Consider the following 144,179-nt stretch of genomic DNA (forward strand, 5'->3'; position numbering starts at 1 on the left):
CATGCAGACAATGATTGGTAAGCATGAAAATGGACAAACCGTCATTCTTTCACAGACTGAACTGATCCATGCTCGGTGGTGGTCTGTGGCTCTAAACAAACCTGTCAAACAATGGCCCTGTTTTCTTGCATCGCTCGCTTCCCATTGTGTCTTACTGTACGGAAATGCTTACATAAAACGGTTGGTAACCATCCACTGAAGACAGCTTGGAGCCTCCTATACAATCCAGAGCAATGTTTGCAAAGGAATGGAAGTGCAAGCTGATCTTTATCAAAACCACAAAATGGAATGCTAAAACAGTTTACTTCTTTTTTATATATATAGGGTTTCGTCATTTTTTATTGATGGGAAATTGATTATCATGTGGCCCAAATATTTAATTTTCCCCATTATTGGAGTAAGCATATAAACAAACATTTAACAAGTCATTTATTATGTGTACAAGAATACTGGCCTTTTCCCACACTGCTGCCAAGGCCACTGGCAGGTTTGAAATCAGCGAGAGGCACGGATTGGCCAGGGAGGCTGTGGGAGCGGCCTGTCTCTCAGGAAAAGCCCCGGGGTCAAAGGTCAAACCACTAATGGAAAAGGTTTCTCCCTTGTGAGATAATGGCCCAAAGAGGAGTCAGTTGGCACCAGACTGTTTTGTTTTATTTTATTTTTAACGAGGGTCTGCCCCTCCTCTCTCCTTGGACGCATTGGTGCTGGTGTGGAAAACATGTCCACTTTTAACAGACTTCTTGGCGAAGGCTCAATATTTCCGCCACTGCGTCAGCTCCAGCTGCAGCGGGCAGAATGACACCAAACGTTATAACTGCTGCACACGCTTCTGCATTCACAACATTAAAGATGATTCATCAGACATGAACTCAACACACTTTATAATTGCCATCTCATGTCATCGCCCAGCCGAATGGGCAGTTAAAGTTCAGTTCAGTGCTGTGGAAATGTGGAAATGCATGTATTCAAAACGCTTTACTTTGTGATTATGACTTAACTCTTTTGGTGAAGACTAGTCCTGTACTAACAGGGTAATCGTATTGCACCACAACTAAATGAGAGAGAACTAATAGCACACTGACTGAGCCTGTGAAAAATTTGGAAACATAGTGGAAAAATGCCTTGGATGCCCAAAGCCTCGCAGTCTATTAACGTAATACAGCAACATGTGATCATGACGCAGTAACAGTGGGACTGTTTCCACTCACTAAACCATTGAGAAGGCCATCAAGTTTGATCTTAATCTTTGTAACATCTACCATCGTTGATGTGGAAAAATGCCTTAAAATGACAGGTAAAGTGGTCTTTAACCCTGTGATTCGCGTGGCAGATTAATCAGAGATGTACAGTACGCCGAGTGTAATTTTAGAAATTGTGGCTGCACTGATGGATTTGGGGTTAGATTCCCTCAACTTCCTGAGGAGGTTACTACAGATCCCTGATAACGGATCTGAAGCTGAACAGAGTCAAGATACACATCTCAAAATAACCCTGTTCAGCTTCGCATGCACTCACACATATATATCCATTCACTTAAATACGGGTACAGATGCATGCAGACACACACACACACACACACACACACAAATTCACGTACACGACTAGACACACAGACACATTCACACGCACACATCCCCTTTAAATATTTTCACTTAAATACAGACACATATACATGCACTCCTGGACACACACTCACACACACGCACAAACAGACAGCACAGAGGGAGCCATCGTTCTTGCTTCCATGGTGTTCTCATGGTAAGATGGCTTTCATGGTCCCGCGGAGAGTGGTTTGGTCAGTGGTTAGTTTGAGCCGTGCCCATAATCAAATCAGTTTGCAGGGAAATAACACACTGTCATTCCTCTCTTCCCTGCGTTTAAAGTGCAGCCAATCTCCGTGCGGGCGTCACTGTTCTTCACCCCCCCACCCCTGCCGTGGCCTTCCTCCGTTAGCTTCCACAAATACACATTTTCTGCCCCGACGTTTCCAAATAAACACACAACAAGTTCAGAAACGGTTACACACCGCACTCAAATATACAACGTGGGTTACATTTCCTCATTGGAATAATGTCTTAAATATAATATGTACTGGTGTTTCTGTGTGCTGGCCACCCTGTAGTGAAGAGGTTGGGGTACTACACTTAATGGTATATTGCAGTAGAAAGGTTAAAGTAATTTCACCTCAAAACAGTATACTGCAGCTGCTTTTAGGCACTTGTCCTTTTGCATTTGGCATGCAACTTCCTGTGCGTGTGGTGTCATATTTGAATACTTGGCAGGATTGTCACACCCAACACCACTGTGGTGTAAGATTGCATATAAAGGAGCAATTGCAGAACACAAATACTGAATTGATATTGTGCCAGAGATGGAATCATGAAAAGGTATCCAATATGGCATTTTCTAAAATGAAAAAAATAAGGATTGCCACTTTAATCTCTCAGGTTTATACCTCTCAATAAAATAAGCAGCATTTTATAGCCAATCGCATCAGCTCAGTGAAGGTGGGTCTTGGACTATGCATGCATGTGAATGTGTGAGCATGTGAGCGTGTGTGCCTCTATAAACCCATGCATATGCCTTCCAATCACAAATCAGCGCAGTGATCCCTGCCGCCCTCGCTCTCCTCTGGGTGCCTCTATAAAGCCCCCTCCAGCGCTCCGCACCCTCAGCGCTCCACACCCTCAGCGCTCCGCACCCTCAGCGCTCCGCACACTCAGCGCTCCGCACACTCATCGCTCCACTCACTCATCGCTCCACTCACTCATCGCTCCACTCACTCAGTGCTCCACACACTCAGCGCTCCACACACTCAGCGCTCCGCTCACTCAGCGCTCCACACACTCAGCGCTCCACACACTCAGCGCTCCGCACACTCATCGCTCCACACACTCAGCGGTCCACACACTCAGCGCTCCGCACACTCATCGCTCCACTCACTCATCGCTCCACTCACTCAGTGCTCCGCTCACTCAGTGCTCCGCACCCTCAGCGCTCCACACACTCAGCGCTCCCCTTTACGAGCATTGCTCACCTCCACAACCACATTCTGAGAAACAAATACCGCCTTCGGGTTATGCGCAAGCAGGCCACAATGCGCCTGTGTGCGTCTATGTCTGTCTGCCTGTCTGTCTGTTTGTGCGTCTGTTTGTGTGTCTCTCTGTCTGCCTGTGTGGCTGTCTAAACAAACAAGGTGCCTGCGACTCCGATGGCAGATTTACGTTTATGTTCTGGTGTGGGTTACCTGAAGCACTGAGGGACTTTAAACAACCACCGTCTGGCAGGAGCTGTTCCATGTGCCGAGCAGGCTTCATTATGGCAAACCTCATAACAAAGTCTTTGCCCAACCAACCACATTCCCAGAAATCCGCATGAGAGGAAGCTATCGGCATTCACGCACCGCTTGTGGTAGAAACACATCTGGACACGTGTTCCCTGCTGACAGCTGAACGAAGGCACGTCCTACCTTGCGTGCTCCCTGTGTCTCAGCACCAGGCTGGCTGGCGTCTAATAACCCAGAGTGACTAACACCCTTGGGCTCCCATTGCTGAGCGGAATCGTCCCACAGTTCCTGTCAGCCAGAAAACAGGCTGTTTGTGCAAATCACAGGAGAGTGTCTGAACTTCGACCAAGACGTGAATGACTGCTTCTTAATTACACCAAAGATTTGGTGCATGGTTAATATGTCAGGACCGTTTGCTTAGCTAGCGTTTGTGGAATTTGTCGACTGAGCCCCCCCCCTAACCCAACCCTCCCCCTCAATTATTTCTATTTAGTCTGTTTCTGGTCGTAAATGTTTTGCGGCGAGAGACATTCCTTGCTTTGAGACTTCAGGGGTGAAATGCTTGCAAGAGTAACTGGAGAGATTTTAATACTCCATCCTGCATATCCGCGTGCGCCTCTTCTGGGGCCGAATTGGCTTCATCAGAAAGGAATTCTGACACTGGACGCTTTCTGGGAACAAGACTGTTCAAAAATCCATGAACAAAATCCATCAGATCCTGCTGTCGTCTCTGTCAGGACAGGCTTCAGCGGAAATTCTGGGTTCCATAACTCACCTGAATCCCGGTTTGACATGCCAGAAAGCATAAAAATGCAGTATTTATGATCATAGGTCAAAATAAAGTACAGCCTCAACTCAATTTTCTCAACTCACCCTGATGTAGGTTGGGAGAAATTCAGATGCAGAGATTGACCTCAGCAAACAAAAATGTGACACAAATGTTTGCTAATACCGATGACTGGGGCTATTAATACATCAATATGTTATTATCAAAATGTGTATTAATCATACAAATCATCATACAAATCAATGCAGCTAAATTATGACCTATATACTGCAGAAGCTGGCTGAAAATAACATTGACAGCAGTTTAGTTTTTCTTGTTTATCATAGTCAACAAGGAGGGGCATCAGAATGCAGTCACATAATTATACCTGTATATGCGTGGGACAGTTGCAATACAGCACTGTAACAGTAGGACAGTAAGTCATTTATTAGCACAGAGCCAGTGCTAAATACAGTGCTATAAAACAGTGTATGCTGTTATCCAATATACAATTACAGGGAATCAACCGTAACCAAGAGGAAAAGATGCAGAGTCTATTACATTTCTATACCCGTAGTGAATTTGTCTGTAGGTGCAAAACAGAACCTCATTGGCCCCCACATCTAGCTGTCAAGACCCCTCACAGGGGCTGACCAAAAACATGCCTGAATTTTTGCGGTGCATGAATTCAATCGCAGTGTCTTTATTAGCAGCTGACGTTTGCCATATTTGTTTTGCTTTTTTTTTGTTGTTGTTGTCCTTCCCCCAATAGAAAAGGAAACCCCCGTGGATTCACAGGCACTGAGCCCTAATTGAAATAATGGCAGCGGCCGAACTCCAAATTAGCGCGCCGTTTCCCCGAGATGCCGCCGATGTCTGCGGTCGCCGCGTAGCCGCCCGGCGTAGCCGCACGCCGCGGCTTGTTTCGCCCCCACAGGGCAGACATGCTGCAGATCTTATCTGGCCTCCCCTGCGTTCAGACTAGACTGCGCTAATGCTGTGAGCTCAGCGATGCCAGGGGGATACGCGGCCCCGCAGGATTCGTAAGGGGCCCCGGCAAACTTTAAATGCTCTCGGAATGTTACTGACATATTTCGTCGATGTCATAACATTGCCACAACATTGCAGCAAGTTGTGAGAACGTTTTGTGTTAGCTGGGGATTTGTAATGCGTGTCCTGCTATACTTTAGTTTTTTTAATGTGTGGTATAAAATTTAAACAGGTTTTTCCACACAACAGTTTTTTTTTTTTTTTTTTAACTTGGTGGTTATGTTGATGCTGCTCCATCTTGAATACACTGCTGTACTGCACACACACACACACACACACACACGTCAGCATGAGGCCAAAAGGAACCCTGGGCCTTCTCTCTTAGGCGGCTCCTGTTCCATCACAGTTTAAATGGTTTGACCCTTTTACATCATTTTATTACATAGTTTTAATGATTTACTTAATCACATATGGCCTTCTCCAGGGTGGTTCACAGTTTTTACATATTTCATTGCGAAATATTGCACACTCAAAATGGTGTTCTGTTTATCTTGAATGATTTTTCAGTTATATGCACATTAAAAAAAAACTATTTGTCAAGCCAGGAGTGTGCAGTAGTTAGTCATTGAGCGGTTTATGTGCTTTATTTATACAGCCAAATATTAATTCATATACAGCAGCAAGAAATTCCTCAGTTAAGTGTCTTATTCAGCGGCCAACCTGAAATTTGAACCTGCATCGAACCTCAGACATTAATCACATTGGCACACTGTTATGTAGCAAGGGCAATCACACTCCCCAAACAGGATAGACAAAAACTAGGACAATTTGGGTAAAAAAAGAAAGAAAGTTCAGTCATTTCCTTTAAAAAAAGATGTCTCTTGAACCCTCCTTGACCTCTGCCTCTGCAGGAAGGGAGGGGCTGGTGCTGGTGCTGCACTGGCTCCCTCTCCACCGCAGCTCTCCATGCGACCACACAGCTTCCCATGTGACCGCACAGCTTCCCATGTGACCGTGCAGCTTCCCATGCGACCGCGCAGCTCTCCATGCGGCCACGCATCCCGCCATGGCGGGACTCGTGCCGCTGTGCATTTCCCACAAACGCTCGGCGTTTCTCCGTCCGCGCGTTCCATACATCACCTGACGAGCGACTCCTATTACGAGCTGCGTCGTCGAGCTAGAGAGGGGAGAAGGAGAGACTAAATAACGTCTGACTCAAGTTTTTTTTTTTTTTTTTGGCGCTTATTAACTCGCTGAATGATTTCCTCTGGAGGACAGGGAGAGGAAATGTTCTCTGGATAATTCCGCAGTGTGGACAGAAAAACAAATGAAACGCTTGAAAGGCATTAAACGGGGGAGGAGGGGGGGGAGCTGGGTGGTGGTGTGAAATCATTCGTTCATTAGTGAGTTTCTCCGGTCTGCTGTACCCAGGCCTGCCCTGCCCATCCCTGCACACCCTGAGAGGCCTGTCTGGCAGGACACTCCCACTGACACTGTCCGAGATGAAGTCACTTCTGGGGCAAGCATTTAGAATGAGATCAACTGGAAAAGCAGCAAAAATCCAGAATACTGTAAGAAGTGTCCTACCTCACCCTACACTCAACAAAAAAAGGTAATTGCTTGATTTGTGTGAAGTCATCATGGAGGAATTTGTACATTGTTCGGGGTGAAGCAAAACATAAAAGCCCCGGAATGCCCACTTGTTTCTTATTGCTGTTCTTTAAGGGTGGCAGTGTAGCATGATGGATGGGGAAGTGGCTTTGTAACTCAAAAGTTTTCGTTTTAGTTCCCAGGTGGGGCACTGCTGTTGTGTACCCTTGACCTACCTACCTGACCAAAATTCCTTTGGCGAGCATCTTGCTAAATAAATGGTTTGTACATAAAAAGAATGTAAGCTTCTAAGCTGTTTAAGTCACACTGGGTAAGAGCATCTGATAAATACCTAAATTTAAAGTACCTGTTCCTGACATACAGTCATATTTATCTACAGCCATATTTTGGCATTTCTCCCCCGAGAATAATAACCCCTGATTTGATGAAGGACGGAGTGTAGCACAGTGGGTAAGGAACTAGACTTGTAACCGAAAGGTCGCAGGTTCGATTCCCGGGTAGGACACTGCCGTTGTACCCTTGAGCAAGGTACTTAACCTGCATTGCTTCAGTATATATCCAGCTGTATAAATGGATACAATGTAAAATGCTATGTAAAATAGTTGTGTAAGTCGCTCTGGATAAGAGCGTCTGCTAAATGCCTGTAATGTAATGTAATGTAATGTAGAACTACACCTACAAAAACACTACATATGTCTGTTATAAAAGACATCTCTCTCACTGTACTTTTCTTTGTAGCCATGATCGACAGATGACTGTTCACTTCCTGAACTACGCAGAGACACATGGAGATGTTATTTAAAGTTCCACATCTCTCCACTCAGAGAAAAACACTCTTTGATGTTCCGTCATGGAACATGGGATGAGACGGTCCCAAAGCCCTGTCTGAGGTTCTGCTGCCGTGCCAAAACCATGTCTGTTTCCATAGTGACTATAAAACTATTGAAACTGCTGCCGCATCGCTTCATCTTTCACTGTGATTGGCAGACGGGGAGATGGGTTCCACATCTCGTCATTGTTCCAGCTCACTCGTTCCCTCTTCTTATGATGATGGTGGCAGACGAGGAGCACTCATTAAATTTCCTCCTGGCTGACCAATGGTGAAACGGATGCAGATAGCCCCGACCAATGGTGAAACGGATGCAGATAGCCCCGACCAATGGTGAAACGGATGCAGATAGCCCCGACCAATGGTGAAACAGATAAACGAATGACAAAATGACAATTTTCCATACAATCATTCAAACACGTTTTTTTGAAACCAGGTCTCACTCGAGCCTTGAACTGGTTGTTTGTTTTTTGTTTGAGGCTGAAAACCCCATGCGGGGAAGAGGCCAGGTTATAGATATCAGGTGCACTGTAATATAATCAGTCCAGTCAGCAGTTTTGTGTTTGTACTAGCCAGGGAGTGATGTCAGATCGGTTCAAATTTGTTCTCCCTCTTTTTTTTTTTTTTTTTGGGTGGGGGGAGTAGGGGGGATTGAGCGTTCTGGTTAACAACTGCACACAATCTGGCAGATTGCTGATGATCTATGTTGATCTGCTGTGTCAAAGAAGCTGGAGCAACAGATTATCTGCTATTTGCTGAAGAAAAAAAAAATATATATACATATCATATCATCAATCAAATATATATATCATCTGCATTGAACCCCCAGCCTGGGAGGTTGCGCATGTTGCAATTCCTGCTGAGTTCTGTGTTTCTGCTGAGGTTTTACAAAAAAAAAAAAAAATCATGTATGTTTCCATTTAAATCTGAATTTCATTGTTCAGCATGAGCAGGACAGGTTCAGCCCTGCAGAGATTAAGCATGGCTGTATTTATACCACACCCAGGCTGGCCCACACAGGTTCTATTAGCCAACACATTGATTCAGTACTCGGAAAGGTCAGAACCCTTCAGAATCTTCAGTCCCCAGGGTGTGTGGCCCTAAACAAGATTTCTGCATCCCCAAAGTGCTCCAGATAAAATGCCTTGAATTGTGTGGTTCGGTGATGATTGTGGCTCTGAAGTGAGTGTGTATGCCAGTGGCCGGCTGTCTGTAGTCACATCAGGAGTAAACTCTCATTCCAGGGCAACATTTTTAATTATTTATATCAAATAAAAGTCATTTTGATATTTTTTAAAAGTCATTTGTCAACCTCTGACAAGAATTATAGACTTTTTATTTGAAGAACCAATGATGTAGCCATGAAATATGAAGGCCATAGCCCAAAATACTGAAGTAAATATAAACTACTCAGTAATGTGTCCGTCATTTATTTGAATTTTATGGTAAATTACTTTTCATGAGGACGTGAAGATCTTGAAACAGATATGAGTTATGGTCATAATTTTCTTTTTGATTGTATGTCAACATTTGATAGTTTTTTTTTTCTTCAGCCTAGAATTGCTATTTGATTTTGGCCATTATATGTTGGGATTTATTTTAGCTATCATTTTCAGTGGTTAACCGAAGACTTCATACTGTTACATAAAGTCACGCTGAAAGCCAGGACTGTGGTTTTGCGGTATTAGGTAAAAACCGGAATACGAGTTACAGAGCCAAGAACAAACATGCATCGCGATGCACCGAGTCTCGCTGGCATCTCTGTTTGGAATCTCTCACCGCCAATCATGCTGTAACTTTGTTTTCAATCTGCAGATTGCTACTCCGCACATTAATCATAGAGCACAATCACTCCCAAAAACAACAATTTCACCTCCGCTCTGGGGCTGTGCTCACAAGGTGCTGAACACACTGATATGTAATACAGATGTTGGACTGTAAATTTACATTATGTAGTTGGTGCTCTTGGATGTAATGTTAGCACATAGTTTATACAACAAAACAACTCAAGGAAAAAAATTACTATGTGTAGTACAATAACATTTCAATCACAAAAATGAGAATGGAGAAAATGGTTTTTGTACTTTTTATACACTAAAAGTGCACTCATTCAACCTTGTTCAGATTGTGGCCTTCACTGCTATCTTCAGTGTCAATCTTTTAAAGGCAGACATAGTCCTGGTTATAACCTCAGTTATTTCTCACTTCATGGACTGACTTCTTTTTCTCACCATCTGTTGTCCTGTTCAGAGCCATTATTTGTACTAATTGAACTGTGGTATGCATGTGCATACACTGATGCTGTGCCAGAGTATGTGAATGAGGGACTTACCAGGTTATTAATAAAGGTAATTAAATAACATTCAGGTTCTAAGACTCCCATGCCATGTTGAGAAAGGAAATTGAGGTGAGAGACAAGAATGTGTCCTACACAAGTTGCTCGAACAAACTGATTTATATCAGCACTGGAACTTACAGTAAATATATATTTTCAGGAACATGAGGAGGCCATTTCAGTTTGTGAAAAGGAAAATTAACATTCATTTCCTGTTGTGCAAAATATTTAATAACAGTGCTGTCATTGCGCGAATTGTGTTGATATATCCTTTGTTCGCTTATATCCCTGACTTCCTGAGCAGGTTGCTGAAATCAGTCACCAGGCACTGACTGTTTCAAATTCACATTTCCCCTCTGACATATTTATACAGCAGTATACACTATGAATTGAGACGGTGAACAAGTCCAGAGCACCTCGTGGCCAACTGGCTAAAGACTCATTCAATCACAATAATATTTAGAAGCCCGTGGCAGCACTAATGACCGCTTGCATGATTAAGTGAAGTTAATAGATTTTAGCACTTGGCGGAATCCCAGATATCGTTAGCAAGGTATAAATCTGACAGTTACCGGAACTTCTTAGTGCAGGCTTTGGAAACCGCGTTGTGAATAATGTTGGGTGGATGCAACACATCAGAAGAATGCTGCTGAATCTTGTCCGGGTATGACTGGGTTGTGACACTGGTACTTCAAATATTTACGCTTGGCAACGAGCGAATAGATCGCTGTTTATTTAGTGAATCGTTTGTCCTGGGGACCCCGTGAAAAAATAGCGCAAAAGTTTATTTTGGCGACTTGCTTCGCGCCGTACGTCCCCACAGTGCGCCGCGGATCTGTCTGCGCATTCGCTCGCTTTCCGTAGTCATTTTCCGTGGATTTAAACCCAATTGCTGACGTTTCACCTGAGGCAAAAGCAATACTAAGGACACTTTGCTCACTAAAAGGCCACTCTGGAGCAGGGTTGAAAGAGATTTTGCTAACATTAAGCAAATAAACTAGCGTAATGTGTCATTGCACACGTTGTAAACATAGCAGCCGAGGCCCGCTGCTTTCAAGATTCTTTCCCGAAAACTGTCGCATTGATCAAGCTCAGTTGGCTTTTGACAGCTTTCATGACACAACCCTGTCATAGTGTGATGCAAAACATAACAGAAACAGCCAAAATGTGCAGTACAATGGCATAACTAAGTTTTTGTTGAGAAAAACATGGGAAAAAACAACACGTTGTGGCGCATCTTTAAGTTTCTTTGTAGTTATATATTGTTAGAAAGTACACGTTTATTCAGCTACAGTATACCCTTTTTTATTTATATCTATATTACTAATATATGGGAGAAAAATATGTTGTGTATAAACGTCAATGTAGTGCGTAAGACAGTTACATCATTTGTTTTGGCTCTGTACTCCAGCTCATTGAATTTGAAATTAAACAATGAATATGCAGTTAAAGTGCAGACTGTCAGCTTTAATTCACGGTGTTTACATCCATATCAGGTGATCCCTGGATGACATAATGAGAGGACTGTGTATAAAAGGGGCTGTAATTCCTACACGTGTCACCCAATCTGGATTTAAATACCCTCAAATTAAAGCTGAGATTCTGCACTTCAACCTCATATTCTTTGCTAAATTTCAAATCCAGTGTGCTAGAGTACAGAAATAAAACAGAAACTGTGATACTGTCCAAATACTTACACACTGTATTGTATATTTATTTGTTTAAGGCCAAAGTCTTCACACATCTTAAAAAACTAAAAAGAATGGCATGGTAAAGCTGCCATCTGATTGCCTGCAGCATGTACACAGATATTTTCTGCTTGTGTTTCCTATTTACTTAACACCTTTCTCATTGAGCCGGTTGGTGCACACATGTTTTCTATTCTCTGGACCTGATCTTTCCTCCAGAATACATGCCGTTGTGCCAAATGTGAGACCCGTGTCCCTCCCTGTTCCACATGGCCAGGAGTGTGTCTCAGTAAACACAGTGTCACTCACTCGACTAATGCACTGACACACACGCACACACACGCGCACATGCACACACACACACACACACACACACATGCATACATGTACACACATGCATGCTCACACACACATACATGCATGCACACAAGCACACACACGCACACATGCACACCGGCTGACACGCGCACACACAGAATTAATTAAATGACTGAGTGCATTATGATGAGGACTGAAGGCTGCTTGTGAGGACAGAGCAGGTGAAGCCTGCTGAGAGACAAATGGAAGAAATGCAGGAGAGGAGAGGGGTGGGGCCCGGGGCCCGGGACCTGAAACCCCCCCACCCCGCCACAGCTGCCCCCGCCGTACCGGGAGTCCCGGGAGCCCAGGCTGATGGGGCGCAGGCTCAGCCCCTCGAGCTAGCCCGGCACAGCTCTCTGCCCATCCGGAATACCGGGGCATCCGTCTGCCAGCTAATCACCCTTAATAGCCCCCAAATAGGGAGCGCCATGAGGAAGAGAGGGCCACGCGAGGGAAGCCAAGCACAGAAAGAGGAAGGGGAAAAGGGCAATTTCAGCTGAGAAATATTAACCTAATGACTCCCATTAGTCGGTTTAGGGTAGCATTCCGATGGCTTGTTGTGTTTACCTTGCAGGACTTGGGGGTGGGGGGGGGGGTGGGGTGAGGCAGAAGTGCTTGCCAAAAGAAACTTCGATCACTCCAGCACCCCAGAACAAAAAATAATAATAGTAAAAATAGTACTCCTATGAGCATTAAAAGCTAATCTGAAAAAATTAGTAATTGATTGGTAATGACATCAAATCTATCCTTCATTCATATTTGAATCAGTACTACCATCTATTGTGTGCATTAAATGACATTATAGCACAACAGAATATGCTGCATACATTGCCCCAAAACTGTCTCCTGTAAGTTTAAGGAGAACTACGCTGACCAAATGCAGTGACTTTGGCTTCAGTAGGATGTGGATCACAAAAACTGGGGTTTAGATTCTGGTGAAAGAAAGAGATGCTAAAGAGATGCTTCCTCATCCTTCTCGGGAGTCTCTTTGCATCTATGGAGAATCTTTGACAGAGGGAGGTGGAACTGGAGTTAACACTGTAAAGAGCTCCTGTCAGGATTTCTTTCCTTTTTATACAATTTGGGCAAAATTCCTCCCCTGTGACCAGGAGAGTGAACAGTGTACTTGCCCTGGGGAGAGAGGTGGTGAAAGCAGAGAGGTGTGCTTGCCCTGGAGAGGGAGGAGTGCTTGCCCTGGGGAGAGAGGAGGTGTAGAGAGCAGTGCTTGTTGCTGCTTTTGGCACCAACTGTTTCCCTGAACAGCAGGACTGCGGCAGCTGCAGCTGGGTGCTCTTACATTAAAACATGGCCACTCTCTGACATGCAGACCTACCCGCTCAGAGGATTGCTACACCTGAAACAGTGCTTTGGTACATGCCAGGGCAGTTCCATGAGGAGACATCCACGCTGGACTGTGGACCAGGCGTGTCCAATCTTATCTGAAAAAGGCTAGTGTGGGTGCAGGTTTTTTGCTTTAGCCCAACACTACGACTCCTGATTGAACTAATTAACTAATCAGGGTCTTCAGTCAAAGCCTTGAAGAGTGGAATCCCTTCGTAGGATAAGCTCGGACACCCTTGCTGCAGACATAAGCACCGAGTTGCATTGTGTCAGGAGTGGCTACGCTCTGTCACACGCATGAACAAAGCACATTAGCTCAATAGCGGTAAACATAGCGATTGAAAGCGGGGCCCGTTCTGTGTCCTGTAAGTCCTCCTGTATCAGTAAATGCCGTAGGTGCTGGAGGAAGGCCATTCAGGCCAGGCCGTTGACCGGAGTAAACAGTGGTCAGTAGAGGACATTGGGAGTAAATGACTCGCAACGCGTATCTCTCTCCTGTGTGTTCCCAGATGGATGCGGACCCACAGCAACGCGGCGGAGTCTGGCTTCAGCCATCGGGGCCAGAACTCATAATCAGGCTGGAGCTACAGCAGTTTCCGGAAAGACCACACAAACTGTGGGGAAAATGAGGCTTCTATTTATCAAAACTGATTGTGATGATCTCAACGAGTGCTTGGCTCACAGGAGTATTTGCCAGATTTGATTTTTTCCAAAAATAAACACAAGCTATTCTTCTGGCCTTTTACCTGGCCGTTGGCCAGAAAGTTGCACAGTTCCATAAAAATGTAATGATACGTCTGTTTTTTTATATTATAATTAGATTTTTTTCCTAGTCACTGTGAAATAGCAGCCATATATTGAATAGGAAACTCCGTGATCAAATGAATTTAAATTCAGGTCGGCACACATGCAGAAAACTCATAGTCCAAATACAGCATGCTGAGATGTTTAGTCACAATAAGTCAAGACATTTACCCAGGGCATGTCTCACAATGCTTTTCCAATGACCAACTGGCGGACAAATGAGTCCTGTGTGTGATCACAGTCCTGGAGTGCCCTCTGGTGTTGTAAAGAGGTACTGAGGTGAAAGACTGTTCCAGTCTCCGGGAAAGCGTTGCGCGGGGTATAAGCGCTCCCAAACCGGGGGATGATGATGTTACATACATCACATTAATAATGCTTAAATTAAACTTATTATTACTTTTATTACCTTTAATTATAATATCATACTATTTTTAATTGCAAGGTTTAGTTATTTTCTTATATAAGCAACTGAACCTTGCAATTAAGAACAGCCTGTGATATTATAATAAATATTCATAATGATGTTCCATCATTATTTATTTATTGGTATTTGTATTCATAATGATGGAACATTGCTTACTAAAGAGGTAAAACATGCATAGTAAAACCAAGTTTCACAGTGGAAGCCCTGAACACGTCAGAAACAATTACAACAACAGAGACTTCTTTTCTTTTTTTTTACACAAAAATGGCTGCCTTGGGAAGTAGTCAAATTCCACAGCAGAAGGGGAAGCCAAGAATCAGTCAGACAGAAGCCCTATGGAGATGTCCAAAATTCAGGTGGTTAACATTGATTTTCACAGTCAATTAATTCCCCTTTGATTGTTCTTTTGTAGATTAGTCCTCCTTTCCACACGGGATGTCTTGTTAGGGACCCAAATCCCAGGCCGTGAAGCCCCGTGGACCCATAAGCGATACCGTAATGGACCAAATCAAATCAATTTCCCTCTCCTCCCACACGGCCTGTCTTCTTTAGAGGCGAAAACGCAGCGAGGCGTGTTGAGCAGGGGTCGGGTGTGCCCCTAATCTCAGCCACTTGCAGCACATGCTCACACATGGCTACAGCTGCGTGTGCAGGGGTGGAGAGGATGTCTAAGTGCGCTGGAGAATGGGCAGCCAGAGGAATTCTGGGCTTTTGTTTCGTCTGAGGTCGGGTTCACAGTTTTCGATCAGGCTTTACAAGCCTGGGCTGATGTAGTGAATTCGGCGTAAATGGTGAAATTTAAAGTACCTACACAGCATGGTCTCCTGTGTACATGAAGCCCCATAATTGTTCCGATCATATAGTTAGCGGTTCATATGGAGTAAAAACATCTCTGATGCTCCTGGACCTGGGTTTCAGGTTTATATGCTCTAACCCCAACAATCGAGGAGGCTAACTCTCTGGTCCTGCAGGAGAAGTAGCATTTGGATGCATGTCTACAGTATGTGGGCTCTCCAACAGAATGAAAAATGAACATTTCTCAACGCGGACAGTCGAGCTCAACGCAGGTAGTCAAGCTCAACGTGAGGTTAGCCCTTTTTAGCACTGCCTGCTGTCTCCACAGACGCAAGTAGACTTAATTTAGGTTCTGCTTCAGTAAACTCCAGCACATTCGAAACACACTGCCTGCTCTGCTATACAATTTCATTCAGTTTCAGTCAGGCTTTGAACTCTTGCAGAACCACGTTTTTGCTGTATTCTCAGTGAGAATGATTGTACACGAGTCCAAATTACATTTTTATTTATTAAGCGTCCACTAAGTGATTGTAATGTAGTTAAACCCAAGCACATGACCAGAATATACTGGTGAGTTACTAGTGAATAGTACATTTTTATTGGATTTTCAAAATTCTAACTTTAAAGTTTTTTAACAACATTCCATGGGATGTACACTATAAAGTATGATTCCATGTTTAGTAGACATGCAATGATTTGTTTCATAAGTTATTTAACTGTAATATTGCATGTGTCAAGTTTACAATGCTTTTATTTACCAAAAACAAAGGAAATTATAATCCCACAGACAATTATAGTAACTATAGGACTATAGTTACTATGTAACTGTAACTATATTAACAAGAGTGCCATGTTGTTGTTGTTATTGTTGTTGAGGCTCAATTAATTTCCCCCCCACCAACAGCCTCTATGCAATTCAGTCCAGAGCTCTGAAGTAACAGGATTTTGCACAGTTAAGGGAAACTGGTACAGCAAGACATGGAAAAGAAGAAGAGAAGTAGCGTAATTCTCTGGCTTTGGAATGTGTGTTTGTGCAGGACGAGGGTAATGGATTTCACAGGGTGGGTAAACATGGATCTCTTAAACCAGAGCGGGGGTGTGTCATAAGCATCAGGGATTTTCTCATTGAAGAGTGATTCCCTTAGAGAGCAGGCGATGTTTCCAGTTCCAGCACCACCCCCTCCCCCTCCCACTCCTCCAAACCTCCCCCAAAGAACCAGTCCTGATTTTTTTCCCTCATTGCTGATTTTTATGCTTTTTTCCCCCTCCAATCTGTGTTGTTTTGGTTTTCCATTTTTTCCTGTGGGGATTCCACATATTTTTGAACTGATGTTTGCTCTCCCTCACGGAGGCAACTAAGTCAACTAAGGGGGAGGGAAGCCAAACCAAACTTCTGCTTTCCACTGCTGTGTTTACGGTCGGTCAGAGGAATTGTTATTCTTAAAAGTTAAGTTGTCATCATCGATATAATCAGAATGGGCTGGCCATCCATATTGGTATATAGCGTAAGCCATATTAGTCCTTTATACAAGGTTGTGCAAAACTAGTCTGGCATCTCGAACGCTAGTTTTCTCTAAAAATTGCTGTACCCAGTATCAAATAAGCAGTTTGCCTATTGCACATGTGAAAGTGCTATAGTTTCCTGAGAATTATACAAAAACATAGGCTGCCAATGATTAGAACTCCCTCATCTCCAGGGTTTGATGGGGTCAGGTCTGAATTGGTGCTGACTTTGGTGAGCATTTGTAACCGTGTGTGTGTGTGTGTGTGTGCGCGCGCAGGTGTGCACATGTATGTATGTATGTATGTATGTATACAGCAGTTTTCACCCGGACACAAATGTCTGCTGGCTTTCACCTGAGCCTGAGTAAAATCTTAAGTACAACCACCTCAGTTTTTGTTTTCTAGTCTTACAAGCTGTGACCAACCGCACAGACCAGTTTTGCTCTTACTTACAGTATATGCAAATTGAGATAATACAGGCTTGTGCATGTATGGCTGGTATGACCTTTTTATTTGTATGGCATGACATGTCAGAGCCACAATCTAATCAGGTGGTAGGATAGAGTCCTGATAAAAATCTGGACAGAAGAACAAAAACACAAGTTACTTTCCAGAATAAGCTAAGATTCTGCATCTTCAGTCATATAACTGCACTATATCACTCATCATGAAAAACAAAACCATATGAATGGAGCAGTGCAAACCAGTGTGGTAATTATTTATTTTTTTAAATGGGATGAATTGTAATTTTTCTCCAACCATCTATGACCACCCCCACCCCCCCACCCATGACATTGCCCATATTATGAAAGCAAACAATGCAAAAAGCACATAAGAAACAGAAAACTGTGCCCTTGGTGAGATGCCAAACCCTGCATATGCAGTGTAACAACTTCAATACTAATATGAAAAAGGAATACGCACACGAGAGCTATATTATGTGAGCATGTTCATATGATACTGGAAATTCCCTTTTGCGTTTTGCCTCAGTCCGAGGGAAATAATAGTAATTTTGGTTTTCTCCACATGGGGGCAGCAGTTGTATGATTATGTTTGTCCTGGACAGAGCCGCTCCAGTTGCTATAACTTATTTATTTAGAAATACTGAATCACTCCTACAGAGCCCATGGGTGCAGCTGCACCACAGAAATAATCATGTAATCCATAATCAATTATCAATTATCACTATCATTGCAAGCTACATATATATAAAACCCCTTTCACAATCTCAAAGTGCAAGGAAGCGAGGATCAAGCACCTCAACCACCTTGTACAGCATCTATCTGGGCTGTGTAGTCCCATAATGTCCTACTAATTTAATACAATAGGTCCATGTATGCAAGTTTTTGACCAGTGGCTTAGCCCAAACCATGAAAAACAGCCAAAGACCAAGGGGTGTCCAGATACTTTTGGTCATACAGTGTACCATATAAAATCAACGACAATATTCATTATCTCTTTTCTTTCGACAGCAACTTCTGGAGGTGTATACAATGAAAAACAACTTATGCCATTTTTGGCGGACAGAACTTCTGACTCAACTGATATTTACATATAATTCAATATTTTACATGAGCTGGACATGAGTCATAACTGCTGGCCATTCACCTATTAATAACACTTCCCATTCAAACTGCAACTGCTGCACTGCCGGAGACCAATACAAGCCGATGGCATACCATGTAATTTTCAGTTACAATCATTTACATCAGAATAATTCAGCCAATCATATCACTCGTCTCGCAGATATCAAGTATGTGAAGCTTATTTGTGAGTCTGGATCATTTCTATAAATAATAACAACGATAAATTGCATTTATAGAACAGCTTTCAAAATCTTTTAATTGTTTTACGGTGAAAGGGGAAAGATTTACCTAAACCACCAACAGTGTGCAGCTCCCTTGGATGATTCATGACAGTCACATTAGGTGGGGTTAGGGTTATGGTTGGACGAATGAATCCACAACGCGCTACCCAAACCTAAAGCTCCTCCACTATCGAGGGGGAACTTGCGTAAACAGCAACGGCTCACATTGACGAATTTATCTTACTCTCCTGCTGAAACGGTTGAGTGAAAATGAAAGCAAATATTGAGTGAATGTGAATGAGTGAATGAGTGACCCCACTCGGCAGGCTGTGGGTACAGAGCGCTGATGGATGGGAGGATGCTCAGAGGAAGGAGGTGGCGTGAACCCCCGTCCCACCGCCCCTCTCCCCCGAGAGCAGCATGGGACAGGCCTGCTGTTAGGGTTCACTGACTCGCGGAGCGATCACCCAGGGCCATGTAGATGGATCACATGAAATCTCTACGCCCCACCAGCCCCCACCCTCCCAAACCCCTATTCACCTGGAGGTCTGACTGACAACAGCAGGTTTTAAGAAGCTGTGGTAATAGACAACACATTCTTTAAGTTTCTCTCTCTCACACACACCTTACCCACTAACCTGGGTACACTCTTGTTATAGACATGGACACATATTGCCCTCATTCACTCATTAACACACTTATTACACAAAACAAATACACACACACACACACACACACACTTCACTTTGTCATCCATGTACACACTCATTATAGATAGAAACACACACACACACACACAGCACACTCATTACACAAATCCAATCAATCAGATTTTATTTATTATATAGCAATATTTACAAAGGAGGGGGCCTGGATTCACAAAACTCACCCAAATACACACACACACACACAGGTAAACCACATGAACAACAGCACACATGATCTTGACTTTAGTTCAAGACTTGATTTGGTGTAAGACTTGAACATACGCACGTGGACACACGCGCAAACATAAATACCAACACTCATTTCGCGGACGGCGCAAGCATACACACGCACGTGCGCATGCCGTGGCCATGCACACACAGACAGCCCCCTGGGTTCCTGCCGCGTGCTAACGTTGTCATACCATGGTCAGGGCCCAGCAAAGAATGCACATAAAAGCAACTGCTTCATAGCTTAGCTATTCACTCGGTTCACTGGAAACTATCTCAGTCTGACCACAGACATTTTCTGCCTCGCTAACACCGCCATGCTGACCGATACGCAGAAGCCCCTGGCAGGAAACTGCGGTCATCCACAGACTGGGGACACACTGTAAAGACTGACGTACGCAGGCTAGGTGTACATCAGCCACCACTGGTGGTAGACCAACCAATTAATTTGTTATAAAACACTATAGAGACTGCGGCAGTCTCACCACCCACATCTGGTTCGTACCCTTTACTTCATAGTTCTAGTGAAAGTTGAGCTCATACAATTCACAGAGCTAGAAGAATTAACTTCCTAAATCTTGTTTAAACATGCTTTTAAAATAGATGCTATAAGGTTTTCAGTGTTCTTTTTGGTACACTCTCACTAAAATGTTAATCTCCTATTACTCTAAAATTATGCCATCATGCTGCTTTTTAAAATTCATTTTTAACAAATGCAATGAGTTTTAAATTTATGGTGTCAATCTATGATGTCTAACTCTAATGAGAATTTTTGGACAAAGCTGATCAGTGACTTTCACTGTCACTATCAAGCCACACCACCACGATGTGTTTTGTGGAGGAGCTGAAACTTAATGTCAGAACTTCGCTACATGGCGTACCCACAAGCTGAAAGGCTCAAGTAATTGATTTTATCAGCTGTTCTTCAAAATTCAAAAGCTGGGATAAAACAGTAGCGACTGAACCATAATTAAATCTGGCATGTTTTGGCAAACAAACGAGTTTTGGAGCCGCAAATGGCTGGCTCCGATGACTGACCGCGGTTACCTCTCCCCCCAAAAATGGGTCAGCCTAAAGCAGCTCGCAAGGCAAAGGGCAACTATAGTCTGCTGGCGGTAACAGACTCACGCGTTTCAAAGGAAACCAAGATGCTGGTTTGCGCACGAGAAGGCCGTTCTTTAAATGAATGGCAGATGTGCGAATGGAAGCTCGCCGGCCGCGCCTCGGCTCTGGAAATCCGGGGCGAACCTAGACACGAGCTCTGGCTGCTGCCGCGGTGAAAAATGATTCATTGTCTTCGAACGCAGATGACATCACCCATCAAACGTCTGCACGGAGTCATCATAAATCCAGCACGCGGAGGACGGCAGGAGCTATAAAATACAGAGCAATTACGTGGCGGGACAAGCGAAATACATATACATTCCCCGTACAGTCCCGTTTAAAGGACTGAGACAGAACAATCTGTAATAATATGTATGTTTTGCAGGAAACCTACTAATATACCATCGATGAATAGACAATGCCACATTATTTCAAGTGACATTTATAAAAAAATAAACTTGAATAATTCACAGGGTAGAAGTAAATTTATGGCCTGTCCCAAGATGACAAGATAACAGTGTCCACTCCACTGCATTTTTAAAAAATAAAAGAGAAGTGTGAGAGATGCCCAAAGAAATTGTGGATCAGTCAGGAACAAAATGTGCCAAAAAGTCCATAGGCTCAAAGACTCATTTGTTCATTCAGAGATTCACTCAACTCAAAGACTGCTGTCAACTACACTAATGTGCATTCTAACAGACATTCTAACAGGCATTCTAATGCAATGCCACACGAGGACACTCTGCTCTGGACTTAAAGAAACGGGAGGAGCAGGACTGAGGAAATTAAGCAGAACGGGTGCATTTGCGTGAGTCTGTGTGGGGTGGGGCGAGGTGTGGAGTATCTGTTTTAGGGCTGAGTTGATGCTGTTAGGCAGATTCTGTCAGTTGAAGGGGGGTGGGGGTGGGATGGCTAAGCTGCCGTCCTGCTGTACGGGGTGATCGTTTCTACGTTTTTTTTTATTATGCTGCGTGTTTCTTTAAAAGTCAGTGCCTGGAAATCCCATTATACGTGTGTATAAAATTCAGCCCCTGCACCCCCAACATCCCCCGCACCCCCATGTGATTAATAGGTGATGGGGCTGGGTTGGCTGGAGGGTGAATGACATGTGGTCTGCATGGCCCCTCCTCCCTCAGGCTCACGTTTCACTCCGTGAGCTCTCCCCTCTTCCCCACCTGAGTGTTTAAAAGAGAGGGAGGGCCCGCTGGCTGGGAATGCCGGAGTTCTGTGAGCAGAGCGGCGGAGCTGGGAGAGCCAGGAGCTGAGAGCTGGGAGAGCCAGGAGCTGAGAGCTGGGAGAGCCAGGAGCTGAGAGCTGGGAGGGCCAGGAGCTGAGAGCGGGGACTGCCAGGCCGATCACTCAGCCCAGTCTACGGGCTGCGTGACTCACAGCAGAGGGGAAAGCAGCTGGGGCTGTCTCTGTAACGTCTCTCTCCCCGCTGCCCTGAAGGAGAGAAACAGAGAGGAACCTTTCTAAAGAGCTTTTCAGAAACCCGGTCGGACGCGCCCGAACGATGGCGAGGGTTTAACAGCGCCCGGTGCGCGGACGCTGACCGTTTCTCCCGGATACCGAGCCCGTTCCGCCACGCCGACCCGCGCCGCTTAGCGCCGACGTTTGCCATGGAGCAGCCCGCCAGCAGCTGCATGAGGAGCGGGGGCGGCCCCGTGTGGGGGTGCGTTCGGAACCCGCACGCGGGGGTCCCCGGGGCGGGGCTGCCCCCCTACCAGCAGGTCCCCTTCTCCCTGCACCAGAAGCCCGAGTTCCTGGCCTACACGGACTTCCCGGGGCACTGCCTGGGCCCGGGGGCGTACCCGCGCGAGGAGAGGCCGTACGCCGAGCCGCACGGCGGCTTCCCCAGGGCCGAATGGCCCTTCCCCGGGGGCGAGCCCCAGGGCCGGGGCCCGGAGCCCTGCGCGGCCGCCGTGGCGGGAGTGGGGGTCGAGGGCATGGGGGATACAGGGGCCCTCGCCAGGGGCCTGGAGGGGGAGCACCCCGCTCACAGCCTGCTGCCCACGGAACACGAGAAAAAGGCGTCCAAGCGGAAGAAGGACTCCACAGGTGAGCGGCTGCTTGGCGTCAGTTCTTAATACCAGCTTGTGCCTTAAACCCTGCAGTGCATTTCAGAAGAAGCATCACAGCAATAAACTACACAATTTACCAAAAAAAAAAAAACTACAAACAAAAATCTAATATTTATGGTGTCAAATATTGATTTGCTGATTATGTTTTGCATCTGGGTGGCCATAATGTGCAAAATTCTAGAAACGGCTGCATGCGTATTATACTGAATGTTCATAAGTCCAGAATACTTTTTTAAGAATAACTAACCTTAAGCAGACACACACTGATAACGTCTGTGCATGAGGAATGTGTGGAAAGACTGACCCCTGGAGTCAGTCAGCATATGCCCTCACCCCTGACTTTCAAAAGCAAGTACTACTTGTGCCAGTACAAACACGATGTTTTTATTCATTCTTTTATGAAAGGCCTATCTCTGTGAATAAAATATAAACCGTGAGTCAAAGATAAGGACATTTACTGATTTCAGTGGTGGATCTGAGTAAAAGGACACATTGACTTGAAGCATATATCTGATTTAAAGTAACATCCTATCCTAATAGCTAACAGGAAATCTTAAGTGCTGACAGTGGACACATTTAATGTCATGGTGAGATTAAGCTAGGCATGGTAGGAATCTGCAGACTGGGAAAGGAGTTTTGTGTGTACTCAGCACCACTCAATATATCAGTTTGTGTCAACGGTTAGTCTGAGCCCTGTGGGACAGGGGCATTTCAAGGAATGTGATTGTCATCACAGACCAGGAGGGGGGTGGGGGCAGGTGGGATCACGGACACGGACACCCCCCCCCCCCCCAACCATGAGCCTTCTTTGCTTTCAGGGGTGCTTCAGTCTCTTTCTGGGAAGATCAGGTCTGTTTCAGGGATGCTCCGGTCTCTCTCACGGGTGCTGAGGTTTATTTCAGGAGAGCTGCGCTCCCTGTGACTTCTCTGTATTTCAAACATTAAACAAATCACGCCCCTTTCAGGGGTGCACCGGTCTCTCTAAGGGGAGCTCATGCTTCTTTCAGGTCTGCTCTGGTCTGTTTCAGGGGAGATCAGGTTTCTTTCAGGGGTGCAGAAGTCTCTTTCAGGAGAGTTGAGCTCCCTGTGACTTCTCTGTATTTCAAACAGTAAACAAATTGATTGTCAAAAAAATTCAGGGTTGAACAAAAAAAATATCTGGGGCTTCAGCTGGGGATGCCACCAGCTCTCTACACCACTGCTGTGGCAGTGCCCATCCAGTGCCAGTCTGGTGGGCACAGTTATGAAATAAAGGGGTAAACACAATACGCTCATCAGCACCAGCTCAATAGTCAACCTTGAAATCCCAAGGTTCCTAGAAAAGGAACAAGCTGGGAAAGAGGAATATAGCAATATAGATGTAGAAATGACTCAAAATGTTTTCTGCACCAGATGACTTTGACATGAGAAATAGTTCTGGTGAACAATGTATCCCCGTTCACCAGCTTTGACCATCCATAGCCTGGAAATCACGAAAGTTTAAATGTATGATTAACATCACTGTTTTGCTTCCATGACTCATACAGCAATGCGATTTAAAGCAGGAAGGTCAGTATGAGGACCCAGTGGCTGCGTCCCAATCGCACTCCCGATCCAGCTTTTGCTACACCCTCGTAAACTTTGCTTGCAAGCTTCACTTGGGCAAATCTCTTTTGAGACCCCGATGTACCCCTGGATGCGATTTGAGTGTGAGTGCAAAACGTTAAAAATACCAAGCGAAGTTTGTGACATAGCCCATCCACCCTCAACTTTCCCCAGTCGAACGAGTCTCCACTGTGACGTCCATGGAAAGCATGCAACAGAATCGGGACACACATGTGTTCCTTGCTTCGGTACTGTTCAGTTGTTCCAATAATAAAAAAGAATATTATCTAATACCTTTTAGATTAATGTCCAAAATGTGGTCCCCAGTTCTTTGAAAGTCGCATGTTTGAAAATATACATGCAGTGCTTTAGCCTATGCAACATTGTACTTTTACACAAATCCATACATTCAATTTAAAGAAAAGGTATAGACTAAAAGGTATTACATGGTTATTATTGTCGCACTTTTTATATACTTTTTAATTGTTTACATTTATTTTTGGTAGTAGCCTCTACCTCAGTGCTTTTGTCTATGGCTGAAAAGATATCACGCAACTACGGTCAGCTACAATTTCTTACTCTTTTGTCTGTCTTCGCATTTTGCAAGAGACTAGCCAGACCACGGACGGTAAATTAACTTGCCAGGAATCCCATTTTAACATTCTTGACCAGACAGTTTCCTATCGTTAAAGAGGTATATGTAACAAAATATCTTCCTTGCATGCGGCCAATGCAAGCAATTATATATGCTCAGTGCATGCAGTTTTCCATCCAAAAAAGTTCTTACTGATTTGGAGTAATTGATTTCGGCATAAATTACCTCTGTATAGAAATTATGTTTAACAGGATATTGAATTAGCATTATATGTATGGAATTATGGTGAGTTGTGGTACCTCTATGCAGTTCGTTTTCACATGCCGGTGTCATGACAATAAAATATTATGATGTACTAACCATTGACTATTAGTACAACTGTCAACAGTGCTGGTGTAGACCAGCATAGTATTTTCGTTTTCCTTTCAAAACAACTGCCCCTTTACGATAGGCCCATAAGTTGGCAAAGACGAATAATTACTTAACCACACCTTTTCAACTTCTGCCAAATGTTGTTTTGTCTCGAGCCCCCTGCCGCGTGCAGTGGCAGCTCACTAAAACTTAACAGGGTTTTAATTGGGTGTAGTTATTGGGACCTACTTTGAGAGACTGCACAGCTAAATTCAGGCTTTGCTGGGCACCCGCCCAAACAGTATTGCTCCCTCGTCTCCATTTAAGGTCCAGACGGGTACATTTCGTACGCGGTCGGGCCGAATTCATGTGGTATTTCAATAGGGGAAAAAGATGGATAATAACAACAATAACACACACTCCACACGAGACCAAAGCCGCAAGTCGCTTTTCTGCAGCTCCCAAACAAGTCTGGGTCACCCAAGTAACATCTGGCTTTGCCACTGTGCTGGCCTTTTGGCAAGTACACAAAGTCACTCTTAATAAAAACAAATTAGCCTACCACCGTTAAACGGGTTACATCACATCTTTTTTTAGTAAAATGATGCAAAACTGCACTTAAAAACAAAAAAGTAAAGCGTTTTTTGTTTGGTTTGTAAATATAGTATGTTCTACTTACTGATATAGAATATTATATTTTTAATGCTTGCAGAATGTCAGTAGCCTAAATGAAATTATGTATTTGCCATTTTGAGATGTATTTTCCTGCTCTTTTGTGACCTGAATTTAAAAATATTTTATGACCGCATTTGTAACTTTGGGGGGACTTTTACATTTATTTTTCATGCCTTTTAAAAGCTTCATTTCTTATCGCAGCAAGTAAAGCCCACACAAATATGCTGCAGGTAAAAGCACCAGCTGAAATATGTTATTCAATGTAAAAGGACAGAACAAAATGCAGGAATATTGATTCAGCTCCTATATTTATGACAATAATGCAATTGAAGATGAAATTAAATGTAAACACATGTAAAAATTGAGTATGCATTTAGATTGGAGCACTGCCTGAGGTACATGGTGAAGGTGGGCACCTCAGCGACCGGTCCAATCTTTTGTCTCCGTCTTCCAGAAAACCAGGACCCCGGGTTCAAGGCCGACCCCAACTGCAAGGCCCGGAAGGAGAGGACGGCCTTCACTAAGGAGCAGCTCCGGGAACTGGAGGCCGAATTCTCCCACCACAACTACCTGACCCGACTGCGTCGCTACGAGATTGCCGTCAACCTGGACCTCACTGAGCGACAGGTTACTGCTGTCTTGTGTTCTCTCATTCATTCACTTTTAGACAACATTTACAAACCTGTTTAGGGTATTATAAATCCACACAGCAAATCCCTTTTGCTGGGAAGCATACACTATTTACCTGTTACACAGCATATCCGCTATGAAGCTTGGTTCTCAGTTGAGAAAAGTACCTTCCATCAAAGGTATACCAGCATAAATGTGGCAACACTGGTGTCTTAACCTCAGCAGGACACATTAGATATCAATGGGTTGCCTGTCACCACTAGCGCTGGCCTCAAATACGACTGAAACACTGCCCCATTAGACTCCACATCCTGGGTCTCTGGTGTACAGCCAGTTCAGATGGGCGTTTGTGGCTTGTACACAACAATAATCGACTGCTGTTTCCCCCATTGATGTCTTTCTGTGCATCTGCTGATCGTGTCAGTCCGTGTGACTAATCGTTGGACACTGATCTACAGAATTTCTCCCAGAGTGCAGTGTTGTATTACACTGAGGAGAGGAGCTGTACAGTCGCACTCATGGCACCGTCAGGCCAGTTGTCCTCCACCCCCACAAATTTCCCAACCTTGAAGGAGGTGTCTTTGCTTGACATCATGCAACAAAGACCTTGGAAGTCCCCCCCCCCCCACATAGATGCGGTTTTAAGAATGACCGCACATGGCTCGGTCAAGCTCAGATTCATTTCCCAGGCCTGTATCCTGAACGCAAGCCAGGCTGTCTGCGAGCCAACGCCGCCACTATTCCCCCCATTTAGGTTTCTGTTTTTCCAACGAGGCTTCCATATTTTCATAGTTGGCAAGCCCGTACACAATGAATGGCTACGCAGTGGACCATATTTTACTTTTTAAACCTTGTGACAGTACAGCACACAGAACACATTGCACTGGAAGTGAAATATGTTAGTTACCAGCGCTATGTCGAGCTGTAGTTTTCTTCTGATTTTGAAGTCCCGTGCAGACAGGCACACGCTTTGGGGACGTATATGGAGGGCCGTGCTGAATGAACCCTTTCTCCATGTCCCCCCCCTGCACAGGTAAAGGTGTGGTTCCAGAACCGTCGGATGAAATGGAAAAGGGTGAAAGGGGGACAGCCCGCATCCCCCAACGACCTGGAGGGTGAGGAGGGGGACTCCGCAGCCTCGCCCAGCTCCGACTGAACAAACTGGACCGCCAGACGAGGCGAGCCAGGCGCCCAGCAGACGCTACCTGGCTACAGGTGTTACAGTGGCCATCAGGGCAGGACCCTGGATACAAAGACTTCTGAATCCCACTGCAACTGGTTCAGACATGCAGTCTATGGCATACTTTCTGCACTGTATAAATGCTTTTTTTTGAGGGGGGGGGAGCAGGCATTGACAAGGATTTAAGGCTTGGGTGTATAGGCCGCATTTCTTTAGATATGGACTATCCCATGAAATAATAACTTCAGATACAGGTCAAAAACTGCTGCTCCCTACCTGTCTGGAAATGTTGCGCAAACGTTGTCTGGATGTTGCGACAGGAACCTGGGTGTGAAACTGGCGTGTATCCATGGCCCATGGAATTCCCCATTACCCATAAGGCCTTTTGACGAGCATTCCAAAGCCTCACCACTACAAGTGCCTCTATCTCAGAGGGTTCTGTTTTGTGTCCTGTTCTTTCTAAAATATTGTTGATGTTTTTTTCTGATCAAACGCTTTTCTTTTTTAAAACATTATTTTTAAACATATTGTTATATCCTTGCAGGTAATGTAAAATATGGAATATTAATAATAGCCAAATGAAAGCTTGAATAAATATTCCTCAACAATTAAAAAACAGGCCTTGGAAATTTATTTCAGTATGAAAGATATAGTTATTGAATTCACATACTATGAATCTACAAAGCTGTGGCCAGCACTAGGTGAATATTGTTTAGACTTCTGTTACGAATATAACTGCTGATGAAACACTGTCATATAAACATTCATTATATCTCTTTTTATGTCTTTTTAAAAGTTTTAGTTGCTATCACCACCCATTATCTAATGGAATGATGTTTTTAAGCTTATAATTAAAATGTGTGGTCTGGACTTTATATTGAAATAATGTTGCTTCAAAGCTGTGGTTTGGAGGAGTGGTAAAAAGCATGAGAGCTGTAAATACATTGCTGCGACACTGGGAAAAATCTGCAATAACATTCTGTTTTTGATGGGGGATTGGGGGGGGGATTGGGGGGGTGCTGTGGAACTGGGTGGAATGAATGGGGTGCAGAACGCAGGTTTGGGATTACCCACACACGGGGCAGGTGGCTGACAGGAAGTCACTGAGGGGGGGGGGGGGGCGTAGGTGAGCAGAGGCTCGGGGAGCACAGGATGTGGTTGTAGCAGGTAGCCAGTCATCAAATTTCCTGCTTCCCAAAGAAAACATTCATAAAGCATCAGAGCCCTGAGAGGAAGACAATGGCCAGCCTGTGAGCGAACAGACCTGGAGAGCTGAGCTCTCTGAGGTCCAAACCCCCGCTTTTCTGTCAGGGTTAAGACTGTGCCGGTTAATGTGCGAACACGCACACACATATACGCACATGTGCACTCGTGCATACACACACATTACAAACATACATTACACACACATATACACACACACACACACACACACACACACACACACATTACAAACACACATTACACACACACGCACACACAATATCTGCCCAGGTTTGAAATGAAAGCTAATTCAGCTTTGTCTCAGTAGCTCATCCTTTCCCTGTGGGATCTTGTACACATATCTGAGATTAGCCCTTAGTCTGTGTATGACCCCCTGGCAGCTTCCATTAGCAGTGAACCTGTTAAAATTTCTCTTCCTGTCCATCCTGCAGTGTTAGGGTGGCAGTGAGGTGCTCCTTGGGGCGGCTGACATTTCAACGAGGAGCCCTCGCCTCCCTGCCCCATCCGCCCCCCCCCTCCCCCCCAGCCCGCGTGGGAGCACCCGAGACACAGAGACGCGTATCAGTTTCAGCCATGGCAAATTCAAATCTGATGTGTGACCATATATACGGGGACGGAGAGGAACCTCGCCAGGGAGCAGGCGTTACCCTGTGGGAACTCTGGAACAGGAACAGCAGTCAGCGGTGATGGAAAAGCCCCCTTCTTTGCTGCAACGTGAGCCGCTCCTCCGCATCGTTCTGAAATGCGTAATGAAGGGAAAGAGACCACGAACCAACACGGTTAGGCAACAAACTGGCCTAAGGGCCGCCCTGCCGAGAAAGCGATCGTCTGCAGGTTTTGAGAATAGCCAGGCCGCTTCCTGTAAGCAGGCACACCGCCGGGCTTCATAAGTCATCACTGTTCACTGCAAATTAATGAGGGGCAAAGAGATTTCCATACTATCTGCATTAAAGCTCATTTGGATGGGATTTGGTGGATGGATGAGTTTTGATTTTCGCCTCTTGGGAAAACAGACGGGTCTCCCCGGGGCTAAAGAGAAGCACAGGCTGTCTGATAACTGCTTCTCCAACAGGTCCTACAGATCAGGAGAGGTAGCCTGGTTGCCACAGAGTGGGCTGGTGCTTCTGTTCTTCAGCAAAGAGAAGAGCTGGATATAGGAAGGCCTGGATGAGCCCAGAGCAGCAGCAGAACAGGAGATGAGGGTGGCAGTGTAGCATAGTGGTTTGGGAACTGGGATCAGAACTGCAAGGCTGTAGGTTCAATTCTCTAATCTGTACCCTTGAGCAGGGTGCATAATCCAAATTTCTTCAGTGAATACCCAGCTGTATAATTAGTTTAAATGGATTGAGTGTAAAAGAATGTAGACATATACATTGCTCTGAGCAGGTGCATCTGCTGTTGCCTGAGGTGTAAAATGTACACGTAAATAAAGTGGGACATCTTCCAAAACCAGCCCATCGCTCCACAGATCACTGGAGCTGCCCAGAAACATCCAGACCCTGGATACTAATCTGGTATTTACGCACACGAGGGGTTGGTCCCAAAGCCATAACTGGGAACTAGTCTGGTTTTTTGTGACCAGATTTTTAAAAATTTATTTTGGTAATACATCAGGGAGGTAAAATAAAAATGAAAATAGAAAAAAAAAACATTATGGAGAATTGATTTAAAAAAATAAAAGGAAAAAACAGAACAAGGAAAGGGAATAATAGGGAATAATCTCTGGGAAGTTTTGTTCAGATGATGAACTTGAAAGGAGCTGCTGTCGCTGTAAGGAACAGCACTCGCCATCTGTTCCACAGAAAGTACTGAAGACAGCAAAAGTGTAACCATAGTCCTGCAGAAAATAACGGTCAGCGCAACCAGATAAACATCATCGTCTGGGACAATTCTGTGAATTACCAGACAGGAAATTAGACAGTGCTCCAGTGCAATAGTTTTACTATTTTTCTAGATTACAATTTTGTAATTGTTCATTTTGCAATCATAATTCAGAATGTATATCTATACTTATCAGAGATTAAAAGACAGTTTTGAAAATGAGGCATTGGTTCGGTATATTTTTAATGACCAACTAGACCATGTCCCTGGGTTTTAGTTTGTCATAGAAACAGTTGAGCTGATAGCTATTCTCATGTTGATCCACCATTTGGCTCATTCGTGTTTCTATATGTACAATTTTATACCGGCAAAATTAAAAATGCTATAGAGGGGAAAACACTATTGAAAAGAGTTGTTTTTTTTTGTTTTTTTTGAAGAGTTTGAAATTAAACATTTCCTCAGCCTGTGTCCAGCCAGTCCTAAACTGCATTCCTGGATGACACTACTGAGAAATGCTGGGGGGGGGTTACATGCCCTTCTTGACCCCTGTATGACCCATAGATCTCCTTCAACCCCGGTCCAGTTCACTGGATACATTAACCATGTGTTCTCCAAGCATACACAAAATGACACGCAGCAAATAACATAATGAACTAACACAGCAGGTTTCTCTTAAGTAAACACAGGCTAATAACCTGGCTAAGGTCAGAATCCATGGCACAAACAAAAGCAGATAAGAAGACTTGAAAGTTGAGGTTTTTGGTTTTATTATGATCGTATTATTACAGATATTCAGATATTTCGGCACCAGAACCGCAAATTCATCCCTGATACCACCTTACCCAAAAACCTCTTAAACGGCGACTTTTTAAATGAAAGGAACTTTTATTTTGAAACTTTCCCAGGGGAGAGACGGAACTCGGGAGAGAAGGTGCACTTGATGAATGGCCTGGGGGCGGGGGTCGCAGCTGAGGGGCGGCCGTCAAAATTATAGCGTGTCCTGCAGGCCTGTCTGTGCCGGGAGGCCCATCCACATGGGGGCTCAACTGTATGTTATTGTTTACCCAGGCAACATTTCACTGCTGACTTCAAAGCCGCCTGACCTTTGAACCCCAGCGCCAATGTGAGCCGGTGTTGGAAGATCGGGGTGAGGAAGAAGGCTGCATTTCAGGGCGTCACTGCACACTTCATGCGTGCAAAAGACTGCTTGAAAAATAAGCAAAGGAGTTGAGTGAGTTTGCAAAAGTGTGAAATCACAGTGTGTGTGTGTGTGTGTGTGTGCAGAATATACTGGAAACACAGTGTGAGTGCTGTGACTCAAACCATAGGCATACTGTGTTCACGGCGCATTTACTTAGTCTTTTTTGAAATTAATCATACAGTAAATCAGTTATGGAAATGAAAGCTGCCGAATACTGACAAGTAAAAATTTACTTTAACTTAAGTTTTTAACATTTATTTCCACAGAAACGTGAAAAAAAGAAATGATTTGGCACTCTCTTGAACTGTTTCAATTTACTTCAGCTTTTGCCAATCTTTCATGTCCTTTAATGGTCTGTCTGTCTGTGTGTGTGTGTGTGTGTGTGTGTGTGCGTGTGCGAGTGCGAGTGCGTGTGTGTAGAGTTGATGTAAGAGCGGGTTGATGGTCGGGTGCCAGAGTGGACGGGATTTCTCTGTATCTCGCTGGGACTCTGGGAGGCTGAAAAGCCCCTTTAAATCAAGCGAGGAGTAAACAGCCTGCCTTCAGCAGGTCAGCGATGGCCAGAGCAGCTCGGCTCCCTCCTGGAACGCCGCGCCTGCGGCGAGCGCCGGGTTCTCACCAGCGGCTGTTGTTCCTGGTGTCTTTCAGGCCCCGAGCCCTTCCAAGCCAAACAGCCATACTTCATCCTGATCGGAATTGGGCTGCATTTCATCAAGGAAATGGGCCAGGGAGAAAGCAAACGTTACGAAAGGAACCTCTCTGTTAAAGACGGGCTCCGGAGAAACCACAAACCCCGTCCTTTCCAATTTGACCCCCCTCCACCCCCACGCTGCTGTTTGGGCCCACCTGCACTCCTGTTTCTCCCTTTAACCGCCCCCCTCCCCCGGAGTAAAACAATCTCCTGCAGGCCCTCTTTTACACAAGAACAAGAGGGGAGGGAGAGAGATCCAGGCAAGGAATGTACCCCAAAGGCTACGTGTTTGATTCCCAGATGCGAAAATGGAAAATTTGTAATGTCTTCTGCATGCCTCCCAAGACAATGACACTTGAGAAGAGGATGGATTGAAAAAAAAAAAAAACTTTGTGTATGGGAGTGGGTGGGGGAAGGGTGTGTGGGAGTGAGTGGGTGGGTGGGGGGTGGGTGGGGGGGAAGGGTGAAGTAAGGAGAATGCACGTCTGGACGAGACGCTCGCATGTAGAAAGCGGATCGTTACCCTCTCCCTGTCGCATGACGAGTGGCTGAGCTGGGAGCTGTAAATCCTCCATTTCCAGCTCAGCTCAATCACGCTGGACGGGGCACGCTCAGCAAAGGCAACATGGAATAACTCAGGCTTCCTGCACACGGTTCCTCTGACAGTTTATTTAGCCAAACGGCCAGCGGGACCGCTGCCCCAGCAGACCATATTGCTCTTTCTCACTGGTGGATCAGGGCAGCTCTCCACGCCCCCCCCCCCCAGCCCGGCGAGAGGAAATTAGTCAGTGTTTCTGAGAGCGACACTATCGACCCGCGCTGGCTGGGCTGCGGCGGGTCACCCAGAAAGAGCGTTTGTTTGTTCTTCACCCCTCGGGGACTAGAACACAAACTGGATAAAGCAACTGCGTGCACACGAATGCATATCAGCAATAAATTCTGCTGGGAACAACGATTAGCATATTTATTTATTTAGCTAATTTTTGTGTTTTCTACCACGTGGTTGGTTGGTCCAATGGCAAGCACCCTCTGTCTCTTCTATGGCATGTTGGTATATTGTAGAGCATGTTCCAGGTGTACTATATACCTGAAATGGATCCATGCCACAGCAGTGTGGCTAAGCTAAGGCTAGCTTTATAACACCTTTATCTTTGGCCCGTCTTTTCTCAGGGGCGTAACTTTATTGGTTAATGTCCACAATCAGGGGTTGTAAACCTTGTTTGAAGGTGATAGTCATGTATTTTGTCATGTTCATGTAAATTAATCTAATACCGTATTGCACTGTTGCTGTTGTTTTACCATCTGATAAATTGGTTTCATTTTGCTGTGTGCACTTGTGCATGCGAAAGCGAAATGAAAGTTTTGGTCGGACATGCCACATATAAAATGTGCTCTATATTGTACTGGGGAGAGTGTGTTTGAATACTTCCCCAGTATTCATACTCAATGAAATTATCTAAGATATACATGTAAACTAACCATGTGAAGGAAAACTACAGATTTTTCTTTATTTCAAATGTAATCTTGTATATAAAGCCTCACATCTGTGAATTTCTGATGCAAACTCCAGGTGTAAATCATACGAGGAAACTGTTACACAAGATTCCAGCCTGGAAACGTCTCGGGAATCCTCCAAGGTTGCATTTTTATATTTTTTTTATGCGCCTTTATATTTTTGCGGGAGATTTTACAGCGATTTGGAGCGCCGTCCGAAGCATCCTTCACCGTCGGCCCGACCAAGCGGACGCAGAACGCCCAGGGATTCCTTTTTCCTCTTCCACCTCCGTTCCGGCCGGAGGGGGGGAGGGGGGGTGAGGGTGGGGGGGGTGATGCTGGCGGGGAAGGCAGGGCCCGGTCTGGGGCTCTCGGGCGCTGAGGGGCCGTTCGTCAGCGGCGCCCTGTGACTCCGAGGAGACCGGCGGTGTCGTAAAGGTGTCACGGCCCAGCAGACGACAGCCTTCCGGTCCGGCACAGCAGCCCCTTTGTGTGCCGCGCTTTCCCGCCGTGGGGGGGGGGGGGGATCCCGTCCCGGATGCCGACTCGGATGCCGCCTCGGGAATCGGCCGGGCCGAAGCCCAGATCTGTGATCGCGGTTTAACAACCCGCCAATTACGTGCTGACATTTATGGGGGAGGGACACTGGGTGAGGAGTTAGCTAGGGTTGCTCTGAGGCGCAGTTTTCCTATGGAGTGAAAAAGCCTATCCTTGCATTGACCTGGAAGAAAGCTTCCTTGCCATAAATACTAGGCAAGTGTAAATGCAAACATGCTGTTCCCTTGTGTCATGTGCAGTCTTCCTTCCCACTGCCCTTGAAATTACTCAGAATCCTCCACACCAATCTATATTATGAGAAGTATTTTGGACTTATTTAATAAAGGATGGACTCAAAACATGGTCAGAATAAATGACACGTAAGTCTCTCTTGCTCACGTCAAGCTGAAGGCACTTCCATCCAGAAACACTCGGTCTTCTGTGCTGCAGATGGGAATGATGACGGACACTGAGGGGGAAACAGAGGCTTCCGGGCCGTGCCAGAGCATTGCAATTTATGGGTCAGTGAAGCAGGCTGGTCATGGGAACGAGAGAGAGAGAGAGAGGATTCACAGAAGAAAGAAACAGAAGAAACCAGTGAAGAAGACCCAGGTTACAGAAGGCCCAAACTCAAATTTTTTTTCTTGGGTTTTTGTTCATTATACTTCATTTTGTTTGGTTTTAACTCCTTGTTATTTTGTATATTTGCACTGTATGCAACCACATAAGTATATGTAAACATAGGTATACTTCGTAAAAATCTAAATTAAGCAAAATTGTCAGAACCAGCAAACTTCTGAATAAGGCATCCTGTCTCTTATTTCATATGAATTTCAGTTTTAATTTGTGAGCATTTACACAGAATTAATGACAGAACCAGTCAGAACAATGCCAACAACCATTCAAGAAAAAGTCTAAATTCATATAAAAATCACAGATCTCTCTGTCCAAACCAATTGTGACCCACAGAGGGGTAATGTTTATAAATTGGTAATGAGGAAGGAGAGCCTCAGTGGAATCAGAAGTGGTGAGAGATTCACATCACATGGTGCTGTGGTGAAATGCCCCAGGAACTCAAGGGGGGCAGCCTGAGACAGGAGAGAAACTTGAGGTGCCAGAGAGAGAGGGCACCTCTTAATTTGTGGAACGATGGACTCATCCAGCCTCTTGACCCATGAAAAACACAACTTTTTCAGCCTCTCAGATAGGATGTGAAACAATGTCCTATCTGTTTATTGCCTTCCTTCTGGTTCATTTTGTTGTTGAGGCCACTGTGAAACTTTTATCTGTCATTTTTGGTGGCTGGCAACCCCAAACCCGATCCACCCGGCCTCAGGTCTCCCTCGCCCCGCTCAGCCCCACCCCCCTCACTCACGTCCTTGGAAGCAAACTGAAACGCAGCCTGGGTAGAGGAACAGCAGGTGGGGCTCCCAACCCTGTCATATCCTGTGCTGTTAGGTCATATCCTGTACTGCTATGATTTGTTATATTATATCATATCTCATGCTGTGTTATGTCATATTATGTCATATCCCACATTGCATTGTCACATCCTGCGCTGTGGGATGTCATATCCCGCACTATGGGATGTCATATCCTGCGCTGTGCTATGCCATAACCTGTGCTGTGTTTTGTCATATTATGTCATATTTTGCGCTGTGGGATGTCATATCCTGCGCTGTGCTATGCCATATCCTGTGCTGTGTTTTGTCATATCCCACATTGTCCTTTCATCGCGCTGGACGTCCTCCCAGGGAAGGGATGCAGGGTAGGGTTACTCTCCCAGCCTCCCCCCGCAGCGCGTGGGAGGATGATTTCAAACACATGTACCCCACTTTCCCCGACAACAATAGAGCGCTTGTGAGCCCCTGCCCCACCCCCAACAGATCAGCGGGAATGATGTCACACCCCAGAAACCCACATTTTCATACTCCGGGTTCCTATTAACACCTGCCATCTCCGCTGCTGGTCCCGCTCTGAAAAACAAGCCGTTTGACCCCGGAGGGATTCCTTGTGGCCCACGGGATTCCTGCAAAAACAGAAAATGTTTTGCCTTGATTTCGCCATTATTAAATCCTGAACAAAATTAGGCAGAAAAATATTGACGGATATTCTGTTTGCTATGAAAACATTTTGAGCATGTGTGCGTGTGAGAGAGAGAGAGAGAAAGAGAGAGAATGACAGAGAGATAGAGATAGAGAATGAGAAAGGAAGAGAAAGCTGATACCATGACCAACTGAGCTAAGGTTTTAGCAGGGGGAGGGTGACCTTAGAAGACACCTTATTTCTAATTTTACGATGGGTTGTTTCCATATGACATCATAAAGATATTCATTGCCATTTTTTGCTCCACAGTATACTCAGCTGTAGGCTTGAGTCCGTATGCTTTCGGTCATCTGAACCTGGGACATAGCTCATTTTAATTCGATATAACACTGACTGTTTACATATTTCGGTGTTTCACAGCTCACAGCTGCTCCACTTCTCCACATGGGTAGGCTAGCTACAAATACCCAGCATTTCATTTTTTTTATACAAAGAAACTAGTGACAGAATATTAGTGGGAAAAGTGTAACTTACCCATCACAAAGAATGAGCTCACTTAACCTTTATTTACTTGCTAGCCACCTAGCAAGTAGCTATCTATGCAGCTTTTCTTGCAGTAGCTAGTTAATGCTCTAGCTTGTTATTGTAAGCCAAAAATAACAGTTACCAGCAGAGCCATCACTCCCACTAGGCAGATCAGTCACCGGGCCTAGGGCCCCACCTTCTCACCCAGGGCCCCACCTTTTCACCTTCCTTTAACATGGGTTTCCAAGCAGAAAAATCAGAAGGTGGCAATGTTTTGGAGGGGCCCCCAAATTATTTTTTTGCCTAGGGCCCCCAAAAGTCTAGGGACGGCTCTCATTACCAGTTGACGGTTCAAACAATTAGCATGCCGCTTATTAATGTGGGGGCAGCAATGGTTGTGTCCTGTGTAAGAAAAGAGGGAAAATTCCGGTGGGCAACGAGACTGGAATGTTTGGATATTGGAGAGGAGAGAAGGGAGAAATTAAGAAAAGAATGGTTCTGTGCATTTCTGCTGCTCCAAGTAGACCTACCCAGTAAAAGGCCTCGTGCCTGTGTCCCTGAATCTGAGTGCCTTCTTCAAATAAGGAAGTGAGAAGGAAGTGTGGCAAATATGGCTTGTTAATTAACTTATTGTACATATAACAAAAACGTTTAAACTGCTATAACATTATCAGTGCACCAGGTGAATTCTTTTTACAAACTGAATTCAACTTCTACAGAGTAATTCAATAAGTCATGACAATAAATCAAATTCAATTTGAAATCTGACTTCGAAACATGTTTATTTATATAATATATAATATAAGTTTATTACTTTATATTTTGACATATATTAACATATATCTCTTATAAGGCTTTGAATCAGAGGATAGACCAGCATTGCAAAGCTAGAGTTTTCATTGGCTTCTGTCCACTCCTAGAGAGAAGCCCAACATAAATATCAGCCTGTTATCCAGGACATGCAGGTCTCATACCAGCCTGTCTGCAGCCCCCGTCTCTGGTGGGAAAGTGTGCAGCCGCTGAGGCCTCAGTGTCACGGCAACGACATCTACTGTTACGTATCAGACAGCCCTTCAGGGTCCGCACAATGCATGCAGAACAGGGGCAGTCTGGCCGTGTGGGTTTCATAGCCAGCCCTTACGTATTCTGCAGGGGGAACTCATTAATAACAAGAACAACAGCGATACTGACACTATTATTTCAGCCACTAGTTGTCATAACACAGGGCCTGTTCTCTCTCCACAGGCTATAAGAGAGCAGCGGGGAGCGCTGGGGTCAAACACCTTTCAATTGGGGGAATTTCAGCACCGCCAAAAACAACAAATTGCGTGGAGGGGGTGGATTGTGAACATCCTAGAGATCCCACGGGGGAGAGAAGGGGAAACCAAGACCCAACTGAACAAATCTAATTAGGATCCGGCCCTGTCCCGTCCGACTGCTCCCAGACACAGGTCCCCGAAGCACCATTCCGCGCGCTTCTAAGCCTGTAACTAACGTCCCAGCAACGCTGTCCACAACCAACGTTTCTACAACATTTCTGAAATGTTTTCGGACATCGCAGGACCATTGGAAGCACGTTGATCTTTCCCCCCTTCTCTAAGCAGCCTTTCTAATGTACTAGATGTATGACACTTTCTTATCCTGCCCGTACTCTGTAATTAGCATAGCCTGTCTATATAGTGGAACAGGAGCTGTATTAAAAAAGAGGGGTTGAAATTTCATCGCGAGCCCTGTTGCCGAGGCGACGTCCCGGCGGAAGAAGCGGGAGGGTTTGGAGACCGCCAGGAGGTGAGAGGTCACAGGGCAAACGTTCGCGAGGGGTGCAGCCGCAGAGCCGAGCAGTCAAGCGGAGCGAGGAGAGTCGTTCATCACGAGGACGCTCGGCACGCCAGAGAGTAACAGGACACGTGGACCGCCGTTAGCGCGGCTGCAGTGCTTACAGTGAGACCGCCCGCCCGCCACTCTCAATACGAGTCACATGCAGACCTCCCCTCGGGGGACCGTGGTGCAGCGAGGCCCAGCTTCGCTGGGAGGGAGGGTGGAGTGTTAGTGAAACCCTGAGGCGTGCTCAGAGCAAACCTCTCGCTTTAGCCAATAAAAACTCTTCCCATGGTGTGAGCACAGATTTACAACTTGTCTGTGTCCTGCAAAAATTTTGGACGTGCATTTTTTGTCATTTTGTTTTTTTAACGCACATTGCAAGTTCTCATCTGGCTCTATATAATGTCACAGTTTCATTTCACAGTACATTCAAAATCCCAAATGATATAGCCATAATGATCATTGGTAAACATAGGTTATTTTTTTACTGGTCCTGTGAAGTCCATTTTTTTTAGATACCAGGTTGATGAAGACACCCAAATATTTATATACATAATTTTGTATTAAATCTTTTTTCAAATTGACAGCCCTCCTTCACAGCCCTCCTTCTTGCTCCCAGTCTTGCATTCCTTGTGAAGCTCACACTTTAGCTTGAGTGCAGACCAGAACAACATGGCTGCTCTTCTTCATTGGTTGGACTTCTTTCAAACAAAATGGGCCCTCTGGCGCCCAAGGGCTGGCTCTACAGTTGAGACCTTGCCTCACATTGTCAAAAAGGAAACCAAATAAGGATTACAAATAAGACAAAATACTCATTTGCGTTCCCCTTTAACACCATGAACAAGGCCTCATTTACAGAGAAAACCCCTGGAAGCCATGAGGCCTTCTTCGGTTGAATGAAGTCAGTCAGTAGGATGAATTTCAACTGTGAGAAAGACTAGTCATGTTGTTATGCTTTGACCATAGAAATATTAATCATTACCTCTGAATGTGTTTAACTCTGAGGGCTGCAAGCCATTGTGTAATCTATTTTAATTCCCTTGTGACATTTTCAGAAAGTTCAGCTTTAGATTAAAATCTTTGCTCATATATAAATGCTACATATATGGAAATATGGTGACCACAGAAATATGCGTTTACATATGCCGTCAATATGGCAATAATACAGTGTCAAAATGTCTATATGAGTATATGTTTGTGATACCATGTGCTCAAGATTCTGTTCGTGAAAGAGCTGCAGGCTTTCAACACGCTGGCCTGTGGAACTGACACCACATCACATTCTCTTTCCCTTCTGTCATCACTCCATATGCTCTACCTCCCACACTCCCTCTCTCCACCATAACCACCCCTTCACCTCTCTACCGCCCACACTCACTCTCTCCACCATAACACCCTTCTACTTCCCACTCACTCCCTTTATCTACCATAACAGCCCCACTACCTCCAACTTACTCCCTCTCTAGTATAACCACTTCTCCACCTCTCTACCTCCTACTCACTCCATCTCTCCACCATAACCACCCCTCCACCTCTCCACATCCAACTCATACCCTCTCTCCTCCATAACCACCTCTCCACCTCTCTACCTCCTACTCACTCCATCTCTCCACCATAACCACCCCTCCACCTCTCCACATCCAACTCATACCCTCTCTCCTCCATAACCACCTCTCCACCTCTCTACCTCCTACCCACTCCATCTCTCCAGCATAACCACCCCTCTAGCTCTCTACCCCCAACTCACTCCCTCTCTCTGCCATAACCACCTCCTCCATCTCTGACTTCCTCCACCACCCCCCACCTTCCCCACCTCAGGAACACTCAGTTAATTTCACCCCCCCTCACATCCCAATAAAAGCCAGGAAACCCCCCCCCCCCCTCCCCCTCGCAGCGATTACCCTGAAACTGCGTCTGTCTGACAGGAAGTCCCAGCTCGTGGCTGGCCTGGGAGCTGGGAGCCGGCCTGGTCGCCTGGCCGTGGGCCAATCGCTGCCAGGCTATCGGCTTTCACCTCAGAACCATGAGTTATTGCAGGCCGGGCGTGTCACTGCCGCGCGGTCCAGACCCGAGCACGGCCTGCACAGGTGCCTGACGGCTCTCATTGCTTCCCCTGTCATTCTCCCGCTCTTTTTTCCCCGGACGAGCGCCTTGACTTTCCCAGACTCTCTGTTCTCCGTATTTTTCTTATTTAGCCGTGAAAGGTCTTGCTTTTATCCCACACGGGGATGACCTCCTTCTCCCCCCTCCTCCTTTCTCACAAGTTTAAGCAGCTGCCTTGTCCAGTAAACGCTCTTGGGAACGGGGATTTTCACTCTGATAAAGGCTGTGATGAGTAATGGAAAAGCCTGCGGTGTGTGAGGGTTTTAATCTCCAGGATACCTTTGCCTCTCTGTGGATGTCTCTGTCCATATTTTTATAAGCTAGCACATCTTCTGGGTGAAAGTTTACTATGACTGCCAGATTCATTTGATTTGCTGAATCCTTCACAGAGGAAACTGAGGTACTGGAGCACATCCAGGACAGAAGTACCTGGTATGAACAGGCTGTATAGAAGCACTATCCAGAACAAAACTATGAATACAAATTGTGTTGTATAATGTTAATGGCAATGGTGACAGCAGAGGGAGAAAAAAAGAGAGAGAGAGAGAGAGAGAGAGAGAGAGAGAGATGTACTAAGGTACACACATCACCCACTCATGAGAACATGGCATAGCTGAAATTGAATCCAGATTTATCTTGATGCACAATATCATGTTTAGAAATGTGGATTTCTGGAAAATGTACAGTTTGGCTGAGAGAACTCTGCAATATGCAGAAATATAATCATGCAATCAATATGATATAAATGCAAATGTGAACTATATAATCATTTCAATTCTACAATCATGTAAATTCTCCCATATTTTTAAAACTTTTTTTATTGCATTAATATTGCTTTCGTTCTCTTTACTCTTTGCAGCTGGACTCCTAGTTGTTGAGATTGAGAATTGGTATAATTTGGCGTTCACTTCTTTTTTGAAATTTAGCAGACATTTCTGTCCAGAAGGACTTATGCTTTACAGCAGCTTAAATTGTTTTGAATAAAAAATTTTATATAAACATTTATACAGCTGCAAGACTGCTGAAGACATTTTGGTTAAGCACCTCACCCAGGTTAAGTACCTTACCCAGGTTAAGTACCTTACCCAGGTTAAGCACCTCACCCAGGTTAAGTACCTTACCCAGGTTAAGTACCTTACCCAGGTTAAGCACCTCACCCAGGTTAAGTACTTTACCCAGGTTAAGTACCTTACCCAGGTTAAGCACCTTACCCAGGTTAAGTACCTTACCCAGGTTAAGCACCTTACTCAGGTTAAGTACCTTGCCCCAGGCTTCAATGCCAGGGCAGCACCTGTGTTCTCTGTATTTGTTTAAGTTCCATTATGTGTACATTTTTACCAAAATTCTTTTTTTTTCACTTCAACTCACTTCAATAGAAACAAATCAGCACAGAAACGTAATGACGGCCATTTCGTGTGTTTCCAATAGGCTGTCAGTAAGGCAATGCTAACAAAACACTCCTGAAGTGGCAGTCCGGTTTGAATATTTACCTTGGGCTAATCTATCCATGTTTTATACCACCTTTACATGCATAAGTGGCAGTGTCAGCAAGATTTAGCCCCAGACTAAATAGACAGAAGGGTAGCCCCACATTTGCCCACACCTCCCTTTGGTCATTTATTAAAATAAAAAGTCAAATAAAATCAGCAAACACTATTGGGGAACTTGATTGATGAAAATAGATCATTCAAGTAGTATGGTGTTATATCCTTGTTTAAGGAGCCAGACCACAGACCTGCGATATGTAGAGGCGGTGAGGAGGTTCTGGAGTTTTCCCAGCGCTAGCCAGGAAAGTGGAATGGCTGTGGAATTTGGATGGGGGTCAGAATCAGAACGAGGGGTTCAGAGGAAGCGAGGGTTTTGTCCCCCCCCCTCTGCCGGTTCCTCCTAGAGCGCCGCTGCGGAGGAGGAGAAGTGTTATGGGATTGTTTTCCCCCACCGGTCGCCCCGCGGGCTTTCAGCGGCACCTCAGACAGCTGGTCAGTGCCGTTTGAACTTTGACCCTGCATGCGGGGGGAACCCGTGGGGGTTTATCACGGCACACGCTCTCTTCCTTTCTCTCCCCATTCCATTCCTATTACAAAACCATCTCTGGATACCCATCAGCTCTTCAAACCGCAGTAAAACCAAGTCAACAGTCAATCAATTACTCGAATATTGTTTTGAAATTACACATCCCAATCCCATTGCTCTATCATTTGCGCTTCACTGTAAACTTGTCAGGTCACATTATTGTAGAAGACCTTTGGCTCCAAAAGAGTGCCTGAGAAAATCTACGCAGGCATAAGTTTGGACACCCCATTTAACAAGCACACAAATATCACCGGTTAAGGTGGTTAAGAAATAAGCTACTGTATGCAAAATACGGAATAATGAACTTGATGTAAAATGTATGTTCTTACTTAAATGATAATGACACATGACCTTGAGAGTAGAAGATATATTCTTGAGCGTATGAGAAGGACTTGAGTAGAAGGTATATTCCCTATGTGTGCTGTTGAGTGAATTTAATACATCTCCAGGATGAAGGTTTAGAATATGCTGTTTATGTATTCATGAGGCATGATATTTTGAAACTAGCAGGCAACTGTGAGTCATCCTATTTAGAGTTACTGACTGCTTCAGTCCTTTATAATTATACAAATGAGGTTCAGGAATTGGTGGGTTCTGAGAGCAGTGGAAACAGTTGGGTCCATTGAGATGAACTATGTAAGGATACCAATGGCATTGCGCCATTTCTCAAGATTTAGCCGTGGATGCATTTTTTTTATTAATGGAATCTTGTTTTATTCATGAGGACAGAAACTCAGTTTTACAGTTGAAGTGTGCCAAACCAGACAGGGCAGGACTAATGTATGAACATTTTAAACTTTTAGATTGTGATATTCTGCATCAAATCAAATTATCCACTAACAACTCCACCCTTGGTATCATAGGTCTCCCTGTAAACTTGCTGCCATGTTTTAGCACACAAGGCCACAAGCCTTTAATGAGCTATATAAAACAATGCAAAACTGAGGTGAACAGGACTGACTGAATTATTCATTGATGGTTGTTATGTATATCCTGGCCGTGACGCTTGATAATTCCACTTCACTAAAGTTTCAAAGACTGAACACAGAGCATCATGATGGGGTGCAGAGCTAAAATAATATATATTATCCTTAAGGGCTGATAAAAGTTAGCTATAGTTAATTTCACTGGATTTTGAGCATGTGACATGACTGTCAAAACTAGATTGGCATGAAACAGTATCTAAAAGCGACCTCAGGATGCAGTGATAAATTCTGACCACTGTACCGTGAAATGAACTGTGGATCTGCCTACTGCCCCTGCCCACCATTTTGAATTTTGGTGCTCACATATTGTTGCTATTGTACCTTTTTTTCCCCTTCCATACCACTTTTTCCCCATTTCTTTGTTCATGTGGTTCAACTGAAAAAATATTGCTGGAAACATCTGCTGGAACATTGCAATGTCAGATTAACTTTATCCATTGTCTTTTGCCAGTACTTCCCATTAACCTGGCTCAATATGATTACTTCGGCTCCAGAAACTGACTCCCACAGGGCAAGAGCAATTATTGAACCCCATAAGCACCTGACCCAGGACAAGGCTTGCTCAATTAAGCCAATGTATGACCTCAATGTGAACACTCTGAGTTTCAAACATAATCACTTCAAACTCCGGATGACTGGCAGCAGGATGAATCAGGTCTAACATCATACAGTGTGTTCTGACCATAACAGCAGTCTGCTGTGTCTCTATGTTTGCTCACCAATCTCTTCATTTCTCCATCTTCTCCGTCCCCTTAGCATTCTCCTCAGACCTGTCTAACATTTCTCTGTTTTGCTTTCTCTTTACATACAGAGAATCTTTTGTTTCTTTCTCCTGTGCTACAGGAATGCTGCCGGTGTAGACAGACATTAGGCTAAGCTGTCAGCACCGCAATACCTCTGTCACTCATCTCCCCTTTCCCCATACTGACTCCTCCCACACCAAATCCCAACCCCTGACCCCTTACTCTTTGGAGGTGGGCAATGCATTCGGGGTGAGGAAGGGGTTAATGCCCATTGGGAGCCCAGAAACAGAATTTGCACAGTGTACCCCTCAAAGCCAATGTATCCATCTTCCATCACACCTAAGACGTACTCGCCCTTCATTGGCCCAGTCCGGTACGTTCCAGATGCTGTCATCGACCACCTCCCCCCCACCCCACCCCACCCCACACACACACACACACACACACACACACACGGGGAAAAAAGCGCACATTTATATTTGAGATATGATATGGAAACATATGATGAACCTCCTGACCTTTAAACATGGAAAGACTGGATTTACATATTGAGAAAAGCCAGGTTTTTACCCAGACCGTTTTGTGGGGGGGTGTGTGTGTGTTGTCTCACGCCTGAGGTGTGGTTTCTGATGAGGGGGAGGGGCCTGAGGCATGTGTCACAGGGTCTGTTATGGCAACCACAGGCCCCGCCCCCCCGGGCCAGCCCGTTGTTTTCTCAGCTGCGGCTCTCCCTGGGTTCGGGGGAAAAGAGGACGCGCCCAGGGCCTCGTTAATCACCCCGGCTTCGGAAGAGATAAACAGGCCCGGCAGGGAGAGGAGGCCGGGGGGGGGCCATCCGCATAGCAGGGGCCAAGGGCCCCCCCGGACATACGGACCGCATGTGGCCTGACCCGGGCCAGCACCTCAGCCCTGAGAGTGGCCACATTCACTCCCTGACACTCGTTTCACCACCCTTTAATACGTTTACAACTATAAGCACTTCAGCATTCGCCAGTCCAGCACTGAAACACTTCGTAGTCAACAGTATTTTTTGCTAGTTTCAACAATTTTTATACATGTTCTGTACTCAATACAGGATCTATTTTGACTGACCAAAAAGAAAAAAGAAAAACGATAAATAATTTTCACAAATACATTTATTGTTTTTAATTCATTATATTCCTTCTTTTTTTAAACTTTGTCTCTGCACTTGCTCTTTGAAAGTGAATATTAAGAAGGTGTATTCCAATTTAATTTTTTGGTGTGAGATTTTTTCCTGGGAACTCGGGAAACCTATATCAGGATAAAAATCTCACAGCTGGATGTTTCATTAAAATGCAGTCACAATCCAGTATTATACACACACACATGTGCACACACACATGCATACACACTCACACACACGTGCACACACACACACACACACACACGCACGGCAGGCTCGCAGGTCTGCACACCCCCGGCACAGCCCCTGTCGCAGTGGGGAGGCTGACCTCAGTGCACTCTGTGACCGTGGACATTTCCATTCTCAATTATTCACAGTCGTTAAGATCTGCTGTGTCTGTGAACCCAGAGGACACACACAAGGTGTGTGAACTGAGAAGCACTCGAGTGTCATCCAGTTATACGTGAGGCTGCTGAACAGAGTAAGGATCTGCACTAGAGCCTACAAAGCCAGAGTGGCAATAAACTGTGACTGGTGCATTTGATAAAGCATAAATATATAATGATATACAACATAGTAAAGTTTAGACTGATATATTTAGCTGCAAAAGCCGCTCCATAGACATGACTTCTGACCTAGTGTGGCCCAGGTATGGATTCAACTCAATCAGTGGTTCTCCACTCTGCTTAATTTGCAGACTAAAAAAAGTCCAAAAAAGACCCTGATTGTGTCTGGTGCACATATATTTGGTGCAGTGGCATATCTTTTTTATTTTAAAGGACAGTGAAAATACATGAGGTTCATTAGTGTGCAAATGAAGCTGGCCCGCTTATGTAGATTGGGCTGCGGGTTGGGAAACCGCTGAGCTCGATTACACTGTGAATGCCATGCCAGAAAGGCCTGGTTTTTCCACGGAGCGCGCTCAGTAAATAGGATCTGACAGGTCAGCAGCGGCCCGTCCTGAAACCCCTCCCTCCCCCCTCGGCCATGTTTCCACGCTCAGCGGTGATGCGTTGCAGGCCGATCACCTGACCGACTCCAGCCCAACATGGAAAAGCAACAAAGAACGAACGAGCATGCCAGACTCAAGCAGAATGAAAGACGTGCAGTATGTGGAGCTAAACAAGTGTTTCTCTGCACCTGAAACCCAAATACACACATGTGCATGCACATGAACACACATACACACACACACGTGCATGCACACGGACACACGCACACACACATGTGCATGCACATGGACATACACACACGTCCATGCACACGGACTCACACACACACACACACACACACACACACAGCCTCAGCTGAACCCAGGGGAAGCTCCCTTGAGCCATTACTGTGTTGGACACCAGGACACTGAGCATACCATCATCTTCAGTCTGGGGAGTTCGCATTTAGAATGTTCTAATCGGGCAGGACACTTCAGCCAGCTACAGAACCATCTGACAGAGCTTTGTGTCCAGAAGCTCACACACCAGGTCACGACACTGACAGAAACTCCAACCATGAATGGAGTAAAACAATATCCACGTTAATTTTGCGTCAGGGCTGTTTGTAATGGAACACAGGAAAATTTATTACACAGCTGTTTGAAAGAATGTGAGTAGGCTATGTCAAAGATTGTTCACAGACTAAAAAATACGGTCCCCACACACAGTTTAGAGACACGTTGACTTGAATTCACCCAGCTGTAAGAGACGGTTGCCTATGCCCTGATTTGACACAGAGGCTGGCTGAAGTGCTATGATAATGAGATTTTTATTTTTTAGTGTTTAGCTGCATAAAACACTGAAGCACTGTCTACACGGGTTAGAATAAGCAAATATAGTCTGCATCCCCAGACCAAATGTTATGGTTCGTCTACATAGTAAATATTCAGTTTCCACAACACTGCTCTACTGTGTTGGAAAAAGTGGAAAGCATCCATCAAAGTGAGAAATCAAAGGTACGGCTCATTGTCAGGTCTTTTCGTCATCTTTATCTTCTTTTTTCTTTTCTCTTTCATGGCCACAGGTTTAAATTATAATGAGGTCTTTCATTTTCATTTAGCAATCCATCTGTGTAGGAGGAAATCTACTAAGAGTCACCTTCTACCACTTGGAGAAGGCTCAATAATCTGTTAAAGCCATATAGCCAGTTCAATCAAAGATTGTGTATGGATATGACAGTTTCCCAGTACACAGGTCTCACATGAAAGTGAAGTCTGTTTTATTTGGAAGTTTCTTTCTCATTCGTTCTTATTTTAAAGTATTTAAACCACTATGATTAATAAAATTCAATGCACTTATCAAATGCATTAACATTTTCAGTATCACGTATTTTAGTATGTTAAACATGGGTACATTTTGTATGACTTAAGCAGTTATTGGCAGGCATGGAAAAACAAATCATCCTCTGTTTCCTTTTGATAATTTGCACTCTTTCAGAAGCTCATTCCTCTCACGTCCATGTGTAAATCAATGCTTTGATTTTTTTAATGCAATGTATCTGGATGGCTTAACTGTAAAAAAACGTTTTACAAAATCTAAAAGCCATTGACCATATGTGTAAACAACCTTGATCAGTATAAAACGAAGGGAATAATGGTCTCCTAGATTTTGCTGGCCCTTCAGTGTCTGACCACAGCTGCGTTTGGCTGCCATTTGTAAACAGACATACTGTACTTGCTTCCTCAACATGAGCTCACACTGGCTTATCCACGAGCCAAACCCTCCCTGTGGAAACTTCTGTTGTGCGATGCTGTGACCGGCCACGCTATGAATAAACCTTTCCCCTGCAAAGCCGAGGAAGGGTCAGCTCCTCAGAAGAACCGCGTTACAGAATTTAAATCTCCTCTGGATTGATGAGCGAATGGGTCAGCTTGATGGCCTTTCAAATTACCACATAAGGGATGTGGTTGCTCTTCCATTTCACAGAGGTGGAGACTGGGCCTGGTTTGCTTTAGTAACACTTAGCAGGGCGGTTATAGTGTGCAATGAGACAGAACCATGAGATGCACCAGCAAATCCATTTTCTGGCCCCTCAAACACTCCACTGCCACCTAGTGGCCATATTGAGGTATTGGTTTGTCAAGTGCCTCTTACTCAGTAGTTACCAAAATAGGGTCACAAGACACTTGGAAAAAATAGCTTTCTGTATATCATACATTTTCCACAGTCACACACAGTATGTGTACCATATTAGTTAGGAAAGGGAAATGCACTAAGCTCACCAGTGCACAGCACATACAGTAGCAGACCTTCTCCAGCTAGACTCAAAGATTGTTTCTGGTTAAAATTAAGCAGAAGTGAAAGTGCAGACTTCCTGTTCATCAGTTCAAAGCAGGAAATCAACTGACCTCTATGTTACTGGATGAACTCAGAGTAGAAATCAATGACTGGCTCACAGCATCCATACAATATAAAGATCAGAACATACGTGCAGTGACAGCAGTGGTCTACTGCACAACAGCTCCAGGCTGTCCCAGTGTTGGTGAATAAAACCAAAGAGAACATCACAGAGGAGTATGTCTAATTAAATATCGAGATGGAACTCTATACTGGCACATGTAGTTTTCTAGAGCCTACTGTAGAAAGCATTTATAACATCTGCCGATGACTACATATAATTAAATCAATATCATTGAATGTACTTTTGTATGAGCATACCTGGGCAAAAAGTTGCTTTTGTTCTATGGTCAGTTAAAATGATGTGACAGTGTAACATGAGTCAACAGTGAATGCTGCCCCCTTCTGGTCTCCCAGCACCACTACCAGCAGCAATCTTCTGTCAATGAGGTCTCTCATTCAAACTTGTGTAAAACTAAGAACCAGACACATGACAGAATACACCCACAGTTCGCTGTGGCTGCCTGGAACAGAGAAAGATATTTTAAAAGAGTGAAAGGTGTCAGTTTGTTTGGTACTGCTGAGCAGGACAGCAGAAACTCTGGTGTACAAGGAACTTAATAAAGGGACGGTAGAAAGTAAAGTTCATAAACCAAAGGCTTCTCAAACATAGGCAAGGCAAGGCAAGGCATGTTTATTTGCATAGCACATTTCATATCCAGCAGCAATTCAATGTGTTTTTCAAAGAGCATAAAAACAGGAACATGGAAAAAAATAAGAAGACACAAAGAGCATAAAAATAGGAATTAAAAATATATACAATAAACTTAAATAAGTATATATTATGGGGGCCCTGTGTGCCACCTTCTCAAATAGTAAAATCTACATTCTCCCATATATATACCATCTTATATACTAAATATGTAGTATATAATAAATAAAAGTATATAAAAGAGTTAAACATCAGGTAAACATATATCAAAATTACCTTTGGCTATAATGCAATATATACTCACAGGTAAAATGTTCTGATGGGTATGAACTGTAAACCAACCTTTGTACAATGTAAACATAAATCATTTCACCATATAAACTTGTTTTATTGTTAATACCTGTGGAAATATTTTTAGAAACACAGACCGTACAATCTCGTAATATTAAGAATTTGACAAAATGGCAATATTACAAGAAAAGACCAGAAGAGCACACGTTATAATTCCAAGACGTTGGCAGGCTATAACCAAGTAGCTCTGCGCCGCAAAATAAGTTGATTGAAGTTATTAGAAATAAATCGGTTTGAGCCTGCTATTTAACATGGCGCCTGAAAAAAAAACCAGAGCTGCGAGTACTCGCAATCAGAAATGTTCAGCGCTGCAAGCTCCACCCAAAGGATCTGACTTTCGAAGTGCTACCCGAGCAGGAACTTTTAGGTAAATAAGCCCCAGGAACTAAATTAGACCTAGTCTGCGTGAAAGGCTTAGAGAAAAACGTCTAATGAGCCTTCAGGAAAAATTCAATGACCATGGGAAATGCAGAATGCGGTTTTCGACAGCCTGCAAGCTTAATGTGGGGTGACAGCTGGTCTGGATGATTCATTCACAGTGCAAATATAATGAACACAGATTCACATGTGACATTGATTAAATTAGCAGGTCACGGGATTTCCAGGTAGATTTCATAATCTGAAGCCAGTGTGACATCATCGAGTTAACAAAAAAAGGTGAAACCATGATGCTGATGGGGTTAAAATATAGTTAAATTCCTGACTGCCTCAACATCCCTCAAACAGTGGATATTGAGACATCATTTTACTTCTGCTAAAATCTCTAAGTGGTTTTAATCTATTTTTCATGGATTGTTAGTATTTTTAATCATTAAGTCTCTTAATGTATAATTTAAATAATACAGTTTTACATTTGCCATGCATTTTACATTTTATTATTTGTTTATTTTTGAAGCCGGTCATAAAATCCATGTTTGTACTGTACAGCATGTGTGTTACAGTACATTATGGCTAAATTCCCTTAAATTACATTGTCATTGTGTAGAACCCTTGAATATATGAATCCTAAAATAAGTACAATTGCACCAACAAGCTTATAAATTTCACTTATACATCTCATAGGCACACTTGGGCCTGGAAGGGTTCTTACCACTTTAAACCAGAAGTATCATACCTTGACTGACCACATGGTGACGCCCTTGGTACACAGATGCATAGATGTGCCCATGAATGGTGTGGTTACAACGATAAAGAAAATAACTCCAAGATCTTCAGAGTGGACATCTAAATGAAAACAACTTTAGTATTTATTCGCAGAACTTCTCAAAGTGAGTAACTTTGCATGGAGGAAATAGTAACCTTATCCTGCGCAGCTTCATCCTGGGCTTATGTAAAGCAAAAAAAAAAAAGCCTGCTGTGCTTCAGTCTTAGCTCTTTTGCTTGCTTTCCAACATGTCATCCCCCAAGAGTAAACCCACAATGACAGCCACTATCAGACAGCAATATTGCATCCTATTGCACATAAATATAAAGTTGTAGTAAGCAGAATGTCAAGCAATCAGGTGCTTTATGCCAAACATTGGGTCGACTATGACAAATATTTGCTCGCTGGAAACAACAGCCTGGGTTTATATAGACTGGGTCCTGTTGCCAAGAGACACAGCAATAAATGTTATCTAGCTTAAAAAGCACACTGCCTGAAGCCATTTATCTTTTATTTTAAAAATCTCCCCTTCTCCCCAAAGGCATTAAATTTTTCTTTTCCCACTGAAACATTTCTTTTTTATTGACAAATACCTAGTATTAGTTTCACACAGATACTTATTTATACACACATTCACAAAAAAACATTCACATACTTTTTTCAATTTCAGATTTTGTATGTTTAATTGCTGTTTTTCCCCATCTTCTATAATGTACTTGCTATTAATGTTTCTGTAAATGCAAAAATATTTAAGCCCAACAGAACCTTTTGTGGGGTGGTTGCTGTCCAAGGGCCTGGACAGTGAAGAATTTTGAATAACAGCTGGAAGACCAGTGCGCTTCACCACAGTTGTGGCTCAGTATATTGAACTGGATGGAGCATTTAGTTTGTTCTTTAAGCAAACAATTCCAAAAAGAAGGTTAAAAAAACAACAACTTTGTTTTGTGAAATGCAATATTTTCATAACAATTTCGTAACATCTTTCCGTGTGAAATAAAATGGAAATATAATGAAATATATTACGAAGCTAGAGAATTATTGATTTCTGGTTAAAACCATCTGCACATGTAAGTGTTACCCTCAGTGGGGAAATGTAAAATAAACTAAATAAATCACTACCTATATTGCCTCGACAGACAAGCAGGATCACAAGACTTCCGGGCCACAGAATTGATAGACATGCTGCAGGAAACCCACAAAAAGATTGAAAGCGAGGCACAAGTAAGAACAAGTTCGTTATAATCAGTCAACACAAAGAACTGCGGAAACCTTCCAGCTGTACATGCTATCCAGCCATGATGTCATTTTTCACTTTATCTGTTGTAGTTGTTTTTGTTGTTGTTTATCAGCTGCAGTGTCCCTTGTGTACATTTTAAGTTCTAATTACCTTTACGGGTAAAGTGACAAAGAGGTGGCAGTCTTCATTTACAGTGTGAAACTGATACCGAGCCCAGCCCGAGCTCGCACATTTCACGACCAAAGAAAAACAGGGCCATAGAGGGAAGTGAGTTACAGTGTGAATGCCTAGAAACACAGGTGGCCTAAGTGCCTCCCACTGAGTTGTGCGCGATTATGTAATGGCGGCTGTAACTCGAAGACATTGAGAAACTTGTGAACACATTCCCTCTGCTTCGACCTGCACTTTAATCACACTCTGTCTGCAGCTGTAGCATTGGCCAATGAATGAAAAGCCTGAACGAGACTGGTGATTGGGCGATTCAGTCAATACGTGCAGTGTGGTGGTATCCGGCCTATAACCGCCCCTTTAATACCGTCTGTGCATGGTGTGAGAAAAGCTGCTGCCGGGACACACTTCATTTAATCCTACAGTTAATTAATCAAACTGCAATCAGTATCAAATGAGAACTTACGGACAAAAGCTGCCCGAATCCTGGCCAGTATTTTGTAAATGTATTGTTTCCAGAGAGAAAATCACTGTAGATTTGGCTTGTGAATAGGGATTGCGGTCTGCAGGTTGGAACAGGTCAGGTATGGGAACAGGAAAAAAGGGGAGGAGTGTCCTCTAAAAAAGGAGAACGAAGGGTATAGATGTAGCATCCCTGGCACCCGGGTAACAGAATCCCCCCAACACACCTGATACATCCTCACCACGAATGCACCCCCACCCCGGTGTTCACAGTGCACAGATACGGAAATCATCTTTTCCGGGACAATTTCAACACTCGAAATGCTGACAGAGGCAAAAGATTACTTACGGGAAATGTTGGAATGGCGTTGTTAGAATGTCACCACTGAGATTGTCGAATGTCACCCTAACCAACGAACATTACGAATACTAAGGGAAGCTTCCATACAGAACACAATGAAACAGGACTGCACAGTAACAGTGGAAATGTAAAAGGTAGGATAAGTAGGGTCCAAAGAAGACTAAAAAGGTTAAAAAAAATTTTTAAAAACAGCATGGCAACTAGTTATATTTTCTGATAGATTGGTGAGTTTAGGAACCTTCTGAAACTGACTGCAATGAACGAATAGTGTTCAATAAAATAACATCATACCCATAGAATGCAAACTGAGATAAAAACTGAATTTGAAATTAAGAATGTGTCATTTCTGATTTTTTTTTTAAACTATTCATTGTAGACATTTAAATAGTTTATCTAAAATTCAATGTCCCTCATCTTCTGACAATTTTTTCAGAACTACAAATTCTGTCATGATCCGTAATCTATTCACAACCTCCATCTAGTCAGTGGTAATGTTGTCATTTTCAGTGTGTGGTTGTTTGCCTTTTGAATTTTTAATACAGAATTTTATATCCAGGCTAGCACATAAGAGAAATATCTCATGTATGTACCCAGCCTCAGATATTTATATTATATAAACTGCAAGGCCACTTTAAAATATTTTGTAACGTTATGATCACTAGCAATAGATAAGTCACATGGTCTGTATTTATGTAGTTTCATATCTCAGCTCAACCACTTCATGTACTTTTAACATGTCTTAATGGCATCAGACACAGCTGAGGTACAACAAATAAAGTAACTGATCAGTATAATAAAGTAACTTGGTGTTCCTTGTTTCTGTTACATTCAGATAGTTAAGCTACAATTTATTATCCTAATGTCCAGCCCCTTGTTTGGATTTGAGGGAGCTACTTTGCTATAAAGGTTGAACTGTAGAACAATCATTATTATTAATAGTGTGTTCTGAGAATGTGTTTTGTGAATGCGTGTTAATGGGTGTGAATGACAGTAATGGAGTGAATGAGAGTGTGGAGTTCGGGGAAGAGCTTTGCCAACTCTGATAACCCAAACAATGTTGCTCAATCAGTTTCTGAGTGATGTAAACGCTTAAACCTTTGAAAGAGTTGTTGGCAGTGAAAACTTCGCTCAACTCGTAATGGAAACTCGTCTGTCAAGTTCATTAAAGCGTCGAAGCTCAAGTAGAACCGGTTTAATTTATACGTATGCGATCAGATAGGCTACGTAATCATTCAATCGGGCCAATGTGAATCGGACGCTTCACGCTTGGGGAAAATTCAAGATGGCGTCTCTTTATTTCGTTTAGCAGTGGCATAGAACGTGGAGTTAACAGAGTTTAGTGAGCGCTGGTCATCGCATCACATCATGCGCAGTATTAGCTGCCTACCAGAAATAAGAAAGTCCTACGCCCTGATAAATAGGCTACTCTACGCAAGGAACACAAACGCCAACTCAGATTCAGGACATATGCGAGCTCTTTACTTACAAACAATACATCCGTTTACCGGCTTCTTTTTGCCCTGCCTACGGTTATATACTGCTAATTCACAAGATGGCAACCTATGCTAATGCTTTCTATTTTTTTCTAAAGCAGTTTATATGGGAATTATTACTTTTTCGTGTGTAGTTGTTTGTTAAAGATCATTTACCATTAGCAGCTCTAACATATGCACGTGGAATGGCGCCAGACGTTTGCGTCTCGTTACAAAGTTTGGAGTAGCCTACGCATTTTGCTACAAAAGAACGGAGAAATACCCCTTGCATTGCTCGTTGAGTAGGCTAGTTGTACGCGTTTCTTGTGTAGAGTAACAGGCCTAAAGCGTCTCGAAATGTCGATTGGATGAATTTTGAGAAATCTGTCACGAAGTTGAGGCTCTTAAAGATATAGTAAGACTGATTTGATCTGGCTATTGACTGCACATTACAAAATGAAGACGCAACTTTACTGCCTCCAGTCTGCTTTCAAAAACCAAGGCAGAAAAGTAATTTTGTTGGAGGATTGCAATGCCAGCTCCACTGCTACAGCGGATACAGAATTACTTTAGTCTCCAAAGTGCCTGAATAGAAGGCCTCAAGGTGAAGATTCTGATGTCTTGAAAGGCTTGATAGTGCAGGAAATGAAGACAGAACAAGATCTGTGTCTCATATAAAATGCTGCAGACAAAATTTGTTCTGTGCTGATAGGAAATTGTCAAGGACAGCTCAACAGTGAGGGAATTCCTTGACCGTTACTTGGCTGCATTTGTGGTTGGAGTTCCAAGAAAAATGATTTAAGGTCCTCTGTATGTAACATCTATTTTAATCCTACACTGCCAGCTTCCTAGTAGCTGAGAGTTTGCTGCGTTTGACCAACATTTTGTGTGAAAATTGTGTGTTAAAGATTCAGATTGGCTGTTGTGTTCCATTGCTGCTTGTTAGGCAGTGGAACCATGCACAGGTCTACGAATGTGGACGTGAGGAATAGTTTTTTTGTTTTTGTTTTTTTGAGATGGATCCACATGCACAGCATCTGACGGCCTTGTACAACAGAAGGTAGACAACAACTGGAAAGATAACAGAAGCTGTGACATCACAAGACCAGCAGGTACGATTTCAGGGCATCTTGTTTTGTCAACGGCCAGATGTCCACATAAATAATTCTAAAGCCCTCTGCTCAACCCGGCTTGGGTTTTTACAAACCTGCCCTGTAAGTATTGATTTAAACATTACTGATTAGTTGTTTTTTAAGTTGTTTTTTTTTTCTTTTCTTTCTTTTTAGGCTATTCCTGTTATATATATTGCTACATCTAAGGAGAAACCAGACAAAGATGATGCAGCTGTTGCCTGTTGACCTGCTTTCAGCTGTGGAGGAGGTCCAGTCAGCTTTTTTTCTGTAGGGTCATGTGGTAACCGAATTGGCAAGCCTACTCCCATGGGCTCTTCCACACATGTGAATTAATTCATAAAATCCTACTCAAGAATGACAGTTGGGGAAACTTGCACCAAACCTGCAATCTGAAAAATGATTTGCTGATGCAAGAGTAATTTCTATTCCCAGCTTATATTGCTATTTTTTTATTTTTAATAAAGCTTGTTAAGTGGGCACATGGGTTCTGTGCTAGATTAATACTCTTCACCAGAGAACATGCTCCTACACATTGATATCCTTGTTCCTTTGGCCATTGCATGGAGCCAACACCAGAATAATTTATAAACCATTTGAGATTGTTATTGTTAACATATAACATGGTCTGTAGATTAATTTGAGTTTATGAAAAACTGTTATAAACTGTGTAGGTAATACTTTGCATTGGGGTAAGCTTCTTGGCTGCGGATGCAACATTTATATTTGCGAGGACATTTTTTGTTTAAGGCATATTATGTTGTTTCATGTTGAAGTGAAAAATTCTCAAAGCTGTTTGCTTTGAGTTATGTCTTATCTCATTGTAAATGGTCAGTAGCCTTGTGTTAATTTTGTTTTTATCTAATTTTTCGCAGGACTGTTACAAAAATGCCATCTAGGTGTGAGTTGGTGGTCAATCTCTAGTGCTACAAATGCAGTGCAGATGGTTACTATGGCTACTTGGAGGCCATTTGGATTTGGATTGGATTAGCCCTGTACCTTCCTCAGGGAAGTAGATTTTTTTTTTTTTTTTTGAAGGAAAAAAATGGATTTAGTTTTTAAACCCAGTTGTTGTTTTTTTGCCATAACCGTTTACTTCTGGGGACATAAAAGGCTGAAGTATACGTTGACTAACTCAAGTTAGTGAAGAAATGTCAAGTTTAATTATGTCATATTTCCTAGGTTATTTGCATGGTGAGTGGGAAGAGTGTAACATCTAATTATTTTACGGTGTTTGTGTAATCGAGAGGGAATATGATGTAGAAGTAATCTAAACTAGAAACTGAAGTCTGAGGAGTCCAACCCGAAAAGACTGCTTAGATTATTTTTTCACGGGTATCCACAAGTCTTTTGAGACAAAATTCAGGTCTGTTAGTAAAAATTAGTCATTGAATTGTACTCTTGAGATGCCTATGTGTGGCTGAATGTATTGAGTAAATTAAGGGAATTCCCATTCTGACACCCTTTCCTCTCAGTGGTCTGCACTGTAGAGCTTTTCCACCGATTGACATGATAGCCACAGCAGTACCTGCAGCAGCATCCCTTAGGAAGATATTTAAATTGGAGCTGCACACGCTTCAGATGCACTAGACCGGTAAGTGTTCCAGGAATGAATGAAATGAATGAATGAAAATGTGTTTGAAGACATTTGTCATGAAAAATGTCCATAATTCTCTTGGTTTTAGATCTTTTAGATCTCTTGGTTTTAGAAGTATGGGGAGCTTTTGAAAGTTGTTACATGAATAAAACATTAAAAAAGAAAGGAATCATTTTTTCCAGAAAGGAATTGTTTGTAGCTTGATGTAGGAGGCCTGTTGTCTATAACACACTTGGTTTTTGATCTGCATGTTGTATGGGTGGGTCTTTTTCGCATACCTTCCAATATCCCAAATAAAACTAGCTTCCACTCCCACAGACTCACCTCAAACTGTGTCACCTACTTTTGGTTAGGACGGAAGTTCCACAAAACAAACAATATGCCTGGGGACTGAGCTTGGTTGTGGTTGTAGTGCCATTTGTTTCTTTGTGTGCTTGTGTGTTCTTACAATGCATGCTGGTTTCTTTGCTGTTTGTTTGTTAAAACGAGGCCATTTACGATAACCGCCTCTTGGTCTCTCCTGCTAGTGGTGTGGGATTATTAAGAATTGAGACTGAACAATGTTTCTATCCTGAGGAACACGATATATTGATTTGCTGGTGGAACTGAAAAGTATATCAGTAAAATGCTGAAGAGGAACTTGATTGTCTACAAAAGGCAATAGCTTTGCTGTTCTGCTCTCCCTTGTGCTACAGTACTGTCTTAATTCATACACTCAGATTACAGTGGAATAATGGAAGCTATATGGTGCATGTGGCTTATCTAGAAAATGACAGCCATAGGTTATAACTTTCATCAATATGAAAATAATTCCAAGTGTATATCCTGTGCCTGTGCTACAGACTAAAGAAACATTCACTTCCTGTGGCTGTGCTGCGCACTAAAGCAAAGTGCACTTCCTGTGGCTGTGCTGCACACTAAATCAAACCGCACTTCCTGTGGCTGTATTTCCAAGTACTAAATATGACAATTTTATTTCGGATTATGTTAATTTATCAGATTACCTTTGCTTCCCTAAAATTGCAGACTGTATATTAAAAGAGCTGTAATTCCAGCATGGATAATTTGGTGCACTTGACTACTTATTAGCAACTCAACAAGATCTCTAGCTGTGAATAAAATGTGCTTTGCTGGGGTTATATTGAAACCTGCAGGATGGTAGATCTCCAAGAACAGGGTTAGTTACCACTGGTGTAGGGAAACTTTCTGCAAATACAAGCTATAGCCTAGAACACAGATCCTGGAGGGCTGCAGTGACTGCTGGTTTTCAGGGTGATCTCTGCTGCAGTGGTTCATTTAAGTCATTGACTGGCTGAAGAATCCACACATCTTGTTCTCAATGCCTTAATTGGCAGCTGATTGAGAGGGAAGGAAACCACAAAAGTCTGCAGACACTTCGGCCCCCTGGGAATTCAGTTTGACATCCCTGGCCTGCACATTGATAATCTGCACTGTGTAATTGGGCTTCTGCAACAGTTCAGACACAGCTGTCCCACTGTGGTGGGGTGGGCTTAACTTAGCCTGGGTTCCTTGGGTTGTCTCGGCACATAAACCCACTAGCTTTGCATCAGGCACTTATTAATTACCATTGGTTTCCAATGAGAGATGCTCTTCTGCGATGCTCCCTCAATCTGCGTTGGCTCTTCTGTAATATGCTGTGGGAAGGAGCGCATGGTACTGCAGTGCTGCCTGTACATCTGCGGTTGCCAAGGGTTGACAGGAGAGCATAGACTGATAGCCATTTCCCAAAATTGGGGGAAAAATATACAGCCCGGTCTGTCTTCTCTGCTTTCTTTCAGATGTGCTCTATTTAAATAAATGTCAAATTGTTTCTTTTTTAGGACCCTGAACAGTCTGGTATTGAGACTGGATACTGTACAGAGATGGCCCTGGCTGCTTTGGGGTGTCAGATACTTCCCTCTATTCACTTCGTTAGATTTTCTTTTGGCCTCTTGGATTACTTTTAAATGGAATATCTAACCCACCTGAAGAGGCTGTATCTCAGTTACCACATGCTAGCAACAGGAGTTCACCAGGGTGCTTGGCCAGCTTCTGTTCTCCTCTTGCACAGAGTCAGTTAGATCTCATGCTTATTCCTGCCACTGTTGAGCAGATGAGTCTCTCCCTCCCTTTCCCTCCCCCCGTTCCTCCCCTTTTAATTTGTACAATTATGTAGGGTCTGATGAACCCCTTTGTGATCATTAGTGGTTCTGTTTGGTTGCTACTTAAGTATTTAATGCATCTAGGCTTGTAGCCTTCTCTCTCTTTTTCATTTTGGCATTCAAAGCCATTTGGTGCACTCTGCAGATCAGTGAGGTAAATTCCATCCATTGTATGCTGACTGCACTACCAACTTGCATAAAGCAATGTGATTAATAAAAAAACTGCATCTTTGTTATATTACTTTTATAAATGGCCCTCTTAACAGGACCAATTCTCCAAAGAAGTGCACATTTCCCTTTATTCACTAAAATCTCCCCTTAATGCTTTATGATCTCTTTGTAAATTAAATTAAATTAAATTGTTGCTCCCTATTTACATTAATGGAGTTCTTTAGGGAGTTATTAGAATGATAGACGGTACATTTTATGTTGACCTTTTCCACCAAGAGCGTTTTTGGATAAAATAGTACAGACTGAAAATGCTTCCCATCCTGTAAAGTAAACCTACAGTCTTAAAATTGGCCAAATGTTAAAATGGATAAATAAGAGTATTTTCTTTAGCATTTCAGCAGTAAGTTCTAGCTGTTTGAATTCAGCTCCAGTTTATGTCACATTATTAGTTAGATCTAGATTGTGGCCTCAAAAAGAAACGCATAAAGAGATTTTTCTGAATAGATTCAGAGGCAAGAATGATGTGTGTGTCCTGGTGGCTGAAATATATCCCAAAATTTATTTTTTTAAAAATTCTAATTAATTACATTATTTTCCTGTGACTGAATGGGAACGAATAGAAGATGTTCCTGAACCGTACTGGAGACGGCGTTAGAGAAAAAGGCAGCATCATCGCGCGGATAAATTTGATATTCTCACTTTGAGCCTGTGCCTGTGCAGAGCCCCATCTCACCCGTTTTTTCAAGCAGGCTTTGCCTTGCTGCTGGACGCTTCTGATCTGTGTGAAGGGGCCCTTTCTTCACCCCGTCCTGTCCCTCTCCCGTCTCTCACTGTCATTTCCACTTGACAAGGGGCCTGTGTTTCAGGTCAACGGGTCCCTGGCGGTGGAAAAACAGCGTTTCGCAGATGGGTCCCTCATGCGGGAGCGAGCCAGGACCCCTTACCCAGAACATTAAAACATGCACCGGAGATGGGGTAGGGGGGTGATAAAATGCATCTGCACCATTCCCAGACCCCTGGCCAATTCATTGAAGGTTATGTGCCTTGTGTGGCTGCACATCAGATCCTGTTGGGCTGTTTATCTAGCAATCTTTGGCTGTATCAAGGGGGTAAGAATGCAGATACCACAGGGAAATAAATTCTGCGGTACAATAGTTATCAAAGACTTTCTGTGTGTTTTAAATTTGTAGCTGTATTTATTAATTAGCTCTTATTTACACAGGGTAAGTTGACTGAATGCACATGCTCTTTTGCAGGAGCGCTCTGTGAATGGTGAATGCCCCCCCTGGAGTACCTGGGGGAAACCCACGCAAGCACAGGGAGAAACATGCAAACTCTGCAGAGAAAGGCCCTGTCTGGGATGTGAATCCAGGAACTTCTTGCTATGAAGTGACAGAGTGCTATCCACTGCTCCACCATGCAGAGTTTTCTTTTTTTGACCATGTTTGCACGAGCGAGTACGTCACAACTCTACCAATTCGTGTGGCATCTAGAATCCTGCTTTCCCTGACTTTATCATCCAGTATAATAAGGTGTCCATGTGGACCTTCCTGGCGGTAGCCTCTTGTAGGCTGTAAATCCGCCGCTGCTGGACAGCAGGGTTACTGCCCTCCCCACGCACATTGACACAGGAAGTCGTAACCCGCTGCCTGGCTGTGCACCCCTCGACCGGCCAATAAATCGCAGGAGAGGGTCCGCCCCCCGTTTGCGATCACCTGCTCGGCCTGCCCGCTCAGCTTTAATTAAGACTGAGCGAGGGGGGGGTGGAGTTGGACGGGGCGTGGGGGCGTAACGAGATCCCCGGCTAATCAGTGACTTATCTGGCCGATCGGCACACGGGGGAGAGCAACTGAGACGGTGCTGAGGTCACGCCGCGAGCAGGCTCTGGAAATGGAACCGCGGGACGGCCTTTCCGCTCGTTAAAAGCCACGGTCGAATGCCTACGAGAAGCCGTCCGGCCACGGAGGCCGGGGTGATCGGAGTCCTCCTAACGGTGAATCCGAAAGTCTGCACTGGGGCCGGCCGACTGGTACAGGAGAATATTCCTGAGATGTCCCGCATACAGCTCAATGCTCCCAAGTGAAATTTATCTGCTGCACAGCACAGATACAGACCTGCCCGGTTGACCATATAACTGCATAGGGTGTCCTCCTTTTTGTACTTTATTTATAGCATTGAATCCACAAGGACAGTATAATGATCAACGTATCCACATTAGTGTCACTGTAAATGTGTTCAATTTCCACATGTAGTCCCTGTATAGACTACAACAGATAAAAGTACAGATAATGTATAATCAAATTGAGGGGGAGGGGGATAGGTACATATTCTGAATGTCATATTTTTTACATACATATTTCATGTTTTAACCAAGAACAGGTCTAGCAATTCGTGCAAGCATTTTTGGGTGTGTGGTTGGTGAAATGGTTTGCTGTTGCTGATTTTATTTGCGTTTCTGCTTGCAGATTGTGTGGGAAAGCCAACCCTAATTTGGCACACCTGAATCTACTAATTAGCAGCTCAACAAGATATCTAGCTGTTGAATGAGGTGTGCTTTATTAGGGTTGGAGTGAAAACATACAGGATGGTAGATCCCCAGGAACAGAGCTGGTTACCACTGGCATAGACACACACTCTTCTCTGCATTCCTTTCTGTATTTCATTGAACTCACTGGCCTACTCCTTTGCTGGAGAGTGCTGTCTTTCACATTGTCCTACAAGTTTCACTGTGTCATTGAAAGATGTGACAAACTAACGATTTTCCAAAATGTGCAGAAAGATCACCGCAGTTATTAAAACACACAATGTGCAAAAGTCCAAATGTCCATTATACTTTTTATTTTTTGGTAGCTTTTGCATATGACATACTTAGATCATAGATGAGAAGTTATCTTACGTTGATACATTTTATTACAGGAGCAGAAGTACTTAGATCATAGATGAGAAGTTATCTTACGTTGATACATTTTATTACAGGAGCAGAAGTACTCAAATACATTTGTATGAATAGGAAAGGTTTTACTTCAGAGCGACACCTGTGACTCCTCCCTGTCCGGGTCCTATAAGCTCACATGACAATTCAGGGCTGCAATATATCCTATACATCATATAGCTACAGTATGTCTTACAAATCACATATACTTCTATATATATCGTATATTTCAATATATCAGCACGTTGATTCCCTTTAACTGGAGCACACACAGAACACACCCAGCTCAGAGATCCCTGAGGTGCATTGCCATTTTAGGCCAGCTGGATCTTCTCCTCGCTATGCTAATGACGTCCGCACGGTATTTGGTCTCTCCCATCCGCCCCCCTCCCCCTCCCCCCCTTTGCCCCATGCAATGGACAGCGGAATGTAAACACGGGAGCCCGCCTGACGTGGGGGTGGGGGTGGGGGGGGGGACATGTGGCAGGACGGGCTGACAGAGAAGAGGATGGTTCCAGCGCCTTCCTGCCTGCCTTCCACGCCGGTCTCCACATCTGCTTTGAGTGAAATGGCAGAGCAGCGCACATGGCAGTGATCTCTGAGGAGACGGCGGCGCTGGCTTTCGTGCGTGACGCGGCTGCGGTTTGGCTCGGGACAGAGGGCTGCCTTTGGCGGGAGCCCCAGCGCTTGGTGAAGGAGCTGCTTGCGTGGTGGTCTGCTCTCGACTCCTGCGTCGTGTTTAAATGCATGTGTATATTTACGTGTATTCACAGTATTTAGGAGACATTCTCAACAAAGGAGCACTTACAGAATACTGCATGCAATCAGATTAGATGATTACCAGCATGGATACAAAATTATTTTATTTGAAACGATGCATCCTTGTCAGAAAGAATTTTGTCACACTGAAGGGGAAACTATAAATACAGTCCATGATGAAAGATCATGAGTCAAGTCAGCAAGTTCAAATATCCACAAGCCATACAGATTCCATTGTGAAATCATGTGGAACAGCTTCTGTTCGTCACTTTCATTTGAGCATCATGTTTATGTAGCAAACATTGTGAAATTAATGAATAAAGATTTGTTAGATGAAAAAAATGTTTCAGTAGAAAATAGCAAAATACATAAGAATATATGGTAAATATATCCTATGAGTGGACAAGATTGATAAAAATGGTAAATGTAAAATGTAGCCTAATCTTGTGATACACATGGATAAGAAATTGTGTATCTGTAACTACTGACAAGAAATTAATGGATTTACTCTAACCGTGTATGAAGAAATTTATGATGAGAAGTGTTTCTGTGTAAAATTGCAAAAAACGTAATGTACATGGATTAAAATGTTTATGATGAAATTTGTGGAGCAAAATGTTTTCACTGGAATATCACAAACTACATAAGACTAGTCTCATGTCCATGGATTGGAAAAAATGCAAAAAAAATAAAAATAAAAATTTTAATAAAAATGCATAGGAAATTATGTTTATATAACAAGCATGAGGACAATAATGAATACAAATTTGTTTTAAGAAGTTTATTATGAAAAATGTGTCTTTGGAATATCGCAAAATACAGGAGACTATAGGCTTATGTCCATGGATTGGAAAAAATGAAAAAAAAGAATAATTTCCTTGTTATAATAAAAATGCATAGGGAATTATGGGTATACATAGTGAATAAAATTTTGTTTTCAGAAATGTAGTACAAAAAATTAATATCTGCAGAAAATCTCAAAATACATAATACATGGAAAAAATGCAAAAAAAATTAAATGGCCTTGTTTTAATAAAAATGCATAGGAAATTATGTTTAAGTAACAGTCATGGTGATATTAAAGAATTAAAATGTTCATAATGAAATTTGTGGAGGAAAATGTTTTTCACTGGAATATTGCAAAATACATAAGACTATAGGCTTATGTCCATGGATTGGAAAAAATGAAAAAATAATAATAATTTCCTTGTTTAATAAAAATGCATAGGAAATTACTGTGTAGTAACATGCATGGGGAAAATAGTGAATTAAAATGTATTTCCAGAAATTTATTAAGAAAAATGAATTTCTGCAGAAAATCTCAAAATACATAAGACTATAGGCTTATGTCCATGAAGTGGACAAATGCAAAAAAAATTAAATGCCTTGTTTTAATAAAAATGCATAGGAAATTATGTTTAAGTAACAGTCATGGGATATTAATGGATAAAATGTTCATTGAAATTTGTGGAAAACATGTTCTTTCAGAATAATTGCAAAATACATAAGACTATAGGCTTATGTCCATGAATGGAAAAATGAAAAAAATAAATTCCTTGTTTTAATAAAAGCATAGGAAATATTTAGTAAACATGCATGGTGAAGATAGTGCAAAAATTTGTTCAGAAATGTTAAAAAATGATTTGCAGAATCTCAAATACATAAGACTATAGGTATCATGATGGAAAATGAAAAAATTAATGGCCTTGTTTTAATAAAAATGCATAGGAATTATTGTTAATAACAGTATGGTGAAAATGGATTAAAATGTTATATGAAATTTGTGGAGAAAATGTTTTTCACTGGAATATTGCAAAATACTATAAGACTAGGCTTATGTCCATGGATTGGAAAAAATGAAAAAAAATAATAATTCCTTGTTTAATAAAAATGCATAGGAAATTAGTGTATAACATGCATGGGAAAATAGTGAATAAAATTTATTTCAGAAATTTATTAAAAAAAATGATTTCTGCAGAAATCTGCAAAATACATAAGACTATAGCTTATGTCCATGAGTGGAAAAATGAAAAAAATTAAATCCTTGTTTTAATAAAAATGCATAGGAATTATGTATAACATCAGGGAATAAGAATAAAATGTATTTCAGAAATTATTGAAAAAGATTTTCTGCAGAAATCTCAAATACATAAGACTATAGGCTATGCCTAAGTGGAAAAATGCAAAAAATTAAATGGCCTTGTTTTAATAAAAATGCATAGGAAATATGTTTAAGTAACAGTCATGGTGATATTAATGGATTAAAATGTTCATATGAAATTTGTGGAGGAAAATGTACGTATTTCTGCAGAAAATCTCAAAATACATAAGACTATAGGCTTATGCCCATAAAGTGGACAATATGCAAAAAAATTTAAATAGCCTTGTTTTAATACAAATGCATAGGAAATTATGTTTAAGTAACAGTCATGGTGATATTAATGGATTAAAATGTTCATAATGAAATTTGTGGAGGAAAATGTTTTTCACTGGAATATTGCAAAATACATAAGACTATAGGCTTATGTCCATGGATTGGAAAAAATGAAAAAATAATAATAATTTCCTTGTTATAATAAAAATGCATAGGAAATTACGTGTATATAACATGCATGGGGAAAATAGTGAATAAAAATTTATTTCCAGAAATGTATTACAAAAAAATGAATTTCTGCAGAAAATCTCAAAATACATAAGACTATAGGCTTATGCCCATAAAGTGGACAATATGCAAAAAAAATTAAAATCCCTTGTTTTAATAAAAATGCATAGGAAATTATGTTCATGTAACAAGCAGGGGACAAATAATGAATACAAATGTATTTTCAGAAATTTATTATGAAAAACGTATTTCTGCAGAAAATCTCTAAATACATAAGACTATAGGCTTATGTCCGTGAAGTGGACAAAATGCAAAAAAATTCAAATAGCCTTGTTTTAATAAAAATGCATAGGAAATTATGTTTAAGTAACAGTCATGGTGATATTAATGGATTAAAATGTTCATAATGAAATTTGTGGAGGAAAATGTTTTTCACTGGAATATTGCAAAATACATAAGACTATAGGCTTATGTCCATGGATTGGAAAAAATGAAAAAATAATAATAATTTCCTTGTTTTAATAAAAATGCATAGGAAATTACTTGTGTATAACATGCATGGGGAAAATAGTGAATAAAAATTTATTTCCAGAAATTTATTACAAAAAAATGAATTTCTGCAGAAAATCTCAAAATACATAAGACTATAGGCTTATGTCCATGAAGTGGACAAAATGCAAAAAAATTTAAATGGCCTTGTTTTAATAAAAATGCATAGGAAATTATGTTTAAGTAACAGTCATGGGGATATTAATGGATTAAAATGTTCATAATGAAATTTGTGGAGGAAAATGTTTTTCACTGGAATATTGCAAAATACATAAGACTATAGGCTTATGTCCATGGATTGGAAAAAATGAAAAAATAATAATAATTTCCTTGTTATAATAAAAATGCATAGGAAATTACGTGTATATAACATGCATGGGGAAAATAGTGAATAAAAATGTATTTTCAGAAATTTATTATGAAAAACGTATTTCTGCAGAAAATCTCAAAATACATAAGACTATAGGCTTATGCCCATAAAGTGGACAATATGCAAAAAAAATTTAAAAGCCCTTGTTTTAATAAAAATGCATAGGAAATTATGTTCATGTAACAAGCATGGGACAAATAATGAATAAAAATGTATTTTCAGAAATTTATTACGAAAAACGTATTTCTGCAGAAAATCTCTAAATACATAAGACTATAGGCTTATGTCCATGGATTGGAAAAAATGAAAAAATAATAATAATTTCCTTGTTATAATAAAAATGCTTAGGAAATTATGTGTGTATAACATGCGTGGGGAAAATAATGAATAAAAAGTTATTTTCAGAAATGTATTATGAAAAATGTTTTTCTGCTGAAAATCTCAAAATATACAAGGCTTATGCCCATGAAGTGAACAAATAAGGCAATAAAAATTAAATGGCCTTGTTTTAACAAAATGTTAAGCATTAATTATTACATTACATTATAGGCATTTAGCAGACGCTCTTATCCAGAGCGACTTACACAACTTTTTACATAGCACTTTACATTGTATCCATTTATACAGCTGGATATATACTGAAGCAACGCAGGTTAAGTACCTTGCTCAAGGGTACAACGGCAGTGTCCTTACCCGGGATTCGAACCTGCGACCTTTTCGGTTACAAGCGCAGTTCCTTACCCACTGTGCCACACTCCGTCCCTGTATTATCCATGGTAGTTGCATAAACATAATTTTCTGTAGCCTACATTTGTATAAAACAAATATTTTAAAATGTTCAACCGTTTTGTCCATTCTTTGGACATAAGATCATAGTCTAATGTATGCATAAACGTAATTGCCAATGCAATATTATTAAAACAAGGAAATTTGATTTTTTTCCCCATTTTGTCTATATGGACATAAGCCTATAGTCTTATGTATTTTGAGATTTTCTGCAGAAATACATTTTTCATTTTTCTGAAAACAAATTTTTATTATTTTCCCCATGCTTGCTACATACAAATAATTTCCTACACAATTTTATTAAAACAAGGCAATTAAATTTATTTTTCATTTTGTACACTCAATGGACATAAGACTTATGTATTTTGCAATACTCCAGTGAAAAACACTTTTCTACACAAATTTCATTATGACCATTTTAATCTTCTAATATCACCATGTCTGTTACTTAAACATAATGTCCTATGTATTTTCAAACATTTACAAAGAGAGGGAAAAAAATTGATACAAATTTTTAAAAGAATGGATACAAAACAACATATTTAGAAATGCCATTTTTGACACAAATGGATAGGAAATCATGTTTATTTTACAACAATGGTAAAATTAATGAATAACCATGTGTTAATGTAAAGTAAACAAACATTTATTGAATATACCTGAATAGAAATGTGTTTTCTAATGATGATTGTTACCACCACTCCCTGTATGATGACAACATAAAAACACAAGCACACATCAACATGCAAATAAATGGTTGTTTATTTAAACAATAGGGTTGTGGGTTTATTGTTCTGTGTATTCAAGTATGTGTATTCAAAACTAAAAATATAAGAAAAAGGACATGGACTTGCTGACACATGCTATGAAGGAAGAGAGAAAAAAACACCAGAAATGCTAAATAAAGCAACTCCCAAGGCCTGTGCATCCCAGTCTTTTAAACTCGGGGGCTCAGGTGACTCCAGTCCACATCAATTAGGCCTGAAGGGGAACAAGACAAACTGAAAGATCACAAAGGAGAGACAAACACACATGTTAAAAAAAATGTTTTAGAGTGTTTCAGTGGGAAAAACAATTCAATTATGGATTTGAGCTGAGTTGGAGCCCAGCCACCAGTGTGCATGGAGACTGGGATCATGGGAGGCCTCACTCAGTAGTGGACAGGTTGCGGGTGGCAGGCAAAGTCAAAAGCCAGTGCCTCCAAATCACATCTTCCGCCATCACCGCTGCTAGGTATTCAATGGGCAACAAGTGTCACATCGCAAACATGTGTTTAGAGAAATTTGCATTACCTGACTTGACATTGAGTTAGAGCTAAGGCGGAGGATCCATCACACATCACCCACAGGCAAGTACCCCCCCCCCCCCCCCACCTCACTCCCACTCCCACCTCCCTCAGGAAAGTGGCAGAGCGCGTTTGAATTCTTCACCTTCCTGTTACCGCCTTTGTTGTCTGAGCCCAGCCCCATACTTTTAGCGTCATTAGCGAGTCAGAGCGGTTTGATGTGGCCGGCGCCACGTGCCTCTGTCTGAGAATGCCCAGACAGCGGTCTTTGGCTGGAAGCCTCCCTGCCAAAACTTATCCGGCTGAGCTTCGCGTTGCCGCGTTGGGCCGACGGGGTAAGGCAAGTGGGGTAAAGAAGTGAAAGGGAACCCAACCCTCTTAACAGAGACAGCACTCCACATATTAGATATTTTCCCCCAAGTCCTCCAAAAAATAATGATGAAAAATACTTCATTGGGTTCTTTTGGGCTTGCTGCAAAGCAGAAAGTACCAAAGAGGGACCAGGCAGATTTAAGTTCTGAAACCCTATCATGTGACTGGCTTATATTATTTATTAGCTAAGCAGACAGTCATCTTCAGTGTGGGCTTGCTCAGCTTCCATTATTTCCTTACCTTTCCCCATTAATAGGGCTGGATATTATCTGAAGCAGTTGGGGTTTATATGTCTGCTCTCAAGTGCACCATCCATGCCCTAACCCTGTGGAGCACTTCCTGCGTAACAGCTGAATGCAGCGAGGTCACCAGCCGCCATTGCGCTTGCGGGTTTTCACACCTTTCCGAAGACGAACGGGCAAAAACGCTGTTCGCAAAAAACATGCCTGCGTCACCAAAGACATACGCCGCCCTCCCGGAAGTCAATTAACCCAATGACCTCAGAGAAAGGGGTCTTCGCCGAGCGCACAGACTCGTCACAGAGCCTGCGAACGCTTGAATAATTCACCTTAGCTGTGAGCGAGACTTGAGGAAATGAGTAGGGGGATTTTGGGCCTTGCGCTCCAGTTACGGCCGCTCCAGTTCACCGAGTTCCAGTTCTAGCTCCCCGGCCATGTAGGGACGTCTGTCCCTCAGCTGTGTGCACCTCCCCCCCCCCCCCAAAAAAACCACGCCCCTCCTGTAAAGACACGCACCGCTCGCTCCAGCAGCTCCGTTACAATGGCCTGATCGGTGGGATGCGCAGTGACTCAGCACAGTTCACAGTAGTCCGCTAATCCCGCCTTGCTTTATAATTCAGTACTGTACGGGAGGCTCGGGGTGAAGGCCTGAGCTGAACCACTGTCCTCAGAAAGATGTCTCAAAACTCATTACTCCAATTCTCACTTAACGATACGCATTTCAATTCATTTATATGCTTTTAGTAAATGACCCACTTAATAAATGCAATATAATTACAAAAAATAAGCAAATAAATCAGCAGCATAGTATAAACTGTGGACATGGTAGTAGTAGACAAAAAGGATGCCCAAGAAGTGGAAAGTACACTTGAAATCAGGAAAAACCATGAAACGTTTCGTTAGTCATTAAAAATAAAAAGATGTTTTTGAATCAGAATTAAATCACTGAAGTCTTTTTCTTGATAATTACAGAGTAATAACTGTCAGGTTTCACATAATGGCTTCATGTGAAATCTATCCCCTTGCAGGAAAAAAGTTATTTCCTCATGACAAAATCATTTGTCTTAAAACTTTCAAAAGTACGTCCAGCTATAAGAAAATATTCTCCAGCCTCCTCCCCTTTTAGAGAAACCAGGACTCTTTCTCATCTCAGCTGTGTACAGTAGCATCTCTCCACGGCTATCGAATGAACACTTGTCAAACAGGAACCTGGCTATGCTGCTGGATAGCATTAACCTCCTGAGGCCTAACGCATACGAGAACCCCAGGACTTTTGCTTTTTCGGCAGCCAAACGAAGCAACGCACTTCAACACTGGTCAAAGATGGCCGTCCCTCTCTCACAGTCTCCCTCGCAGAAGCCAGCACTGTTGCCTCCTTCCCATCCTCACCCCCCCCCCCCCCTCCCCCCCGGAAAAGATTAACGCGCTGCAGTTATACGGGCGCCATCTTCGACCAGACAGGCCTGCAGCTCAGAGGCCCCAAGCATGGGCCTTGCCTAAGCCAGCATAGCCCGCAGTGCCAAACATTCCCAGGGGGAGGAGGGATAATTTACTGTGGTGTGACACTAGCCTGCAGCCAACTGGCAGCCTGACGGTAGACGTCAAGGCCCAAAGCCAGGGGGCCATAAATCACTCACCCTGTCACTGCAGTGCTACAGGAGTCGTGACGGCAAAATCTCAAACACTGACACCTTCGCCCGACGCCTCCCAGTCCAAACCCCCCCCCCCCCGTCTCCATATTCATAAGAGAGAGTGAGCTTGTGAATCTGTCAAAGGAAAGAAGCTGGTCATACCTTCTGGTTCATTTTTATTTTTTTTAAATTTTATAAAAACAGCTCTCTTCTGCTGCAATTTGAGATTTTCCACACAGAATGCACACTGAACCCAAAGAGTATTTTTTAAAACAAAAGTTGATTTGGGACAGGCCAAAAGCATTAACCTCTGCCTTGATCTTAGCACATAACTGTACCATTCTCTACTTGGTAACAAACTCCTAACCTTGTCTGCCTTTTACATTAAAAAGCTTCTTGAACAGCTTCTTTGTTTGTAAACATCAGTTTCTCCGCAGACCATGTGCTATTTTTACGAGCTCATTCAAGAATAACCAGTGTTCAGAAACACACTGTAGGGAGTCAATTCAACTGTATAATAATTTTCATTCTAACACTCAATGGTTGTGTGGCTGGGGGACATGAAGACATGATCATCATGCTCAACGTGCTGAGGAACTAACCATGAGATATGAGACACTGTGCAAAGATACCTGTATCACGGTTGTCCTCTGAAGAGTGTTTACTAAACTGAAGTCTACACGCTGCTCCTCTTAGCCATAGGAATCACTTGCCAACCACCTGACTAAAGAACAGCCCTTTTCGCCATGCTTCAAGGGGAGTATATATTTTTACTGCCTTGACCGAAAGCTTCTTTCTGTGATTGACTCCCAGCTGTATGATAAAACCCTATTCCCTCTCATCGCAGACAGTCGACCGCATGGGCTGAAGCAAGCACTGATGACTGTATTATGAGCAGGCACTAATGATGGTATTACGGCTTGCCACTTAATCTGTCACTCCTGACTTATCTCTGTTTGACCAGTATTAATTTCAAAGGGAGGGATGGGGATGGGTGGGAGAAGGAAAGAAAGAAAGAAAGAAAGAGAGAGAGAGAGAGAGAGGGAGAGAGAGAGAGAGAGAGAGAGAGAGAGAGAGAGAGAGAGAGAGAGAGAGAGAGAGAGAGAGAGAGAGAGAGAGAGAGAGAGAGAGAGAGAGAGAGAGAGAGAGAGAGAGAGAGAGAGAGAGAGATTAAGACAGAGAGAGGGTTGGCAGCTAATTTCACACACATGGCTGACCTATGTACCCTCAATAGGAAATTAATTAAAGCCGAGGCTTGAGCCATACCCCATATCCCATGAACCAACCACAACACAAAATAACATCCAACCCCTGTCCGCTCAAAGAAGCCAGGGGCTACCAAAGTCATAATCAGACTGAGCAGGCAGCAAAATCTGACAACAGACACCACTGCCAAAACAGCATAGCTCTATTTCTATACATACTGCATGCCATAGCTGCACATATCCAAAGCAAGGTCTGCTATTTGCCTTCAAAAGAACTGGTCAACATGCAAAGGTACCAAAGGTTATGACAGTAATCAACAGAACAGGGTGATTTATCAATTTGGAAACACTCACTGTTGCTAGAAAGGGCACTGTACACATAATCAGTGTAATATTTATTCATTGAGGAGTGCTCCTCAACCCTCTCCCCGCCTCCTTACCTCAAAACCAACAGATTTCAGACCCCCAACAACTGCCCCCAGCTCTTAAGCCACTCCGGGCAGTTGGGTACTCTTTAGGCTGACATGCAGAGTACTGGGTGAAAGGGCAGGCCTGTGGAACAGACAAATCCACCCTAAGATCCAACAAATGGAGTCAACCCCCCACTCCCTCCCGCCACCCTATCACCTCGCATTGATTTCCTCTAATGCAGAGTATGTGTTGCCATGGGACTAAGTACTGTAAAAGCTTTTTAGAAAGCAATTGGTAGCTTTCCAGGCTGAAACTCTTTATAGACAAACTCACCACTTGGAACAAAAGCAGATGATCTGATGCAATCAAAGCAAGCGATGCAGCAGGCTGCCACTCTGATCAGCAATATGGCTGTACTTACTTAGCAAATGGCTGTTACCGGGGCGATTTAAAACGCTCCAAAATAAACACAATGCATACACATTGTGCATGTCAGATACAGAACTGGGTTTAAAGTCAAAACTACAGTGCAGACAATGCCCACAACTGACAAATAAAGCCTCATTTTTGTCCAGTTTTCCTTCTGTTATACTGTAAAGTGTCTTTGTGACAGTTCTTTTTTTTTTTTTAAAGTGCTATACAAACAAATGGACAATTCCTGCTCAGACTTTATCACACAAAACAAATCAGCCATTTGGGGTCTTGGACATTGTACCAGGGGGCTGTGGGTGTAAACCAGCGCTGATATCATTATACTCTATTTGTACTCTGATTTGCTCCAGTAGAAATCCAGCCATCTTAATAGGCACCAGATTGTTGTAAAATAGCGAATACTTGATGCGGTGCTGGGAAAGTGTCCCTGCCAGGTAAACAAATAATTCAATAATGTTGTTAGACTTTGGCCATGGGGTGCTTGTACAGTACCGACTGGAAATGATGGGCGAAAAAAAACAAGATCCACACCAGAGGAAATCATGGCCTTCAAAATGAAAGCTAGCAGACAGGCCATGGACTGTCAGTATGGATGCCTAATGTACCGTTTTAGTAACGACATGAGTGAATATGTAAGAGCTATCAGTTAATCCAAGCCCCACCCCTATCAGAAGGTAAGAAATCTATCAACAGAAAGGGCTTTTTAAGTCCCGTGAAAGCGTCTGTTAGTTTCTGCTGCTTTGTTTCCTTTTTCCATTAAAAGTAAGCTGATGAACACAACCTTGTCGCAACCGAGCAGAGATAAGTGGAATGTATTGCAAAAGTACCTATCAGGATAACCCCGGTATAACGATTCACTGTAGACAGATTATGAACATGCAGACAGTTGGGTTTATTGCCGTGGCAGCCCGTGCCGTGTGGTGGGTGCAGGCGTGCGTGCGTGCGTGCGTCGATTAATCGTCATCTGTAGGCCATTCAAGGATTAATTCCATTTATAAAGAGTTCTCGATCAATAATACTCATCCCACAACGAGAAATATGACGAATGCCTTTAGTTTCTCCATGAAAAAAAGACACCCCGACAGGAAGCGGTTTATTAATTGGCCACAGGCTGAATAGGAATGCATTCCAGTACCGACAGCAGAAAAAGCACATGCAGTTGTACTCGATACTCGCACTCTTCGGTGCACGTATTCAAATTTCAACAAGGAAAGGGCAGAATTGGGCGAGCCCAAATGTTTTATTCGATGGATTTGCAAGCGTTTCTGTCCTGAGGGTACCGTCGGCAAGCATACACAAACAGTTCGTCAAAACACAAGTTAAATCCAATTCACCCAGCTCTTACCCTGTTCAGTAACAATATAGAATTTTCATGGCTACACCATACACCAACTCTATGCACAGAACATGACATTAAAGTCCGTAACTTTAGGTTGGTTTAATCTTTTCTTTTTTCAAATGAGCCCCAAACTTACGCAACGCGTATGTATGACTACGCATATGTAGACTCGTTACATTCAGTCTAAAATATCTATAATTTTGTGCAGATTTGTACACATGTGGTTTTAAGAAGTCACACTGCTTCACTGTCCACAAGCCTTCATCGTGCTGCAGATCCTGTCTCGCGAGGGCTTGCCAAGCGCCATGTATGCGCCGGGTTTGGATTACAATACCCCAGAGAGAAAGCCTGTTTTGCAGAGAGCTTGTTCTAAGTGCCTCAAATGGACAGCGCGCTTGGCTATTTTTCCTCTTTCTATCCTACAGTTTTATCTTTCTATAAACATATAATTGTATTAAAGTTGTATCCACTGTTACGCGTTTCATGCATTGTATGATTGTTGCTGCTGCAGTTTCTAAAATGAACTATGATTAAAGTTTTACCACCATATGAGAACAACAACGCTGTATATCGAATATAATGTTATAGCTAGAGTGGGATGTTAATACAGAAATGTCCGTTAACGTCATATAAAAAAAAATCTAGAAAGACTTTGCTTAATAGTTATAATGGAAAATACCATTAAATACGTTCCCCTCCCTTTAAAAGTCTAAAGGGAACTTTGTGATAATTAAAGTTACGCCACTGCAAACAAATGAAGCTCTTAAAAAGCGCTATGACGATACGCTCACAAAAGTATGGTCGGTATTAATAGTCTGCTAAATGCTCACAGTGTACAGTACAAATCGAAGTAGATAACCTCGTAAAACGGCAGTTGATGCGAAATGATTGTGGCAACGGAACAATCAAAAGTTGAAATCCCACACTAGACAATGTATCCATCTTGCTTTCTTAATTTATTATTTGTGTTTTAGAAGTGAACACCATGTCAGATTTTGGGCGCTGACATCTACCAATGACGATACATATATAATTATTTAGTTATATAACCTAGATGTGCATTACTTTTCCAAAGGAACTAAATTGGCTCGCTTGTATTGAGCTTCAGCTCAAAGTAAATTATTACTAGCGACAGCCAAACTCTGTTTAATGTAATAAACAGAACGTCCAAACTGGGGTTTTCGTAGTTCGTTCCAAGTTTTTATGAATGAAGGTTTTTCACTTTTTGTGAATGAAAAACAACTGGAAAAACTTTGAGAAGGGCTCTGGGGGTCCCAACCTCTGATTGGTCTCAGATATTCCAGCTCCACCCACGGTTGCTATGGTCCCTTAATGTCTTGAAAACGATTGGTTGGCAAGGGGGAGCTGAGATTTCATTCACAAAGTCAGGTCATTCATTAAAACAAAGGCAGAAATTCGAGCTCTTGAAAGAGGAAATTCGCCAATCATAAGCTCCCCTGGGCAAACAACTGTCTAAAAGCAAGAAAAACAGGTCCTCTCCAAATCAACACTTAGGTCTGGAAAGGATTTATACGGACAGTATTATCTAAATGTAGAACAGTTCAGATCTAGTGCACAAGTTAGGACATAAAGCGTATGGAGAAACAGTGATATTCGTTTCCTTAGGTGTATTTCAAAATAATTCTAGAACTCTTTGCACCGAGTAGGAACTTGCATAGCCTATTTTGTTCCCCTGGGTACGATCAGAATCTCTCCACACCTCTTGCTTTCCCCAAGTATTTAATTTCAATAGAATTCAATAGTTTCAATAGAATTTGTGTTGATTTTATGGAGAAGCTAGTTTCCATTTTGTGATGGGGACTTAGCCTTGCAATACGTTTTTAGAATTGTGTGGAGTGCAAAACAAGAAAAAAGGTCGCACTAAACCATATCTAATGACAGCTAATATTCTACAGACGCTGCTGGAGCCTGTATGAGTCAGAATTTAAAAATAACGTAAACTATTATTGTTCTTTTTTTCTGATAGTGAAAGCAACCTTTACGGTGTGCAGAGTGTAAATCGAATGCGCACAAACAAGCAGGAAAACGTTTATACTGGTATACGTTTCTGCGCACAGTCTCTCTGGAAACACAAAATACAGTCAAGCAGCAAATGGGGACAAACGCCCACTGGGTAATCACTCGCCATGCCTTCTCTGCATTTTTTGTGAATGGAGCTCATTATGCATGCAGCTTTCTCGCCTTCCATTCACAACTGCTGCCTCTGTGTTGCTCCGCTCTCTCCCCTGTCCAGGCTGCCTGGATTTCATGCAATTCAGCCTAAATGACCACAAACGGCTAACGTCCGGAATTATAAAATGGATGGATATTTGGACCAGCAAGTGCCTTATACTTTAGCAAACGTAAGTAAACTCAAACATATTTTAATTCTGATATTGGTTTCTTTTAACTCATGTATCATCCGCTTTTATGGCGATTGTCGTTGCACGGGGCATATTTGGAGCGACCGCTGCTGCGATCATCCAAACTATTTTCTGTTTTGTTTTTCACAAGCTCTCCAATAGGCTCACAAGACTGTCTAAACAAGGTAGATATCCCGAGTTATCTTTTATATCTCGAATTTACTTGAATAGCCGACATATATTTGCATCTGTATGATCTGCGATAACTAGCAACAGTATGAACTAAAACTGTAAGCGCATATGTTGTCGCTACAGTGCATGGAGTGCGCAAGTATCACTTTGATTTACAACCATATTTGAACTGAGACAGTTTACACTGACACTCAAAAATATAGGTTTAGCCGACATGATAAGACAGAAGTCTATCTAAAAGTGATGCTTGCCTGAGTCTTATTTATACAGTAAATCAAATGTACATATTCAGCGTATTCTGTAGAGACGATCGATAATGCTTGTAATAGATAACTGTACAATAAACTCGGAATTGATGACGTTGTAAATATGAACTTAAATTTCAGTAATTTGGCAGTGTATAAATAATATATTTCCGATATTTAACACACTGTTTTTTGTTTTTTTTTTTTGTTTGTTTTTTTTGTGTGTGTGTAGAAATCGCAAGGAAATGGGCCCCTAAATAGACTATTGATGGCGACAAAAAGGAAATACATGGACACGGAATTACCCCCTCAGGAATCTGAAGGTAAGGCAGCGACCGTTCGTGCTATTGAGAGAGTTCAAAAGTGTGGGCCCGACAGTCTCAAATATGAACGGCGGTTCAACAAACAGCCTACCCTCGACGTGTGTACCGTAAATGAGCTGCGCCAGCGCTCACCCCGGGGCCCGGGCCTCTGTTGTAGCCTACTCGGAGTGGACTTTGATCTCGCGCCCAAGTAATATTCATTTGATTCTTTCTTTCTCCCCATCCAGATCTCTTTCAGGATTTAAGCCAACTTCAGGAGACGTGGCTTACAGAAGGTGAGGCTGCGCTTAATTACTTGTGCTTGCTCAGTGCATGTATTTACACTCATTGACGCACGTCTTCAAAAAGGTAGCTTTTAATGAGTGAATCATCTAAATAAATAGAAAATCCGATGTGGCTGTCAATGTTTGTGATGAAGAAGATAATTATGATAATCTGAACAAGAACTACTATAAAGACTCTGACTTAAGGAAATCTTCGAAAAATGTGACTTTACAGTCCGTTATGGAAAACGACAAGTATGTCTGAGACAACTGACCAATAATATGGCACAGTCATCCCGACCAAAGATTCCAAAATAGCTTCAAACTACAGTAACAGGGACAAGCCCAACCCAGTATTATGCAAATATTTGTATATGTATTTCCACATAATATATTAAAGGCCTGGGGTTTTCATGCCACTTAGCCCTGGGACTAGATAGGACTCCACCCTGGGGAAATGTATTAGGGAGGAAAGGTCAGCATTTCCGGCACCGCCCGTCAGTGAGATTTGGGTCTGTGCTGCTGCTTGCAAACCCACTGTCCAGCTGGGACTGTGACAGACCAAGTGGTATTAACACTGCAGTTTTCTAATTAGCACAGCAAATTTGGCATCCCGGATGAATTAAATAACTTGCATTCAACTTATTACCCATTAAAAGGCAGGTTATTTACGGAAACTATTCAGAGAGGAATAGTGTGATCAAAAGTACAATGGGCCTGGCAGGATTTGCTGGTTCAAATCTCTAGACACTGCTCCTAACAGCTGTGTTTCAAACTGGACTACATGTTTGTGATCCCTGCCCTGCTGTAGATGACATCAGGACTTCACAATGAAAATACGGTGTAATAGTGATTGTATTTCGGATGGTCACTGATTTTGGCTGTTAATGCTAGTTCTGCTTTGGTGTCCATGTGTGCCTCACCAATGAAAAGTGCTGAACTTCACACTTTGAAACAAGGTAATGATTCATTTTATTTGAAACTAGCACCCATATAGGTGGCCAAGACAAAATGTATGCCAGACATGCAAGGGAGCTTATGCAATTCAGCATGTGGTTTTGCCCAAATGCTCACTAACCACAAGTGTAATATTAGTAGGTAATGAGAGTGTTGGTGCAGAATGTGAAGGTTAGCAAACTGATCGTTTATGGAAAATTAGGGCACTTCAGTGCATATTTGTTAATACACGAAATGGCCGTATGACCAAGCCTACTCTAATTCATATAAAACTAGGATGTAGTATAATTAAAGCATTTTCCAAGTCAAATTAAGCAGATAATTGGTTTTGGTATGGAGGAACAGAGCTGGTCTATGTGAACCATGCCTTATGTGATATAAAATTAATAATGAGAAAGGATGGGAAAAAAAGGCAAATGCTTCATGCACAAACAACATCTGTTCTTTTTTCAAATTTTACAAATGTTAGGAAAGTATTCTGGCAACATGTACATGGTTGTGCGGTTGTACGTTGGTATACAGGGTACATTCAAATTGCAACTCTGGCATAACTTTGTAGTCATGTCATTTGCTTATCTAGGAACAAATGTGAATTCTTTCTCAGTCTGGTAGATAGTTCTTTGGGATTTGGAGAAGTACAACTTGTGGCAGTACATTTAAGGACTATGTTGATATTGGAGCCTGAATGTTGAAGCACTAGGCATTGTTCTGAATGGGAAGGCAAACAAGATCCCAAGAGCACCCCCATGGAATAATTAGGCTGGGACAGGCTGCATGATGAATTATTGTCTTCTCTGATATTTTCTGTAAGTCACTCAAGCATTGGACTAGGAGTACCAAAACATCCAGCCATAAGAACTGTAATTATCAAAGAAATGCAGCAATTTATAGAGCTACAATTTAATAATGGTGATAAATCTTCAAATTACCATTAAGGAAAATAAATTGCATGAGGTTCGGGTGTAATAACATAGTCTGCAATCCTTGAAATGGCCCTCCACGTAGAGCAAAGCCTATTATTCCCGGAGTTTGTCTGGGTAAAGCTTTTAGTTGTGCTTCAAAGAACATCACGGGATCCTCTTTAAATCCTCAAAGAGAGCTGAATCACCTGGAAAAATAGAAATCAAAAGCGCCTCTTCCTGTTTTGTGATCTGTGATGCGTGTGGTTCTCAGAGCTATGTTTGCGAATGGAGTACCGCTTGGCGATGCGAAGAGCTGCGCTGTTGTGGCGAGCGCTGGCGACGCGCTGCGTCAGAACGGCCGCAGACGCCGCCCGTAACCGAGAGACATGTGCCGTTCCACATGTTCCATACATGCTGTTTTTTAGGAAATCTATGGCCTGGCTGTTTTTACCCCTATGACATGTGTAAAAATCCGTTCATCCGTTTACCAATGGTAAAAAATAGTGGTTAATCGACTTGGTGTGTGTGTGTGTGTGTGTGTGTGTGTGTGTGACCACCTTCAGTCTGTAGCTGCTATCTCAAACAGACATAGGTGAAAGCCTGCTTAATGACTGAGGGAATAGGAAATGCCGGGGCAGAAGCCGCATTAAAACACAGGCCCAGTCATGTTCAAGCACCGGTGTGAAATTGGCCCTTTAGGAGAGCTTCCATACAGTTTAAGGAGAAAGGGCCCAGTTCTCATTTATGGCCTAAGCAATTTGATTTTGGTTTCTGTGTCTTTATCCTTTGTTATACGTCAGAGAACGGTGTCAGGTTGTGAGACGCAAGCCAGTGGTCATAGAATGGCTGCAGTCAGTGAAACCAATTCAGTTCAAATGTGGAGGAAGGTTTCTGTGAACATACATTGTAAAATTCCCTTTTAAAGGAAACCTATAAATGTCTCTGGAATATTACGCATAATTTACCTTTTAGTCATCATTTGATCTCTACATCTAATGGAGGCTAACATAAATTTTAAGTGTCCTGGGGGGAAAGTCTATTACTATTTGATGAGATCATGAGAAAGTGTTTAGTTAGGCATAACAAGCTCACCGATTAACGTCAATGGGAAATTTTCACCTTTTGTTCATTATAAACTATAATTTTCTAATGTCTAATGTTCTCTAGTTAAATGCCCTGAAACAAGGCTATAAACTGACCAGACCAAAATAACATTGCCAACCAAAAAGAAACAAATGTCACAGATTCTGCCACAACTGAATCTTTGGGGCACACACACACGCACACACATGCACTCATACACACACACACACACAACACAACTCACACCACTCACCCCCACACTCACCTTACACACCACACAACTCACACAACACACACCAACTCACACACCGCACACTCACACACACACACCACACACACACACACACACACACCACACACACACCACCCACCCAGTGACCAGGATCTCTCTCGACTGTGCCCCGGAATACAGTTCAGAAATGGCGCTAATCTTTGAAGGGAGATTAAAATAACCGCTGGGCTGAGCGGGGTTGTGAATGCCCTGGGAACCCGCTCCCCGTTTCCGGACGCTTTAATTAGCGATCATGTCACTGGGCGATCGCGGGATGTATGATTCACTGGCGGTGTAAACAGAACAACTCTGGAGGCCCGCCACAAACAAACAGTGAAAATATGAGAGCTGAATCCACCCCCCCCCCCGGACAAGAAGGTTCTGAATGGGCTGTGGAGCCTGTCTCATCATGTTCACTTTTGTATGAATGAGCTCCACCCAGGATATCCCCCTACAAAAAAAAAAAAAAAATCTGGGCATACACCAAAAAAATTAAGGAAACACACACACGAACTCACACACACACACAAATATGCACACACAAAACAAGAAAAAACAGACACACACACACGCAGAAAACATACACACACACACACACAAATTTGCACACACAAAAAAAAAAAACAGACACACACACACACACACACAGAAAACACCCACCCACACACAGAAAAGCAAGCGTCTTGCACTGTCTTGAGCCTCACTGCCCTGGAGACATTGCTGCTGGAATCCGACCGCAGATGCACGCAGACGGCCTGGATAGAGCGCAGGGGTTAAGTCCCAGTCAGCCAGCAAAGGGCGCGCAGAGTCCCAGACTGTCATTAATATCTCCCTAAAACCAATCGGATGTGCCCCGTTTCAGGCGTGTTGGAACTAGCGGTTGTGATTTATTGCTTTGAAAGATGTGGCACCTCAAAAACGCTGGATTGATTCTCATTAGACTGCCCCGGCTTTAACCTGTCCCTCAGGGCAAACTGTGAAAACTCTTGCGAAACGAAGGTCATGGTGTTTCCAAAACATGAGAACTGCATTTTAGAAAGCAGCATAACAAATCTGCACAGGAATAAGGGAAAAATAAGGTTCAGTGTTTCCATGGAGCAAGACAGCAACAAACTGAATTCAAATTTAGAAAACTCTTGCCTCCAAATTGTCTACCGCTTGTGAGCCTTAGAGCTGAATTAAAATCCTGACAGCCAGCAGACAAAAGAGTGTGTTCAGGTTGAGAGTCGGGCAACACTTACGGGGGAGTGTGATGTCACAGGCATCGGGCAGTCCGTGAGGACCGTGAAGACTTGCTGTTTGCAATGCATTCTGGGGAAGTGCTGAGGAGTTCTTATGGGGACCTGTGAGGGGACAGTACTAGCAGTAGCAGTAAGGGTTGCCATGGAATATAATCCACGGTTCACCAGCAGGGAAAATGCAACAGTCCTTATGAGGGGTATTCTGCCATATTGGTATGCCTTTCAAATGTTTGATTACATTTTTAAAATACCACAAGACAAACGAGAGTCGTCTGTAATCCTCCAGCAGCTAATCCATTTAAATTGGATCACAATTTCAAAATCACCATTTCAGGATAAAAATATCATCAATGCCTCAATGACTCGTGACAAAATGATTCAATTTCGTTACGGGTAAAAATAGCACTGAAATTTAATCTTTTTTTTGGAAGTCTAGTGCAATGAAAATGATATTACACCGACACGTGAATTGACCTGAGATTCACAAGGCACATCAGCAACGGACACTGCATCAGAAAAAGGGTCGTGCACACACCGGCCGTTCTGCGAATGATATTCCATTTCTCTGAACTTCCATCTCAGGCTTTAAAGAGGACCAGTAACATCCTCTGGCCCGTTTATAAACTCCGATGGAATGACGAGAACCAAAAGCTCCAATCTGTAAAAAAAAAAAAAAAAAAAGAAAAAAAAGGGGGGCGAGTTAAAGGAAGGGCGGATCATAAATAATCTCTTCCACTTGACCCAGTTTCTATGGGAGAGGCCATCCCCTCCAGACCAACTGTCCGCTGAGGGGTGTATCGGTGGGGGTAACTAGGCGGGTGAACCTCGGAGAGGTCCAAAAGCGTTTGGGTCACCCTGCGCCACAAGCTTAGGCCCCTGTCCTGGCGTATCGCAGCGCCCCCCATGGTCAGATTTTAGGTTTCAGGGGGCACGCCAGGGATGCAGATCAGGGCCGGCCAGAAGCAAGGCCGTTAAGCTGGGCTCAGGTCCCGCCCCTCCCCCCCATCTGCGCCCAATAAGCACACAGCAGGGGCGTCGATAAATCACTGCAACGACTCCCTGATCCAGGGTCAGTTTCGGGTTTTCCCCAGAAACGGGCTGGGCTGAGGGTGCTCTGGAGAGCAGTATGGGGGACTGCTTCAAGGGTGAGACCGCAGATTCCCAGTCCCTCTGTGGGCTGCTGCTGCTGCTGGATCCTTCAGCAAAACTGCAGTAATAACAGTCATAATACATGTAAAAATGTGGCTGGCTGTACATTCTTACATATTATACATTATGTTCGATTATAAGCTGTGTCTAAGTTGCTCTGGATATATGTGTCTGCTAAGCAAATAAGATACCATTTATCTGAATAAGGCAAATTAGCCAGATTAGCCCTGAGGTGGCTATTATATCTGGAGCTTGACACAAAAACAGCACACATCATCTCACTGGCCAAATCGCATTAAGCGCTGCGATCAAGACATGGTGGGCGAGGCTAATGATCAGCGAATAACTTGGGGAACATTTCAATCAAAGCATAATGACGTTTGGGCTTAGTGTTCAATGATGAATTTAGCATTTCAGTGTTGCTTATTTTTTGTTCCTTTATACATCATTCGTATCTTTAAGGATTAAAAGTTAACAAAAGCAGCAACGCCTGATTCTTTTAGAAGACCCAAATGGCTCAGTGAGTCAACCCTCGGCCCTGCGTCTGTGACAGCCGAAATGTTTGAAGTGTTTACGTTGTACTGAACATCTGGTTCGGCCTGGAACAGGCGGACGGCAGTGATGCTAAAACACTTGGTTCTTTGTGGTAGAGTACGGCTCTTAGGACGAAAGGCCCAGCGTTACAGAACCCGTGCTCCCTCGAGGGGCGGTGTTTTCGAGTTCGGTATCCGAGCGACTGGGCCGCGCACATGCGCGCGAGGCACTGTGGGAGTGTGGCGTCGGAGGCTGCGGCGGACAGAGCCCTCGTGTGATTGGCTTTCTTCTTCAGCCCCTGCCCGTGCGCTCAGGCTCAGGAGATGGGAAGGGAAACCCTCTTCCTCTGGAACTCTGAAGCAGAAGTTTGAGCACTAGCAGAGTAAAACATCCATGGTCCGGTTTGATCTCATTCATTTGACTAAGACTTCACAAAGTCAGCGTGACCCAAATGTGCACCAAACCTCGACCAGGGCCAGAAGTCTGAGAAAACAGTGGGTAGTCTGCTCTATGCAGATCGGCTAGTCTTTGTTGCTTCAGACATACTCAAGTACAGAGACCACAACGACATGACAGCACAACACTGATGGTCAGCATATCGTAGAGGACCTCTCTGATGTCGTTGGAACAGCCTTAGAATGTTCTGTTCAGCCATTCCCCTTTAGAAAAATAACATAACTTGTTCAGTTGGCTAAATGATAACCATCTGGGGACACTACCAGTTTCTATGCGACATACCTGGAATGTTTTTCTGTGACTTACAGAACTTGTTTGGAACAATAAATATGGTTTTAAGACGGTTGTTTGGGGGAATGTTTTCACCACAACATTACTTCATGACAAAGTGAGAACGTAACTGGATTGTTCCCCAGTGTTCTTGGAAAAGTTCTAGCTAGCTGCAGAACTGGAAAGACGTTCGTCTGACAGAGAATGGCTGAGCGAACAACGTGAAGTGTTTGCTGTTTTTATCTTGGTGGGGAAGTTTCTTCACCCCAGGCAGTGTGCGTAATTACAGTAAACAGGTGTTAGGAAGTGCAAACGAATACATGTGTACTGCAGAAAAAACAATAATTAACATACTTAAAAAAAAAAACAATTGTGAAGGATGGCGACTTCAGACTACTGAAAATTTTTTTGCTCATCTTGAAAAAATGGCATTGGTTTTATTTCCGATTTTGGGAAATGGAAGGGGTTTTAATCTCTGATTTTCAAACTTTCCTCACTATTCTATCAGAAAGATCTCTGGCTTTGTATCTGACAACGGAGGCAGGCTATGAGAATGTCCATCTGCTATGGCAATCCAAATGGGTTTTTTATATGTACGTGTGGGTAGAGTATTCGTTGAATATAAGCAAGCAAATTCAGAAATTTTCTGTAAAAATGGATTTCCACTGTGACAAATGAATGGAGATTTAAAAAAAACAATAAAAATTCTTTAAAAATTGAATTATAAAGGAAGAAAAGTGAGATTGAAACTGATCAGCTTTGAATCAATAACAAGGGTGTTCCCCACATGAACAGACAGACGAGATTCTTTCAGGGCACCTTTGTAGTCCAGGATTTGTGCCAGGCAAACATTCGGGTGTTAGGGAGAAAAGCAAAGAGCAATATTTCTGCCCACTGTTGGCATCATAACAGGGCTGCATCAAAGGGAAGGTGCGTGTGTTTGGAGTACGATACGCCAGACGTGTTTGGCTGTGAATGAATAAGCATGGGTGTGTGTGTATGCATTCTGTCTGCAAATATGTGCGCACTGTGTGTGTGTGTGTGAGTGTGTACCCTGTGTGTATGTGCGTGTGTGCATGAGTGTGTGTGTGCTCTGCAGTGGTAAAACCATGTCCATATGCAGCTGCTTCCCCAAGTGTTTGTAGCGGAAATGCAAAAAGAGGAAGTGGGAGTGGGGGTGGGGGCAGGCTCTGATTGTTTACTCTATTCTGCACTGAAATGATTATCAGCCTTGCAGAATACTCACCCCCATTCTTTCACTCCGATATCCCTGAACTAGCTCTTCTCTGCCACAGCCGTGCACACACACTCTCTCTCACTCTGTTCCTCCCAGTTCCCCTCCCCCCTCTTCCCAAATTAGTGCTCATCATAGGCCTCAAAATAGGTGATCCATTTGTATTGTGATTGGAGTCGATTAGATTTTCTGTTTGTATGGGCCCTCGTTGTTTTCTTCAATGGCATCAGTGTGAATCTTGATGTTTCAGCGGTATGTGTCATGTTCCTTTTTTTTTTCATTACGCCAGGTGAAAAAATGCAGTTCTTGGAAGAGCACACTTTGGAGGCGTGGCCTGTGAATTGTTTTGTACAGTAAGCCTGGGTGGCAGCGGAGATTAAACTGAATGTCTGTGCTGTCAGGGCAGAGGAAGGTTAAAAGTTCAAGTGTAATGAGCTCTAGTTCTATCCCTGCCCCGCCCTTCCCACCAGTGTTCCGCCCGAGTATGTCTAGCACCCCCAGAACCACACTAATTAATCTATTAATTATACTATTAATGACCCATCCCTGGTTCCCTGGTAAAGCAGGGCTGGATGACTTACATTCCACTGCTGATCAGGCCCTGCATCTCTCAGAACCAAAGACTTAATCTGTGCCTTGAAAGGGTGAGCGGTATCCCACACACCAAGATCTGAAACAGGCCCCACCCAGGAATTTTTTTTTTACTTGTTATTTTTGCTACAAAGGGGTGGAGCCATGCGTGATGGAGACTGTAGAAACCACAAAGCCACCCCTCCCCCCCCCCCCTTCCTCTGATCCCCTGATCCCTCCCCCCTATAATATCGATCATCTGTACAAAGGAAAGAGCTGCTCAACCAGGAGATCACTGCAGTGCTCATGAACTCGCGTTTCACTGATAAACACAGAGCGAGAAGCAGGACCCCCGCACGGCCATTTGCAAGCTCAGAGACCGGCCGGGTTCTCCATCCAGCACTGCTGCGGCTTATTAATGGTCAGGAACAGGGAATGGAGAAATTAGGTCAGGTGTGGCTGGAGCTTTTGTGAAATGGTGCGTGCCAGATTAAAGTGCAAGTCAGATGGCTATTCACTGGCTACATGATGCACTAGGTCACATTGGGAACACATTTAAATGAACACAATTCTTTCGGAAAAAGTGGCAATGATCAATCTTCATAAATGGGTATCGTGTGATATCATTTTCAGTCTCAGGAAGGATTACAAAAAATGGGAAACCACAACCTGAGGGCCTGTATGTCACAGTATCCCACTATTCTGTAGGTTTTAGAGATGCCCTTCAATCAGCAGTTAATCAACACCTGGAATGTAAAAGGAAGTAGTGTTCTGATCCAGGCAATTATTCCTATCACGTAATCAAATCTGTTTGTGGAATGAAAACCGGAGTCCTCTGAGGCCCTTCGCCCCTGAGCCAGTGGCTAATAGAGCACTTTCTCGCTGGCGGTAACCTCCTAATGCGATAATTTCAGCGTATCTGAAGAGAGGGCTCGGACAGGAGAGCCCAAAAATCAGAGAATGTTAGCGTAGCGGACGTACGGATTTCGGCGTGCGATTGACAGCGGCGTGCACTGCTGCTCTCGCTTTCGGCGAAATGGTGGCGAGACGCCGCGCTGGCGCAGTGACCCCACCTCGGCACGCCGAGGGGGCAGCCAGAAGCTGCCAGAAGCCTCCGTGACCGGGTCGGTTATTCACTCGAGACATCAAAGGGAAACGGCATCTGAGCATCGAATCGGCTAGCTGGGAATCCTGCTAATTAAGTGTCTTTCTCTGAGCCTGCAGAGCCGCTGAAACCCAACTGCCTTGGCATTAGCATGCGGCGCGCTATCGTATGAATTCCGGGGCTAGGAGGATAAACCTGATCTCCCAGTGTTAATTGGGCTATTTGCCCAGCTGGGGATACTGACTAGAGTTTTGGTGGCCCCAAAGTTCTCCAACATAAATCACACCCACCACTTAATAGCTGAATTATGTGGCCAAGGGATGGTTGTGGCCCAAAAAGACTATATATGAGTGTCTATGCCAGCAGATGGTTCTGGATACTGACTTTACTTTTTATCCTTTTTTCCCCCATTTCAGCTCAGGTTCCCGACAGCGACGAGCAGTTTGTCCCAGACTTCCATTCAGAAAACTGTGAGTAGAGCGCCTGCCATTTGCGTGCGAGCGTGCACGTGTGTCCACGGGTGTGCATGTGTTTGCGCGTGAAATCATGTGGGGCGCTTAGCCACAAGCTGCCCTGCCACTTTTATTCTCAACAGAAATATCTCCTGAAGAGAAATCCTTTTTCAAAGGCACATACATAATATGCGTGCTCAGAGTTTAAGGATTCCTCTCAAATGCCTGGACATTGTTCCTTCCCATTAATTTGCATGTGTTTGAAGGAAAGAAACCTCCACGTAACAGCACAGGAAGCCGGTGAAAGGCAATTCAAGAGTGTGTGATTGAAAGAGCCACCTTTGTCTCTGATGTGTGTGCTTGAGGGGGGTGGGGGAAGTTGGGCAAATGAAAAGGAAAATTCTAGCACAGTGCAATAACAAGGGCTGCTTTTGAAATGGTTTCCTGTTTTTGTTAAAAGTCAACAACTTTGGTTGTTGACTGGGCACTGGCGGGGTGTGTGCACTGTATGCACAAACTCCAGACTTTTGCTGTGCACCTTGTACTGTAGTCCAGTCTGTCTGTTAATAGACAAGGAGGAGGGCTGTTCTGGTTCACTTCACGCACAAAGCCTGGTCAAAACCAATTCATGGCTCCACAATCAATAAACAAATGAAGGATTTGCTAAAGATAACTATCATCTCAAAGCCAGCCCAACGGTTCTCAGTCAGCCTATTAGAGGAGCTCTTGGTGACATCGTCCACTGCTGCCTTTTTGTGTCAAATATTCCCATGGAAAAGGGAGTCAAAAGTCAAAGCACCAATCCTGAAGGAAGACAAGTGCCTGTCAATCAAACCTTAATTGCTCCTCAAGTGCGGCATTCTTCCAGCTCCTGAATCTCAGCCAGGGAGCGTACAGATTTAACCCCACCGCAGCTCCCTGTGCAAACATTTGGACGCGAAGCAACTTCTCCACGGGGCGACATTGACCGATGTGCCCTTAAAGGCATTGTTCCCGTCTGGCGTGTGACAAGGAGAGGAAGTGGAGATGAGCTCCAGGGCATGGGAGGGGGGAAGAGGTCAGACTCACTTAACCCTGTCTAACGGACTCCCATTCACTCTGACACATCCTGCCCATTCATCGGCTGGACTCGTGTGGGTAATGCGCAATTTAAGTGGCAATTTGTTGACAGTCCCTTCTGCCTCACTCTGTGGAACAGGGCTCTGATTGATTCATACGTTAGCCAGGCCGGCCCAACTGCTCAGGCTCTGGAGGAGACGAGGATCGTCCATTTTATCTCCACCAGCTGAAACCTTTAAACATCCGTTTGTCCCTTATACAAATCCACAAACATGTGGTTCCCCATGTCCACATTCTTTAAACATTTTATCCTGGTCTATACGTAGAATTTGGTTCCTCCTTTCAAGGACAGCACTGAAAATTTTCCAAGCAACCCAAACTGGAGCATGTGATTCTGGATCAAGCTCCAAAATACACAAATCGCAGGAAAAGTATGTTCCGTTAAGGGGGCCGAACATTCTCCTAGTCCTCATAAGGCTTCATTTTCCTAAACATAGCTGCAGACAGGAAACTGGCAACTCTCAATCCAAAAAAGAAAAAGAATTTCGCCCTTAAAAGGGACCCATGTTACCAAAGAGGTTTTTTAGAAATGACAGTGAACCCAAGCACGCCATCAGTGGGACCATCTCCACCCCTTAAGCAACTAAACGTTTTGTATGCTTCTTTCTAAGACAACACAGTCAGAACTTTGGAGGCCCAGGCCTGTACACAGGTCTTCTAATGAAACCTCCAATCCTCGTTTGGCCAAACCAACATGGAGTGCTTGGGGCAATATCAGATGGTCGGAGCGGAGACTTAGCTGGCTCTCCATGGTCTGTATGGGGAGGGGGAGGGAGAAGAGGGGAAGGAGAGCAGCTGAACACTCAGGAATGTCAGTTTGTGGGGGGGTTCACTTGTTGTGCAATACCTCTATGTCTGGCAAACTCATCTAGGCCCATTTCCTTTTTTCCCAGTGCGGCTGCTTGTTTGCGTTCAGCGTTGCTAACGAGCAGGCTGTGTTATTCAAGTTTCCCCAGGACCTAACGCTTGATGTTCTCTTTTTAAGAAAATGCACTCTTATGGTAGATGACACCATTTGGTTAGGCAAAAATGCATTTTTTTCCACTTGAGATAGAATAGAATTTCAGAGCTTAATCAGCAATGCAGCCACTAATCCCTCAAAGGGATTTGGAGTTCTTTGTTACATCTTCAGGGTTTTCTTTCCACCATGAACCTGAAGTCTTCTTTGGCCCACCGGAAAGGGTCAGGCTGCACTGGGGGGTGTTGGGGGCCGCTTAAAACAGCCCTGTTGTCCAGACTGCAAAACTCTGGTTCTCTGATTTGTTTCTAATTCACACAGGAATATATGAACATTTTAATATTCTCTATGTCCTTCTACCTCTCACTGTCTTGTCTTGTCCCTGTGTCTGCCTGTCAGTGCAATATGACACGGTGGCTTTACTCTTGTCTTCCTCTCTAACAGAAACACGCTGCACCCTGGTCCAGCAGGGCCACAGCGTGCAGTCTCTCAGCCTGGCCAAACACCACAAAACCAATCACTTAAACTGAGTCAGTTCAGATTCCCACCACATTTTTCTTTCCCCATGAATGAGTTTGATCTTAAACTCCTAAAACACTGGAGCACCCCCACCCCCCACTCCCACCCCCTCTGTTCACACTGTTTGGGCACTGTCCCCACTATCTGAGTGGTGAGTTGACTGTTTTAATGTGTTTAATCCAAGAATTTACTATTTGGACAAATTGTTGAAAACTTAGCAATTATGGAGGATGTTCTTATAAATTTAGCCTCCATTTTGTAGTTTTGTAGGCAGGACTGAAACGGTGTGAGCTTGAGCTATATTCCGATAGGACCACAACTGCAACATTATTTGAAGCTCTGCTGCTCCGTGCTATTCTGTGATCCTTTTCTGAATGAAAGCACCACCAAGCCCCCCTTTCCCCTCTTCTTAGTGTTTCCTTTGTGTCAAGTTGTTCCTCTCCTGTTCACTGCTGGGTCCTTTGGCTCGTTCCCCCTAGCCCCCCCCCAGCCCTCCTCAACTCCCCCCAGTAAAAAATATGCATCCCTGGTTTTTTTTAACTTTACAAAACACAGGTGCTAGGCAACAGGTCCTCTAACACAAGCAAAAAGTCAACATCACTCAGTGCATTCACCTGACACACATAACCAAGTTCAAGCTCACAACTGCACGAATACTCGTGCAATATACTACACAGTCATTTTTAATGCTTGTATAATCACGTAAAATCAAGAAAACATAAACAAATACCATACTACTTTTTCTCTCCTTCCCCTCCTTCCCTCCCTCCCTCCCTCCCTCTCTCTCTCTCTCTCTCCACATGCTCTGTACTTCCCCCAGCTCTGCACACACAGACGGCAGTATTTATTTTTTCCCCTGCTGTTTTTATGAATGGGCTGGTTGTGAGGGGCTGGCTCAGGCGGCGCACTGGGCATTGGGGAATCTCCATTCACTGGTTTCAGTTCCTCTGAGCGGGGTACTGAAAGAGTGGCCGTGTGCGCTTTATTACAGCCTTGGGGGTGGGGGGGGCGCTCTGGGAGGGACAGTGGTGGGGGGCTGGGGGGAGGAGGAGGAGGACGAGGAAGAGACTGGCTGGTCTTAATGCAAACCAGCCAGGGACGTCTGGCTGTAAATATTCCCACAAAGTTTTCTTCCCCTGGAGGGTGACGCAGAACAAGAGGCAGCAGATGGGCAGTGGGAGCCTGATGGCAAGCCAATGGTCGTGGCTCGCTTTCGCTATGAGCACGGCCTGCTATCGCTATGAGCAATGCCTGTTATCGCTATGAACAAGACCCGTTGTCACTATGATCATAACTATGATCATGGCTCGGTATTGCTATGAACTGGCTGAGTTCGTGGACTGAAGAAACACACGATACTTTCTGACCCCTGGACTTTCTACCTCTGGCCCTCGCAGCCCACCGTGGAGAATGCTGTGCGTCTGCCGAGCCGAACGCCAGTGGGCCCGTAGGCTTCTAACCACTCACATCTGCAGTTGATAAGTTAATAAGGCAGTTAAATGCCTTGGAAGACCGGGGCTATGCGCTGACGTGGAATGTGACGTGGAAGGGGGAGAGTGTGGAGCCAAAGTGGGACCAGCACTGGTCTTAAAACTATGCGAGAGACTAAGGAGAATAATCAGTGTGATTCAGTTTTAGGCCAAGTGACTCTTTTGCAGGTTTGGGGTGGGGGGGCTATCCCAGCATGATCGCCAATCCCTCGCAGGGCCCACACACCATTCACTCACACATTGATACCTGAGGGCAATTTAGACTCTCCAGTTAGCCTAATCTGCATGTCTGTGGGAAGAAACCGGAGTACCCGACGGAGACCTACGCGGACGCAGGGAGAGCACACAGAAAGGCCCTCAGCCGGGATTTCCAGCCTAAATCCACTAAGTACATATGTGGTCATGATTGTAACAACCGCTGAAGAAAAATACCCTCAAAGATGTCCTTCCCCTCACCCTCATTAAGTGCATTCTGTAATAAGCTGAACAACAATGTGCAAATCCTTTTTACAACCTCTTATCTAAGCTGGGTGTTCTGAAACTTGCGTTTCCTTCTGGCAACAAACCCTGTTTCCAGGTCACCTCTTAGTCTGCGGGGGCGATGGTGAAAGTGCATCTGCTGGCTTGGCAGGCGGCTGTGGCACAGTTATGACCCCCTGGCATGGCACCAAATGGGCAATGATTAATTCCTGTTCCAGAGTGGTTTTTCCACACAGTGATAATGGCGCAGTGAGGATGGTTCTGTTTTCTCCAGTTTAAATTACACCTGGATGTCCTGTAATGTGTAAAAAGCAGACACACACAAAAAGTGAAGTTAGAGAATGGTAGTGGAATTATCACAAACAGAGTGATGTAGATGGCAATGACAGATAAACATTCAGACCTTTAAATACCAACAGTCTTTTTAAAGTGCAACCCCGGATGCTTCCTTGTCTGTGACTACATGGTTGGCTTGAATATATGGACAGGACAGAGTGGGCAGTGATATTGCTTACAGCAAGATTAGTATTTTTCTCATTTTGTGGGCACATCTGCCAACCACACTTACTGGTGCATCTGTAATATACACAAATAATCAAAAATAATAGCATTACACATTATCATTTATGTGCAATATATTTTAAATTCAGTGTCTAATTATATTTTTAAAATCTATATAGAAATTCCATTTATAACAGCTTAGCTACACATGCTACGTTCCTTTCCTGGAACGTAGCATGTGTATGGCATTTAATGTTTGCCCTATCACAATGCTAGGTGTTAGAACAACCATTAGAAACATAAAACAGAACAGGCAACATAATGAATGTTTTATATGAAAAAAGACTACTATACTACAAAACCTAGTTACTAGTAGCTATTACTAGTAGTCAGACGATGCTAGGAAGCTTCCAATTCAATGATTTGTTCTTTGAAGGACGATGCTCATTCCCTTCATCGTCCTTTTCGTCATCCTTTCTGCTACGTAACAGACCTGAAACGGTAGTGTTCTGAGGGTACACTGCTCTCACAGTGCATTCGGCAGCCATACCCTTGGGCTGTGCACTAATGCACTGTTTTTATATGGAAGAAAATGGGTCTGTCTGATTGCCAATGGTGTAACCAAACCCCCACCACACCCACAGTTAATTTATTCCCATCAAACCAGCCTCTTTTACAGCTCTGCCTGGTGTTACGAAATGACCAAAACTGAATTGAACACATCCTCATTTGTCAGTGCCTTGACATACGGCTTGCATTTGAAAATTGCACTTTGACTTTTAATATAGGGCCCATAGAGATGACCTTTTTTAGAGCAGGCAGTCCTCCCTCCCTGCATATTTTACACTTTGTACAGACGGGGAAAGTGGAGAAGGTTACAGACAGAGATGGGACCACAATACAGGAAGTGGCATAGCGGGAAATGGAACCCCAGCCTCATGGGGGGGATTTGTATAGAGGTTAAAAGTCAGGCCCCTAAGCACTGCATCGTACAGCCTCCCCTCAACCTTAATATTTAAGCACACAACGGTTACCATTTACCGCTCAGACCTTTTGCAATAATGTGTACATATTGTGATATGCAGGCTTAATTTAGCTTTCTGGAAAGAAACATGTTGCAAGTAAAAATTGCATTTCCTCATCCACTAGCAACTGATTGGTTCTTTAAAAAAAAAACAAACAAAAAAACAAAGTCAGTTTCAGGTCCTGGTTTCGATTAGATACCAGTACTTCATGTGGGCTTGCTGACTTCATTTAGGACAAAGACAATGGTGAAATATTTCCGCATTTTAATCGAACTGCAGGAGACCTACACTGTCTTACGCTGGAGACAACGTTCCTTTTCGTCTGCACTGCCAGTTTTACAGGTTCAGTATCAGTAGCTCAATACATAAATTCTACAGCAGCTGAGAGATCAATATAAGCATTAAACATTGAGAGGAGAAAGCTAAATTGGGGCCCCAGAGAGATTCGGTGCTGGGAGTCAATATTGCGGAAAATTTATTACCAGCGGCTCTTCTGCTTGTCATGCATATGTCACAGAGATGGGCCCATACTACAGCTGCAGGTTGCGATTGAATGCCATTAAGCTTGGGCGAAGGGGGCTTTTATTTCTCAACTAGTAAGGATGAATGTTGATTGAATCAAATCCAAAGTGAAGGACCAGTGTTGGTTGGATCAAGGCAAAAGTGCAGGCCTAATGATCACTGAATCTAGTCCAATGTGAAGGCCTAATGTTGACTGAATCTAGTCCAAAGTGAAGGCCTAATGTTGACTGAATCTAGTCAAATGTGAAGGAATGTTGATTGATCAGTCCAATGCGAAGGCCAAAGTGTTGACTGAATCTAGTCCAATGTGAAGGCCTAATGCTGACTGATCTAGCCAATGCGTAAGGCCTAAGGAGGAATCTAGGGCCTTGAGTGCATCAAACTTTGCTGAATCTAGTCCAAAGTTGCCTGTGCCTAGCTTGCCTGCAACATCCAAAGTGAAGACACAAATAGTTGATTGACCAGTCCAAAGGAATGCCAGTTTATTATGGGCCTGGAAAGGAGAACAGGCACGAGCATTCCCGTTTGTCGATCTTCCATATGCATTGGGCGTAACAGTCTTGAAGAAGGAAAGGGGAAATCTGTTGGACATCCTAACCTGGCTGTGATTGTGAGTTGACGGCAGCTGCCTGGCACAGTGGATAGACTGCGCCTGAAAGCCTCCAGTTCGATTCGCCGGAAGGAACTGCCGTTGTCCTTGAGCCAAGGACTTAATCTGCATTGCTCAGATTATCCGCTGTTAATGGATCTTCAGTATAAGTGGCATGTCAAAAATGATGAGTGCCGGATAAGGTGGATAAATCATGTAACTCTAATGTAGTGTAAGGGAGTTCCCACCCTTGTGTTGGGTTGCCTTTAGCATCATTCCTCCCTGTAATGGGGCTTTTTTAAAAACCAAATTTCATCTGTCTTGCATGTTTCCTCATCCCAGATGTAATAGGAAAATTATGGGATTATTACGTCAACCGAAAAAAAAAAAAAACAACGTCCCAAATCTCCTCACTTTTATACAAGGCTAGCTCAGATCCCTCTTTTAAGAGATGTTAGCTGTGTTTTGAGCAGAAAGTGGGTTTGGCACCCTTAATGCAGTTCTAAATCAACACTGAGAAACGAAGATAACCAACTTCAAGCAGGAATGACAGTACTGTTTATACAAGGTATCTTTTGAGAATCCCTTCTGTCCATCACATGAATCAATGGAGATATTCCCTCACTCAGAATAAAATAACTAACAAATCAGAATCTGCATCCTGGGGATGAGTGTTGGGTAGTATCCCAGTAACCAGTATCCTCCGTTTCAACATATACGTCCAAAGCAGTTCCGTTGACGTGGATTTCATCTCCATTGACGTATCAGTACAGATATCAGTAGGTCAAAGGTACACCGGATATCAATTTCTCAGTTATACTGCGCCTGCCTGCTGTACTTATTTCCACATTGCACTATACACACACCCTTTTGCACACACACTGCCAGACAAATTTCCAGAGAAATCAAAGGCAAGCAACCTTTTAGATGCGGGAACATATAGATTAATTTTTTTTTTTTTAATTATGTAAAACTGATAATTTCATTTTTTTAAAAGATCTGCAATATCGTTCTCATCGCACCCATTCTCTGAAATACAGCCCTCCTCGGCTGGATTAAATCAATGGCCCCTCCATCACATCCTCTGTGGAGCTGATACGGGACTTATGCCTTAGGGGTCAGAAAGCTTGTTTTTGCACCAATGATTAAAAAAAAAATAAAAAAAATGACGTAATACAGTTTTGTACTTGATGGGAAAAGTTTACACCCCTATCAGTGTAGAGCTAAACTGGTAGCTTATCTCATTTGGACTCAAAATGCTTCAACTTAGCGAAATGTGTTCCTCACCGGGCTGTACCACACAAAGGGAGTACACACTCACGCATACCCATGTGCACACACACACACACACACACAGCTGATAAGTGACATCAGGACCAGATGGTAATTGGACAGGAGGAATCTTCCAGCAGGTCAAACTGCACCCAAACAGCCTTCAACGAGCAGGCAAACAGGAGACCTGATTACAGATCAATCCTGCCTGCTGTTCATTTACCCCCGTTCACCACTTCATCCACATCAATCATCAGGATGCATGAAGAGAAGCTGTGATGTCACAGCACCCCTATCTTTGCAAACGATGCACACACTTCCCACAGAGGAGAGGCTTGAGCTCTTCAGTGTTTTTCATCAGAAGCTTAATGTCACTTAAATCTTGTGCTTCTGTCAAAGTTTTTAAAATTTTTTTTTAAAGAAATTCATTTTGAGTATCGCTCCTTTAGTTTTTCCCTCATCTTGCTTATGAGTAACAAGAGACAATTTGGCTTTTACTGAATCTCTTCTGTAATCAGATTGTGAGCTTTCTTCCTTTCCCTGCCCAGACGAACTTCCCCTGAAGGAACGGGGATTTTTCAGGGGGTCATCCCCTCTGTCCCTCAGTCCCCCTCTGTCCCTCGATCCCCTCTGTCCCTCGATCCCCCGCGCGGGTGTTGACGTAGGTGGGGGCTTTGTGCGTCTGTGTTTGAGTGCGGCTGGCAGAGGGAGAATCAGAGCTTCTGAATGTGAAAGGCCCGTGTTGACGTGGGTCCAGGGGCGTGCTTTGTTTCAGCGTGGACAATGAGGGCCGCTGGTGGGGGGGAGGGGGGGTGGTTTGTGGCGAGGTGTCGGTCAGGCGCGCGGAGAGAGAACCACAATGGGGCCTTCGTTTCCTAAACCGCTCAGCCGTGACCATCACCTCTCACCCGCCCCCCCACCTACTTAGCTCCTCTATTTACACAGCAAAAAAAGGCCCCTTTCAGCTCATTGTCGTTGGGATTCTCCCCCCCCCCACAAGATCTCCGTCAAACTTGTCAATTTACACTGTGAAGCCACTAAAATGAAATTAAAGGGTAGCATCTGTTTATAAAAAACACTTCCTGTTGCTCATATGTATGTGTAAAACAATATTAAAAAACAGATAGTAGACAAAAACAATAAACAAAAATAGCTAGGCATTAAAATAATTTTTACCATTTTCATTTAAATGCTTTCAATTTATTTAAATAATTGCTGCTGGCTCTGTTGATGACCGTAAAACAAAAGCCAGCATTTCAAGACACATGCATTTTCCCACCCAGAAAGTTAAGAAAAATTCTGTTCTTGTGAGGGGAAAATAGAAAAAAAATAATCCTGCTGCCGAATCTGCTGCCTAGCTGACCAGAACGTTCCGTGACGTAAAATTGCGCACTGAATGTGTACAATATCTGTCCTGGAACATCCAAACAGTGAAGATCCGCTATGGTCTGTGCTAGGGTTCATGAACCCTTCATTTAAATAATAAAAAAAAAACACACATGAAAGATGAGTCTGGAAGACAGCTAGTGATCTTATTGTAAAACACACTGAAAATTTAGCCCAAAATGAGTAAGACAGATTCAAACATGATGAGGTTTTTCTCTTTACAGTTACAGTTCTATATTTTACGGTTTACATGACAGGCACATGAAAACAATGGAAGCAAATAATGCAGTAAAATTATTTTCCAGTTTGGCTCTCTGTGCATGGATTCCTTGTTCAGGATTGTTCGTCTTGTAATTATTTGATCATTATCATGGAGGGCTTTAGTCAGATTTGAATTCTTTCCTTCCTTCATATCTATTCTGAGCCTGCTCAGCCCTCTCGCACTCAGATTCCATTTAAACGCGCCTCCATTCTCAGTCACGAGGCTGTGAGTAATTTAATTAAGGGCTTTAATGCTGCCCGCCATTGATACTTCTACTTGATTCATTAGGCCGCTGGCCAAGGACTCGTTAAGCGAGAGGAAAACCGCTAATTGAAGACAAGCGCGGACCAGCGGTACAGGCCGTGAACATTCGGAGCTGGGCTTGTGAGCGGGGCCGAAGAGGACAAGGCCGAGGACCGCACGCTCATTCACACATTTCTCATTTTCCCCCTTTGTCCTTGGCTCTTTATCCGTCTGTGCGATCCTGTGTCTGGCTCCGCGCCCTCCTCTCCCGGTAAAGCTATCCAGTGTATTCCGATCTTTGTTATGAGAAGACTCGATCTTGCGTGTCCTCAGAACTCGGGCTGGGCTGCGGAATCGCGATCTATAACAGCGGCTACCTGATAGTCCTCGCAAGGACTTCAAAGACAATGAGGACTCTGCCTCTCTGTTGCAGAGCCCCGTTCGACTGACTGTTTAGCCGCATGAACAGAGAAAATAGTAATTCATGCAGCAAAACTGTACACTGCCATTTCCTAGTGATATTACCAAACACACACACGCACGCACGCACACACAGGTATTTGATTTCAAATCCCTCCGCAGGCGTTCGTCACGTGAAGAGGGAGGGGATGATACTGAAACCTTCATCCCTCGTGCAAAATCTTGTTAAAATTTTTTCGGTTCCTCTAATCCGACTCCAAAGACAGCACTTCCTCTTGGCCGCACCACGCCTTTGACGGGAGCAAAAGGGACCAACAAAAAACGAATGACCAATGAAAAACAAGCCTGAGGCCTCGCCCCTGGCCTTTCCCCTCAGCTGGTCTTCTTTTTGGGGCGAATTAAGGGCGTAATTATCCGGGGTCATATTTCGACTACCCCCCTCCCCTCCCTTCCCGTTCAGGCCCCGCCTCCCACTCGAGCCGACGCGTAAACACAGGTCTGCACAGCTGTAAAAGAGCAGCTGCTCATGTTTACACCAGCAGACACATGAAAACATCCTCTGCCCAGCTTTCTGTGGAAGCCTCCATTAAAATAAAAAAATAAATTAATTTTTAAAAAACTGCAGCAAAAAATGTGTTGCTCATTGTTTCTAAGCTTTTGGGCCTTTTACAGCTAAACAAAATGACAAAATGTGTCAAACTGGGTCTATCAAGGGATAAGTACATAAAGTAAATCAAGTAGTAAATAAAGATGTAATAAAGACAATAAAATAGTGATAAGACAGTCTTGACTCTACTGGGAGAAAATACAGAGGAGTATCTTACAGAGTATGGTCTGTGACAACCAACAGAACAATGTTAACTGGGATTGGTGGATACTTTCTAGGTATTCTTCTAGGATCCTTGTGGGGATAATGCACCATGAGATATCCACAAATCACCAATGAAGTTGTTCTATTAGTTGTTACCAACATGCTCTGTGAATGGAGGGGCTCCCTCACCATTTTATACCTGTCAGTTTAGCGTTTTACTGCAATTCTGTATTTCCTGGATCTGTCCAGTATAGCTGTACTTCATATGCAGCCAGATGCTGTTGATACTTGCGGGGGGGGGGATTTGTTGAAATACCGGAGCCTAAAACACATTCTTCCTGCCTCCCTCTCCCCCTCCCACTCCCCCACCGGCAGTAGCGTTCCACAGCCCCCCGGTGAAGATCAAGCAGGAGCCCCAGAGCCCTGGCTCCAACCCCAGCCAGTCCTGCAGCCACAAGCAGACCTTCACCTACCCGAATGGGGAGCAGTGCCTTTACGCCAGGTGAGAGAACCTGACAACCGCGGCCTGCCAATCAAATCAAACATCAGCCTCCAGCTGTGAAGCCACTTAACGGGGTCTCCTGTCAGCAGCAACTGACAAAGATATAGTTATAGTCATTTCAGGTGTTTAAATCCATTGTATATGATTTTGACAGTATGTCAGAAAGAACACTGTAACCCAAAACTCTGGAGTTTGATTGTCATCTACCAGTGGAGATTGGGCAGCAGTTATATGGTAAGAGTCCCAGAAGCGGATTTTTGGAAAAATGTTCTCTGATCTCCTGTCCCACCTACAGTGCCTATGAGCAGAAGAGAGCAGCAGGACCCAAGACCTCCAGCCCCCGGACCCCCATGTCTCCCATGCAGCACTACCCCCCCAAACCCCCCCTGATCACCCCGCCTGACTCAGGCTACATGAACCCCCCTCCTGCATCCCAGCCACTACCCAGCCACGGATACCCCATGGACCACAGGTACACACACTATGCACGCACGCTCACACACACACACACACACACACACACAGGCACACACGCGTACACACACAGGCACACACACAGGCACACACGCGTACACACACACACACACACACACACACACAGGCACACATGCGTACACACATGCACACGCACACATACACGCTTACACACAGGTACACATGCACACTCACTCACACACACACACACACGCACACACACACACACACACGCACGTATGCACAAGCACACATGCACACACAGGAACATACACACACAGGTACACACATAGACAACAGCACTGTGCTCCAGATCCTGTAAACTGCACCACAATGTGCTCCTGCCATTATCTGAAAAAACTGATTAGCCTTTCCTATTGCAATCTGAAGCAAAAACATTGCCAGTTCCCTACCATGGATTTCAAAAGACTGGCCAGTAGTTCCATTTCCATTTTCTCACTGTGAAGTGAATATTTGCTCTTTCACCACACTATCCAGTCTGTGGGATTTTCCATCTCAGTGCCCACAGAAGCCTTTCTGCTGCATAAGTGACATTTCGGTCACACTGCGTGGGCGGGAATAGTTTCCCACCACATTGCATAGAGGTGAAACAGATTCTATTCACAAACTAGACTGTCAGCTGCAACATTCCAATTTTATACATCGTATGACTATTAATGAATGGGTGTGCCGAGGAATAATATTGGTAGCAATGGGTGCTCTCTATTTCACCTCTGTGAGAATTAAGGAACCGGTAGTATCCTCCTGAGACCTGGCAGAAAAAGTTGAAAAGTGTCAAAAAGATTTTTTTTACATAAGATTTCAAAAATGTTTTCAAAAATATTACTTGTTTTTTATTGAATGTCCCTTGAAATGTGAATGAAACCAGAGACTCATAGGGGACAAGAATGAATTGCCGGTTCTTAGGAGCTTATAGCTGCGGAAACTCATGTTACCTGCCTGAGCCTCCCGCAGTAAGGAAGTTGTGTGGACAGATGGAATGCAAGAGCTAAACATCTGGTTGCTATAGAGAATCTGTGGTTAAAATCTGCGGTCAGGCTTATGGAGCAGTAACAGGATGGGGATTTACAGTTTCCATATGCTCCGCTTTCTCTGCCCCTCCCCAGCTCCAGGTACCCCCAGCCCTCGACGGAGATGTGCCACTCGTACCCCCCTCAGGGCCAGGCGGTGCAGCACCCCCACCCGGCCCCCCCGGGGGGAGGAGGAGGAGGAGGAGGAGGAGGGGGAGGGGGAAGAGGAGGGGGAGCAGGTTACCAGCGGCAGCATTCAGACCCCTGCCTGCCCTACCTGCAGCATAACTTCAAGCAGGAGTACGTGGACCCCCTGTACAACCGGGCAGGCCACATGTCTGGGGTCCCTCCTCACCGGTACCCCCCAGCCCACATGATGGTCAAGCAGGAGCCCACTGACTACACCTACGAGCCCGGTAAGACCCGGCACGGATCAGCACAGGCCTGCCTGGAACAACTACTACCCCAAGTCACTACATCACACATCCGTTCATCACAGATTACTTTAAAGGACACCTCATTTCAAAGCACTCTTTCCACAGTACGCAGCACAAATAACATTAAGCGACAATGGATGATTAGACTGATTATTTAATCTGCTGAAGCCCTCCGGGCCTGATGAGGCGGAGGAGCCGAAAACGAAAGGGCTGCGGCATTTCCTCTGAGGCGCTGGTTGAGCTGGAGTTTGTGAAGCTCAAACTTGGCCTGCGTTCGGTGTTCAAGGCAGCGCCTTTTCAGGGAGCAGAGCCCCAGCGAGGCTTCAAATCTGTGACCTTTTTGTGCCTCCACCCTCCTCTCTCTTTCTGGCCCTCCCCTCCCTCTCCCCCTATCTCTCTCTCTCTCTCTTTCAAACTCCCAACCCGCCTCCGACATCTCAATCGTGCCTTTTTGACTTGGCGTCCCCGGCCGCTTGCCTGCGCGTCCGCCCGCGCTCTGAAAAGACGAGCGGGGGTTTCATTGAGAAAATGGAAGGCGCTGGAAGCGGCTGGAGCGCTCAGCTCCCCCGGGTGTCGGGTTGCAGCGGCAGCTTCCTCTCCTGCTAACCGATGAAATCATAATGGAAAAACGAGCGTGACCACGGTAACCCGAGCTGCAGTCTTACCGCTGCACGGCAACGCTGGCAGGCGGGGTGGGGAGGGGGGGGGGGGGTGGTTAGGGTAGTGGGGGGGGTGTGGGGTTGGGGGGGTGGGAGTGTTCGGCTGGAGAGCGATTACAGCAACAGGGAAAGGGCAGAGCACCAGAGCACCAAAACTCCCAGTGCTACCCTGTAGCTGAAACAGTTCCCCTTGGCATAGCCTGGAGCAACAGCCAAGGGTTGCAGATATTCCCCATCCCCTGCTTACACCGCACCGGATGAGCAACGGTCTCCATCTCACTTGTACCGCGGGCATCGCACAGCCTGGCCCTCAGAGAGGCCCCTCAGTCACACAGCCAGGCCCCTCAGTCACACAGCCAGGCCCCTCAGTCACACAGCCAGGCCCCTCAGTCACACAGCCAGGCCCCTCAGTCACACAGCCAGGCCCCTCAGTCACACAGCCAGGCCCCTCAGTCACACAGCCAGGCCCTCAGTCACACAGCCAGGCCCCTCAGAGAGGCCCCTCAGTCACACAGCCAGGCCCTCAGAGAGGCCCCTCAGTCACACAGCCAGGCCCTCAGAGAGGCCCCTCAGTCACACAGCCAGGCCCCTCAGAGAGGCCCCTCAGTCGCACAGCCAGGCCCCTCAGTCACACAGAGAGGCCCCTCAGTCACACAGCCAGGCCCCTCAGTCACACAGCCAGGCCCCTCAGTCACACAGTCAGGCCCCTCAGAGAGGCCCCTCAGTCACACAGCCAGGCCCCTCAGTCACACAGAGAGGCCCCTCAGTCACACAGCCAGGCCCCTTAGTCACACAGCCAGGCCCCTCAGTCACACAGTCAGGCCCCTCAATCACACAGCCAGGCCCCTCAGTCACACAGAGAGGCCCCTCAGTCACACAGAGAGGCCCCTCAGTCACACAGAGAGGCCCCTCAGTCACACAGCCAGGCCCCTCAGTCACACAGCCAGGCCCCTCAGTCACACAGCCAGGCCCCTCAGTCACACAGCCAGGCCCCTCAGTCACACAGCCAGGCCCCTCAGTCACACAGCGAGGCCCCTCAGTCACACAGCCAGGCCCCTCAGTCACACAGACAGGCCCCTCAGTCACACAGCGAGGCCCCTCAGTCACACAGCCAGCCTCAGTCAGAGGCCCTCAGTCACACAGCGGCCCTCAGTCACACAGCGGCCCTCGTGCAAAGCAGGCAGGGAGGCCCTAGTCACACAGGCAGGCCCTCGAACAGAGAGGCCCTCATGTCATCACAGCGGCCCCTCGTCCACAGCCGGCCTCGTCCGCAGGCCTCAGTCCACAGCCAGGCCCTCAGTACACAGCAGGCCCTCAGTCCACAGAGGCCCTCAGTCACACAGCCAGGCCTCAGTCACCAGCAGGCCCCTCAGTCCACAGCCAGGCCCTCAGTCCACAGCCAGCCCTCAGTCACACAGCGTGGCCCCTCAGTCACACAGCCAGCCCTCATCACACAGAAGCCTCAGTCACACAGCCAGGCCCCTCAGTCACACAGAGAGGCCCCTCAGTCACACAGCGTGGCCCCTCGGTCGCTGAAACAGAACCGCTGTTTTTCCTCAAAGCCGGAGGAAAGAGAGCCGCGCGGTCGCTGTCCTACGGCGGTTTGATTCCTCCCTGGTTTCCCCCCGTCGTGTGCTTTTACGGGAAGGGGCGGGCGAGGGAGAGAAACGACGGAGGGAGAAGGATGTTTGATTTCCGGATAAACCCTGTTATCAGAGGCGCGGCCCGCTTGTGTGTCTGCCTTATCAGCCGGCTGGCAGGCCTGTTTGATTTGGAGCGATGGGTCCCGCCTGAGTTATTGCCTCCTCGATTTTTCTGCCTCTCCGCCGTCCGGAGGGACGGGGGCAGAGAGAGTGGAGGTGTGGCCTCCCTTCTTCAGCCGCCTGACAGTCAGGCTCTGATAACGGACATGTTTTTCCAGAGCTATTTAGCAAAATTCACGTGCGCAGCGACAAGCCAGAATCCATCAAAAGTTTGGCCAGGGAACGATCCTCTTTTCTCCGGGGCGACGATGGGCAAACGCGGCAGTGTTATCATCTTCGGTAATTGCGCACGTTTCTTCTCTGGCGCAACAGAGTAACAGACGGGCCGGCTGGTGTCAGATTTCCTCAATTGCGGCTAATCGCAGCCAGATCGCTGCATTCTCCACGCATGAGTCACTATGAGAAAGGGACAACATAACTGAACCTTTACCCCCTCTGAAACTGCGCTGTTTACTTCTCTCACACTGTGCCGGGCTTTCTGCTGATCGTATCGCGCACTGTTGCATTGTGTGTGCGTTTGTGTGTGCCATATGTAAAATTTAGGCTGTACCAAAAAAGAACAAGAACAGCCTAGACATACAAAAAAAAACAACATTGCAGACATTAAACTCATACAGTGCTATATTAGTGAAGTAACCGTCAAAATATATACTAATGCCAACAACGGGCTATATAAATCAAGAAATGTAAACTTTGAATGGTAACTGAACATACCGTACATTCATGTTAATGGTGTAGTAAGTGAGGGCTTGTGCAGTGTTATTAATGTTGCTGTGCAATCCACCCCCTTCAGTGTGCTGTGGTCTGTATCAGCTGGAACTAAGGGCCAAATCCTGTTATTGTGTTGCTTTTGGCAGATGTGCCTGGCTGCCCTTCCATGTACCTCCACAACGAAGGCTACCCCAACCCCCGGCGCAACAACGAAGGTGAGCTCCAGGCTTCCTGGTTTCTGCAGCATATTAATATCTAGAGAATATCTAAAACCTTTTTGCAGAAAGGCCAATGACATCCAATGAGATATCTAGTTAAAAAGCCTACTGTTTACATCATAAGTACAGATGGAAATCTATGTTATGCATGGTTGACATCCAGTGTCAGTATTCAGTTATAAAAATAAGTCTCAGCTGACACATTACACTGTAGGAGTTGCAGATCTTAAATGGCGAAAGGGCCAGGTTTTATAGGTGGTGTTTCAAAGGGAGAATACGGAATGGTCTTAATGCCTTGATCTCTGTCCATCTGGGTAGAGCACACTCAAACAGAGCAGTCGTGCTGGAGAGATTGACCACCTTTGATAAGTAACCCCCCCCCCCCTCCTTTGGCAACACTGGTAGCTCCCGGTGGATGGGTCAATGGAGGCAGGCCGAGAACCGTGTCAAATTGTGGCCAGCATGCCTGGAACGGCTCCAGCCTCGCGGGCCAATCGGCCAATGACCAGCCCGGAGTGTCCGTGTTTCCATTGGCAGAGACTACGTCTCCCCAGGCTGTCAGCGTTCCGGGCTGAGCGGTACTGCTGGGGAAGGGGGAATGTTTTTCCTGGAAGGACGGGAGGACACAGTCCCTCAGGCCCCCTTCTTTGGGCGCCGGGCTCTCCTGGCTCCCAGAAAGGGCAGCTCTGCTCAGACGGTGGAAATAACAAGCTCAGAGAGCAGCCTTTTCATGCAGGCCCAAAGCCTACAGCTCTCGGGGGCTACGTGTCAAAGTTGAGGAGCACCAGAACACCACTTCCCTTTCTCTAAATAAACTTCAGCGTTAGAAACCTCAAAGAACAATGGTCACATCCACTTTATCTATTAACAAGTCATTCAGTCACTACATCTGTAATACAAACCACAGGTTTGCAACACACTTCCTTGTGGAGAGCCATTCTACTATTAGGCTTTCTTTGTTGAAAGGTGGAACTGATTTTAATGCATCCAGCACTGTTTTTTTTTTCACCAAATCACGTTCTGTTTTTCAGGATATCCTTTTGAGAATGACTCCCGTGTTGTTCCAGAGAAATTTGAAGGTGAACTTGAAAACCATGTCTAACCCCTGAGAAATATTCCACTTACTCAACATTTTGCCAAAGTCAGCCTTTCATACAACATTATTTCTCCAGAATGTATTCCACTCTAAAAGGGATATGGCAGCATCATTTAATGTGTGATTTGATAGGTTTGGGCCCAATGGTGTGACAAGACAAATGGTCTGGTAATGGTCCTAGTTCTTGTCATCCAATCAAGTGCGGTGATATTGCTGGGTACCATCGATCAGTCAGCCTGGTGATTGATGGAACCTTCTGAAGGTCAATACATTACCGTTCAGGATTTATTCCCCTAATGCACATGGAATGGCTCTAAAGTGGTTGAATATACCAAGAATTTATCAAACACCCCTGTAAAGGGTCATCTACTCACTGTGTGCAGCTTAGTATGACCAACCAAACACCTTAACTGGGTTTCATTTCAATTCAAAAGCATTTTCACAGATCTTTCAATTCAGTTTGATACATTTCTTAACAAAATAATGGGCAAGATCAAGCCCTGAACTCGAAAGCTTGCACACAAGTCCCCCAGTATGGGAAACTGAATCTGTCTGCTCATGCGTTTCAAAGATAAAATCAGCATGAACTACCTTCTCATTACCAGTATCACTATCCGTACCTTGCCCGAGTCTCACGGTACAGAGAGTATCATATTCTGTCAGAAAAGAATAACTCATAGCCTTTTACGCGACAGGCACTTGAACCTAAGTGGCTTTGGTTTCCTCGGCACTAAGAATGATTGAAGCTCTTGTGACATCTCGGAGACTGCGGTGTCAATCTCCCATAATGCCCTATGATTTATGTACCCAGAGGTGCTGCGGATAATCTTGTCAGATTCTACTTCAACCCAGAATGCACAAGTTCAAGTTAACAGCCAACAAGACACATAATAAATTCTCTGACTGCTTTTGTTTGATCAATACTGAATCAAAGCAAAACTAAATGATTTTTCCCATTTGCTTTTACTGAATTTAATGATTCAAAATAAGTGCTCCTTATAGAAATAAAATATACTGCAATATATTGTAAATGTGAACTTATTTGAAAATGATACAGATATATATATATATGTTATATTTTTGTGTTTTTTTGTCATATGTATATAAGTGGCTAAAATGTGTATATTTACCACTATATTTTGAAGTAAGGCTTATTGCTAAGTTTATGTGTTCCACTAGACCAACTATGTGCTCATCGAGTCAGATTCTAGCATCGACTGCTTGTGTTTAGTGAGTCATTTTCATAGCCACAGTATTGACACAACCTCCATGGTGCATTGCATCCTCCCTTAAGTAAAAATCCTTTCAGACAGTGCCCTCCACAGTAGATCTGTATCACACAGTCCAGCATGCACAGGGATGTATGGTGGTAAACAATGTCTTGTTACTTACACAGTCTTCTCTCCCACAGGTGAGGTGAAGCCGGAAGCTGGCACAGTGTTTCGCGAGGGCGCCCCCTACCAGCGGCGCGGGTCCCTGCAGCTCTGGCAGTTCCTGGTGGCCCTGCTGGACGACCCCGCCAACGCCCACTTCATCGCCTGGACCGGCCGTGGCATGGAGTTCAAGCTCATCGAGCCAGAGGAGGTGGGGTCTAAAGTCGGACACGTCCTCTGACATTTAATGAACAGGCTTTTGTATATCGCTGGTCGTTCAGTCCTGTGTGCAAACTATAGCTACAGTTTAGCAAACAGGGGACGGTCCCTCTGTGTCACATTAGGTGCCAGCTGTACTACGGAATCTCCACTGTGGGGATTTTCTATACCCCATTAAATCTTCACAATAAAAATGCATCTGTATTCAGTGCTTGTCGGACACCACCAAACTTTGTGCACTAGCTGATTATATTTAACACTCTCCCCCCCCTAACTATTTAAATACACCCCCTTCCCAATCCATAGCCTGTAATAACAGGGGCACATTCAAGAGCAGGACCTGCCTGGCCTGGAACAGCTGTGAGCAGGGCCATCAGCTCCTGGCACCCTTTACTGCCCCTGAAACTCCACCGAAATACACTGGTCTGGTCATCCATTACAGCCTGTATTATTCACTACCACCTATACAGTGCAGGGAGAGAGTGGTGGCCTCTCACTATGTTACAGAACATATAGAACATATTGTATGTAAAATATAGCCCTGACTGGTACCAAAATATATACTGAATAACTGCCCCTTGTTATGAGAACCGCAATGCAAAAAAAGTCCTTGGCTTGTTTGTATTTTTACCTTGGGTCATGCCTCAGTGTATGCACTTTCATACCAGCTATGAGTTAATCGTACAAATGCGTGCAAGTATGTGTATTTAGAATGATTAAAAATCTAATCAAAGCAAATGACAGTTGAACTCCACCAGCCAAATTACTGCTAGCAAGTTTGGTTCAAACACTGTACTTGGCAGGACGGTGGAGTCTGCGCCCACACTGTAAACCATCCCCCCCCCCCGGCCCCAATAGAGCCGTTTGCCCTCTGGCCTTTGTGTCAGGGCTGAGGGGAACTGGAATGAACCTCTCCGCTTTGTCTGAGGGCATTCCTCCACAGATTAGCTCCATAACTTCATAACTGCAGAGTTCATGACACTGGCTTTGAGGTCTCCCCGAGTTCAGGTGGAGGTTAAGAGTCTGGAACACCAGAGGGTGGGGCCGGCGTGTCATACAGCAGGAATGACAACCTGCCGCACATTATTTTTTTTTAACCGCAAACTATGTGCCATTTTGTGTTTCAAACAAAACACCAAGCGTTTCCAAATTGTTTTCTCAGGGTAAAAACGGTATCACATGATTACATTACAGGCATTTGGCAGACGCTCTTATCCAGAGCGACGTACAACAAAGTGTATAACCATAACCAGGAACAAGTATGACGAAACCCCTAGAGAGAAGTACCGGTCCAAGTACAGGGAACAACCGCATAGTTCAACCTGGACCCTGGTGGTTAAACTGATTAACACTAACAACGAGAACGGCAACAACGCAATCTATGGAAAAATAAAAATAAATAAAGATACAAGTAGTCGTTAAGACTGGCGCATCAACTAAGTCACCTATTAAACAGCTGCCTAGTTACAACCCTAAGTTTAGTCATTTACAGGGGGGGAAGGGATGGGGAGAGGTGCAGCCTGAAGAGGTGGGTCTTCAGTCGTCGTTTGAAATGGGTCACAGTCTCAGCTGTTCTGACCTCCACAGGGAGGTCATTCCACCATCGTGGGGCCAGAACAGAGAGGAGACGTGTTCTGATTCACCTGGGAGAATTTTCTTTATGCTACTAAGGTGCAGTGCGTACATTTCAGGTGTCTCAGTGAACTCTAATGCACATGTAGGTGGGTCATCAACGTCATCCTCAGTCCGCTGGATTAGTGCAAAAAAAAAAAAGTTTTGCAAAGAATTTTAATTAAGTTCAGTATTCAATTTCATTGTGCTCAATACCACTTTCCATTTGGTAAATACCATATATGTGCATAAAGGGCACATTAGCTTATCAAATGCTACGAGAAGCCTTTTCTGGTGGAGAGAGGTACCATCTGTTTCCCTGTCTGAAGGGATGAGACCCCCTGGCTCGGTTTGATAGGCCTGTCAGATAGGCTCCGCCCACCATGTCTGCTCTTCCTGTCCCTGTCAGGTGGCCAGGCTGTGGGGGATGCAGAAGAACCGGCCGGCCATGAACTACGACAAGCTGAGCCGCTCCCTGCGCTACTACTACGAGAAGGGCATCATGCAGAAGGTAGAGTGACCTTCCCCACCTGTCTGTCAAACACCCCCCCAAGTCCACCCTCTGTCCGTCAAACCTAAATCAATCGATATACCCTCCCTTCCCCCTGCCTGTCAAACCCAGACCTGCTAACCCCTGAGCCTGCCTAGTTACATATCCACTACACACCTCAGGGTTCAACCTTGACCCCACCACATGTAGGGAGCACCCCCCCATTCACCTGACTGTGAAACCCCAAGCCCACACACACACACACCCAAAGTTCAAATGCTTGTGATGCATAGTAAAGCCACTGTCTGTTATTTCATCAACACTTGGAAAACGCCTCAGTTTGAAAGTCAAACGGTTCAACTGTGGATGGTACTGAACTTAAAGTATCCACAGGCACATCAAAGCTTTTGAGGGCCACTCCCCCTCATTGTAATGCAGGTCGGTCCTTGCGCAATCTTTCAAATGAATATTTACAATTCAAAAGCAACACTGCCCATCCATAAAGCCGAAGAACGCAGGACCGATCGGCTGTGTACTATAACTCCTGAGAAATGTCACCAGCTTGGCAGAAGCATGGCACTCCACACAAGAGAGAGCACTTTGGAAACCAGTGTGTATGGCTCCTTTGTTAAGCCGGTTTCCAAAGGGCTTACGGAGTGCGTGCCGCGTTTGAGGCTCCATTGTAACCGTCTGCGCTCGGTGTGTTTGGCATGTGCGTGCGTGTGCGCAGGTGGCGGGGGAGCGCTACGTGTACAAGTTCGTCTGCGAGCCGGAGGCCCTCCTCTCCCTGGCCTTCCCCGACAATCAGCGGCCGAGCCTGAAGGCCGAGTTCGAGCGCTACATCAACGAGGAGGACACCGTGCCCCTGTCCCACCTGGACGAGGGGGGCCCCTACCTCCCCGAGCAGGCCGGCGCCCAGCCCTACTCCAAAGGCTACATGTACTAACGCCCCCCCCCCCGCCCCTGCCCCCGCCCCACGCACCTCTGTTGCACATGCTCACCACCCCACTTCTTGTATATATGGCTACGGTGTTTTTTTGTTAAAATGGATCCTATTAGGGACTCGGTTTTAAAGTCTCCATTCTTCTCACTTATAAGGCCTGATCTATCCAAACACACGACAGTGGTTAAACTTATCACTTAATAAAGACCCAATATCGATACAACAGGTTGTACGAGTGGTGCATTCGCCTGCTGCCTATACCTGACTCTCTATCCATCATGCGTGCATGCTGGTATTAAAGTGGTTTCTATTAAAGGTAATATTTTGGTAAATGTCTCTCAAAAGACTACAGAATGGAACATCAAATGGGGCCATATTATGTTCAGGGTCTCTGACGGACTGTCCACAATGCGCTCGCAGTTGTGTCAGCTGCTACACAGGTAAATGTACATGTATTCCTTTCGAGAAGCAGAAATATCCCTGCTCTGCATGGCAAGTGACACGACAGCTTCAGCTAGACAAAATTCTCAGACGGGCCCAAACGCTGGCAGCCGCTGTGACTCACTTGGTGGCGTTCATTACGCGCGCATCCCTGTCAGTCTCAGGTCTGACTAGGAGTGGGGGTGGGGTGGGCAAGGGTGGGGGCACACAGCACGCTGGCAGACCCTTACCCACCTGCACAGCCTGTGGGGTTGGCACAGGGCACAGATCTGATCTGATATGAAGGGAGAACGGGGAGGGGGGGCACCAGCATGGCATGTGCAGGACCAGAAGGCCGTCGGGCGGTTGGTAAGATCGAGCCAAACCCCACAGCGCGCGGAAACCCGCTGGAGCGCTCGCCCGGCTAGCTGGGCCGCGGCCGAGACTCCGCCCACCTGCAGACAGACGCTTCCTGCACTAACCTGGAAGCGGCGGGGGATTCGGGGCGTGCGCTGGTCTGGGGTCTGTCCGTCCATCTGGACGATGTGGCGGCTGATGTGTGGACGAGCTCCTTGAGGAGGTGGACGAGCGCTGTGCAGTTAGCACGGGCATGCTAAACGGACATTACACACAGCAGTTAGCATGGGCAAGCTAATCGGACATTACATACAGCTGTTAGCATGGGCAAGCTAAATGGACATTACACACAGCAGTTAGCACGGACATGCTAAACGGACATTACACACAGCTGTTAGCATGGGCAAGCTAAATGGACATTACATACAGCAGTTAGCATGGGCAAGCAAACGGATATTACACACAGACAAGCACTGTGTCTGGGCTTGCTAAAAGGACAATACAAAAAGCCAGAATAATGAGGACAGCTGGATCCTTAAAGCATGTCTACAGTCTAGTTTCCCACATAGCATTTTAATATTGCCTAGCTATTGTTAAGACGGCTTGACTCCAACAAGGGGACATAAAGTGGAACAGGTTCCACTTCAAATCTAAATTCAGTCATTGAGTGCTGGCTGGCTGATCACTATTAACCGCAAACAGAAATATCTCACAACACAGCGGTCACAGGTTTATTTAAAATTCAGACCGCTAGACTAATGAGCGCATAACCAAATGGCTGCTGTGAATCTCACAGGATTTTACAGCCATTTCTCTCCTCATATAGTTCAGTGGTCTAATAGTGGACTAAAGGTATAAAGATTTGTTCAGGTCATTGCATTGGCCCAAAATGCGTATTGCAGAAACCTTCAGGAATATTGAGTCATTGAGCTACTTTCAGCTGGTGGTGATGAAATAAATGCTTGAACAGACGAAGGAATTGAAACATTCGGACCAGTGACATTGCCAAAGCTGACTAGCAGACTGAGAAAATCCTCGTTAATGAACGTCACACTTGATCAACTACACCACGAAGTGGAGAGGTAGTGACATCGTACTTTCTGAACAGGACTGAGCACTGCAGACGATGACATCATCAGCTGGCAGACGTCAGCTCCGCACACCTGCTTAGGCTGATACTCATCTCCGTTTGCCCCTCCTCCAGGGAAGTCATCCGGACGTAGATCAATCACAGTGTTTGATGTGGGTGTCCTAACCTTTCCCCCCTGGTCTATCCCCTCTAATTAACATATTCTAAAGATTTATGCCAACATCAAAAATAACATGGCTTAGAATTCCAGAATTAACTTCAAAAGACAATAGGAGGAATGCAGTAAAATTTGCACGTCCAAAAAAGACTTTTAAACATACCATAATTAAACATCTATGAGCATGACTCAGAGAAAGAGATGATTAATGAATTTAATATTCATAATGCAGCATAAAGCAAATAGCGTCTTTCAAAAAAAAAAAGCTTGTACAGTTTGGCTGGGTGACCCAGGGCAAGAGATCATTCCATCTAATTCCAGTTTTACCCAAGGTCAAACACTTGACTGGTCCTTTATCCTTTATATATATATATATAGTTATTTATTTATTTTAAAAATAAAAATAAAAAACGGTTCAGACAGACTGTCACTGATGCCACACTGGAACGAAGCGGCTGGATTTGCTTACATGGCTAATTTACTTACTGTTTGGCACCAATGCGTGGACGTATCGCATAGCCTCAGCCTTACTTTAATAACCCTGAATATAACGCAATACAGCACGTGTCCTTCATGGGTTTCAGCGCAAACATTCCCAGAACTACGGAATGGATTCATTTAAGGCTGTAATTGTTTGAAGTGTACAGCTGCTCGGGTGAGAAAATAGCCAGGTTGAGCCTTGGCAAAGCGCAACAAACCATGGCAACGAAGGACACGGCGGAAACAAGCTTTAATCTTGACGCAGGCGCGGTTGAAGAAACTTTGGACGTCGCGTCTGAAACGAAAAATACTCGGTTTTCAGTGTCGGTATCTTAAAGATATAGTTTGACGTATGAAGCAACTCCCAAACTTGATTCAAGAAACAGTTTCTGAAGAGGAACGATGTGGCAGAACTGAAAAAAGCAGGTGGTTTAATAAATGGATTTTAAATGCTTTTCAAAATACATCTGTGGTTCTTGGTGTCAAGAAAACAAAAAAAGCGTATTTTTGTGTGTATGGGGGGGGGGGGGGCTCCCATTTTATGAACATTATTCAAGCCATTTAAATCTCTCGCATTTTTAGTACTATTTAAGAGACTTTCCCCATCTCATGAGATCAGCAGCAGTACCCCAACCTGCAATTCACATCTACAAACTCCCCCTTCCTGTGCCACAGAAAATGCTGCAGGTATCACCGAGCCTACCGCTCCAAATGTCAACAGGCAAGAGTTACACAGACGGCTCAAATCCTAACGTGTCCCTGAAGCGAAAAAGCCATGCTCAGAAACAATATCCCCGCTACCACCGCCAACCTGCGGCCAGCAGGCCCGACGCATGAGAACGGATTAACGAGACACACTTCATTAAAAGAAAAGCGCTTTTAATGAGCTCAGCAAAAGGTTCCATCAGCAAAGCAAAAACAGTTCTAGACAAGAGACCCAAGGCGTATATACACAGAGCATAAACCTGCAGATACGCAGTTTTAAAAAAACACACGTGGGTATAAAAGGCTTTTTTTGGCCGTGTCCGGAGGAACGTGGTTGCCAGCGGTGACTCACGAGCTCTGGTGGCTCTGTTTGTTTTAAAGAGGGCTTCTGGAACTCTTCAACATCCTCTCCGGGTTCTGCCAAGCTCTGAGAGGCGGGGGCCCAGAGATCCCCGAGCCCTTTCCCCAAACAGCCGGCGCCGCGTACGAAAGAGCGGGTAACCCCGCTGGCAGCCAGGGGCTCGCGCGCCGCCCCCCTCCTTTCAGTCACGTCCTCACGCTGGTCCACCGCGCCTGCAAGGGGCGCCGTATAGCAGCTTTTTTTTGTTTGCCTTGAGAAAACGGAAAATCGTCAGTCCGTGGTGGTGACATGGAATCAACCTCCCTCCTCAAAATGACAAAAAAAAAAAAAACAACAAATATTTTTCTTCTGTGGGAATGATGCAATGCTCCTTGCTAAAAACAGAAAAAAAAAAAAAAATACAACAACAAAAAAATCTTTATTTCGAAACTTATTTACAGCTTGCTCAGGTAGGGTCAACGGCATCACAAAATGGCGCCTTGAGAGAGTTTAGCACTGCCGGCTCCCCTGATCCCTTTTTCTTTTTTACAGGCTATTTCAAACTGGTTTCTGGTTTTCTCTCCCTCTCTACATTCTGCTCAAATCAGCCTTCTCCTTTCAACAACACAGTGAGCGTGTCGTACAGAATGGCAGCTGTGATCGCTATCTTCTGAACCTCTATTACGCTAAATCTGCTCTTATAGGTCCAGACAAACCCGACTGCCACGGAGAAGGTTGATGGGGGGTGGGGTTCAAATAATCATTTTTTACAGCCCCCAGTGATGCACATCCATCTTAAGGAGCCAGTGTGGATTTCCTACCTCCATCAACCACCACAAACCCCTTTGCAGCCAGCCCTGTCATCACACGGTCCACAGTACAAACCAGCGTCAAATTAGGTTCAAGGAAAGAAAATGGAGGAAAGCACAAAATGATGTAGCAACGGCTGACAGCATACGTACACCTAGCAGTAATCAGTGTGGAACACACGGTCACAGTTTCCGTAGTTACTATTACGAGCACAGCAGAGTTCTGCTGCTACTCCTAATGTCTCCTAAGGGGGCTCTCTTGCCTGCACTATAACCGCAGAGCCATACCGCCTGCAGAACAGCATGGCCAAGATAACCGATCCTGACTGCAAGGGTTAAAATGTAAAATAAAATGTCTAGTTCTCTCAGGAGGGAGAGTCCAGGGTTCCAGGTGAAATGCCTCGGCTGGCGTACGGTGGAGTGTGTTCCTGAGCGCACCGGAGTCGCCCCGTCCTGAAAACTGAAAAAATAAATAAAGAAAAAAAAAAGAGGTGAAGACTCCCCTTCCGCTGGGAGCGGGCGGCGGTCGGGGGGGTGGGGGTGGGGGGGTTGGGGCTAGCGGCGGCGGAAGGCGCGGGAGATTCGCCAGGCGTTGGGCTCCTCGTAGCGGTTGTACAGCGGCTCCAAGCGCTGCTGCTTCTTCTGCTTGCTGAGCCGGGTGGGGTCGGACACTTTGAAGAAGGCGGGGGCGAACTCCACCAGCCAGCGCGGGTCGATGGTGGTCACCTCCCGCATGTACTCCTTGGTGGTGAGCACCAGCTCGTGGTACACCACCCTGCAGGAGAGGGAAAGATGTCAGTCACAGGCAGACCAAGGCACTACATTCTGCACTTAAACACAGGCCAGGTCACTCACAGACAGACAGCACTGCATTCTGCACAAACACACACCAGGTCACTCACAGACAGACAACACTACATTCTGCACTTAAACACACACCAGATCACTCACAGACAGCACTGCATTCTGCACAAACACACACCAGATCACTCACAGACAGCACTGCATTCTGCACAAACACACACCAGGTCACTCACAGACAGCACTGCATTCTGCACTTAAACACACGCCAGGTCACTCAGAGTCACTATAAGAGCTTTCAAGGGCATTGTCTGAAGCAGAGGTCACTGGTTTTTGTTAGTTTGGAGACATAAAGCACGCCCAGCCACACGATTGTTTGTCGGAGTCTAGTGTGTATATTCAGCCTCGGTGCCGAGCAGGATTTCAGCCAATTCCTGACAATTATGGGTTTGACTTGAATGGACAGTGCGCAGGCTAAAAAAGCTCAGATGATATATTGTGTTTGTACGCCTTACACTAACAGCAGGCTGCTATGTTTATGATGGGAAAGAGAGCTAAGCTAGGCCACATATAACCATTAACTGAGATGCCTGAGGTTTATGCCTGCTGTGTAATACAACTGTGTGTACAACCAAGGCTTGCAAGTGGATTGCATCATAGACATAAAACTACTAGGACTGGACAAAATGCAACGACATGCATGGTTTGCAGTTACATATCAAATTACACAGCTTAATATTTTCTTGACCAGATCATATTCAGTAAATCACCTAAATGCTCTAAAAGTAGTTGTAGTGGAATAACATATGATTAGCCAAACAGGCATGTTACCATTTCGCTGCAACAGTAAGAGTATATCTGTATTTAATCCTGTCTACAGAAAAATAATTAACTAGCAGATTCAATTTTGCTCTAGAGTAAATCCTAATAAAAATCAGTCATGGCCTAGGAGTTATTTTCCCTTATAATCCAATCTTCTTGTGATGCTGAAATTTATGCAATAGCCCATTTTGCAAACTATGATGAACGAAGCTACGTACACCACAAATAAAACCAGTTACAGAGACCTAGCTTATTTCACCCTTCCCAGTAAACCCAGGGATAGAATGCTACCCATAGTACATATGTATTGACCCTTACAGTAAACCAGAGCACATACTGTACAATGTATCTGACCCGTACAGTAAACCAGACCACATACTGTACAATGTATCTGACCCTTACAGTAAACCAGACATACTGCTGCATCTGACCCTTACAGTAAACCAGACCACATACTGTACAATGTATCTGACCCGTACAGTAAACCAGACATACTGCTGCATCTGACCCGTACAGTAAACCAGACATACTGCTGCATCTGACCCTTACAGTAAACCAGAGCACATACTGCTGCATCTGGCCCTTACAGTAAACCAGACATACTGCTGCATCTGACCCTTACAGTAAACCGACATATTTGCTGCATCTGACCCTACAGTAACCAGATCAAACTGCTGCATCTGACCCTTACAGTAAACCAGACATACTGCTGTATCTGACCCTTACAGTAAACCAGACATACTGCTGCATCTGGCCCTTACAGTAAACCAGACATACTGCTGCATCTGACCCTTACAGTAAACCAGACATACTGCTGTATTTGACCCTTACAGTAAACCAGAGCACATACTGCTGCATCTGACCCTTACAGTAAACCAGACATACTGCTGCATCTGACCCTTACAGTAAACCAGAGCACATACTGCTGCATCTGACCCTTACAGTAAACCAGACATACTGCTGCATCTGACCCTTACAGTAAACCAGACATACTGCTGCATCTGACCCTTACAGTAAACCAGAGCACATACTGTATACTGTTATCTGACCCTTACGGTAAATCAGAGTGCATGCGTTATATTTGCAGGTTCAACTGCACCACAACACACTTCACGTTTGTAATTTGTATTAACATATTTGTGCTCTACCATATCATGCCTGACCAAATTCAAATTGCATTACTGTTGATTTTTCCAAAAATGTTACATGAGCTAAATGATTCTGAAACTACAAAAAGTGCATCACCCATCACAATTAAATATCCTTGTGATGTCAATATTTATGCATCCAATATACATTTACATTAAGTGGTAATCATAATTTCCATGCAACTGAAGATTATGCAAATGCACAGCATCCAATTAAAAAATGTCCCACTTTGACTAATTTCAGATGATGCTAATTATTTTCACATGTGGTACACTGAGAGTGATGGAGAAAGGCAATGTTACTCACTAGAGTTAGAATGATTAAAGTTATTATATATGTCAGACCAACAGGGTACCTGGGAATGGCATTTTGCTCTTTTTGAGAAAAACCCATTTTAACTGCTACATTCGTCTGATACTGTAAATGAGCAGCCAGTACCACGATGGCCACAGGACTGATTCTCAGGCGGGTCAAATATTGTACTTAACCTTGAGAGCTCAAGCACTTGAGTCCAGCTGTCTGAATCACTAAGGGTAGATTAGGAATTCAGGAAATAAAAAGGGAGGAAGAGGTCTATTTGAGAAAAAGAGAGCAGGGTTGCCCATTAAAGGATTTCTTCCCAGTACACTTTAATTACGCAGCTCTCTTTCCCATGGGGAATCTGAGACCGTAACTGCGTTCATGGGAGCAGCTCTGCTATTGGTTCACTCGAACTGCAGCTCAATCATTTCCACCACTCGCGCGGCGCTACATCTGCGGGCACTTCTGACGGCGTGCCCAGCCTCAAACCACGAGCCGGACGCCCGGCCGCTCATTTCATTTCTGCCCGTGAAAAAACGTTTGGAGGGTTGAACTGCCCCACCATGAACTGTGCGGTACACCGGTCTGGCGCTGGAATGCAGTCGTGCCTCCTGGTGGGTCAAGGCCTTGCAAGCGTGGGTGTGGGTGTGTGCGGGTACGGGCGTGGGCTGCACGGGTGTGGGTGTGAGCGGGTAGGGGTGAGGGTGTGTGCGGGTATGGGTACAGGCCGTGGGCGTGTGCGGGTATGGGCACAGGCGTGGGCGTAGGCAGACGGGGCTGGGACTCACCACTCGGGCTGGCGGTTGAAGAGGGCGCTGGACGGGTGGATATACACCACCTGCTGGTCGATGAGGGTACGGTAGCCCTCCTGCGGGTCCTTCTTGGCGGCGTTGCGGAAGAAGCCGCTGCAGATGGCCTTCTGCACGCGCACCGTGGCCTTCCCACACGACACCACGTCCAGCTTGTGCCTGTGACCAGACAGGGCGTTAGCAGGCTCGGCTCGGCTCGGCTCGGCTCAGCTCAGCTCAGCTCAGCTTGAGCGTACAGCACACAACACAGCGGAAAATGCTCTCAACTCTGCACCAGAAGGCTGTTGTTTCAAGTCTAAGAACCAGTGCTCCATTGAGCTGTATGACTGGAGTACAGCACAAGCTCTAAAACTTTACAAGCGTGTGACCCACTTAATGAGAAAATGGCTTTTCCTGATCCGACCCTTCTTATGCTCAAATATGAATCAAAATATCTGACGCATCTTAAAGGAAGTGCACGAACATCCTAACTGACGCTAAGCATATAGCGAGATCGGCATTAAATCTGACAGGTGTGAATGAAAGCGCATCATTTCTTTTCCCAGATCCATCTCAATACGAACAGTCCGGGAGGCACTTGGGCTACAGAACTTCGAAGGTTTAAAACTGCAAGCACATGCAAGGGACGCTGGGTAATGGGCCAGAGAGCGAATAAATAATGCACCGGCGTAAATGGCGCCTCTTCCTTCATATACGGACGCATGCAGGATGTTCAATTTACATCGACTTAATAACACTGTCATGTCATGCAAAATTTATATGAAGGAAAGGCTTTCCTTTGGAGGTGAAATGAGCACCATTCGCTGCGTCTCCTGTCCTGAAGACTGTAATTGTTTTTTTTTTAATGCCATTTCCTTTCCAGGCCCAATAACAGACGACCCGAACGCCACGGCCTTTCTCCACCGTAATTACAGTCTAATGAGCGCTCTCAACGCGGACGTTATCAGCCAGCGCTGAAAAGCGCTTTTCCAGCTTTTTAAATGCATGATCCTATTATTCTTTATCCTGGACTTACATGAATGGCAGGGCGTGAATTGCTAAAGGAAAATGTAAAATACGAGAAGCCAGTCATTACCTGCGAGGCGTTGCGCCTGTCTGTTTATAAAAAGAACACTGCTCATGTGTTCTTTGATTAAGCCTAATGTCTTTAAATAATAAAGAGACAAAGATCCCCGATTCCTCACACAAAGGTTGTTTGTCTCTATTCCACATGTTCTGTACAGACATGGTGCCTGTTTCTGTCTGAAACAGAAGAGTATGTCTAATGCACAGATCTGAGGTACAAATACATCCTACATCAGGGCGGCCCAGCCCTGTTCCTGGAGATCTGCTGTCCTGCTGATTTTCACTCCAAACCTAACAAAAACACCTCATTCAACAGGCAGAGATCTCTCTGAGCTGATAATTAGAGGAATCAGGAGTGGAATCAGGTGTGTACTCCACTTAGATCTCCAGGACCAGGATTGGGCAGCCCTGTTCTACATTGATATCTGCAGTGTTAGAACGGAGCGTTTCACAGTTTCAGAACTCTTCCTGCCCATGTTCTCCTATCCCATGATGCTCCTCACCGGTCCATGATGCCCAGCATCTGCTTGCGGATGTCCTGTGCTCGGCGCAGTGACCGCGCCTGGATGAAGTTCTCGTAGCACCAGGGGTTGGAGAACTTGTTGTTCTTCCAGGAGTTGTAGACGGCCAGCAGTGTCAGGTGGTCTCCCTCTGGCTGGTGAAACTTGGCCTTCTTCTGGTCTGCCAGAGCCTGCTTGTCCTAAAATGCAAGACAGCACCACCCGCAGGTTCTTGAATGAACTGCAAACAGCTCTTCATGGACCGAATCGCAAAGGTTATATAATTAAAACCTAAACTAGCAATCCTATACAACCAACACTGTATATATACACTCATTGTGGTTCACACCAAACACTAGCCATGCAATCTAAAATAAGTTAAAACCATTTAAAAGTTCAAAAAGCATGAATATTAATACATCAATTTGGCTTCTTCGAAACAGCCAGATTGATGCGTGCAGGTTCTTCAACCATTATTCACTGAGATCCCAGAAAAAAGAATGTCAGAACAGCCAATGAGAAGAGTGTGGGCGAGTCTGTGGGCGTGGCCTGCAGTACCTTGGGCCGGTAGAAGACGTTCTGCACGGACAGCATGGACACGATGGTCAGCATCTCCTCGCTGCAGCCCAGGTGGACAGACATGATCAGCATCTTACAGAGCATGGGCTCCAGAGGGAACTCGGCCATCTGAGGGAGGAGAGAGAGAGAGAGAGAGAGCGTCAGCTTCTCAGGACGAGCACGGCTCAGCTTTCATCCATGGACCTGCCCTTGGACACCTGCCCTACACTCAAAACACACAAAACAAAAAAGCAGGGGCGACATAGCTCAGGAGGTAAGACCGATTGTCTGGCAGTCGGAGGGTTGCCGGTTCAAACCCCGCCCTGGGCATGTCGAAGTGTCCTTGAGCAGATACTAACCCTAACCTAACTGCTCTGGCGAAAGAGAGGCACAATTGTAAGCGCTTTGTAACGCTATATAAATCAGTCCCTTACCCTTACAAAACACCCTTTCAAATATTTAATACAAATGTGAATACAACACCATGGCCAACAGTGGGGCTCGGAGGTTGTTTAGGAAGCCAAAGTGTGGCTGTGAATTTTATTTTATTTTTTAAAGTAAAAAACCATGGAAGAATGAAGTCATTGAAGCTGGTTTCCCGCTTGCACCCCTTTTAGAGAGCCGTACCCTGCGCCCCAGACGGGTCAGCAGCCCCTCGTCGTCCAGGGCCCCCAGAGTATACAGCTGCTCCATGGCCGTGATCAGCGTCTCCATGGGGGGCGCGTCCATGAAGTCGAACGACAGCAAGTCATTGATCCCCATAGCCTGCAATGAGAGAGAGACACACCAGCATTTCACCACAATGCAACCTCTTTTTTACAGGTTGCAGAAAAAGACTGATCACAGATTGCAAGGTGGCCGGGGAGGTGGGGTGGGCAGGGGGGGAGGGAACTCTAGCTTCTAGATCTGAGATCACCAGTGCATTTAACCACAGGAATTCTGGGAGTTCTGTTCCAGCTCTGCAGGATGCAAATCCGCGACCTCTCTCACTAGGACCAGAAGCGAAACGTTCTGCAGCCGGCATCAGGATACAAACCCAGCCTGGAGAGGCCAGAAGGCGAGCTCCACGGAGCCACAATGCAGCGAGCGCCTCCCCAGAGCGGCTGGATCACAGTCCAGTCTCCAGCCCTGGAGCAGAGCTGCCGCCACATCCCATTTAAAATGCAAGCCCGTTTCCCGAATGCTGCCACATCAGCTTCGGCTACAGTCACTGAAGCTGGGATGGGCTCACAACTTTCCACTGATGTAAAGAGATGCTACACAAACAGACAAGGCACACGAGCACAGCTCCTGCACCACTGACCAAGGGGACGATGGTCGGAACACATTATGAGATATGAAGGGGGGCATTCAGGCTGACGATGAACACTGGGGTGGAAGTGAGTACAGAGGCCACTGCTGAAACACACAGCTGGCTCTTCTCAGTAACTGAGAAGGATGACTCTCTCTTCTACAGATGCATACATCTGGGACTGTGCTGCCCCACACAGCCAGTCTTCCCTCTGTCCAGAGCCACAGAAGGGCCAGACTCACAGCCCCGCCTTTCTCAGAGTAGCCAATCAAGGGTTAGAGGAGGGTGGGTGTAGGCGGACCTTCAGAGAGAGCACGGTGCTGGCCAGATTGGTCCTCTGAATCTCCGGCACGTTGGTGGTGAGCATCTCGTCCCGGTACGCGCGCTCTGTGTACAGTCTGTAGCACTTCCCCGGTCCGGTTCTGCCGGCCCGCCCTGCCCGCTGCTTAGCCTGGGCCTGTAAAGCAGAGAGCAGAGTGAGCGCTGACCAATCCTCAACCACTGACCATTACTCAACCACTGACCAATCCTCAACCACTAGCTCTGTATGAGAAAGCCAAGCCTATCTGTAAAAAGCCTGAAAGACACTGTGCAGCTTTGTAAGGAGTTTGAAAGACGGATAACCTGTGAGATGGGAGTGACCACGAGCTGGTCGATTCCGGTCTTGGAGTTGTACACCTTCTGTTTCACAAAGCCTGGGTCCACCACATAGTAGATCCCATCGATGGTCAAAGAGGTCTCCGCGATGTTGGTGGCAATGACGACCTGAGGAGCAAACAAACAGGCCAGATTAACAGCGAGGACAGGTTAAGGGGAAATAGGTAACTAAAACTGCTTGCACTTTGCTATAGCTAGGCCAGCAAAATGGGCACAGCTAGGCCTCCACAAAGAGGCTGGCAAACTAGCTCCTGCAGTTCTACAGTTACATATTGTAGTTACTATAGCAATGGCAGGAATAGACAACAAAAATAGAAAACTTAATGGTCACTTGATTTGAGAGCAGCATTGTGGGAACTAGGCCATTATCTCTGGAGCCGGATCAGAGGCTCCGACACGAGAGACTCTTGCACTTCAAAGCTGACCTCATTCTGGCCGCCACTGACACCAAAGCACAAAGAGCAGTCAGGTCCCCCCCCACGGGGCTGAAAGCGCTGCAGAACTCCATTTGGGGGGGGGGGAGGGGGGGGGGGGTTACCTTTCTGCTGCCGGGCGGGGCGGGGTCGAAGATGCGGGTCTGCATCTCGCTGGGCAGGGCGGAGTAGACGGGCAGGATGATGAGCTCGGGCACGTCGGGGCCCAGGGACTTCATCCTCTCGTACAGGATCTCGCAGGCCGTGTCGATCTCCTCCTGCCCCGTCAGGAACACCAGGATGTCTCCTGGGAAAGGGCGGAGAGAACGGGCCTTCAGAGTCAATGAAGCTCCTACGCTCGCCTCCCTGAAGCTAACGCGACAGCCGTCAATCGCACAATCCACTGACCAACCAATCATCAAGCACCCAGACCCATCTCACAGCTCCGCCTCTGCATCTCCAGAAGGCAGTGCTTAACCCCGACATAAAAAGGACTCATGGAAACATGGAGGAAAAAAACGAAAGCACAGGTCACAGGTAACCAGGCTGACAGTGAGACTGTGCTAAATGTATCCATACTCCAATATCACACTTACTCCATGTGTAAATACAGTGGATTGTCATACAGAAAGGTTGGCAGTGTGCATTTGTTTTACTAATGAGGTGCGGTTTCAAGTGCAAAAGTTTAAGCATGAAAAATAAAGCTATGCATTCATCAGCATTAATAACTCTTCTTTGCTTATAATGTACTGTGTGGGAGCTCAGTGAACTTTTGAATTTTTTGTTGCTTCTTGCGTGCAACAATTTTACTGTTTTTTTTTTTTTTTACAAGATTTTTACTAAATGTATTGTTCGCTGCTCCAATACTCAGACATTTTCCCTAAATGATAGTGGATTTGATTTCAAAACATTTTAAAATCTCACATCCCTATATGTGTGAGGACAGGTTTTATACACAAGGCGGCCGTCGACAGGCCCGCTCCCTCACACAGGAAACAGGGACTCGGGGACAGGAAGTTACCCGGCGGCTCGGTCAGGTGGATCTGCATGACGGTGATGAGGCTGGCGTCCAGGTAGTCCGTCTCGGGCTCCTTGGTGTAGAGCACCTCCACGGGGTACGTGCGGCCCGGGATGGTGAAGATGGGGGCCTCGTAGAAGTACTGCGAGAACTTGACGGCGTCCAGCGTGGCCGAGGTCACGATCAGCTTCATGTCCGTGCGTTTCTGCACCGTCTGAGAGGGGGCGCCAGAGAGTTAAGGGGATGGGCTCGCATCTCAAAGGTCGTAGGTTCGATACCCAGCAAGTAAACACCCACTTGTACAAATGCAATGCATGTAAAAGCTATTCTGTGTAAATCGCTATGCTAAATGCCAAATGATGTCATTACTTCAGCTGTGCCAGTAAACAGACCAGTACAGCTTTGTATTAAAGACATGAGGTAGCTGTTACATCATTATTTGATGACATATACAGTGGTTCAGAGGAGGAGAACCAGGCCTTGTTCTCAGAAAATGACCAATAGCAACAGTCTGCCCCGGTCTTGGTCTGCTTGTTATATACCAGGCGTGTGCAGCTGTGGGTTTACCGCTGAACACACTGGCAGCTTACTGATAACGACCGCTCTCCACGGCCCCAAGCACATCCATATTCAGTGTTCAGTATCCCTTTACACAAAATAACAGCCCATTAACATCCTTTCACAAAAAATTTCAATAAGAACAAAACCAGACCAAGTAGCTACGCAGCTGTGCTACGGTAACGCGTGGGCTAAGTCCTAAAGCGGACCTCTCCCTCCCTGAGGAAGAGGAGGCCGGGGGGCTGACCTTCTTCAGCAGGCCGAAGAGCACGTCGGTGTGGATGGTCCTCTCGTGGGCCTCGTCCAGCATGATGATGGCGTACTGGCCCAGGTCCGGGTCGATCAGGCACTCCCGCAGGAGCATGCCGTCCGTCATGTACTTGATGACGGTCTCCGGGCTGGTGCAGTCCTCGAAACGGATGGTGTAGCCCACCTGTAGGGGGCGGCAGAGAGCAGATCGGGCAGAGGGTGAGTTTTTATCTGCTGCAGATCCGGCTATCTGGGGATCTTCAGAAGCTTCGGTTCGGAAGCCAGACCCGCTCTAGTAAAGACTGCTACATGGTGGTGCTAGGCCGCTCGGCTTCAGCAGCTCGGAAAAATACGACGTTAGGTTAACACTCTGCTCCGTTCAACAGTGGTGCTTATATCAGTCCCCTCTGAATCACTCCCACACACTCACCTGTGTGTACCCATAAAAACATCAGGCCACTTTCCACCCCCATATATCAATGCAGAGAGAAAAACGAACACGTGTTCGGGAACATTTCCTTCAGGCTTAAACTGTTTTTCTCATTCATCCGTTCTGCTGCTTTATTTTCCGTATGTAGGGTGAAGCCATTAAATCAGAGCATTGAGGCCGAAGAGCAGGGTGGGCATGTAAGATGCAAGAGCTCTGCATCTCCTGTAAACAGCGATTAATCGCACACCATCACATGCTGACAGATTCCGCTTTTCTGTGAGATACAAGAAAACAGGCAGCGGAAATCAAGGGCAGCGTGTTCACTAAATCACCAGTGAAAAAGATTAAAAATGCACCCATGCAGGCTGAATTTATACTTACTGCACACAAACGGGAACCTCAAATCTCAAAAAACCCTCCAAAATGACTCATAGCGGAAAGCCACCACATCAGATACTACACTGTCTACCGCATAACCAACAGCTAAGGACCCCTAAGCCTGGTGTGGGAGAGCCAGAGAGCACATGAGGCCAGTCTGGGAGCACTGGACCGCTTTAAATGGACTGAGAGGAGACACACAGCGCTCCCCAGGAGCAGAGCAGGGAACTGCGCCCTGCTGTACCTGATCCTGCATTTCAGTCACAAAGCTCGGCAGGGGCTGCCAGGAAGCAGTCAGGGAGGGGAGGGGTAGGGGTCAGATCAGGGAGGGGAGAGGTTGGGTAGGGGGTCAGATCAGGGAGGAGTTAGGTAGGAGTCAGATAGGGGGTCAGATCACGGAGGGGTGAGATGGAGGTCAGAGAGGCGGGCCTCACCTCCTGCCCCAGGCAGCAGCCGTACTCCTCAGACACCCTCTTGGCCACGGACATGGCGGCCACACGGCGGGGCTGGGTGCAGCCGATCTTCCCGCGGGTGGTGTAGCCCGCCTCGGCCAGGTACTGCGTGATCTGCGTGGTCTTCCCCGAGCCCGTCTCCCCGATCACAATCAGGATCTGGTTATCATGGACAGCCTGTGGGGGGGAACAGGACAGGACACATCAGCCCGCTTACACACTCCACAGCCAGGACAGCGGCCAGAACGCTAAAAATATAACTACAATCAGTGTCCTGCTGGTAACCAGCTAACCAAAGTCATCCCAGTCTCCATACAGTCCAATGGGAAACTGGCCAGGTCACTTGGCAGTAGGATTGGCTAGCGGACGTCCAGCGGAGGAGAAGCAATACATTTGGCTAGTGGAGGACTCGCTAGCGTACGTTCAGCTAGCATACTTCTGGCAAGTGGACGATTGGCTAGTGGAGGTAAAGCAGTACATTTGGCTAGTGGACGACTGGTAGTATGTTAGGTTAACAGAGGCTCAGCTAGCAGATGTTCAGCTAGTGGAGGTGAAGCCCCACCTGGATGAGCTGCTCCTTCAGCTTGTATATGGGCAGGCTCTCCCGCTGCTCCAGGATGGACATCTGGGTCTTCTTGCCGTAGGAGGCCTTGTTGCCCCCGAAGGCGTGCTTCTTCCACTCTGGGATATCGTTGGGCATCATGCCAATGCCCCTCATGTTAGCGGCAATCTGCCTTCCATCGACTGGGGGTGGAGGAGAGGGAGGGAGAGGGAGAGAGAGAGAGAGAGAGACAGAGAGAGACAGAGAACATTAATACACAAATCGGAGACTGACCCCGCTGGCTTCCCCTGGGGGGGAGAAATCAATATATCTGCAGAACTTTGCAGTGGAAAAATCCAAACACGAGGTTCCCCCGCCGCCTCCAGCCATCCCTGGACACCCGCAGGACAAGGACGGTCGGCGTGGCAACAGATTTACAGCTTCAGCGGTCACTACCCTTTTATTTTTTCAAACCCGTCCTTTCAGGCTTCCTGGAAGCGGGCCCAGATGTGGACTGTCGCGGCTGGCCCGCGGACGTACCGTAACCGGAGGAACTCCAGAGGGGGCTCCAGGCTGCTCTGTATCGCCATAATTACATCTGCACTCAGGCTGGAGCGGGGCTGCACCGCTGCAGCACCCTGCCCTCCTGCTGCACCCTGCCCTCCTGCTGCACCCCGCCCTCCTGCTGCTGGCCTCACGCTCACAGGCAGGTCCACGACACAGCACCGCCATCCCATTCTAAAGGCCCACTGCAGCGCTTACTAAGGACCCAATACGCGACACAGCCACTCAAAACACCGCCACTCAAAACACCACCACTCAAAACAAAGCCACTTAAAACACCGCCACCAAGCAAGGCAGTGAGGAGCTGGGTGAAATGTCACCATCCAACCAAGACCGCGCTAATGCTTCACTGAAGAATGTGCTGGCGCTCTCCAGGCTGGGTACCTGTTGAGAACAGTGCCACCTGCAGGCCGTAAATGTGAAAGCGCTAGGGAAGGGAGGCCTGGGGAAGAGAGGCCCGGGGCAGGGAGGCCCGGGGAAGAGAGGCCCGGGGCGGGGCTCGTACCGTCGGGCAGCGGGTCCACCCAGTGCTTGTTGAGCCCCATGGGGATGGAGTCCATCTCGGCCTCGCGCTGGGCCTGCTTCACCTCCCGCCGCTCCTTGGCCAGGGCGCTCTGCATCATGGCCGCCTGCGACAGCGACCCGTCCGGGTTCTGAGAGGAAAGAAGGAGACAGGGTAAACCCCTCGTTAGTTATCTGGACATATCAGTTTAAGGCCAATCATGTCACATACATGGGCAGTAAACATGCAGGAAATACAGCAGACACGTTCCTTCAAATTAAAAGTTCCCACTGAGCTAACAGCAGCATTTATTATTTTGATACGGTTACAGTCGTGGTATGGTACAGGTTCAGAGGGAATGCTTAAACTGTCAAGAGCAGCAGGTTTATAATTGGTTTTGATCCAGGGACCTCCATTCAGGCTCAAAGGCATCCTGGGGTGGACTGCGCACAGAGAGCGGGAGAGCAGAAAGCGATCGCGGACCGGCAGGGGAGATTTGGGAAGGGCACTGACAGTGCAATCCCCCTATGCCTCCTCTGCGCCCCCCCCCCCCCCGGGGTCCGCGGACCCCCACTGACAACCCTCCACACATCAACTCCACGGGGGCGCACCTTGACTATTTTAACGGGGCTCATGTCCATGCTCTGCTTAGTGTGACCCCTCAGGAACGGGGGCTCCTCCTCCACCAGCTCAATCTCCAGGTCCTCATCTGCGGGGTCAAAGGGCACGGTCAGACACAGATACACTGCTTTCAAAAATACGTTACAATGTCATAACACTGGCACAATATTGCAGCAACTCTGTGAGAACATCTTGTGTTAGCTGGGTAGCCTTTTAAAGGAAACTGTTAGCGTGACACTCTTGTTCACGACCCTCAGCAGTAATTTTTGGAGACGAGAACAACAGTCAACAGGAAACCTCACAACGTCCTCTTGCTGCAGTAAGAGTACAATTAAAGTCTTACGCATTAAGAATCAAATTCAGGAGCACACTTGAACCCAGGAAAAGCTATCAATTATTATTTAACTACCCATTCCTTAAGTGCTACTTTGAATGCCACGATTTGTTGGCATGAAACCTTTTCCATCCATCAAAAAATGTGAACTGAATCAATGAACCGTGACACACACACACACACACACACACACTGAATCAATGACCTGTGACACACACAAACCACTATCACTGCACACACACACACACACAAACATACTTAATCAATGCACCACTATACATACACACACACACACACACACACTGAATCAGGGCACCGTGGTGCGTGCACACTAAAGACGGCCCAATTCCAACAGGAATAAATCCATCCATCGTCGATTCATCTAACTGAAGTGGACTTGATTTGAGACAGCCGGCACCAGAGGCAAGAAGCAAAAAGCGTCACGACCGCGTTGCAGCAGATCCATTAAACCCTGCGACAGCATTACCTTCCTCATCGTCCACTTTAGGGAGGATGCCGGTCTCCTCATCGAAGTCTGGGAACTCCTCTTTAGAGAGCACGTTGGCAGCGATCATCTGGAGCCACACAAAAACACAGTGAAGACACGCACTGCTGAACAGAGAAAACAGAATCACTTGCAGCTATGCAAATGTCAGCAACCTAAAAGTACCTTTCGCAAAACAGTCTATCATCTACACCTTTTAAACCTCCCACCTGATGAAATAAAAAGCTTGTGTATGATATAGCATTGTGTATTTAGCCTGTGCATAATTTGAGGCGTTTCGGTCAACGATGAATGTCAAACAGCAGGTTTCCTCTCAAAGAAATGCCGCTGACATTTCTCATCACGAGGCCTTCCAGCACGCTGAAGATAATAAAAAATGACTGGTTAAAACAGTGGAGCGATTCAAGCCCTTCACATACAGCCCATAGAAATTCTCACCAGCACTGAGCAGCTCAAGATTAGCATCTATCCTCAAAAAGAAAACTTCCACCAGCGGTAAATAAGTATCAGGTGATAAACTGCTAATTGTCGAAGAGCTGTGATTTACACTCTGTGATTGGCTGTGTTCATGTGGGCGGGGCATGCGGGCGACTCCCCACCTGTTTGATCTCCCACTTCTCGGGGTCGGAGATCTTGGTGAGCCTCTTGCGCTCCAGCGTGTCGTCCTCCACTTCGGGGGCGTGGCCGAGGTTGAGATTGGCGGGCCGGTCGGGGTTCCGCATGGCGTTCTCCTCCCCGCCCTCGGGGCCCACGTTGCGCCTCCGGTTGGGGTTCAGGTCCTCGCCCGTGTCCTGGTCCACGTCCTGACAGGACCCACAAACGCATTTTAATGAAGGGAAAACACTCAAGGCCTGCACCCGTATAACACTCACTTACACACCACTTTGATCCACCTCCATTATGTTAACAGCATAATTATCCATCTTGTCTTACAGTTTCCTATACTTCAATTCAGTAGTTTTATTAGCATTATTTTTTCACTACTCTCTACTAGTACCTTTATAATGCTTCCTTTCATTCAGAAAGTATTTTAATCATGCAAGTAAAGCACTTTAAATAAAACTTTATTATTATTATTTTTCTGACTCGCACAGAAGTTTAGCTTTTGAACGACATACCAAGACTTAAGTGCATACAGTCCAAATGAATATTTTTAATGAGAAGGAATGACCTTAAGCAATAAAGGTATGGAGCCTCATTTCTACACAGGACCAGGAGGTGGAAATCAGTCTGGTCACTTCCACCAATCAGAGGGCTTTCCCGCTGTCTCACCTTCATGCTGAGGCTGGTTTTGGAGCCCGTGAACGACAGCACCTTGACCTTGACCCTTTGACCTTTGCTGACAACGTCGGCTACGTTGGCCACACGTCCCTCTCTCCGAAGTTCAGATATGTGGACCAGGCCCTCCCAGCGTTTCCTGGAGAATTAAGCGCATGTCCAAAATGAGCACATGCATCTCTACATCACCAACACCTTGTGCAACCGTAGTAGTAAAAAAATTATTTCCTCCAGCACCACTTCCACACTACAAACCGTCTACAAAAAGGCAAAGGTCTCTTGCAATAAGTCATGGAAAGCAGCAGAACACCAAACCGAACAAGCAAATAGCATTCAAACCAAAACAATCAGAACAGCACTGAATGCACACCGAAAACTGGACAGGACACACAAGCTGTCCACCCCCAGACAAACGGAAGAAAAGGGACACAAACCCAGTGCTTTCAGGATTTATTCCCCCATGTCAATGCACAAAACACACTTTTGTACCGTTATGTACATGAACTCATCTGCGCTACTGGTTCGGAGGGACCTCCCTTGTGAAAGAGAGTTCAAACTCCACCCCCCCAGGTAAACTCATGAATAAGTGAGAAACAGACGAGCAGGCACAGGCTCGCCGGTCCCCTCAGACCCACCTGAGTCCCTCCAGCTGCACGAAGCAGCCGAACTGCATGATGCTGGTGACCTTGCCGTTGTAGATGTCCCCCACGGAGGGCTCCTCGGGGGGCGGGCGGTCCACGTGTTTGTCCTTCCAGCGGTCGGCGCCCTTCTCCTTGTCCCGCCGGGGGCTGGGGGTGCGGCTGCGGGACCTCCAGCGGGACACGCGCGCCTTCCCCCTGTCCCGGTCCCGGGAGCGAGACCTGGAGCGGGACCGCGAGCGGTGGCGCCGCTTCCTGTCTCTGTCCCTGTCGCGGTCGCGGTCGTGGTGGCGGTCGCGGTCCCTGTCCCGGTCCCTGTCACGGTCACGGTCCCGACTGCGGCTTCTGCTCCTCTTCTTCTTGCTGCCCTCCCCAGACCTGAGGCACGGTGATACAGTTCTACTCAGTGACTCGAGTCAACACAACGAACACATTTTAATCTTGCTGCATTTGTAGCACGTGCATAAATAGAAGGAAAAAATAGCTGGGTATGTACAAATCTCCCCATCTACACTGGGATTTACCGAGGATGTATGAGGCTACTGATGAAAATTCTGCTCATGGTCATTATTTTAAACAATGATGGTGCCTTGTTAGTCCATAGAGGCACATTTGTAAAACATTAATTCTCAAATCTCCAAATTCTAGTCTGTGCTTCAAGTTCTAGCCTGCTCCCCAAGTTCTAGACAGCTCTCTAAATTCCAACCTGCTCGCCAAGTTCTAGTCTGCTCTCTAAATTCAAGCCTGCTCTCTCTGCTCTTGTTCAGTCATACTCTGCTGGGTTTTGGTTACAGTCCCAGGCTCCAGGCTGGCTTTACCGGTGTCGGCTCCTCTTGGTATCGGGCCCGCTCACGCTGGGCATGAACATCTCCAGCTCCTTCATGGCGTCAGCCGCCACCTTCACGTCGTCCTCGTCCAGGACGGTCTGGAACAAATGGGTCACAGGTCAGTGCCCTGCTCCTTAAGGTGGCTCAAGCAGAGATATTACGCACCTTCCCCGAAATTCGTCAAAATCTTATGACTGTAGGCAGAGTAGATGCAATCTTCATTATTCACAAGCTTTACAGTGCACAACAAAATTCAACAATTACATGGAATTTGTTCAATACAAGCGATAACAAATGTAAATATGATCAGGGCAGAGCAAGGATGTGTAAGTATCTTGAAAGCTATTCAGAAAACCCTGCAATGTTCAAAGCCTACATTAGAAACTACTTTAAGATCTTTTAAACATGGTTTCCTGAAAGGAAAAAAAAACATATACAATTAGAGGTTATGACTACCCGAGCTCATGATTTCTGGGTGCTCAGAGAGATCTCTCTCCTTGATTAAAATGGTGTTAGATCTCACTAGCAGTTACATTACAATCATTTGGGTGGCTTACCTTCACGGTAGGGTTGTCTGGCCGGCACAAAGCAGGGAACATCTCCTTCAGTTTGTCCTTCTCGCTCTTTGGCTTCACAACAGGCTCTGCGGCTGAGAAGAATTGCAGTTTAGCAGCTAAAATATATGAACACGGCAATACAGCTGTCAGTCTATTCATGCGATCTCTTTACTATTTAGTCACAGGTTGACAGAAACATCAGAGCAATATATATTTAGTTACATGTGAACAATGTGCTACAGGACGTTGCTGTAAAGCAATGTACAATGTGCATGCCAAACACTTTTGTGCGTGATTAATTGTGATTTCAGGAATGACGTTATACAGCTACCTTTGCTTGAAGATCCTTTCGTAGCAGATTTCATCGTCTGAATTAGCCTCAGCAAATTGCTAACGAGCGAGTCCTAGAAAAACATCAAAGGAAATTGTCATCAATAACACGAGCATACAAACTGCAAGTCAATATGTAACTAGAAATTAGTTACCTGACAAATGACAGGCTATCAAGCGACAAATAGCTAGCTAACCAAATTTACAATATTCAAATGTCATTTCAGTCTTGTTATGCTAGCTCATATAGCATAATTAGTCAATGTTTAAACATTTCCTTAAAGGGTGAGCACCAGATATTATAAAAAATCAAAAAGACCAGCCAAACGGAATAAGTTGTCGTGTGACCGTATCTAGGTAGCCCAATCCTACTCATATTTGTTTTCTAGTCTGTATGTTTGTTTTTTTTACGTAAATGCGAATATTTGGGTTTTAATGGGGTAAATGTATGCATTAAACTCCACTTATTGAACTTTCCTTAAACCCTTTATTTACAGCAACTCATCCTCATGTGGGTAGCTTTTTATTTGAACACCAAACGAAGTCTCTACCACTCTTTTTCTGTGAATATTTTTGTATGACTATAGAAGCTTTAAAAACAAATACTTAAGACAATTACAAATTGAAAATTGAAAACCTGCAAAACATGTTCACGTGGAAGGGTGTACAAATGATTATATGTAAGAAATATATGGGGAAAATCTGGGCATGAATTGGTTAGGTGCACGAAGCCAGGTAACGCCGGCAGTAGCACTAGTAGCAAGACTAAAGTTAACTTACCGTGAATTCCGCTCCATTTTTCAACAACACCGCCTTGAATCCATCGAAAGTTGTGTGCTTATCCGCAAGATTGATCACAAATTCAGCTGTACAATACACCAAAACAAAATAGGTGTTAGCTTGGACGATTGCTGATGGGGAACGTTATATTATGCCAGCTAATTATCGAATAAGACTACTGAAATATATAAAGTACCAAGTTAGCACTGTTTCCAAAGGTAGCTACCGCTAGCAGGTTAACGTTAACGATCCATTGCTTCATTTCACAGAGCGATAACTAATATCACATACCTAGGTCCTTGTCGTTAATGCCCAAATGGTTGTCCAATTCCGTGCAAACTTTGGAAACAAGAGAAAGATATTCGAGCTTTTGAAGCTCGATTTCGCCGACGTCGACCATGTTCCTTTCTGATGTTGTGGTCCTCGGCCTCCTGTGCTGAGTTAACGTTCGCTAGCTAGATTCCTCGGTCGCGTAGCCCGTAGCTATGTGTCGAATACGACACAAACGGTAAATGATATATTTTGAGCGTAACCTACAAATATATCAAACCCAACAGTCTTATATTTCACATGTTCAAATAAAAAAGAAAGCTACCTCGCTATACTATCTCAAGCGTTTGTGTTGACAAAACCCTCCACGACGTAGCTACCTGTAACCTTCGAACTTTTAGACGTCAGACGTAGTATTTCCGGTGTGACGTCAGACGCAATACGCGACGCCAGTGCAAGTTTTCTTCTTCTGGCAGTCATTGTTCCTAGGATGCAACCAAACTGGAGGGGGGGGACAACCAAACTAATTACCGGTTTATTGAGAAATGTTAGTCTCGAAATGATTGACAAATGCGTGTGTCATGTTAGATAAATGAGAACAGTCACAAAAAATGTGTTTCATTATCCACAAATAAATATCTCTCAACTTGTGCCTTGCAAATTGCCATTTGAATGAATGTGCACTGGTTTGTACAAATGCATACAAATTTGTTTTCCCGTTTGCAAATACCTATACGTTGTATATGGAAAGCAATTATTGTGTTTCTAATTTTCCCGTGCATTTTTTGTAATAAGACATTCCCAAATGTAAAATTGGCTTGTGAAGTGTTGAATCGGCGCACGAACAACGAGAGGAACGTCTGAAAAAATAAAAAACATATAAATAAAACAGGAGACTCACAAAAGTAAAATTAAAAAAGGAAACTTAAGTCACTGAACGCACGCGTGTCATTTGATCTTCAAATGCAGTTAAACATTTCATAGCATAGGCTACTATTTGTGCAAAAGGGAAAGTATGTTATTTATGCATTTATATAAATCCGTGCACATTCACTTAAATGACAATTCACAAAACACAAACTGAGATATATTTGTTTTTGGATAGTGAAAAACATTTGTGACTTGTCTCATTTATGGATCATGAAACACACTAATATTGAGACTAATCTCTCTCCATACCTATCTACCTGGACAACAACGTTGGCCACCACCAAATAAACAAAAGGAACAAGGATAACTGTCCAATTCTTGATATATTGGTCCTATGGATGGTGGCTGCAGGGACTGAGCAGTCATTGCTAGGCAACATATGCAAACATAGATTATCAGGTGAAAACCCTACAGGACCACAACAGCCTGTTAGTTTGTGTCTAGTTCATAGGTAAAAGCGTGACATTAGCCTAATAAATGAACTGAAATGAACATGTCAAAATGCCTCAAATTATCCTTCTTCTATGTAGTAAGTAGTATGTTCATTGATTTCTTTCCTTCTTTTTCTTTGCAGAGGACCTGTTTTGAATAGCCACCCTGGTATTTGCTATCGAGTGTAACGTTACTTAAAACTGGAGGACATCAGGTCTTAAACTGTTGTTCCCCAATAGATGGATACCCATCATTCCCATTACAGTTCAGCCTGCTCTTTGCGGTCAACATCAGTCTGCCAGAAAATCTCCTGATTCATCTGTTCGAAATGCCAGAGAGAGAGAGAGAGCGCATGATAGCTCTCTCATCCAGACATAGGCCCAACTCCTGGAAGTTCTGGGATTCTCCAGAATTTAAGGCTTGGCTCCTGTATGCTTGACATGTTATAAAATCTCACAGGAATCGTTAGCTCTTACGGAACACATCTGTTTTATTAAATCTCCCAAAAGATTAGTAGGGTTGCCAGTACCTCACAATAAAAAGGCTGGGGTTTCCATGTTTCCTCTGCAAAGTAAGCCAATATGGGAAAAGAGTTCTGTCTTCGCTCCAGCTAAGAGCTGAAGTGTGCCAACTGGAAATTATATCAGCAAAGTCACGCAACAAATGTGCAAGGGATGCATATTTTGAGAGAAGTACATTATAGAATGAGCCCTTGGCTCTGTTCCCGAACCCTCTTTGGCTACCCTCTTTCTTGCATTCTGAATTTCATTTTGTTATAATAATAATTCTGTGTAAAGACTGCACAGGCCATTGCATTCACAGCAACTGTTGACTTCTCCAATACCAGGGGAGAAGAAGAATGGATCACGCCAGTGAAAGCTCACCTGCATCAGTTCTAGATAGGGGTGTTTTTGAAACGTACGCTTTGACTGAATTTTTGTTTTCACTAATTGCTATATTCTAACATAATGCAAATGAAAAATTTGTGAACGGCAATATAGAATATCAAAATTCAAGCACACACACAATTTCTTTAACACACTCTTCATTGTTTACTGTCTGTTATTGAGTTTTTACCACATAAACAGTACATGGCCCACAGTCCGTTTGGTAGGAGGATTTACTGGAGGGCTTTCCCCTTTACAGTTTTGCTAAATGCCACATCTGTGCACTTCAGAGTGTGTGTGCAGACACCACACATAAACTGAAATGGACAGCTTTACCAAGCTCTAGAACACTCCAAATGCATGCGCTGCATGTAAAAGCACACTTAGTTTTCCAGGCAACGCCTTGCCTTTGCGTTTTAATGCAGTTGCCACAAGTGAACATGGTTGTTCATATCAGCACATGAGCGTGGGTATGCCCTGTGGCTGATTTGTAAATGCAATGCTTCCTGCTCTTCATTAACTCATATGTTCTTTTTTCAATGTGGAAATTAACTGTGTGGTACAGCAGCATCACTGTCATGGCAACAGCTAGCCTTCATTGATTGCAGGAACTTGCTCATGGTTGCTTAGCACATTTACACCCTGTGGGAATTTCTCCTGTTGTTCACTTGATAATTGTTTAGCATGCTTAGCTTAACATTATCGATCAGTGAAACTGTTAAGTCTTTTATTGTCAGTTCCTATTACACATCATCCACATGTCTTCAACCTCCCCAGACACTCCCACGTAACTCCCCTGCTCACTACCCTCCACTGGCTGCCTGTTATAGCTCGCATCAAATTTAAAACATTGGTCCTAGCATACCAGGCAGTCAAGGGATCAGCCCCAGCATACCTCCACAAGATATTCAAACCCTACATGCCAGCCAGATTCCTCCGTTCTGCTACCTCAGGACGCCTAGCACCTCCCCCTCTTCGCACCTGCACTTCCAGAACACGTCTCCTGTCTGTTCTGGCCCCACGATGGTGGAATGACCTCCCTGTGGAGTCAGAACAGCTGAGACTGTGACCCATTTCAAACGACGACTGAAGACCCACCTCTTCAGGCTGCACCTCTCCCCATCCCTCCCTTCCCCCTGTAAATGACTAAACTTAGGGTTGTAACTAGGCAGCTGTTTCATAGGTGACTTGGCGCATCAACTGTCTTAACGACTACTTGTATTTTATTTATTTTATTTTTATTTTTCCATAGATTGCGTTGTTGCCGTTCTCGTTGTTAGTGTTAATCAGTTTAACCATCAGGGTCCAAGTTGAACTATGCGGTTGTTCCCTGTACTTGGACCGGTACTTCTCTCTAGGGGTTTCGTCATACTTGTTCCTGGTTATGGTTATACACTTTGTTGTACGTCGCTCTGGATAAGAGCGTCTGCCAAATGCCTGTAATGTAATGTCTGAGAGCTGAGACAGTGCAGCAGAATTGCTTTTTCAAGGCATCACCCACAACCAAGGCCATAAAAGCAATATTACCCAGTTAGCTGGACAACTTCACTGAGTAAGACCCAAAACACTCCCAAATCTATAACATAGACTGAAGTAAAAAGAGCTGTTCCAGGTTTTACTCTGCACAGTTATCCAGCTACTGTAACTCAGGAATCCTGCTTCGTGAAATACCCCCCAGAGCTGTGATGCATGACATCACACTTGCTATCGCACTTACGGATGGTCCTTATAATTGTTCAATGGTATGTAGCTTGTAATAATATGACTGCACCTATCTGGTTGTGGTGTTATTAAGTTCTACACACCAATAATGAACTTGTCAAAGAAAACACGTACAATGTTAAATTTAGGTCTTCTCTCGCCAAAAATGTATAGTCTTTATATCAATTATATTTGCTGTGAAATACACACTTGAATATATATATATATCTATATATATATATATATACATATATATAAATTTTAGTGGCTCATGCTAGATTTGAAAAGGTTGATGGGTGTGGATGTAGATTAGAAGCTTATGGCTGGACCTACAACCATAGGCCTCAAACTACAGACTAGTACATGAACTGCTTGTGTAACACATAAACATCAATGTATTTTGACCACATCATAATCTCTGACTGTGAATGGACTTGTTTTTCCTAGATCACATGATCTTGATCTGGTCTGTTTTCTAATGACACTTTAAAAAGACTAGGCATGCAAATAGCCAGTGGCTTGATATGGTTGGCGCGATATATGGGGACAGTTCAGCATTCATTACTGTTACTAGGTGCACTTCTTAATTACAACCACGAGGTGGTGCCCATGCAATGTCAATGTACTTTTTTGACGGAAATTCTTCCCTCCTCATTTTGCAGATGATATCACAGGGAGGAGCACATGGAACGCTAGGGCATTCTTTTAATGCATCAAAAAGATAAAGGCCCGGGGGGGGGGGGGGGTAGAACAATTGTGGAGCAGGTTATTAATTTATTTATGCCCTCTCCCGACTGTTTTACATTCCGGATGGCGCTATGATTCAGGTTGGGGTAAAGAGATGCGATGCAGGTTTTGGCAAAATGTATATGATCAGGGCAAAGGCAGAACACGTGTGCTAACTGCTGATGTAAGCTACATTGACTATTTTTCTTGAAGCCATTCCCCACAGTCAGTGCAGCTCCCAGCCAGAATTGGCCCCATAGCCAATATGACTCATGCACTGAACCCATTGGCATGGCCACAGCATGACATTACCTCCAGTTTGTTTAATTTTAATAAGGGAAGGCAGGTCAAACACAGCCTTATGTTTTCCGTTTCTTCTTGTTTATTAGTAACAGCTGCGCCTAGCAGTGATTCATAGCTCCCCAAATGTTGGTATGAATCAGAAGACTGGCCAGATTCAAGAACAGAGGAAAGACATTTACCTCAACGATTTCTAAAATGAGGTGTAAGTAAATGTAAGCATCAGCATTCATAAGAGAATTTCTTAATCATGTTGCCACTAATTCAGTTAAATATAATAATCAATTTTAAAGTAAAAAAAAAAGGCTACATTGTCTTTTTTTTGTTTTGTTTTTTGAAATGGCAGAAAACTGTACTCAAAGCCGTGAAATCAGGAAACTGAGAAATAAGACACAGGACACAAGACAAAAAGACCCTGGCATCTTAACTATGCACAGCAGTGTAGAGAAGTGACTATCAGTGTGGAATAGCAGTTGGCCTTGGCGTCAGTCTCCTGAGCGTCTTTCAGTCCCAGCTGAAACAGACCCTCTGTATCCTCGTTGAAAGATCTTAAATAATAAATATGACATGCTGATGACATCACGGGTCATTATAAGCGTGCCTTCCAGCAAACTGAATTCAAGCTGAGTGCCAATGCCTAATTACTTACGGACAAAAAAACGTCTCCAAAAAATGATGAAAATAACAACGTAAAAACTTGCAACCGTAAATCCTCTTCTCTTTCTTACTGAGCCGAAACAATCTGAACATTTTCTTGGCAGGCATACAGACAGTGCTTATGTTTTATGTTTTCCTGTCCATCTCTACAGCTGGACTTTCTCCACAGTAATACAGACTTAAAAGCATTTCTCTGGGGCACGGTGGTGGTATTGCAGTCCGCTCACCGTACTCTTGCACTGACTTTATTGTGTTAACCACACTGCGTGACTTTGCTGATTCTGTGCTCAGAATCCACGTTTGCACACCTTTGCATATCAAATATGAGTATCCATATTTGAATGTATATATTATACACTGTAAAGCACTTTGAGTGTTCAGAAAGGTTCTATATAAATGCAACGATTAATTCATTTATTATATCAATGTGGCCTATCAATAAAATTATACAACATCAACATATGCTTGGATTCAGTCCATATTTGTCCATAACTCTGGCTAACAATGCAATATGCTTTTGTTTTTTCCACACAAACGTAATTTGGTGAGTTCACCGATTACCAAATGCAACTTTTGAGTTTCTTCTAAGTACAAACTTTAAGGACAAGCTTTTATTGAATACAGACAATAATTTCACGGCGTGTTGCTGTTTGTTCCTTCTCAAAAGCAGCCGAAGGAGAGGAGGATGCTGGGAGTGTTGTGCTGATGCATGATTGGCAGTTTGGACTCAGAGCTTCCCTTCCCCAGCGCGAGGACCCCACTCAAAGCTCTGCAGCTGAGAGAGGAAGTGATACAAAGACACTTTGTCTGACATATTTGCTTAGCGCCCACCCTCACCCTGGGCTACCTGTGTACTTTGGCTCATGTTTTGCATGTTATCTGTTTAAACAGCTGAATGTTTACTGAAGCAATTGGGTTAACTGCCTAGATCAGGGGTTCTCAACCCCGGCCCTGGAGGGCTATAGAGACAGCTGGTTTTGGTTGTCACTCAGAACCTAATACACCAATTAAAGGAGTTTATTACAGGGTTAACTCACCTCACCTGCTTCCTTGGACCTGAACTGTTAGCTGATTTTAAGGTGAAAACAAAAAGCAACCGACCCTGCTGCTCATCAGGACCAGGGTTGGGTCCCCCTAGGAAACAACCAGGTGCCACACCCACAATTTTGACACTCACTCTCCAAAGTAAATGTCTGAGTCTCTGTACTGTATCTTGCTGGCTCAACAGAGAAGAGTTAAGGGATCCTGGACAGCCCCTCCAGCTAAAAGTAGCATCTCTCATTTCTGGGATGTACCCTGTGGAGAGGAATTATATTCAGATTTTGCCTGTGTCCTCTGTGGCTGGAAGTCACAAAGGGTGGCCCATAACTGATAGCAATCCCTGTGAGCAGCACAATATTCACTGAAGCAATTCGGGTTGGATACATTTGTTAAGGGTACCATAGCAGTGTCATGCATATGCCTCCTGTGCAATACTCACCTATGCACAAGTCCTGTGCAATAATCACCAATGCACATATGACTCCTGTTCAATACTCACCAATGCACATATGACTTCTCTTCAATACTCACCAATGCACATATGACTCCTGTTCAATACTCACCTCTGCACATATGACTCCTGTTCAATACTCACCAATGCACATATGACTTCTCTTCAATACTCACTAATGCACATATGACTGCGGTTCACGTATATGCACTTATGGGACCTGTGCAGCTGGCTGAGCAGTGAACAGGAGTGGCCGTTGACTGTGAAAGTAAAAGATCTCAGATGTGAGACATCATTTTTCAACCACATCGTTAGTCTTAGGCCTCACCTCTGACATCTCAGGTCAAAAGGACCAGAGTTCCGGCAATACACACAATTTCTGAAATGCTGACCCCTGGACTGGTCGCTTTTAACACAGATGCAGATCTCTTGTCAACAGTGGAGACTCTGTGGGGACCTGAATGGACTTACACACCCAGACACCCATTGTATTGGGTTAAAAAAAAAAGTTAACTAGAAAAACTAAAATTAACAGGCTTAAAAAAATCATGCACATGCACATCTGGGTCAGAATCACAACAACCCATTTGTGTCACCATTTCGGGATGCATTGATTTAATGCTGCAAATAGCAGTTTTTTCGTTCGCAGAGCAATTACAGAGCACAGAGGATGCTGGAACGCAGTCAGTTAGCGATGGGCTCTGTGTTGGCTATAGGCTGATTAGGAAGTGACCTTTACGGCTGAGAGGAGAGGCCTGCGTCGCACCCCCCCCACCCCCACCCCCACCGTCACCCTCACCCCCCCAATCCCCGTGGCATGGCGGGAACCAGGCCGGGACGAGGATGTGATGCACGCAGACGAGGGCGGCTGTCCCCACACAACCCCCCGCAGAGCGCTGGACCAATCCCAGGGCTCCCTGCTGCTAGGAAACCACCCCCCACCCCACTCCCCCATCGCCACTCTCGCCTCCATGCAAAAACAGCCCGTTACATCCCCCATACGTTCCCATCCCCTATCCTCAAACGGCCATTCGCTAACGTCACGCCTCTCAATCCTCGCTGTTTCCGAGGCGACTGAATCTGCTCCTTTCACCCCCCCTCCCCCCCTTTCCTTCGGAGGTTTACAGCTGTGTAAATTTGATTAATAGAGCATGGTGGGCTTTCTTACTTATTTATTTATCTTGCTTAACAGATCCATCTATAAGGCCCTCCCTCCCTCTCTCTCTCTCGCTTTTATCCATCTCCCCCTGCTCTCCATCTCTGTCCCCATTATGAGAACCGCTCTTTCTTCTCCCCAGGACCTCCATGCCCTCTTTTCCTCCACCCTTATTTTTTCCCAGGTTCTACCCCCCTCTTTCCCTCTCCAAATCTATAACCCCCTAGCTCACTACCCCGCTGCCCGAGGGCGGGGGGGGGCGGGGGGCTTGTTGGAGGCCCCCTGATCACCCCCCCTCTCTGTCCTCACCTGACCCGT

General features: G+C 44.8%; 3 protein-coding genes and 1 long non-coding RNA gene across 9 annotated transcripts; 3 read left to right on the forward strand and 1 right to left on the reverse strand.

Moving 5' to 3' along the window:
* Positions 1-21,762: 21,762 nt before the first annotated feature.
* Positions 21,763-28,290, forward strand: LOC135243770 (homeobox protein MOX-1-like). The gene is made up of 3 exons (XM_064315795.1): positions 21,763-22,636; positions 26,319-26,491; positions 27,528-28,290. Exons 1-3 carry the CDS (start codon positions 22,198-22,200, stop codon positions 27,648-27,650), a joined length of 735 nt encoding a protein of 244 aa, XP_064171865.1. The 5' UTR covers positions 21,763-22,197; the 3' UTR covers positions 27,651-28,290.
* Positions 28,291-55,074: 26,784 nt separating this feature from the next.
* LOC135243639 (uncharacterized) lies at positions 55,075-63,764 on the forward strand. 4 transcript variants are annotated; one of them, XR_010326714.1, is made up of 7 exons: positions 55,075-55,923; positions 56,336-56,431; positions 56,606-56,719; positions 57,325-57,643; positions 57,925-58,043; positions 61,246-61,354; positions 61,636-63,764. It is a non-coding gene; the product is annotated as an uncharacterized LOC135243639 (long non-coding RNA). The 4 variants fall into 4 exon arrangements; XR_010326711.1 differs by having other exon boundaries at positions 55,076-55,923; positions 57,325-58,043; XR_010326712.1 differs by having other exon boundaries at positions 55,076-55,923; positions 56,606-56,699; positions 57,325-58,043.
* Positions 63,765-77,165: 13,401 nt separating this feature from the next.
* LOC135243536 (ETS translocation variant 4-like) lies at positions 77,166-112,248 on the forward strand. Of its 3 annotated transcripts, XM_064315448.1 has the most exons (14): positions 77,166-77,425; positions 77,546-77,654; positions 77,806-77,839; positions 78,324-78,414; positions 78,642-78,689; positions 88,866-88,919; positions 100,874-101,000; positions 101,296-101,472; positions 102,602-102,921; positions 106,222-106,290; positions 107,325-107,372; positions 108,801-108,973; positions 111,002-111,103; positions 111,813-112,248. In XM_064315448.1, the coding sequence occupies exons 4-14, from the start codon at positions 78,360-78,362 to the stop codon at positions 112,026-112,028; spliced, it is 1,389 nt and encodes a 462-aa protein (XP_064171518.1). In that variant the 5' UTR covers positions 77,166-77,425; positions 77,546-77,654; positions 77,806-77,839; positions 78,324-78,359; the 3' UTR covers positions 112,029-112,248. The 3 variants fall into 3 exon arrangements, with proteins under 3 accessions (XP_064171518.1, XP_064171516.1, XP_064171517.1); XM_064315446.1 differs by lacking the exon at positions 77,806-77,839 and having other exon boundaries at positions 77,171-77,425; XM_064315447.1 differs by lacking the exons at positions 77,166-77,425; positions 77,806-77,839 and having other exon boundaries at positions 77,462-77,654; positions 100,877-101,000.
* Positions 112,249-116,799: 4,551 nt separating this feature from the next.
* On the reverse strand, positions 116,800-135,996 carry dhx8 (DEAH (Asp-Glu-Ala-His) box polypeptide 8). Its single transcript, XM_064315445.1, has 23 exons — positions 135,602-135,996; positions 135,311-135,396; positions 134,532-134,604; positions 134,201-134,292; positions 133,635-133,741; positions 132,814-133,194; positions 132,173-132,317; positions 131,500-131,703; positions 130,883-130,970; positions 130,052-130,149; positions 129,444-129,591; positions 128,396-128,577; positions 127,816-128,010; positions 126,572-126,757; positions 125,770-125,980; positions 124,874-125,055; positions 124,303-124,443; positions 123,980-124,135; positions 123,015-123,152; positions 122,388-122,516; positions 121,833-122,029; positions 120,244-120,423; positions 116,800-117,158 (listed from the first exon to the last, which is right to left on the reverse strand). Exons 1-23 carry the CDS (start codon positions 135,708-135,710, stop codon positions 116,939-116,941), a joined length of 3,648 nt encoding a protein of 1,215 aa, XP_064171515.1. The 5' UTR covers positions 135,711-135,996; the 3' UTR covers positions 116,800-116,938.
* Between the last annotated feature and the right edge of the window lie 8,183 nt (positions 135,997-144,179).

This window comes from Anguilla rostrata, chromosome 17 (assembly GCF_018555375.3).
Source record: "Anguilla rostrata isolate EN2019 chromosome 17, ASM1855537v3, whole genome shotgun sequence".
NCBI classification, from domain to species: domain Eukaryota; kingdom Metazoa; phylum Chordata; class Actinopteri; order Anguilliformes; family Anguillidae; genus Anguilla; species Anguilla rostrata.

Excerpts from the sequence above, each read along its gene's own strand:
- LOC135243770 (XM_064315795.1), top strand. The coding sequence starts at position 22,198 with ATGGAGCAGCCCGCCAGCAGCTGCATGAGGAGCGGGGGCGGCCCCGTG. Across the intron at positions 22,637-26,318 it reads GCGGAAGAAGGACTCCACAG|AAAACCAGGACCCCGGGTTC; the intron begins GTGAGCGGCTGC and ends TCCGTCTTCCAG. Across the intron at positions 26,492-27,527 it reads TGGACCTCACTGAGCGACAG|GTAAAGGTGTGGTTCCAGAA; the intron begins GTTACTGCTGTC and ends CCCCCTGCACAG.
- LOC135243536 (XM_064315446.1), top strand. The coding sequence starts at position 77,610 with ATGGATGGATATTTGGACCAGCAAGTGCCTTATACTTTAGCAAAC. Across the intron at positions 108,974-111,001 it reads AGCTCATCGAGCCAGAGGAG|GTGGCCAGGCTGTGGGGGAT; the intron begins GTGGGGTCTAAA and ends TGTCCCTGTCAG. Across the intron at positions 111,104-111,812 it reads AGAAGGGCATCATGCAGAAG|GTGGCGGGGGAGCGCTACGT; the intron begins GTAGAGTGACCT and ends GCGTGTGCGCAG.
- dhx8 (XM_064315445.1), bottom strand. The coding sequence starts at position 135,710 with ATGGTCGACGTCGGCGAAATCGAGCTTCAAAAGCTCGAATATCTTTCT. Across the intron at positions 134,293-134,531 it reads GAAAGGATCTTCAAGCAAAG|CCGCAGAGCCTGTTGTGAAG; the intron begins GTAGCTGTATAA and ends AATTCTTCTCAG. Across the intron at positions 130,150-130,882 it reads TAAAGTGGACGATGAGGAAG|ATGAGGACCTGGAGATTGAG; the intron begins GTAATGCTGTCG and ends TTGACCCCGCAG.